This window comes from Dipodomys merriami, unplaced genomic scaffold (genome assembly GCF_024711535.1).
Source record: "Dipodomys merriami isolate MVZ:Mamm:240054 unplaced genomic scaffold, mDipMer1.0.p SCAF_26, whole genome shotgun sequence".
NCBI lineage: Eukaryota > Metazoa > Chordata > Mammalia > Rodentia > Heteromyidae > Dipodomys > Dipodomys merriami.
The window spans coordinates 5,049,808-5,193,986 of NW_027204048.1; positions in this window are offsets into that span (position 1 = coordinate 5,049,808).

Consider the following 144,179-nt stretch of genomic DNA (forward strand, 5'->3'; position numbering starts at 1 on the left):
GCTTTTGTGAAGCTGATCTACAGGCTCATACAAAGCCCAGGTTTTCAGGGCAGGGTCTTCCCTTGGTAGTTCATTGTGTCCTTGCTTTTTGAGAAACTCTACCTATCCACCCGCAAGATGAAGTGTCCACCTCCCTTTTAAGCTAACATCCCTCCCCAGTGCTTGGAGAGTCTCTTAGCACATTTATACATTTCCTAATTACAGCTTCCAGTTCTACAATCAACGCAGGCAGCTTCTTCTGCAGAGCTTACAACTCGTGACAACATGCAATAAAAGTACAAAATGAACATCTTATTCCAAGAGGATTACAGTCAAGAGGACTCGCTGACACAGATACATGCTGGAAATGATCCAGACAAGAGGAAAATTGAGTACATTTCCTAGGTAATGCCCAAACATTGCTTATTTTATGCTACTGAAAATTGTGAAAATTATATATTGAATTGTCTCTTACTTGCACAAAGAACTGTCTCTTATTTGCAGCATGGTATTGACATCTCTGAGTTGAATTCCTTAGAGCATGAAATTGAGAATGTTCATCCAACAAACCTATGCTGCCATCTGCATTTTTGCCAGATATTATCTTAGCTGGTGGGGCCACAAAACCCAAAGACACATCCTTAGAGTGTTCATGACACATGCAGGTACACCTCCGTGATTGCCATGTATTAGGGTACTTCAGTTGAGCCACTTCTGATCATCCAGGAAACTACCAAAGGGAGGAAAAAGCAACAGAACCCCACAAAGCTGAGTATTCACAGGGTCAACGATACTCCAGCTGGGTATAAAAAGGCAAGTTAGAGTTTCTGGAGCAGGGAAGGCTAGAAAAGGCATTCCACATAAACTTGTTCAACCTCTCTGTAAAGCTGTGTGGAGGTTCCTCAAAAACCTAAACAGAACTACCTTGTGGTCCAGCAATTCTACTTTTGGACATTTATCCAAAAGATCACAAACTAGGATACAATAAAGCTACCAGGACAGCCATGATCACTGCAGCACTCTTCACCAATGTATGGAATCAGTCCAGAAGCCTCTTTATGGGAGAATAGATTAAGAAAATGGGGTATTTAGACACAGTGGAATTTTAGAAAGAATGACACTGTATAGTTTTCAAAAAACAAAGGACCTCAAAAAAATCATGTTAAGTGAAGTAAAGTTGGGCTCAGAGAGACAAAGGATACCTATATTCTCTCATATTTGGAAGCTAGAATTAATTTATGAATATTTAAGTTAACAGTTTGGGGTGATATGCAAGTATACACAAATGTATTAACAGAAATATAGTAAGTTTAGGGGAGAACTCAAATGGTATTGCTCCTTAGAAAGGGTAACTCATAGTTCAACAAAATAAACACTAGGGTCAAGAGAAGAGGGGTAGAGAAATGAAGAGAATAATGGGGGTAGAATTAATCATGAAGTTCAATGAATATCCTACAAAACTAAGAGAAGTAATGGAAGGGATGGGTTAGGAGGGTTGGGTAAGAATGTTGAAAGGGGGGACCAAGACACACGGTATTTACAAACTGCTCTGTTGAATGGCAATTTCTCTGTACAACTACTTAAAGATCTTAAAACTATTTAGAAAAAGACACAGACATGGCAACCAGCAAAGGAAATGAGGAAAAAGAACAAGGCAAGCACAGAAATGGTATCAGTTCATTGACTGGAAGTTAGAGGTGGGGGAGTACGTAAGCCAGGTAGCTGGGAGGTTATTTCCCCAGGCTCAGAAGTACAGAGAAAGGCACAGCATCCTTGTGGCTGTGGAAACAGAGAAGAGGAAAGTTAATAAATGTGTTTGTGAGTCCCAAGAGTCTGGAGAATAGTGGATAGGCAAGGTGAGGGAGGAGGAGATCTATAAGGATGCTGAGGTACTGAGAGTTTTTTTGTGGTGGATGAGGCCATTGTTCACTAAGATGCACGGTGACTTCAAGAGCTGATGCTGTACATTTCTAATACTAAACATGCTGGACTTAGGATGCCTTCAGAATATATTTGGAGAACTAAGAAAGAGCAGTTCTGAAGTTCAAGAAAGAGGACACAGGCACATGGCTCTTGAAAACACAGAGTGGATATGATTGTGCAGAAATGGACAGTTTTAAACCCAGAAACATCAGTTCTGAGGTGGACAGGTAAATGAAGATCCTAAGGACATAGTGACAAGGCCAGTTCCAAATGTGGTAGGAGGAGGCACCAGGGATGCTGACGGGGGGAGATGGAGGTATTCAGAAGAGAGCTGGACACCCACAGCACTGCCTAGCTCTGTGCCTGGCCACCTTCCCCACCTCACTCTGGTAGTTTTCTTCTCCAGACTGAGCTTCACTCACATCTGCCTTCAATTACTCTGGCCTCTCATGACCTGGCATCTTTTGGTCCTGTTATTTCCTCTGAACTTACCTATAGTCTCTTGCACAATACATCTTTGACCTTCATGTGTGCAGTGAATTTTCTTTTCTTTTTCTTTTCGTTATTTTTGATGGTACTGGTGGTTGAGCTCAGGACCTCACACTAGCTAGGTAGACACTCTCTTAACCCTTAAGCCATGCCTGCAGACCTTTTTGCATAGGTTATTTTGAGGTAAGATCTTACTTTATGTCTGGGCCAACCTGAGTTTTGATCTTCCTACTGATGATGTTTTGCTGTGTTGCTGGGGCTAACAGGTGCCTGCCACTGTGCCTAGACACTCACTCATGAGATTGGTAATCTACACAACAGTGGTCTCTGGGCTTTTGGGTTTTTACAAACAGAGGATGATTGGCAGAAGGTAAGGTAATTGGCTGTCCAATTTCCAGTCTCTAAGAGAATAGCAAATAAATGCCAAAGTTGGGCAGTGACAGTCTTCATCATGTTCTGAGAAGATGTTGACTCTAAAGTGCTTATTGCTTCCTTAGTTTACATTAAGAAACACAATGTACATGTCTTTGAGATAATGACATGATCCATATACGGCACCCTCATTTGTTGGCAGACAGCCTGAGTCTGATAGGGTCTAAAGCAATACAGAGGAAATAATATGTTAAGATATTAAATGGGAACGAAATGTTCGAATGAGGCACCATTCCTAGCATATGGAGGCCTGGATGTTTCCTCCCATACCAGGCCTTCACCTCAGAGTGGCAACGGGCTAATCCAGGGGACTGGGGCAGTGGACAGGGTGTTGTGACTGCCGACCACCTTGGGTGATTTTCATGCTATCCAAGAGCAACAGTAAAATCAGCATTGTTGCCTGCCGCTGAGCTTTGAGGGGACCCACCGAGGCAGACAGGCTGCCCCACCAGCCTTTCCCACCCTCTCCTCTGTCCTGAAAGCCTCCAGCTCCAGCAGGCAGCGGTAAAGTCTGTGTTTTCAAACTCTCCATTTATGAAATGTGCATTACATAATCATACTTGTGCATACATTTGTTCCCCATTCTGACAAACCTGTCTCCAAGTCCTTAAACCTAGCGTGCAGGATCGCAAGAATAACGTTTACTCAGAGAACGGATGGAAGCAGGGGAGGCAGGCAACCTTGGAGGAGGTGGGAAGTGGTACCTGGGCTGTGGCCCAGACAAAATTTTAATGTGTAAAGAATGACTCTGTTTCCCCAAGACCCCTTTCCTTGATTCTAAAGTCAAAGTAGATTAAAAACTTCATTCTCCTTAGCCTTCCCTAAGATGTTTAAAAGACGAAAAGAAAACAAACTACCTGTCTGCAAATTTCTCAGGCAGGCAGTTCCAACCCATGGGGCCACGGTAGTGTTTGGAAGTTTCTAGAAGATAACAGGAAGAGGTTCCATTTCAGAGGAGGAGAAGTTGATGGATGATTTAGTCCACAGGCCATGAGAAACTCACGGGTTTAAATTGCTGTTTCCTTGAAATTATTCCGTTCCAGTGAACTCAGATGAAATGAAGCAAAAGTGAGCTCTGGAGAAAAACATTGGGAGAAAAACTGGTGCTGCTCAGGAGCCTGCAAGCACGCTGCCCGACCTGCCCGTGCCATGCACTCCAGGGCCCAGCCTGCCGCCACCAGTGGCCCCTCCACAGGCAGGAAGATAGAAGTGTGTCTTCTGACCTAAATCCCATAAGCTCACCTAGGTCATTTCTCCCTCAGCCTTTGAAAACAGACTCAGCCTGATGTCACAGGTGTGTGCAAGAGCAGACATGATGGTGCTCAGAATTCAAGGGTGAGGTAGTATAACAGCCAGGGTATTTTATCGCCTCCAGAGAAAGAACTCCCCTTCCATGGGGAGCAGTGATCATAACCCACATTTCTTTTCTCTTGGGAGCATGCAATGGGGTTCCTCTGCACGGCACCTCTCATTTAGATCCACGCTGAAGACAGCGTGGGAAGAGCTGAAAGATGTGTATCTTCCAAGAGATGGCAGATGACTGAATTCCCTGGGAAAGTTATAACCTTCAGGAAGGCCCACAGCAGGGTGGCCATATGGAGTCAGGCCATGATGGCTGGGTGACTTCAAAGGCCTGTAACTTTTTTTCTTCTGTTCGTTCTTTCCACCAATGTGATGGTTAATGTTCTGGGCTACTTCAGTGGGCCACAGGATGCCTGAACCTCATTTCTATCCATGTCCAGGAGGAATCTGCATCCAGAGGAGAGAGGCATCTGAGGGGGAAGCATTTCAGATCCAAACCATGAAACAGGATGAGAACCAAAGGCTGGCACCTGAGGACAAGCAGAGTACAGACCGGATATTGAGCTCTGACTTCCACAGAGGGGCGAGGCACGGGTGGAGCTAGGCTTAGGATTGCAGGTGGGAAGGTGGAAGTGCAGGTGGACTTGTTCTGGTAGGCAAATGCCAGATCAAAGGGCAACAGACACCTGGCCCTGGGCCTCAGAGAGGGTTCTCATGGAGTAAGAGCGCGCAGGCAGGCATTCTGGCTTCACTCTCCAGTACTGCGCCCAGTGACTGTCCATCCACTGATGCCACCCCTCACCCACACTCATGTTCTGACCCTTTGTTAGTCACTATTGCTCAGACACACGGTGGCATGAGGGGGGACAGTTTGGGGCCTTTGCCAGACTCACAGGGCTGGGAGTGACACGTAAGGGTTTCAAGTATCTGAAATCTCCTGGGCTGGGATCTTGGCATCTGGTCTGGGATGAGTCAGGCAGACCTCAGAGGGAGACCGTTGGCCCACATGTGCCCCGCCCCATGCTTTGTCTTTCTCACGGCACAGCGATCTCCCCAGGGTCGCAGTTGGTAGCTCTGGGATGGAAGGGGGATCTCAGCAAACAAGGGGGAAGCTTCGTCTTGTTTGAGGTAGCACAAGGCACCGAACGTCTTATTCCATGTACTCTTTGGGTCAAAGCGTTCACAGTTCTCTCTAGCTAGACTCGAGAGGAGAGAACAGAGAGGCTGGGCCTAGACGGGAGAGGGTGGACAAGGACTGAGCATGTCTGACATCACCATGGTCATCTGGTTGGGCATTCCCTTCTTGTCTTGCCTCTTTCTGCCAAGATTCTGGCCTCTCCACCTTGCCTGTATCTTGGTGTGTACCCATGGCTTTTGTGCAGACACAGTTTTGCTTATGCTATTTCCAGCTAAGTCTAGGGCCCGCCTGGCAGTAACGAAGATCCTCTCTGGGTTCCACTTCTTGGGCTCCAGGCTCAGCTCCGTGGAGGTACTCTCACTGGGCCCTTATAACAGCTCCCTGCTGGAGGGAGAATTATCCCCCCCATTTAACAAGTAAAGACACGGAAGCAGGGGAAGGTTAAGTAATCTGCCCAGGGTTCCGCAGCTCAGTGGTAGGCTACGATTTAAATGCAGTCTTAATTGGGATGCTGCGTACCTCGTTGCTGGTGTTGGCTGGCGAATGCTTCTAGCTATCTCGCAGGGCCTGTGGGAAGTACAGGGCTGTATTTCCTCTACCCAGGCCCACACAATGGTTGATCAGGAGCCATGCATTCTGGGAAGTACACAGATGGTGAACTGCAAGGAGAGGCGATGGATGTCATCCTGGGGTAAGTATTTCACTGCTGACGCAGCTCCAGAGCTTCCTTTCCTCTGAGGCAGTGACTGGCATTTCCTGGGGTGGTGGTGGCTCAGTCAGTGTGAGTCTCCACGTGGCCCCGGGAGCACTGGCCACCAACCCCCAGGGACATGTGGCAGGCTGAGACACCAAGCACTTGCTGTGTTGTGTAACTGTATAATCTAAATGTTACCACCCATGCTACGTAATACGGTCAGTGTAATCTAAATCACCCTGACGTAATTCCATCTCACTGACCTTCTGTTTTCTTAGCTGTCAATCGGTAATAATTACAACTGAAATCCAATCAGAAATCTGTATGTGTAAAATTTCTAGGCCAATGTGCAGTCTAGGCCAGGACACAATAAGGTCAGGATATTTTCACACGGAGGAAACACAGCACTGAGCAGCATAGAGATTAGGTGACTTTTGGCTTCCTGTGGACAGTGAGCCCTGCAGGGTTTTCTTGAGTGACAAACATCTGTCTGGAAGTGTTTGTCAGCTTTGCGTTCCCATAACAAGTATCTGGGATACTCAGCTTACCTAGGGGAAAGGTTTATCTCAGGTCACAGTTTCAGGAACCTAGCCTATGACTGGCTGTTTCTGTTGGCTTTTAGGCCTGGTGTGCAACAACAGCATATCCTGTTAGACCCTGTAGCAGAACAAAGCCCTTCTCTTAGGCCTGTAAGGGGTGAGAAGGGGAAAGGCCTCAGAATTTCTTCACAGGGCCCAAAGGCCTAAAACCCTCCCCTCAGGCTCCACCTTCTAAAAACCCCACTACCTCCCAACAGTGCTGCACTGGGAATCAAGCTTTGAAAAGCTGGCCCATTGGGGAACATTTAGAATCTAACTTGTTGTGGAAATCTTTAGGATCTCAACAGGGTGACCCACTTAGAGAAGAAAAGTGGAGGATTGAGAGAAGCAGAATTACTTTGGTTTACTGTGAACTTTTTTTTTTTAATCTGTTTGGGTCATGATTGACAGTGGGCCACAGTTAAGCAGTTTGCAGAATACAGCAAGGTAAACCAACCACATCACTGCTGTTTTACCCTGGTTTGGGTTCCAATAATAACTTCATGGAACACGCTTCCCAAAATAGATCTTTCATAACCAAGTAATAACCAGGTACAGAGAAATCATTATTTAAAAGCAGGGCTTCTTCTTCTCTTCAGATGAGGAATTTTGAACGCATTTCCTCCTGGGATTGAAGAAGCCTCTTATTCAAATGGACGCTCGTCTGTGATTGTCCAATTACTCTCTGCGTTCTGTCTCTGATGGCCCAGATGTTCTCAATTTCTTGTAATAAGTTCTTTCATCTGAAAAGTTGCTCTACTCAGAAATGCAAAATCCTCTGTAGCCTGCCAGCTCTCTTATTTATTTATTTTTTGATGAGCTGGTATAATTGGCCTTCAATTAGCTTATTGTTTTGCAATAGGAAGCCCAAGTTTAATTTCATTTCTGTCAATGGGTGGCGGGAGCGGATCATTCTAGCAGTTAGGCCACTCTCACTCCAAATCCACAATGGCTCTGCTCCCACCACCAGCCTCAGGCTGATGCAGTCAGACCATCCTTTTATTCTTCATTGGTTTGTTGGTTTTTAAAAAAGATGTTTTCCAAAAGCAACATTTAAATTTGACTTAATAGCAATAATTATTGAGCTCTTCACCTTTAAAAAGTGACATAGGTACTAATTGGCATTTGTAACGGTTAGTCAACGGACCAATATCTTTTGTCACTGATCTGACCATCTCAGTCAACATATATTGATGTTTTGCTAGAAACCTGCTATCTGTGCAAGGCCCTGTGAGAAACACACATGGATTATTTATCATCCGCTTGTGCAGACGATGCATGCCTGTAATATAGATATAGCAAAGTACCAATCATCATGACATTCACTCATTCACAAAATGCCAATTAACTTAACACATGTGGATTGAGCACTTTGCCATGGTATGACACTTCAGGATCCATTTTTTTCCCTATTGCTATGCTTCCTATTTTTGTGACATTCACAAAAGTCTTCTCTTCTCTTTATCTAATCCCATGTCATGCATCAAGGAGATTCACTTCACAGGGCTGAGGGAACAGGACTGACTGGTGGCCCTCTCCCACGCGCCCTGGACTCTGGCCAGGAGAGGTAGTAAGGCTCTATACTCATGCAGCATTGATTCTCAAGTCCAGTAACTCGGGTTCAAATCTGTCTATTGCTTGCTGTACAACTTTCTCCACATTACTTATCTCCTGTCTAAGCTTCCCTGTCAGTGTGGGTAGCTATGGTTAAGTAGCAGGCTCTAGAGAGTGTGTTTAGAATGGTGTCTGGCACTGGTCTCTAAGCTACATGTGCAGACATCTCTGGTCACTTGTATCTCCAGCCTGTCTCTCTGCTGCCGGTGTCTCATCCTGAGCTGCACAGGGCAGAACTGCCACTTCTTGGTGATGCCACGTGGATGTATTCATTGTCCCCCATCCTGTGCTGTACTCAGAATCTCATCAGCTGTACTCAGTGGAAAATGATTCCGCTGGGTCATGCACAGATTCAAACAGAGAAAAGGAGGGCGAACCAAAAATTACTTGTATAACAGAAGTGTCTCGTGAATCCGTGTGAACTATTCTTCCAAGAACGTTTTTTGGTAATTCTGCAGATGAAAGAAGATTGGGGAGGTTTTCTGGGCTTTTCCTCTTCCTCTCCCCTCTTTGAGATGACAGGGGCTCCTGACACACCTTTGTCAGAGACTCATTTTCCCAGGCTGTCAATTTGAGTCTCAAAAGCCCAGACTCAAAGGGACCCTCAGTTTGCAATCTAAAATAAATGCCCGAATAGCTACACGTCAGGGTACACATGGAACAGACAGGAAATGGATAGCTACATTACAGATTGCTCTGTGAATTGGAGAGGTCTTTGTCTGAGTCCAGGAGTAATAAGAACAAATATTCAGGTTTTCAGTGACAAGCCAGCCAAAGCATCAAGCAGGAAATCAGATTAAACCTGAGTGGCTCCACAATGGAAGCACCGTTTGGTAGGAAGTGTGTGCACTTCCAGACATCCCTCAAGCCTCCTACCTCGCTCTGGGAAACATGGCTGGGTCAGACCCAGTCAGATACCTCCAGCAATCCTCTGGTTCAGCACAAGGAGACTTCATTGTTTCTAACTCGATTCACAGCCAAGGGCTTGCTCCCCCATCACTTTTCGCCAAATGAGCACCCTCAAGACTCTAGAAACGCTATCATGGGGATGTGTACTCAATTAGTGATTGGGATGTTATTAATTTGAAGCTGTATGAGCAGGATGACCAGGAAACGAATCATCTGTCATCCATAATTGTGCTGTCAATCCATTTCAATCATTTTAAAGGCTTGATTTTGCCCATAACTGCTGCTGGCTGCATTTTATTCAAGAGAGAACATATCTATCTGTGTCTAAGCATCATTTCCGCCCCCCCTCAGATCTATTCTCACCTCATCAGCCCTATTTCAGCTGAAGGCATGAACATGTATCCAATCCATCATCTTTGACACTTTCCTCCCCTTCCCTCCCTTCCATGCCCAATCAGTCTGGATAATTCCATCACCTGTATAGCTTTCATCCCCACCCCTTCTGCCTTCCTGTTCCTGTTGCCATTTGCTCTCCTCAAGTACCACTATCATGGCAGGTAACACCAACAGAAAGGCATTTGGGGAGCTTTCCGAGGAGAGAAAGACAGAGCAAATGATCATAGAGTATTTAGCTTTGGGGACAGATTTAGGTGAAACAAGTGGCACTTCCCAGAGTTGTGTTCATAGTGTAGTCCTGCAAATGCCACAGATATAAAAGAAACAAACCCAACCCAGATTGAAATGTTTGTCTGAGTCGTCTCATTGACGGGGCCACCATCCGTCAGCCTCAGGTCTCATGGTTACTTATCAAAGAAGAAGCCTGACAAAATAATGGCTTCTACCTATAATCTCGGGTGAGGGTCTCTGTGGCCACTGTTCCTGGAGAGAGACATCACTAACGCAAGTCCACTCTTCCTGCGTTCATCCTGAAATCGAGTCACACAAGTCACCAGGCCTCGCTTCACACAATATTGATTGTGTGTGACTGGAATTCTTTGGGATTTCTTATCTACCTTTTATCCAAAGAAGTGTGTTCTACTCACTCTCAAGAGCTTATAACTGTAATTAAGCCATCATACCAATACTGATGACATGAATGATCTTTATCAATACACTAGTACCACTCTCTACAGCTTGTAAAATGTAGCCCAAGATGCTTACACATAAAAGGACATTTTCCAACATGAGCAGAGAGTAAGCTCAAGAATATACACAGTTTTGGCACAGTGAGTGACCTTTTGTGGGTCACCATATCTCCAGCCTTGGCTGTCTTATGCAATCCCGGTTGATCCTGAGAACCAGCAACTGGTCGTTTGTTAGCTGAATGAATCTGGCCTGTCAGGGCCCACTCAGCCCAGGTGTTTCTAGAAGACAAAAGGGCTGGGGTTCACATCTGTCCAGCTGTCTGCATCCTTAGCCCGTGACCATGATTGGCAGATGGATATAAATGTCCCACCTCCTTTATATCCTGGCTGGGATAATCCAGAAGTTCAGTAAGTCCACTCTACTGGTGGATTATTATGCATGGGTTTGACCCTCCAGTTCAGTAGGTGTGGAGATGCACTAGATCAGCTGTGTATAAACTATGCCTCTTGAGTAGTCATGAGTTTTTTCCTCCATCGCAGTCTCCTTGGAACCACATACATGAAAACTCCAAATGGTTTGCTGTATGCATTTCACATTGCCTGAAGCAATCTTGGCAGGACTGGGCTTGCTGCCCCCAAGGCAGCTGGTGATTGAGGTTGGTCCCTTCCCTCCCCACCTCACCTCCAGGCACCACCATGCCCGTGTGGGTCACACATAAACCATGTCTCTTCCATCCTCTACTCCGATTCTGTACCTGGGTTGAGTCCTATCAGGTGGTGTCTGAGAAACCATGATGTTCTGAGTCAATGAGGCTATGTGACAAGCACAGGGCAGAGTCATGCTAAGCTAAACAACCTGAACATTGACCCGGAAACCAACTTGATTCTTAACATCCATTACATTACATGACACGTTGGTTACTACCATTATCACACATTAATCAAGGATTCAGCCCTGGGAAACAACTACAACAAAGTCATTAACCAGGCACCGGTGTCTCCTGCCTGCAATCCTTGCTGCTCAGGAGGCTGAGGCTGGAGAATGGTGGTTTGAGTCCAGCTTGGGCAGAAAAGTCTGTGAGACTCTATCTCTAAAATAACCAGCAAAAACCTGGGTTGGAGGTATGGCTCAAGTGGTAGAGTGTCAGGCAAGCAAACTGAGTTCACAGCCCTACTATTGACAAAAAATAATGTAAGTAAACATTCTTAAGTCATTGACCTCATCCTACTAGAGTTTAGGCTCTGGTCACTAGAAATTATTAAAACAAAGCTTCAACCCACAGTAGGACAACAGCCATGAGCTGAGCATGTGCAGAGGAATGAAAGATCAAGAATTTTGCAATGTTCTCCAAGCACGATGAGATGCAAAAACAGGAGGGAAGAGTCAGTCCAGAGGAACAGCCACACAGACAGGCTGATCGTTAAGAGGCCACCAGCAGCAGAATGGGTGCTACTACCACATCATCTTACAAATTACAACAAAGGGACTGAGCTAGAACCACTGACTTGAGCTTGCTTTGTCCTCTCAGGGAAATGGATGCGTTCCAGCAGCTCTGGTAAAGACAGAGTGGGAACAGATCACATTACAAGCGGGTGTGTGGGAAGGTAATTCTTTCTACCCCAATGCACCCAAGAACCAGAGCTGCCTCCAATCTCTGAATCTCCATCCACAGAATGGGTATGGTGTTCATCCACCCTGTCCAATCTGCTCCCCCTTTTTCTATTTTCAAACACCAGCAAGATAATCTTTGGGGGGAAAATAGCATTGCTTTTTACATTCAATAACAACCAAATGTAAGTCTTTCTCTTAGAAGCTACAAAGAACAGATGTGTAGAAGGTTTCCAGGAGTGTGATAACATGACAGTAGCCTCATTCCTGGTCATTGGTGGGCTTCTCTAGATCTGTCAACCCCATAGGAGAAGTGGGGAAATTTAAGTAGCTGTCTGCAATTCTTAAGTCATCTGCTTATTTTTTACACCGTCTCACTCTGCAAACCTCTTGTCTCACACTATGATTTCCCTAAATCTTCAGTATGTCATAGAGAGGCAAACACCAAGATCTTAGAGATCTCAGAATAAAGATTGCCCTGCACTCCTTCCAGGCTTGGAGGGGCTTAGTCATTGCCACAGAATTTCATGGGGCTCTAGGACAATGCTTATGTAAACAGGTTTAACTGGGGCAGGCAGAGAAAGAATCACATCTCCTGTATGCACCATTCTGGATTTCCAAACAAACCTGTTAAGAAATGAAATTATAGACAATTACCTCTTAGGAACATGAATGCAAAAATCACCAATGAAACATCATGTCTCTTTTTACCTCAGACTCAGTGTTTGAAATAGCACCTACAGGCCAGCCACACCCAACTCTCTAATTCCCACCAGAACTTCCCTCCTTGGCTCTATTCTGATGTTTGTATTAGATGTCTAGTAGTTTCTCCTTACCACTGCTGCTTGTGGTCTTCCTGGTTTGGGTGACTGTGCTTGCCCAGATGATGTCTGTGGTTTTGTTTCCCTCTACCCCTATTCTACAGCCAGTCTGTCTGCCAATCCCATTTAATCCGCCTCTTCACAGTATCCAGAAATGGATTTCCTCACAGTCCTGTCTTCTTGAGACCCCTCTCAACCGCTCTTCTTGTTGCTACCCTTGGTGCTCCCTTTTATTTTCCAAATAGACTGGAAACATCCTTTGAAAACACATGGCACATCATATTCATATATCATATCCAATTTCCCAGTGGCTCCCCTTTCCCTGGAGGAGAAGTCAAAGCATTTCTTGAGTATGCTTGATTTGGGGTACCTTCACCCCTTCTCCCTCTTTTCCCATTTCTCTCTGCTCTCTAGCGTCCAGTACGTCTACAGAGGCCTACTTTCTGCCTCTGGAACATACCTTAAACACTCCTGACCTTAACATTTGCCCTTCCCTCTACTTAGAATTCTCTTCCTCTTGACTTAAGTTTAGTCTACTTCCTTTCAACCTTCAAAGGACACATTCCAAATGAGGTGAATTCTGACCACTTGAGTTAGAACCACAGCCCTCTACCTGATTTGGATCTTCCCATATCTGGTGTCCCTTCATTGTTTCCTTCCTGAAAAAATAAAAACACCAGAAGGCTGTGGATTTCCTCTTGTAGAGCCTCAGATCTATCTTATGTGAGTGTGTGTGGGTGGAGATGGCAAATGTCTGCCACTCAATATGTGTTTGTTGATTTCATTAAGGCAAGGATGCCTACAGCAAGAGAGGGTAGAAGTGATGAAATGAAGCGTGTGAGCAGAACATGACATGGTGGCCGATGGCCTCCACTTCTGATGACTTCCTTCGAGCCTTTATTTTCCTGCAGTGGTTTAGATGAGCTCCATTCCCCATAGCCAAGGGCCCTCTTTCTGTCTCTTCACTGCCTGGGAGTCTGTGACCCTAATTACCATTTATTACCCCACCTCTTGGATTCAAGCTTCTTGAAACACTACGTTGTAACAAAACTGTCCAGAACATTTCCTCTTATCAGAAAATTTCCCTGAGACCAATAATACATTCATTATTTTCTATTAGATATTCTAGAATTTGATTATATCCAGTTTATCAGATGATGTATTTGTTTCTCCTTAATTGGGAAATTTTGGCTCTCTACGATGAACTTGTGAGCAACTTGAGAGCATGTCTAATGATAATAGCTGATATTTATTGAGAGTTTTCAGGTACTCTGCACTGTTCCAAACCCTTATGTGAATTACTTCATTAATTATCATAGTCTCCCCAGTGACAGAGCTACCTATTACCTTCGCTTGCTAAAGGAGATCCCGAGAACCAGAGTTGTCCTAGCGTGGCCCAGTATTCCAGGCCCAGTATGGAGCGGATAAGCTCTGTGTCAAGCCAGCATCTCCTTGAACTCACTGGCTGGCCTTGAACTCACAATCCTCTTTCCTCAGACTCCCAGGGTCTGGGGTTACAAGTGTGCACAACAACACGTGCCCTACCAGCATGCAGAAAAATTCTACCATGGTTCAAAGATGCTAGATATAACCGCTTATGTGGCCTTCAGCTAGAAAAACCCTCCAGTGATAACTCTCATCATCAAGACAAAGCCCACCAAGGCCCATCCGCTCTCCACATGCCCAGTAACTCTCAGAGAGAATAAATGTGGCAATCAAATTGATCAGTCTCCTGAAGACCTCCCATTATTTCAGGACATGGTATTGAGTTCTCAAAACAAACTTAATTTTCATCACCAGGAATAAAAAACAGCAGCTCTACTGATCTTCTCAGGGAAAGGTAGGTTACACAAAATCAAACTGCTATATATCACTATGGCTGGAAAAAGGAATTGTGCCCTTCCTAAATGGCTCTAAAGGCTCTGCGTTCCAGAGCAGCCGGAAGAAAGATTACCCCCCAGTGTCTGCACTGACTTTTATGGCTCTGGTTGATGGTTCCCTCAGGCTCTTGTCTACACCGTACCCAGTGCCTGCCAACTCCCAGCCCTAACCCTACACTCGCTTCCCAGATCCCAATGGGGCCTGACTACTGATACGACATGATACGCTTGGCTTTTGCCAGGTAGCCAAGGCAAGACTTACAAAGTGAATGGAGTCTGTCTTTACAAGTGCATTGTGAACTTTATAGTTCAATATTAAACTTGCATCATAAAAAATGGCTCATAAATGGCTAATAAAAACCTAGTTTACAGCTTATAAAGTACATCAGTACTTTACCCAGGTTTGCTCAGGAAGATTTATGTGCAAGCTCTTTGTCTCCCCTGGCTAAAGATTATTCCTTCCCCTCTCCCCCCAAAAGAATCCACTAAAATAATGATAGGAAAGTGAGCCTTTGTGTGAACTCTGGAGACTGGACTTGAGTTCGCTAAGAAACCCAAACTTAAGAGGCTGCTGGTTATTAATATCTCAGGAAAGTTTTTTTTTGGGGGGGTCCAGTCGTGGGGCCTGAACTCTGGGCCTGGGCGCTGTCCCTCAGCTCTTCAGCTCAAGGCTAGCGCTCTACCACTTGAGCCACAGCGCCACTTCCGGCTTTTTTCTTTTTGCTTATGTGGTGCTGAGGAATCGAACCCAGGGCCTCATGCATGCAAGGCAAGCGCTCTATCACTGAGCCACCTTCCCAGCCCCTCAGGAAAGTTTTGTTTACCCAGAAAGAACTGTGAGTTTCCTCTCACGTGTGATGTTTGGAAAAAAGAAGACGTGGAGCTAGAAAGGCACAGAAAGAGAAATTGGTAAAGGTCCTGGGAGGGAAACAATAGATAAGGAAAAGGAAGAGGTTGGGTGAGTATGACCAAGGTTTATAATATGCATGTATGCAAATGTCGCCATGGAACGTATTATTTTATATAATTACCCTTCACTAATGGAAAAGTCAACAAAGAAAATGTTAGGCATTTAGACACTTACGCGTTTTAACAACATTACAGTGACATAATTCATGATTGCACAAATTCATGATTGGTGATTGGATGCATATCAGAGACTGACATACTGCTAAAGCTGTTTGGTTCCTCCATCATTTTAGGTAAAACTACAATTGTGGTATATAAAAGTCAAACTCAATGGGCGGGAAGGTGGCTCAGTGGTAGAGCGCTTGCCTTGCATGCATGAGACCCTGGGTTCGATTCCTCAGCACCACATAAGCAGAAAAAAAAAGGCAGGAAGTGGCGCTGTGGGTCAAGTGGTGGAGTGCTAGCCTTGAGCTGAAGAGCTGAGGGACAGCGCCCAGGCCCAGAGTTCAGATTCCACAACCAGCCCCCCCCCACCAAAAAAAGTCAAAATCAAGTGATCTGGCCAAAACAAAACAAAACAACCCACCCTTGGCACTCAATTAGACTATGCTGTCACAGTGGTTCAGAGAACCAGTCCACCTGTCCCCTGACAGGCAACTATCATAGAGAGCTGGACTCCCTGACCACTTCCTGCAGCACCACAGATCCACACACGGTGTGGCTTTTCCCTCTGTCTGGCACATTCTTCCCTAATCAGTCTGTAGTTATCTGAAAACCTCCGGTAACTCTCTCCAGATGCTGCTCCAACCTTGTGACTCCTAGGAGCCCATCATGCTGGAAACAACTGGGGTTTCCATTTCTGAGAAACTCTGAACGTGATTTGCTCTGGGTTGGACCGGGCACTGTAGCAGGCACTGCGTAGCTCCTGTCATGGAAAGGTTAAGCATTGAATTGAGGAAAATCCTATGCGTAGACACTCAGCCCCAGTCTGAGTGGTGCAGAGATGCTCTTCTGAAAGGGAAGGAGGTAGAAATGCAAATGAAGGCTGTCAAAATTTGCTGTGCCATGGGGCTGGGAAGGTGGCTCAGTGGTAGAACGCTTGCCTTGCATGCATGAGGCCCTGGGTTCGATTCCTCAGCACCACATAAACAAAAAGAAAAAAGCTGGAAGTGGCGCTGTGGCTCAAGTGGTAGAGTGCTAGCCTTGAGCTGAAGAGCTGAGGGACAGCGCCCAGGCCCAGAGTTCAGGCCCCATGACCGGACCCCCCCCCAAAAAAAAATTTGCTGTGCCTCAGGCTCCTCCTGGTAGCTCACATCTGTAATCCCAGCTATTTAGGGGGTTGAGATCTGAGGATCACAGTTCAAAGTCAGCCTGGGCAAGAAAGTCTGTGAGGTCCTCATCTCCAGTGAACCACCCAAAAGTTGGTCGTGCAGCAGATGCTAGCTGTGAGCAAAAAAGCTCAAGGTCTGATTCTAAGCCCCAGGACTGGTACACACACACACACACACACACACACACACACACACACACACACACACACACACACACACACACACACACACACACACACACACACACACACACACACACCTCTAACTCTTTAGCCATGCCATTCACCACTTGCTGTTTATTCCAGAGAAACTCCAAATGCACTGCATGTTAGTGAGAGAGAAGAATTACCAGCCAGGCATTTGGGAAAAACTGGTTGAGCACACTTTATTATAGCTGTTCCGTGAGATCTTGTTGCAGCCATTAAAAAAGAATGCTGTGGTTCTTTATGTACTGTCATAGACCAACTATCAAAATCTATTATTAAGCAGAAAAAAAATAGCTTGTTGGGGAAGGAGCCCAGTGGTCTGATCGAGTTCATAAAAGAGGCAAAAGCAGAAGGTATTACACAGTCTGTGCAATCATTCACCCTGTCAGTCAGTCAGTCACTTAACAAATGCATCCTGAGCCCCTGTGGCATGCTAGGTGATGTAGGAGGTCTTCAAGAATGTATAAGGAACAAGGGAAGGAGAGTCCTGCCCTCCAGAATGTCTGTGATGTTACGGACAGGCAGAGACAAAACCAACAGGCAAGGGCAATGCATACTTCGCTCCATGATGGTAACAGCCCTGGGGAGCCTTAGGAAGGCACTACCCTGGTCACCCCAGGGAAAGGGAGGACCAGGAAGTTTTCCAGCCCTTGGGGTGCTGAGCAGACTTGCTAGAGAGCAGGTGTGAAAGCAGGAAGACGGTTCTGGAAGCTCTGAACAAGAGCCAGCACCCAACACCGGTGACATGTATCAGGAGGAGGGCAGGGAACTGGGGAGGAATGCTTGACCTCTGCCTGCATTCTAAAGACAGCTCAATGGCCTTAAAAATGGAGTGGGTGCAAAGTCAGTGTGAAAAGTCAGTGTTTCCCTGCCTTCAAAGCAATCAAAGGCTTGAGCGGCCACTGACTGGCCTGGGGGCTATACCATGGGGAACCATGGCTTCCGGGAAGACGGGTACACAGTATAGGTGTGATGACACCTGTGTCCCCCGCATCTGTGTGTGTGTGTGTGTGTGTGTGTGTGTGTGTGTGTGCATACGCACTTGCATTGGTCCTGGGATTTGAACTCAGGGCCTGCCAGCTGTACTTGAGCTTTTTTGCTCAAGGCTTGTGCTCTGCTTCTTGAGGCACAGCTGTTTTGTGGTTAGTGGAAGGCAAGAGTCTCAAAGGCGTTCACATCTCAGCCTCCTGAGTTGTTAGGATGACAGGCATGAGCCACTACTGCCTGGCTTCCCCATTGTCTTCTCACCCGGACTGGTAACTATGTTCTGTCGTCTGCAGACTCTCAGGGCTGTGAGTCTCATAGATTCAGAAGCATCCTGAGCTTGCTTGAGGGCCCATCTCCATAATCTCACACTTCAAGGCCAGTTTTAGCAAAGAGTTATCAAAACCCACATCACAAGACAAACAGACTCCAAGGTGGGTGTGGTAAAGTGTCTGTAATCCCAACTTTGCAGGGGGTAGAAGTAAGGGGACTAAACTTTGAAGCCAACATCAGGAAAAGAAATTCCAGACTATTTGAAAAATAAAGCAAAAGGGGCTGTGGAGGGTGACTCAATTTAGGGAGCATCTGCCTAGCAAGCGCATGGGCTGGGGATCAAGCTTCAGTACTGGAGAGAGGCGGGAGGGAGGGACAAAGGGAAGGAAGGAGGGCGAAAGAATGAAAGAGAGAGAGATTGACTCTGACCACAATGCCCTACACAGTGGCAGACTGTCCCACAGTTTCACTGGGCCCAAGGTCAATGTTACACAGAGATAAAGACACGGGCAGCATGGAAGTTCCTGCATGTAGTCCATTGGACAAGAGCTTGCCTGTGGAGGGTATGAAAGAACGCAGTGCAAACTTAGAGTCAGTGCACTGGGAGTCGGGTCAGGCATGTTCTGTAATGAGTCCTTGTCCTGTGTGCACTGTGAGTTTGTGTTTTAGATGCCACCCCCTCATACACAGCATATCTGTGCATTATTACTGTTATTGAACAACAACTCTTACTATTTATTAGTTTGGTTGTACTGGGATTTCGAAGTCGGGGCCTCATACTTCCTATGCAGGGGCTTTGCCCCTTGAGCCAAGCCCTTGGTTCTTTTTGTTTTACTTATTTTTTGGACAGTCTTCTGCTTTTTACCCTGGCCGGCGGTGGACCTCAGTCCTCCTGATCTTCACCTCCTGAGTAGCTGGGATTATAGATACGTGTTACCATGCCTGTCTCAGTACTACTTTCAATGTCTGCCTCCTTTGGAACCATAGGAGCTGGGGAACAGCAATAAATAAATATCCCCTGTTATTTCATGTAGTATTCCTCTTGCCACTCACCTTTTGCTATACAGGTGGATTTCATCTTGATTTTTCAAGAGAAATAAACCAAGATTATTTGTCTTCTAAATAAAACCATATTTTAAACACACCAGGTAAAATAACTCCAAAAAGAAATTTCACTTGAAGTCACTTGTCTAAAGAACCATCACACACACACACACACACACACACACACACACACACACACACACACACACACACTCCAACAAACCTGTTTTGAAAGATCTCTGGGCTTTGTGGCTTTGTATGGCATATTGTACTTAAATACATGATGCTTTCAGACACACAGCTCTCTTTCCACAAGAGCTCTCCTGAAACATCATCTTATTCCTCCAAACTAAAAGGAATGTATATATATATATATATATATATATATATAAATACATATATATATGTATACATCTATATGTATACATACACACACATATATATGTATGTATACATATAGATGTATACATACACACACATATATATGTATGTATACATATAGATGTATACATACACACACATATATATGTATGTATACATATAGATGTATACATACACACACACACACACATATAGTTTGGCTACAGAGTGAAATCAATGGCACACAACTGTCTCCAGCAGAAGTGGGGTAAGCTATTTCCAGGCAGCCACCTTGTTCCATGGAGGCATGGAGCTTCTGATGTCTTGGGCCCTTCGGACAGAGTTCTGATGGAGGAACCCCACCCCACAGATGGATGATGGCTCCAGAGTTCCCAACACTCCCAGTGGCCCAAGTACTCCCAGACCCTGCCATAAGCGGCATGAACCTTCCGGAATCCACCAAGACTTCCCAAGCGCCATCACGCCAGCATGGTGGATTTGATGTCAGCCTTCTCTGGCTTCCAAGCCCTAATCTGGGAGGTTGCTTTGTTCCTGAAGTGACCTTAATCAAATTTTCTTTAGGGAAACTATAAAAATATACAAGATGAGCTGTTATTTTTAAAAAGCATGGCTGGTCTGGGAAGGTGGCTCCGTGGTAGAGCGCTTGCCTTGCATGCATGAGGCCCTGGGTTCGATTCCTCAGCACCACATAAGCAAAAAGAAAAAAGCCGGAAGTGGCGCTGTGGCTCAAGTGGTAGAGCGCTAGCCTTGAGCTGAAGAGCTGAGGGACAGCGCCCAGGCCCAGAGTTCAGGCCCCATGACCAGACCCCCCCCCCCAAAAAAAAAAAACATGGTTATCTTAGATCTGCCTCCTTCTCTGTTCTCTACTTTTGGACAAGGTCTTTCACTGAGGAAAGCAGATCTGGCAAGGCTCCGTCTCCAAGACACCCCACCTGGAGGGTATGGTACAGCATGCTTGTAATCTCAGCTACCTCTCTTTTTCCTACTATCTCTTGCTGTCCATCCTCAACACTGTCATATCTGTTCATGCCCGTTCATCTTTAGATATGGATTTCATATATGAGAGGAAACATGTGGTCTTTGCATCTAAATCTACCTTAGTTTAATGAAGACAGCCAGTTCCATGTGTTTTCCTACAAATTATATTGTTTCACTCTTCCTTGTGGCTGAATAATACTCTGTTGTATGTATACACCATCCTTTTATTGACACCTAGGCCAACTACACTGTTTTGGCTATTGTGAGTAGCACTGAGATAAAGCATGGTGTTCTATGTCTTCTGTGTGTGGCGATTTACACTCCTTTAGATCTATGCTTGAGAGGGATATGACAGAATCATATAGCAGGACTGGCTTCAGGGTTTTGGGACTCTCTCCACTGACTTCCACAGTGGTTTTTACTAATTTCCATCCCCATCCATGGTACATGGGGTGTTTCCCCCACCCTCATCTGTACTTGCAGTTGGTTCTTTTCTTGATGATGGGGTAAGATAGAATTTCTCTTTTTTGTGGATAAAGATGTTAAACTTTTTTCCATGTATTTCTTGGTCAAGAAATATATGTGTCCCTCTCCATTTGAAAGTCGTCCATCTGTTTATTGATTGCATCATTTATCCTTTTGGTGTTTAATGGTTGGCCTCTTTATGTGCTGGATATTGATCCTTTGGCCAATGAATGGCTCACAAAGGTTCTTCTCCCCTTTTGTGGGCAGTCTCTTCATTCTGCTGTTTCCTTTGCTGTGCAGCTCTGTAATCTGGGGTGGTGTCGCTGGAGAGCAGCATTCAATCTCTGTCCCTCACTTCCTCTGCTCCCTTCTGCCTTGAGTCTTCTGGAACTCTCCAGCTCAGTAACTTCCCAGCTGACTTGCTGCCAGCCCTGAGCACATTAGAAGCCTCCATGTCTCATGAGTCTTGCACACAGTTTCCTCATCCTCTTGGCTCCGCCTCCTTCCGGTCACTACAGGGAGCCACACCCTCGCCCCTCACACATGAGCCCAGGCTGTATCTTCCTGGATCCCTGCTGGACCCTGTTGCCTGGGATGGAAGCCAGGGAGCGGCTGGGGGCAGGGTGGCGCAGTGAGCTCAGTGAGCTCCCTTTTCAGTTCTGAGTTCTGGGATTCCACTGCCCAGTATATAATCAATAATGACACTTAATTTCTGAATATACCAAGAATAGGATCTGAAATGCTCTTGCCACCAAAACTGTGAAGTGCTTTCCCTGGTTCCATTGTTATGTGGTGTACGTGTGTGAACCAATATATCCTATTGTAACCCATAACCACATACAATTACTAAGTGTCAATTAAAAACTAGAAATTAAATCGGAGACCCTACTGCCCCATGTCAATTCGGTTTCAACATCAAGCTGCTAAAAAGACAACTGAGGATTGGAAAAACTAATGGTGGAAAGTGGGGGGCATGGTGGTGGGATGCTCCACTGACAAATCAACCCGGGATCATCTACCCAGAACAGAAACCCTCCCATTGCCACCAGTGCCAAATGAGTCAGCTGAGATGCGTTAAATTTACTGAGACTTGAAATCAGTCATTTCATAGAAAGCGACTTTGATAAAATTAATTTAATCTGCGGTCCTGATTTCTGAGCAACAATGCCGATCCCCTGGCTCTGATGCCGAGTTGAGGAGGGGAGGGAACTGTATGATTTCCAAGCAGGGTCCCCCAAGAGTTCCGACTTCCACGCTGTAGCTCAGCCAAGACAGCTGGCAATTTCAAAAATTGAACTTGATCTTTAACAAATATAGGCGCAAATGTGAAGAACGTAAAACCACTCTTCAGAATGAGCCTTAATGGGCTGTGCTGCCGTTCAGAAACATTTTCTAATGAGGCTTTGGACATGAAGCGATTCCAATTTGTGATGCATTTGAGGCAAAACCGAGAAGAGAAATTACATTTGCTTTTCCCCACTGGGCTGTTAAGGGCTTCACATGCTCTGCTGTGGGCCATGCTCTCCCCCATTCTGTTCCCTCCCTTACAAGAGTTGGCCTGGCGAGGCCCCAGTACAGAGGTGCCCTTCAGACCTACCCGGGCCTTACAGTGGGTGGCATGGGGGGGGCATGTGCATCAGGCCCTGTGCAGAGCAGCATCTGCAGAGAGAAGCAGAGAAGAGACAAGCTGCTCACTCCAAGGTAGCTTGAAGAAGAGAGAGAAGGAGGGAGGGAGAGAGACAGAGGCAAGAGATAGAAACCTCAAGAAAGAGGAAGCCTGTCAGGGCATGGTAGGTCAAGCCTGTAAACCTAGCTACTTGGGAGGCAGAAATGGTGGGGGGAGGGTAGGAATCACAACTTGAGGACAGCCTGGATATAAGTTTGTGAGACCTCATCCCAACCCACGGTTAGTCATGGTCACATGTCCTTGCCACCCCAATGATACGGGGAAATACAAGAAGGAGAATCACAGTCCAGGCCATCCCAGGCATAAAGCAAGACCCTGAGAAATAAAAATGAAAAAGGGCTGGGGAAAAAGGGAATGGCCCAGATAGCAGAGTACGTGACAGGCAAGTATAAAGCCCTGCGTTCAATCCCCAGTATGGAAAAAAAATAAAGGAAAAGGAGGGAAGAACAAGATATAGCCCCAACAGCCTAATTCCTCTATCTAGATCCTATCTTATAAGATCCCCAGGAGCTCCCCAAACGCCATCAAATTAGGAACCATCAATGGACCAACCATTGAAGCAAATGGTCGGAACACTTGGGATATGATCACTCCCCCCCAAGCCCACCAACTGGGAACCAAGCCTCCAAAACAAGAGCCTTCAGGGGACCCTTCAAGTCCAAGGTAGCAGGAGGGAGGGAAGGGGAGGTGGAAGGATGGACAAAGTTCAGGCGGCAGAAGAGTGAGTTCTAGCTATCCACTGTGCAGTAGGGTGACTATAATTTACAACAACCTGAGACAAGCTCAACTCTTTCAAACACAAATGGAAATGCTAGCCCACAGTGCCCATGTGGACTGAAACCTCACACTATGTGCCATAAATAAGTATACTTGCTGCATTAATTTAGAGACAATAAAATGTAAAGGATTTTGCTAGAGATATAACTCAGGGATAGAATGTATGCTCAATATACATAAAATACAAAGTTCAATCTCTAGCATAGAGCTCTTCCTCTCTCTCTCTTACACACACACACACACACACACACACACACACACACACACACACACACACACACACACACACACACACACACACACACACTACTTTAAATAAACTAAAATAAAACATGTGGCCAGGCCCTACTTAAGCTCTCATTTGATTTGTTTGGTTTATATACCTAGTTGGCACCAATATCTGAATAGTTACCGCCTTCCAAACCTTGGTGCCAATTTATCTTGGGCAGTGTACTCTCTGAGATCCTTTAATACTTTGCCAAAATATAGTCTTGACATAGAACAGAGAGATCTTAAAATTCTAGGCATATTTTAAGTCTGTTTTTCCTTATTCCCCAATTATTTGACAGCTGTAGCTAGTATCTCACCCCTGGCCCTGGGCCAGGCACTCCAGCAAACTGAGAGCAATGGATCATGCCAGCACAAAGGTCAAAAACAGGGAATGTCCAGGCTGTGGCTCCTCCCAGCTCTGTGTGGCACCTCTTGGCTGAGGCCCAGGCCACCAGACCCTGTTACACAAGCGAGGAAAGGTGTCTTCACCTGGGTGGACAGAGCTCCAAGGGCACCAAGCTTGGGAAGCCCTGGCCTTCCACAGTGGGACTGTGCACCTGTGACTGGAGTTCAGTCCCACTCATCCCTCAGCGAATGTCCTGTCTGGAGACAACTAGTTCCGTGCTGAGCAGGGCCCTGATTCAAGGGACAGTGGCCTTCTCAGCCTTCCTCAAACACGATCTTGGATATTTGCTCCTGCTAAGTCCATCAGTGGGAGGCCTCTGGCCCCCTAAGGTGTCCATAGACATGCCTGCCTGTGCTTCCCCAGATATGAATATAGTCTCATATTGGACAAGCCTACCATCTTTCCTTGAGATGAAAATGGCCAGGTGCCTGTGGTGAGGGTTAACAATTTCCCATATCCAGCCCATCAGAATGATTCAGAATTTTGCTGGTCATCAGACTGGCTCTATTACAGCTCTTGCCACCCCTTACTGGGTGGTAAAGCTCTGAACAAATTTCTTATGCTTTTCTTTTCTCTTTCTTTTCCTCCCTCCTTTCCTCTTTCTTTCTTCAGTACCAGTGTCTTGAACTCAAGGCCCTGAGTTTATAGGCACCCAACCACTTGAACCATGCCCCTCTTAGTTTTAGTTTTTTTTCCTGATAAGATCTCTGACCAGGCCAGCAATCCTCCTATTGCAACCTCCTGGGTATTCTGGATTACAAACATGTACTATCAAATCCAGCTTTCTTAAGAGCTTTGTTCCTCTGTTAACTGCTTTGTGAGATGAAGATAGCTACAGTATGAACTATGCAGAGGTGTTTGGATGGCTTGTTGAGCTGGCCCTTGGTGAAATGAAAGTAATTAGAATAATACCTGTTTCACACAAAGCTGACTCTTGTGATGTGCTAAGCATGATCAGTTAGCCATCGGTGAGTTCAACCACTAAAATCTTTTCTAATGAGCACTTGCCATTCAGGCAATGCTACTGTGTGCCCTTGGTATTTCAATGTAGTTGAAAATAGTCTTAAGCAAGGATTTGAGATGCCACAAAATAAATCCCAAGCAAAGCAGATGAGGCAGCTTTTTCTTCTTCCTTGTAGTACTGGAGCAGATCCATGCATTAACTGGGTAGTACTGGACATGCAGTATTTATGCACATATGACAGGTACACAAAAGTACCATCTTTCACCTGCTGTGGAGAGTTCTTTTAAAATGCTTTGAGTCCTATCTACCTTATTTGTAAGATGAACAGTAATTAAACAACACAGTATATCTAATATGTCTACTAGTGTTCCTTCCTCTTCTTTCAGAGTCTTTTTGATGGTGCTGAGGTTTGGACCCGAGGCTTTTTGCTTGCTTCTTGCTAACTGACCAGTGCTCTACCACTTGAGCTATCCCTTCAGCCCAGATGTTTGTTGATTATGCTGGAGATGGGGACTCATAGACTTTTGTGCCTGGTCTGGCTTTGAGCCATAATCCAGATCTCAACCTCCTGAGTACCTAGAATTATAGTTATGAGCTTCTTGCCCCTGGCTCTTTCTAGATTTTTGAGTAAAGCTCTGTTGTCTTGTGACCCTAAGGTCACATTCTTCCCCGTCTTTTATTCTTCTGTCCCTTCCATCTCTTCCCAGAGCATCAGGAGAAAAGTAGAAGAAAAACAACTCAGCTTTGGGGCTGGGAAGGTGGCTTAGTGGTAGAGTGCTTGCCTAGCATGCATGAAGCCCTGGGTTCAATTCTTCAGTACCACATAAACAGAAAAAGTCAAAAGTGGTGCTGTAGCTCCAATGGTAGAAAGCTAGCCTTAAGCAAAAGAAGCTCAGGGATAGTGCCTAAGCCCTGAGTTCAAGCCCCAGGATTGGCAAAAAAAAAAAAAAAAAAAAAAAGGAATTCGGCTTTGGTCTGCCTTCTGGTGCCAGGTCGAGCTGTCTCCATTAGAGTGGAGAGAGGCACACTGTGCCCTGAAAGGTGTCTCATGGATTAGAATTGGGGTCCTGCCCTCAATAAGATGGCTCTTCTCCCCAAGGAAGGTTGTTCTCTTCCTAAAGCTCAGCAAACCCCGGCTTGTGTAAAAAACTTTCTGTGTCCACCAGGCTGTGAGTTCTGTCTTCCGCCCTGTTGCTAATGGCCAATCCACGGCACATCTGCCTCTAATAGCCTGTACTTGCTCTTTTCCTGCTGACCACGTGGCCTCTGCCTTTTAATTATTCCTGCTGAGCTGGGCACTATAGCTAACACTAATGTTTCTGGTAATGCCAGCAATTACAGCCAAAACAATAAATAACACGCTACAAGCTGCAAGCCCAGTGAGGCTCAGGTACTGCGGTGGACAGATAGGAGGGGTTTGGGTTTTCGTTGCGCAAGTTCCTCCACACCTTGCCAAATATAAACACCTGACTGATGGCTGTCTGCCAGGGCTGGGGGCTGAGGGCTCAGCTGAGCTCTTTCCAAAGCTCTTTTCTTCTTTCCTGTGGGCCCCAGGGAACTGGCCGATGTTCCTCCATCTCCATGGTCCTTTCTGCAGAAGGGAGAAGTTCAAGGACACAGCCCACTGAGACGTGCATCATGTGCACGTGCACTTGTCCTCGGGTATGCATCCAACTGGAACAAGCCTGATTAATTTCTGTGCTGGTTTTGTTTATCTAGCTTGAAAAGCGTTTTGAAGTGAAATTATCTCATTTCACTTAGGACATGTGTAAGGTTAATACCACAGATCTCCCTTAGCAGGAAGGAAAATTATAAAAACCCAACTGGCTGCAGCTCTTTTTGAAGTCCAACTTGGAATTTTTTTTCTTGCCTTTTCTTGTCTTCCTTTTTTATTTTTTGGCAGTGGTGGGCTTTGAACTCAGGGTGAGCTGAAGGAAACAGACATTTTAAAAATCGAATACAGATAACATGAAAGGACCCAAAGCCTTATGGTGCTGTAAATATATCTGATATGTTTTTGCAAAATTGTTCTTAGAAAGATGGCACCCACAAAAGCTCTTTTTGAGAAGGTCAGGAGAAAGCTTTCCTGATAAGACTCGTGCATGCCTCCTGCTGGTTTCCTGACAGCCCTGAGAAGCCCTGGAAACTGCAGGGCAACCTCTCCTAATGGCTGCGGGAGCCCCCGCGGTGTGTGAGGCGCAGCCTGGAGCGAGGCTCCACACCTGCCTCACCAGCAGATGGCTGCCTTGTCATCGAGTCTCGCAACCCAGCCTCACAGTCTACAGATGAGCCTTACAACACAAGTGCAAGCTTCAAACACACAGGGGCAAACCCACAGCAACTTCCCCGCCCCAGGAGGGGAAGTGGCTTGGCTGTGGGCAAAGCATCTCCATGAAAAGGAGTGAACACAGAGGCCAATGGGAGCAGTCCTGACCAACCTCTGACCTATGGCCTCCAGTGTTGCTCTTTCTCTTCCCTGAGATGGGCATTTGCCCACACCCAGCCCCATGCTGGCATGCCTGGATGGAGAATGCTGGTTTTATCCCCACCAGCTTTAGGCCAGGTCCGCTGCCTAGGGTGAGGCCCTGTCCGGCTGGAATCAGGAAACACTCAAGGATAGAAGCGAGTAGGGCCACATTATGTCTTCAACTTGGCCCCATCGCCCATTGCTCACCCTTCTAAGGGGTGGAGCCCTGGATGGGCTCTAGCTCTGGGGCTGGGCTCAGCCAGTTTCACTTACTAAACTCATGAGTTGTGGCTCACGGGTACAGAGCTTGGCCTGGCATGTGACCTGGCATGTGTTCCAATTCCACTGTATGCATGCACACACATTCACATCATGGGTCAATTGCCAGCTACCTCCAAAATACCAGCTGTCCACTTCGAGGCCACTCCCTGTCCCCAGTACCAGCCACAGCCTCAGGGGAGGGCAAGGGCACGATCAGAGGCAGCTTCTCAGCTGTTTTCTGCCTCTCCATCTCTTTTCACAGCCCATCCATCAACACCTTCTCCCTGGCAGGCTCCTGGCCCCCACCTCTGCCCCAAGCCCACCCTCCAGCTTGCCTGCTTGCCTTGAACAAATGCTTTATTTCTCGCACGGATGGGTGTTTTGGTACCACGACCCCTATTATACACTGGATTGAATGCCAGACCTACTGAACACGAGGGGCAGCCATTTTTCTCTTGCAAATACAGAGCAGCGATTGTGAAAGGCTTCACCATCACTCACGATGCTGTTAGACTCTGTGGCCTCTGGGAGACCGTGTTAGAATTCTTCACAGAGTGCAAAGTTGGCAGAGGAAGTGCATGATCGGGGGTAGGTGAAGATCCTGTGTGCTTTATTCAGTAAAGAGGTATGCATTCATAAGCATTTAGGGCCAAATAGATCATACAACTATGTAAACTAATTCTTATAAAGACAATAGGGAAACAGCAGGGAATGGTAGCCCATACCTGTAATCCCAGGTACTTGAAAGGGCAGAGACAGTAGGATTGTGGTTACAGGCCAGTCTGGGTAAAAAAAGCAAAATGGTACCTTTGAAACAAGTCCGGAGTGATGGTCACGCCTGTGATTCTAGCTGCTGAGAAGGTAGAGGCAGAAAGATCTCATACTAGGATGGCTTGGGGGAAAAAATAAAACCACAAGATCTTATCTCAGCGACAAACTTAAAGTCGGGGCTAGGGGGCACAGTTCAAGTGGTAGTGAGAAGAAGGAAATTATAATAAGGTGTAGCATAGGTATGATGGAACACACCTATAATCCAAGCTACTTCGGAGGTAGAGATAGGAGCACTTCAGTGTGAGGCCAGCCTGGGGGAAAAGTGTGAGGGCGTCTCTGAAAAATAAACTCAGGTCAAAAGAACTAAGGGTATGTTTCAACTGGACTGCCGGCCTAGAAAGGGTGAGGCCCTGAGTTTCTCAGTACTTCCCAAAAGATGGCTTAAAAACTTTAAATCACAGCACTGAAGGGCAGCAGTAGGAACTGCCCTGCCCTGTACCATACTGAGTGGCAGCTGCCATGCCCTTACTGTACCTTACCATACCGTGCCAAGGATTAAGCTTTGAGGTCAGCCTGGGCAGAACAGTGCAAGACTCTACCTTACACAGCAAAAAACAAACAAACAAAAAAACCAGGCTGGAAGTGTAGCTCAATTGGTAGATCACTAGCTAAAGGCCCTGACTTCAACCTCCCAGTTTAGATAAACGATGAATTCTTTTCTCACCAAGAGAGCTTGGAAGAGGGGATCCTGTTGTACCCTTCATTTGCTCATCCATCTGCTCGTTCACAAGTGCCTATTAGGTGTCAGGCACAAACACTCCAAGTGTATTCCCTTCCTCACCCTTTGACTTTTAGTTCAAGAAGACTATAGGCAGTGGAGGGTGGCATTCAGATTTCTCTCTGATCACAGATGCTCCAGGAGCATGTTTTCTCTCATCCACGCATCAATATTGATCTGAAGACTTTTTAAATCATCTAATTGCTATTTGCACATCTGCTCAGAAGTGTCCTTTTGCCCCACACTACCTCAAAGCAGCTGGAAAGGGCCCGAGAGGTAATTTCTCCAACATATCCATCAACATTTATGCCCAGCTCTGTACCACCCACAGAAACATTCCAGCCACTTCAAACCACAGCTGGTGTCAACCCTCAAGACTGCAATTCCCCACTTAACAAGGGTGAAAAAAAAAGCCCAACAAAACCCTCCCAAGGTGGACCAGGAATTAGGTAAGGCCCAGGTATGATGGTGATTATCCATCTGGCCCTTCTGGGTGGGCTTCACCTCAGCCACAGGAGTCATTTCGCAAATGCTAATTAGCTACATTCACTGGGGCGCCCCCTGTAAAACAAGGCAGTCACTGGAAACATGAAAACAGGCCATGAATACTTTCTCAATGTAAGGAGCAAGTCAATGGCTCAGAGCCCAGCGTGATGCCATGTGTGAAGCCAAGACCACAAGGAGGAGCAGAGGTGGTGCTGAGCAACGCTGTGAGTGTCCAGGGAACAGGAAAGAGCAGTGGCAACCCAAGTGTTCCCACGTTTCCCGGAAGGGAGGGGAAACGAGAGAGCGTCCCTCACAGAGTGAGACCTGGGGCCGGGTAGAGGCCACTGTCCAACCTGATTGTGCTTACCTGGCTCAGCTGCGACAGGCCTCTGAACCAGAAAATCAAGATGGGCCACTATGTGAGTTGGCTTTGCTGAGACAAAATACCCAAGCAAATCAACTTAAAGGAAGCAAGATGTCTTTTCAGTCACTGTTTCAGATGTTTCACCCCGTGGAGGCTTGACACTTGCTCTACTTTCTAAGTGGTGATGGGGGTCAGGGGAGGAAGCTGCTTACCTCCCAGCAGCCAGGAAGCGAAAGGAGAGAGGAAGAGGCTTGAATCTCTGCATCTCCTTCCAGTGACCTGCTTCTGCCAGGTCCACCTCTCAAAGATACCACCTGCTTCCCAAAGGGCCAGCAGATGGGAGCCTGAGTTTGGGGAGATGGTTACGATCTAAACAATAACGGTTACTGAGCTGCTCTTCCTGCTTCTAGCCTGCCGACCACTCCAAGGAAGACACACACCTCTCCCTCAGTTTCCCTCAGGGGATGGACTGTGAAGACTCTAAACCACTCCCACCCCTGCAACCACCCTCACTGTTGGCTGCCGTCAGCAGGTGTTGCCTTTTGTGGGCGTAGGGTGGATGGTTGCCGTTCTTCAACGGCAGAGTTGAGTACATGCTCCCCTCCCCTTCTCCACAAATCCCACATCTGTTGTTTCTATCCATCACAGACCCAAAATATTTGGGGAAAAATTGCATATGTATTAAACACATACAGACTTTTCCCCCTGTCATAATTCCCTAAATAATACAGTATAGTAAATGTTTACATAGCATTTACGTTGAGTTTGGCATTATAAGCGATCTGCAGATGATTTCAAGAAGATAGGAGGATGTGTTAGGTTGTCTGCACATCCTTTACTGTTTTATGTGAAGAATGTGAACATCCATACATGTTGGTATCTTTGGAGTTGCTGAAACCAATCCCCTGCCAGTAGCGAGGGTGACTATCAGAGCCAAGGAGATCACATGACCCGAGAGTATAAAATAATCACTAGCTAGCCCATTGGAGAAGTTTTCCATCTTCTAGTCGCTACCAATACTTGGAAGCGTCCACAAGTCCTTCTCTTCCACGGAAGCTCATTTCCTAACAGAAAAGGGTATTTTATTCACTGGCCTCTTACAAGAGCCAAAATGTTTTGATGTGCCCTGATGAATCTTAAAATCACGTGTCTCTTGCATTGTAATAGCTCTCTTTGTCTTAATATAAAACTCTCAGCTACTTTCTTTGTCCCAAATGTACAGGAAAAGGGAAAAGCCAGGAAAAATGTGAAAAGGTTGTTGTGTTTTTTGTGCGTGATTTTATTTTTTGCACTTAAATGAGAAGCACCGATGCCTGAGTTAAATTTCAACCCCCCCCCCACGATAGCATTTGGGAGTTCCAGTGGCACATAATCCAGAAATTACATGAGGTAGATTTAGTCATAGTCCAGGAAAAAGGAGCGATTCCAGGTATTAGGAAAAGAGGGGAATTTTCTGGGCTAACACAAGAGGATGGAAGAGATAACGCATACAAGGTGGTGGGGGAAACGTGGGAGAAATGGTGTGGGGAGGGAAAGCAGGAAACGGCTCTCTCCACTCGACCTCTGCTACCCTGTGTCCTTGGCTCAAGAGACACAGGAAGAAGTAGAGTTCTAGATCCAAGGAACTGGGGCCAGTCACCAACATAGCTGAAGCTGCGGGCGGTGGGGCTATGGTGAGGACAAGTGAGTCCAAGTGACTAAACAGTGCTGGTCTGGATACGCAGTGTCTCTATGCAACTGATGTATCGAAGGCTTGTCCCCACGGGTGGCAGGTGTGACTGTCCCCCTGGCTCTGACCTCATCAGCAGATGGATCCACTGAAGGCTCATAGTCGGATGGACCAGCAGGAGGTATGGTGAGTAGGATGTGGGGCCTGGTTGGTGGAAGTAAATACTGGAGATGTGCTCTTTCTCTTGCACCCTCTCTCCTTCCTGGCTGCCATGAGTTGAGAGTTTTGTTGCTCTGCCAGGCTCTCCTGCACTGTGATCTGCTTCATTCCAGGCATGCGGCAGTGGAGCAAGTTGGTCACAGACCGGACTGCAAGCCAAACCAAACCCTTCCTCCTTTAAGTTGCCTTGCTCAGGTATTATGTCACAGTGATGGAAATCTGACCAGTTCCAAGAGCAATAGTAGGTTCCAAGGTTTGGTCTCTCTTCTTCTGTCCAATCTCCTACCGGTGCTACCTGCTGGCTGAGCTCAGGGGCAAGAGAACCTGGAAAAATGTAGTTTTATTCCACAGTACACAGTGAGAGAAAGGTAGGTCATGGATCTGGGAACTAATAGGCAACTGGCCAGCACAGAGGGGCAGGGGAGGAGGTTGGTTGGCTAGCAATGGTTCATCCAGGTGGCGAACAAAGGTGACAAGGTCTTGGTTAATTCATTATGGGGTAAGAACTAGTCCCTGGTGTCACAACCACAGCTTCCTTCTGAACAGAGTCTCTCTCTAGCTACTGAAACATTTGAGAAAGCCTAGATATTATTGTCCTGTAGAAACACTGCAAGGAAATTCAACTCAACAACAAGGGTCCTCAGAGCAAGGGCTAATGGGAAATTCTCTGTCTGCTAAGCTAACACAACCAATCGAGTCTTAATATAACGTGGGAGGCATTCCCCATCTCTTTGAGGAGGCCTGACCCAGCTTTGCTCTTGCTCCTTACCTGCGGAATCTCTCAGAAGGTTGTCATTTCTAGACCAGTGACCTTGTGGAATGGGGAAGGACAGGAAGTGGGTTTGTCTGTTCCTCTCTACATGCCTTTCTGAGCACAGCTGGTACTCTATCACACAAACTCTGCCTCCACTTCAGCTTTCTGTTGACTAATTAGGGAAGAGAACCTTATGGACTTTCTTTCCTAGGTTGGCTTCGAACTGGGATCCTCAGATCTGAGCCCCCTGAGTAGCTAGGATGACAGGCGTAACCTACACGGTGCAGCTCTATAGGACCCTTCTTCGCTTTTCTGGTCCCCACCTATAGGGGATCCACCACAGTGTGCTGGCCACACCCCATGTCCCCACCCAAGGGCTGTGCTGATCTTTCTCCTGCTTCAAGTTTTTCCCTGTGCTTAAAGCACAAACTGGCTGATGGGGTCTATCATGGGTTTACTTCCTGGTTCTACCTACTCTCCAAGTCAAGGTAAGCTGATTGCCTATCCTCTGAACATCAAGCTATTTTAAAATCCATTCTCATATAAAAATTTTATAGCATTATTATGGCCACAGGCTTTTCTTTTACTTCAAAAATTACATATTAAGAGATAGAGGCCACATGTCCCTTACCTCGACCTGCCAACAGTGCTTGTCTATGGCCAACAGCAGTCATCTGAGGGACTCAGGCAAAGAGAGCCTGGTTTCTGTCTGACTTTCCCTTAGTGCATCCTCTGTTATGGAAAACATGAAGCAGCTCCCTCTCTTCTTGGGACAAAGGCCAGCCTTCCTAATGTGGCTTTTATGGCTTCTACCGATCCTTTAGAAGCCACTTAACTTCCTGTCTACAGGCCAGAGCAAGCAAAGTCCCCTGCCCTCATTCCCCAGGCACCATCTCCACAGGAACTCTGGTTGTGCCACTCCTGAATTTATTCCTGTCTTCCCCAGGGAGTGTGAGCTTAGCCCTGCCCCAGGCCCAAGACAGGGTGCTGGAAGGAGTCTTCCGTAGGTCTTCGGGAATGGGAAGGCAGGGGGATGCTGCGGAGCAGGAGATGTGGTTAATGAAGTATCGTGGAAGTGGGATGTCACTCTGTTACCAGGGATCACCAGAGAACAAGGCTCTTGTAAAAGAGAAAAGAGAGCTGGAGGATGCAGCTGGAGATTTGAGGGGGGCAAACGGAAAGGCGGAGTGACTCCACAGTGGGTCTTGAGCCTAATGAGGCAAAAGGCCAAGGAACAAACTCCAGCCTTCCAGTACCCCTAACTTCAGCCAGCTTCAGCCATCTAGAACTATAAGAGAATTGAAGCCCCCAAATTTTTGGTAACTTGCTACAGCAGCCATAGGTAACTAATACAGACCAAAGAAGAAGAAGGAGAAGGAGAAGAAGGAGACGGAGAAGGAGAAGGAGAAGAGTTACAAGATATTTCTAGGCCTACTGCATATTTTGGTAAAGGTAAGAAGTAGCTAAAACACCCCAGAGAACAGATCACCTTAGAAAGGTCAAAGTTCATCACCCATCTCTCCAGGCAAAATGGTCTTTCACAGAACAAGCCTTCTTCATAACGTCATTCACTTTTATTGAAGCATCCAGCTGGTCACACTCCTCTGCTCCGAGCGGACAGCTGTGAACACTGGGGGTCTGAGTTTCTTGCCTCCTTCCAGGCACCTGATGCCTTCCCCTGCCATGTGTCCACCACAGAGCTCCTGGCTAAGCACTCAGAAGGCTTGAGTGGTTTGACATACCCTGCGTTCCATTTGCAAAGTATAACATCTGAACTACCGCAACTCCTTCCTCCTCCTCCTGCAGCCTCCTCCTCCTGCAGCTCCCCTCCTCTTCCTCCCTCAGCCCTTTCCTCCTCCTCCTCCTTCCCTCCTTCTCCTCCCCCTGCAGCTCCCCTCCTCTTCCTTCTGCAGCTCCTCCCACCTCCTCCTGCAGCTCCCTTCCTCCTCCTCCCGCAGCCCTCCTCCTCTCGCAGCTCCCCCCCCCCCAGCTCCCCTCCTCCTGTGTTTTGCCAGACCCCATGCAATGCCTCTGTTCACAGTCAAAACACTCACGATGCCTGGGCTTCTTTCTAAAACCTTGCCAGCCCCAAAGACTCAGCTGTCTTTTTCATGTGGGAATCCTGCTCAAGTGCATTCTAGAGTTTGTCTTTTCTCCCTCATTGAAAGCAAAACTGACCTGGCATGGGTCCTAATTTCTCTGTCTCAAAGAAACTCCCTGACCTACTGCAGGGGAAGGGGGGCTGGCTTGCCTTTTATTCAAAGAAGTGCAAACTCCTCCTGGCTTCAGCAGATGCCACACCATTTGCATGAAGCCTGTACTGAGCAGCTCCCAGGGCTTCTGCCAGCAGAGAGCCCCTCCCTTGCCGTCTCCCCCTCCCTGCCAGCCCACATTGCTGGTTCTTCAGAGCCCAGTGCAGAGCCAGCCTGTGCAGGAGGCAGGAGAGGAGCCAGCTGCCTGATGACTTTAATGTTAAGATGTGTTGAACGTGCACAGGCCATGGAACTGTGCTAAGTGAACCAAGCGGCTTTCCTAAAGCCATATGCTGGCCCACACAGCCCAGCTGTAGCTCCTGCAAACTCACACGGCTGGGGTGGGATAAGGGTGCGTTTTCCCTTCTTTCCTGTTGAACTGCGATAGCAGATGCTGATCGCTGACAGAGAAAATCTAGCAGTCAGTGCAGCATCTCCAGGGTCCTGTCAGTTACCAGAGAAGGCAGCTGAGGAGGCCCGTGGCCCACAGCGTCTCTGAGCAATGAGGTCACCACTGAGCACGCAGCGGGAGCCACGGCAGCATCTGCCTGGCAAGTGCCTCACCAGAACACATTCCTCTCTCCTGGGCACACGGCCAGGCCATATCGGCCACCCTTCTTGCTCTACGCTGTGGCTATTTGGCTCAAGAAATGATGCCCCCCCCCTTCCAGGCATTGTAGGGTGTGCCTGAAACACCAGCTACTTGTGAAATGTGGAAACTGGATCTAAGTAATGCCATCTTGCTCTCACAGCTATCTGGGCATTCAATAGATGATGGAGACTTTCCAGAAAATCTAGAGGTGAGATTCCACTTCCCCACCCCCACCCCGGCGATGGGCACCTGAATGCCTAGAAGCAGATGGGGTGGGGACTTGGGCAATAGGTTCAGGGACCTGCCAGAGCTGTACTTGTGAGACTTTGAACACTCAAGCTCCCTTGTGAACCTGTCCCTAACCAGGACCCCACGTAAGCCCGCCCACCCTGGCCGCCATCACACCAGGCCTGGTGTCTCCTGACTCTTCAAGTCACCATGGAGTCCCTCTGTAACTCTTCTTTAGAGTTGATCAGGTCTGTTGTTTGCTCTCTCTCAAAACTCAATTTCCTAACAGTATTAACTGCATTGGAGATGGCAGGGTTTTAGAGTCTGCTCACCGTCACCAGCTTCCTAACGAAGACTCCCGATTCAGCCTCTCATAACATGGCTTCTCTGTGTGTTGCCACTTGAATTCCTGTATAACACTTGGGAGGCAGAGATAGGAGGATCACACTCAGAGGCTGGTCGGTGCACAAAATAAAGCAGCAAGGACTAGGGCGTAGCCTGGGTGGTACAGTGCCCGCCTAGTGAGTGCAAGGTCCTGAGTGCAAATCCAAGTACTGCTCAAATACAGAAAAAAAATGCCATTGCCATTACAATCATAATGATTACAAAGGCAAAGAAACCATGTGGCAGCCGTGGCAAACACAACCCTCAGACTACTGCACACTGCACTGGCCAACGACGGGGCTGTTTTCTATTTACCAGATGCGGTGTGAACACTGTACGATAGCCCCAACTCCATCAACTCCACATTACCTGTGGGAAAAAGGAAGTACAGGAAAGATTTAAAAAGCACACACAACCAAATCCAAGGTCACACAACAAGAAGGAGGATTTGAAGTCAGACCTGCCTGACTGCAAGTACTGAGGTAAGAATTATTATCCTGTGACCTGAAGAGCCATGCAGTATATTTAAGATAATTATCGTTCATGTCTTCCTCTGGTTCCTCCAGCTTAAACTTCTAGTATTCCTGAAGGAACACAGGTTTTAGCTTTTCAGTGTACAGAGCAAATACACAAACATAGTACGTAAGGACATGAACTAGCCAGGCAGCGTGGAACACTTCTGTCATCCTAGGTACTTGGGAGGTTAAAGGTAAGAGAACCACGGTCCAGGTGAGACTACATAAAAGTATTAAGATCCATGCTGACAAACAAACTAAAGCAAAAAGGGCTGGGATTATGATTCAAGAGATAGACCACCCGCAGAGCAAGTGTGAGGTCCTGAGTTCAAGCCCCAGTACTAAACAGAGGACAGGAAATCGAGAAAATCTGAAGCAGTTTCCAGAAGTCTGGCTTACAGCTAAGGTGCTGGAGAGCCATAGGGTTTCTCTAGCTCTTGTCCTGCAGAGGTACAAGGCCAAGGGTGAGTGAGGGGCCTCTTCCAACGCAGCCTAGACTTGGACAGCAAGGTTGGTTAAGCAACCTCGGCTCCTATGGAGCCTCTTACTGGGAAAAGAGCACCAAGAACAGACTCTGGCTCACCAAGTTGTAGCAAGAACTCAAGAGCTCTCACATACAAAGTACTTCATTTCACATGTGTCTCCTGGTAAGCACTGAAGAACTCAGTAAGCATGGCTTCCCTTTTCCAGCACCCATTTGTTCATTCACTCACCCAATCACTATTGATCGAGAAGGGTTACACTACTCATATGTCTTTCCGTTATTTCTTTTGCTGGTACTGGGGCTGAAACTTGGGGCTTTGTGCTCTCCCTGGGATTTTTTTTCTTACTGCTGATGCTCTACCATTTGAGCCATGCTTCCAGCCCTATTTGCTGGCACTGAATGGTTTTCAGGCGTTTTTTTTTTTTGGTTTTGTTCTTTTGTTTTTTTGATCATGGGGCTTGAACTCTGGACCTGGGCGCTGTCCCTCAGCTCTTCAGTTCAAGGCAAGCGCTCTGCCACTTGAGCCACAGTGCCACTTCTGGTTTTCTGGTGGTTAATTGGAGATAAGAGTCTCATGGACTTTCTCCTGTCCTGACTGGCTTTGAACCACAGTCCTCAGATCTCAGCCTCCTGAGTAGCTAGGATTATGAGTGTGAGCCAACGGTACCCTGCTTGTTCTCAGTTTTATATCCTGCCTGCTATTTCCTTCCTTCCTTCCTTCCCCCCCCTTCCTCCCTCCTCCCTCCCTTCCTCCCTCCCCCTCCTTCTTTCCCTCCTTCCATTCCTTCCTGCCTTCCTTCCTTCTTTCCTTCTTCCTTCCCCTGTGTAAACCTCATTTCTACTTTCTGAATTTATGACTCCTATAGATGCACTGTACCAGCAGCTGTTTATTTGTCTTGATTCTGAAGGAGTAATAGATCATTTCTTAAAATTCAATAATTTGGTTTTCTATACAAAAGCAATTCAGGTTTCTATTCTTGAGGGAAGGGGAGGGGATAAACAAGCAAATAATACCATCTCAGCAAGAACGGAGAAAAGGACAAAAAACCCTAACAGAGACACAGTTGGATGCCATAGCCCCCATGGTGAGACAGAGTGCGTCTTCAAAGGGAGAAGTTATCTTCTTAACCCCCTGGACATGGGCACCATTTGAATCCCAGGAGGTTGTTACTGGCAGGGGTTGCTGAAGGTAGGAGGAAGGCAGCTGGCAAGTCTGAACAGGGTTCTGTAGCCAAGTCAGATCTCTCCCGTTTCACCAGATACTCAGAGAAGTCAGAAGAGGAAAAGATGCTGCTTAGAATTCCTGTCTTGGGGACAGCCCTCTCAGGAGCTGAGGGAGAAATCCCTGTGTTCTTGGCTCATGGCTGAGATGACCCCTTTAAAGTTTTGTCTGCATGTGGTTTGCAGAATGAAATCTCAATCCAACAAGCAGAAAGCCACGGGGGACTGTCCATCGGCTGTGCAGACAGAATGTGGGGCAGAGCGCAGCGACTTCAAGTTGACATTCTGGACCCAGAATAGCAAGGGTCACTGCTCCTGGGGCTGTCAGTTCCCAGATGGGAGATGGTGGCTGTGGTTTCAATGAGATTGACCATCCCCCCTCAACAAAAAATTCCTTGTGATGAGTTTGGTTACCACGTCGATCGCATCAGAAAGGTGAGAACTCCTACATTCATAACACATGTCATAAGATTCACGTCATGATTAGATGTAGTCCACTCAGTGCCTGAACCACTTTGTTCTTAGATGTTAGCAGTACTGACTCTATTTGGCAACTATAAATGCTTCCTGAGTGAGTATTTTAATGTATCTTTAAGGTGAGAAATGCAACTAAAGATCCTGAGATCATGGTTATTTGGATTAGTGCCGAATTGGTGCAGTAACAAATTGTTCTACTTAAAACATACAAATTATTCTCTTAGCTGGGTGCCAGTGGCGCATGCCTGTTATCCTAGCTACTCAAGAGGCTGAGATCTGAGGATTGCAGTTCAAAGCCAGCCTGGGCAGGAAAGTCAGTGAAACTCTTATCTCCAATAAACCACCAGAAAACCAAAAGTGGCATTGTGCTAGCCTTGAGCTGAATAGCTCAGGGACAGCACCCAGGCCCAGAGTTCAAGCCCCACCACCAACAAAAACAAAAACAAAATTATTTTCTTGAGGTTCTAGCCGTCTATCTAAAATGGGTTGGCAGGTTTTCCCGGAGGCCTAGAGGTCGACCTGTTTTGTACCTTTTCTAGCTTCTGAGGGTTGTCTGCCTTATTCCCCACCTTCAGAGCCGACAGGGCAGTGTCCTCAACTCCCCCTCCAATCTCCATCCTCCTGCCTCCCTCTGGTGTGAACCCCTGAGATCCCCAAGCAGGAATACACGATCATTTCCCTATCTCAGAATCCTGACCTAAATCTTGTTTGCAGAGGATCTGTTGCAGGTCACGGGCATCACCATGGCTTCTGGGAACTGGGCCCAGGCTCACGCTGGCAAGAGCCAATGTTCAGAATGTCCATATTTGAAACCTAGGAGGCATCCTAAGGATCTCTGCAGCCAGCACACCGTCATCGTTACTTCTCCCGATTGTGTATCTGATTTGTGACCTACAGCACCTCAGGGCAGGTCCTAATGATAGAAGGAGGTAAGAAAGAGGAGTCCTGATGAATTTTCTGATCCCTCCAGGCTTCAGTGAGGAGTTATGGAGAGCCTGGTGGAGGCACTAAGCTAAATAGGGCAGTATCACACCCTTCAAGGTGGTAGTGGAGGAACTGCAAGGAGTTAGGAGTGGCTTCTGTATTGTCTGTTCACTTCTTTGTGGGCTTGGATTTCCTGGGCAAGACTGCATGGGGGTGTGCTTTGTTTTTGCTATTCCTGTACTTCTGGGGTGCCCCTGCACTCCCCATGAGGTGCCATTTTGAAGCAAATGCTTGTTTTCTTATATCTACCGAAACCTTCAGGACAACAGGACTTACATAATAAATTCATATCTCTCTCTCTCTCTCTCTCTCTCTCTCTCTCTCTCTCTCTATTTCTCTCTCTCTCTCTCTCTAACATACATACATGCACACACACGCATATACACACACACACACACACACACACTCCTGGGTGGTTCTACTCTTGGTTGAGATGCCCTAGACATGTCAATGGATGGTTTTCCTGTGTGTCTCAGCAAATTCTATGATTTCTGTAGGATTCTAGTAATTTAGGCTTTCTCTGGTATTTGCCGATGCACAAAGGACCCCTCAACATTAGTTCCTTTGTGACTGATATGAACCGTTTGTTCTGTAATAGCAATCAGAGCTATCCTAGCATGAGTTTGTGGTCTTTAACAAAAGGGTTAATACATCCTTGGAAATTGCACTTGTCGGTGGAGACTGACCACATGGGCACTCTGCCAGTGTGGAGAGCCTCTTATCTGGGACAGCAAATGGAGGAGGGAAAGTGCTGCTGGGTCTTTGGTAGCCATGCTTTTCTTCTTTGTTGGTTTCCATGTGGGGTGTGTGTGTGTGTGTGTGTGTGTGTGTGTGTGTGTGTGTGTGTGTGTGTGTGTGTGTGTGTGTGTGTGTGTGTGTGTGAACATCCTGGGGCTTTTTTGCTCAAGGCTCGTGCTCTACCACTTGAGCCACAGCTCCACTTCTGGTTTATTTTGTTGGTGGTTCATTAGAGATAAGCATCTCACAGACTTTCCTGCTCAGCTAGCTTTTAACTGTGATCCTCAGATCTCAGTCTCTTGAGTAGCCAGGATTGCAGGTGTGAGCCACCGGCATCAGGCTTGTTTCTTTATTTTTATTACTGTATATCAATTGTACAATGGGGGGGTCATTGTGATATTTCCACTAGATTACTCTTTCTTATTGCCTCTCTTTCACCCACTTTGAATCTGTCTTATTATTTTTGTTGTTGTTGTTGTTGGGTGTGGGGCCTGAACTCTGGGCTTGGGTGCTGTCCCTCAGCTCTTCAGCTCAAGGCTAGTGCGCTACCACTTGAACCACAGTGCCACTTCTGGCTTTTTCTGCTTAGGTGATCCTGAGGAATTGAACCCAGGGCCTCAGGCATGCAAGGCAAGCGCTCGACCACTGAGCCACCTTCCTAGCCCCTGACTTACAACTTTAAATGGGCTTCATTATGACCTTTCCATTCACACACATTCTCCTTCACCTGCCCTCTCCTGTTCTTGCCTAACTTCCCTAGGTTTTGTCCTAAGGAAAGCCACTTCCACAGATTCTGGAAGTGGAGGTGTGCACAAGTTGTTGAGTCTCAGCCTTGAAGGAGAAAAGCTATGTGAGAGTGAGAGGCTCCCAGGGTCTGCCCCTGCCCAGGCCACAAGTCTCAAATAAAATAAATAAGCAAAACTGACAAAGACTGACTTCATGCGTGTGTGTTTTTGGTTGTTGGTGTCTTCCTTTACACTGAAGTCTAATTCTGGAAGCAGAGTGCAGAAACAGGAGGACTGCATTCTGCATCCCTAGTAAGGCTTATTGGTTTCCTTCACCTGATATTAATGAATTCCTGCTTCTACCTTTTCTCAAAAGGCTTCCTTCCCCGTATGCTATGGGGGTATCTTTCCACTCTCTGTATCTAGAAACTACCTTGAAGGTATTGTGTGCTTGAAAAGATGTCATTGAACATACTTATCTGGTCCTTTAAATACCCAAAGGCTCTAATTTTCTTGGTCTTAATATTTCATTTTTCTTTTGGACCCCCAGCACTTGCACGTGACTGGCCCCAAACCCCTTCTCAGGTTATTTCTGCAACGCCCATCGCCATGCCCAACTCCATGTCCATTGGAGCCAGCTGGCTGAATTCTGGATGAGCCAGGACTTCCCTGCTGCCACCTCTGCCCTGGCCTGCCTATGCCTTCCCCACCCTCATCCTACACTCGCTCATTGTCAGTTCCACAAGACATGACTGGGCCTGCCTTCCCCACAGTCTCTGGACCCCATCCGAGACCATCCCTCTACAAGCAGCCCTTCTTTCCATCTGCCTTGATCTTCAGCATCACTGAATACCTGAGCTCAGGGTCACTCATCTGCCCAATGGCGGCCAGACTAAGCGACAGGATTTAGACAGAGCCTGCTAGCTGGGAGGGAATTATTGAAAGACAATGAAGGAAATCGTTTTGGAGCTAGGAGCCCATGGACTCTAGGAGTCACATTCTTAGCCTGATGCCTGAAGCTGACTTAGCAGTGAGAAGGAAGTATGATGGGATGGTTCACAGCCAAAGTAACGGTTCACAGCCAAGGTAACAGTCCAGCTTCTAACCACCACTCACTGTCTGTGCACTCACTGCCTGGACTTTGAGTGTACAGTGACAATGATGGTACACTTGTGCCCTTCTGACTGAGAGAGAAGTGAGTGATTTCAAGACATTAAGCATAACAGCCAGCACCAGGAAGTCCTTTTTGAGTTGCCGCCATTGTAATTCAGACACCTGTACCTCAAGGACCTTGTCCACAGTGAATGCCATCCAGTTTGCTCACTTCCCCTAACCAAAGACGTGTAAGAAAAGCAAAAGGACTTAGTTCTAATTCTGTCTTTGCTGCAAACAGTCTAGGTATGTTTCCGAAATGTGAGTGTGTGGACTTCAGGTCTTACCTGCAACACGAAAGCATCTTCACAGGGATATTTTCAGCTACAATGTGCCGTGTCTACTCCATTTTCCTAGAGCCAGGGAAAGAAGACAAAAGAGGCAAAGCAAGCACAAAAACAAATGCTCCACCTCCCTCCTTGGGATTATGCACCTGCTGTGTTCTGCCAGGTGTACAGGGACAAGGGAGGTCACAGGAAGGGAAAGGAACAGGCCTGCAGATCCTGGCACCTTCTTTCATACACTCCCGTGTGAGCTCTGTGTGACAAGCTTCCGTCAGTGCTCAGAGAAAATGTCAGTGGGTGGCGCCTGCTCCCCCGGGGCCTGGCACCAGACTGGCAAAAGCAGTGTGCACAGTAAACACGTTCTGAGAAACAAGGCAAGGAGGCTGTGTTACCTTCAAAACCATTTGCAAAGCCCTCTGCCCTGCAGGCTAATGGTGCCAGGAGGACTCACACCCTCCACCCTCATCCTCTTCTCTACCTTCACCTAGAAGGTTCCACAATGCATTTGCATCAGCAGTGTTTATTGCTCAGAAATGGAATTCTAAGAGACATTTATTTTCTTCTTATACTTTTTTTTTTAGATCCCCAAAATGTCTAAGTATGGGTAAACCTTTGTACCAGTCGGAACAATGCATGCTGTTAGAACTTGAGGTAATCCCAGGCCCTGCAGTTCTTATAATTAAATCAATAATAAACCTCACTATCACTGTCAGACTGCTTTCTTCCTCCATCCTTTCCTGGCCTGTCTCCCAGTGGCAGCACAAAGTCAAAGTTGTGACATTTATTTCTAAACCTAACGACATGTTCTCACTTGAGAGAGAAAGGCTCTTTGGCGGAGGGTGAGAAATGGAGCTATGGGGTGTTGGAAATGTCACCACAACAGTGTGGCATTAGCTAAGGCATTTAGTCTTTCATAATCAGTCTCCTATTTTAGAAAGCCAAGGTACTAGATTAACATTCCCCTGGCTATAAAATTGCCTGTGTCCTTGTGTGATGGGCCTGACATCCGTTCCATGATCCTCAGGAGAAATGCGCTGTGTATCACAGGAACACCAGCAGCAATGTCAGGGGGGCGGGGTGGGGGCTGCTGGGGCACTATCACGTCTAGGGAAGTCAGATCGGCTTTATTATATCATCTTGGAATGGATATCAGGCACAGAGGTCCTTACCATGGAGAAGGCAGAACTGTCCTGCGTCTACGGGTCACTGCCGGCCAGTTTTCCGGAGTTGGTGATTTGCATTATTCCAGAGTTATGGGAAAAACACGAGAAGCCTACAGAGGGCTGGCCTACCCAAGCAGGGCAGAGACTCCCTGTCCTTCACGCAGTCTGTCTTTTGGTTTGTGCCCCCCAGTAGCACTACAAAGTAAAAGTTGTGGCCATTGCCGGCCTCTTGGAGAAGATGTCTAAGGTGGTCCAGCAACTTCCAGAGTGATGGGAGGCCTCTGGTGCTCCAGGCACTGGATGGGAAAGCAATGCTAGCTGCTGGGACCCATCCTTGGCTAAACAAAGGAAACGCGATGCCCTTCCCCCAGGAAAACTAACCTTGGACAGGATCTGGCCATTCCTTTTCTCATCCTGCTTGTTTGGTTTGCTTGGCTTTTCCTTCTGGCGGTACTGGGGATTGAACTCAGGTCCCCCCACTTGCTAGGCAGATGCTATAGTGCTTGAGCCATGTCCCCAGCTCTTTTGGTGTTAAGTGCTTTACAGGCAGGGTCTGACAGTTTTGCTCTGGGCCAGCCTGGGACTGTGATCCACCTATCTCTCTCTCTCTCCCACAGCTGGGATTGCATACTCACCACCAAACCTGACTTATTGGTCAGGGGTTTCGCTAACTTTTTGCACAGAGCGGCCTCAAATTAAAATCCTCCCAGCCTACATCTCCTGAGTAGCTGACATTCCAGGCATGAACTGCCACACTGGCCTCACGCTACTTCTTACCACTGAAGATAACATGAGGGTTTATCGTCCATGCAAGCTGCAGCGCAGAACAAAAGACCGCGGAAGCCCAAGAAGGAAGAGAATGTCTATACTCTGAGCGATTTTTTAAAGACCCAAAACACAAACAAGTAGCTTTTGTCCAAAGGGAGACCTAGTTCTACAGGAAGGTGGACTGGCTCCTTGCTACACCCCTGGGAAGATACCCTAAACCATAGATCATCAACCAAGGCCAGTAACCAAACTCAGAGGAGGGGTCGGACCTCCTCACCCAAGGGTTCAGGCCCTTCCTCTCTTCTGAGGCCCAGAACAGCCACCGAGCAGCTTAACCCCCCCCCCCCCCGGTCCATTCTCACCCCTTCTGAACAGTCAGCATCAGAGCAGACCAATTTCTGCGTCATTGCACCAATCCCTCAGACACGGCCAGCTCTGGCCATGCACCAGTCGGCAGAGGGAACCCAGAGGAATTAGAACAAGATGCTGTTTACACCCTGAGCATAGTTCAAGTCATGAAAACACTCAGTTGGCAGCATTCCCCCTTCCTTCCTTTGTGCACCAAAGCCAGATCAGAAGCCAGTGGCTGAGGCAGAAGGGGAGAAAATAAATATTTCCATAGAAGCTGAATACCAGGGCCCTTAGAGGCCCCAGAGGGAACCCAGTCCCTCAACCTGGGTACGTCCAGGGACACTTTTCAGTATTGTGATTAAAACAGAATGTTAGTAGGACAGGTGGCTGTCAGCAAACAGGCATCTTAAGTCACAGTGGCTTGGCGATAGTTTCCGATGGAGTGAAGGTTCAAGTTCGCATCTTTCATACCTGGGGGACGTGTTTCCAGCTTGCCAACAGAGAACAGCCAGCTGTAGAGAACTTGGCCAGCTCTGGCCACCAGCCTTAGACCTCGTCACCCTGGATGCACGCACCCGTGGCCACAGGGCAGCGTGAGAGGGCCAGAATGATGGGGCTGGCACCGCATTGCTGGAGTGTGCCACAGAAGTTCAAGACCTACCTGAACCTGCCGCTTCCTGAGAGTTCACAGGCAGCTTGCACTGCGGCGAAGGAACAACGCTGGCAGAGACACAATGGGGAGAAGGCTGACTTCACTGTCCCTTCCCGGGCTTCCAATCTCCCTGCAGCGCCCCCTACTGATAGACTCTACTATAGCAGCCACTGCCACAGAAATGTGTCATGACAGAAACCCAGCCCCCGCCTGACCAGAGAGCTCACTAAGACCCAACGAGGTCTTAATTCCAAACCCACCATTCAAGTTCCAGACTCCCAGGCCCTAGTATCTTGACACCCAGCCTACAGGGCCATACCGATGGCCGCAAGCTGTGACCACCGCTGAACATGAGCCTCCCACAGGGAATTAACCCCTGGCTCCTGGGATAGCACCCATCACCCATACTTTCAGAGCCAGTGGTGGAAGAAAGAAGCCAGAGCAAACATACAGATGGTCCACCAGGCTCTGTCACGTGGATCTGGCATCTGCCGTACTCTCCCAGGCTCTCAGGAAAAAGGAAGGGAGCATGCTATAATATCCTAGCATCTCACACACAATTCCTTGTAAGCTTGACATCGCTGGCTCCCTTCCTTGCTAAGCCCCAATGGTATGAGAATCCAGCTGTGTTTTGAGTCTATTCACTGTACACTTTTCACGTGGATGGCTCTAGAAGTATCAAAACTGGGTGGCAGTTGCTCAATAGCTATAGCCCAAGGAAGAGGGAATATCCAAGGAAGAACCGGCTGACTGTGCCAAGAGCAATCTATTCCTGTGGTGAGGTACTGAGAATAGACGTTGTTTACCAGCTTTTGGCTTCCTTTTTGGCTCCAGCTCTTGGGGACCTCAATTTCCTCCTGCCTCTCCTGCTCATGGTTTCTACTACCTCCTTGTACTCGCTACATGATTGTGGACTGTGCTTGAATGGATGGATACCTAGTCCTGACCGTGCAATTTTCTGACTTTGAACTAGCTGTCCCAATCCCACATTGATGATCAAGAGTCCTTAAAGAGGAAAGGAGTCGGGTCACATGCACAGCTCTGACCAGAGCCAATTGAAGCTGGCTTGGTAGGACCAACCTCAAAACCGGGCCAACCAAGCCCACTGTCTACTCTCTCTGGGAGACAACACTACCTGCATTTAAATATATTGCATTGCTAATGTCTAGAGGCTTCTAAAAGAGAATGTGCTGCATCTACAAGAACATACGGAAAAAAAAATAGCAAGCATGCTGGCTATGTGGGAGAATGACTCCTCTGGGAAAAGCATGGCCGTCTATGAACTGGGTAATAGGCAGTGATCCCAGAAGGATTATTGGCACCATTCCACCCACAATGTGAGAGGCTTTCTACGTGCACAGTGAGAGCAGCGGCGGAGGGGGGCAGTCCTGCAGTGGGGGGACAGTCCTGCAGTGGGGGGACGGTCCTGCAGTGGGGGTATGATCCTCCAGCGAAGGGATGAGCCTGCAGTGAGGATAAGGGGCTGGTCCTGTGGTGAGGGTGAGGGTCTATCCCGGGAGGCTGCTCTGCTTAGCCTCCTTTTATATCACTGCATTTTGTCAGCAACTTCTGCTATCTCCCGCCGCACAGACCTTGCTCCTGCTCAGAAGACAGCAGGTGAGCACAGAGTTTATGAGTTCCAGAAGCGATCAGAGTGATTTCACGACACCCTGAGAACAAGCCCCATTTTATCCAAGTGAATAATAGAGTTTCCCTTCTGTAAGCAAAACCATGATATATAGGCAAACTCTGCGTTAATTGGATAAACCAGTGGTAGAGCCCCCAAAGAACAATTAACTTCCATGTGAAATACTCCCAGCTGAAATCCTGGAAAACTTGCATGTAATTAGTACTCTCCTCCAGCTCTCTGAAGTATAAAATACAATACATCAGGGCTCGGAACACTAATATTGCCAAGAACACCGCTAACGTGGGAAGTCTAATTTGCCACTGGAAGGCAGGTGGCGGGCCAGTAGGTACATTCTTGGAGCCTGCTTGGCTAATTGTTTTCAGTGTGATTTACAAACTGTATACTCAGTGCTGGGCTGTGCTAAGTCACAGATTCATAAGCAGAACCCTCCCTGTCCCCAGGCAATAGCCCTGTAACCTCATCGTTGCCTTGGAACAACGCTTGAGCATCTGTAAGGACTGCAATTTTGCACTTCTTGGCCGGGCCTCAGCTATCCCAATGAAAAAACGAACAAATAAATGACCTTCCAGATGAGATGCTTCACCACTGAGCTACATACCCCGATAAATAGCATTTGAAAGCCACTGAAAGGTTCTGTGTCATAATCATGCTTGGGAGGCACTGGTACCTGGACCTTCTACCCAGTGAGTGTGTAGATTCTCTGGTGAGTGTGTGGATTTTCTATAACTGGAGTGGCCAGGGCTATGCAGCCTTACGTGGACACTCCCAGGGTAAAACAGCTCAGCCTGTCAGTTCTTCTCCATGGCGATCGGCTGGACTACCTATGATATCTTATCCCACTCCTATGGCTACCACAAAGTGCCCAAAGGCTGAGTAACCTGTAATATAAGCAAGTCTATTTAGGGGCTGGGAAGATGGTTCAGTGGTAGAGTGCTTGCCTTGCATGCATGAGGCCCTGGGTTCGATTCTTCAGCACCACACAAGCTGAAAAAGCTGGAAGTGGCGCTGTGGCTCAAGTGGTAGAGTGCTAGCCTTGAGCTGAAGAGCTGAGGGACAGAGGCCAGGCCCAGAGTTCAGAACCTGTGACCAGCAAAAAGAAAGAAAGAAAGAAAGAAAGAAAGAAAGAAAGAAAGAAAGAAAGAAAGAAAGAAAGAAAGAAAGAAAGAAAGAAAACGTCTATTTAGGTCATAGATTTAGAGACAGGAGAGCGTAAGGCCAGTGTCTGCTAGCCTCTCTGACTGTATCACACATGGTAGAAGTGTATGCAAGAAAGAAAGAGAGACACAGAGAGAGAAGGAGAGAAAAAGTGAAGGAGAGCGGTGGTAGCATGGCAAGAAAGAAATCCAGAGATTCAAGGATCAAGCTTGCTCTTTTATAACAACTAACCAAGATCCCATAGAACTCTAGTAATTCCTTTCAAGGGCAGAGCCCCCATGACCTAACTGCCTCCCACCAGGCCCCACCTCTTAAAGCTCCGTCACCTGTTTTTCCAGCACCAGGGACTGGATCTAAGGTCTTGCACATGTGGTTGAGGACTTTACCACTTGAGCTATGGCCCTAACCTTTGGCATTTTTGTTTTGTTTTAGAGATAGGGTCTCAATAACTTAGCCCAGGATGACCTCTAACTCAACAATTTTCCCACCTCTACCTGCTTACTAGCTGGGATTACAGGTGGCACTACCATACTTGGATCCTCTACCCCCTCTTAATATCATCATGTTGCATCCAAGCTTCCAACACATGCATTTTGGAGGAACACACTCAATGCACGTCCAAATGGTGCCAGAAAGCTTTGAAAGCTGCATCTGGAAGGTGGTGCCAAGTTGAATGGAGCTGTCCGCCCTGGCAAATTAAGGGTGACCTACTTGTGTGTATTTATCTGCTTTCAATTTCATCCAATAGTTTTGCAAAGGCTGAAAGCAGTAGTTGGGTTTGCACTTTGGCTTTATAACAGAGACACACAAGGGAGACGAACAGAAAGTCAGAAATCGTTGGCAAAATTGGGGTTCCGGTCCACAGTAGTACTACCTGGAGACGTGTGCCCAGACTCCCAAGCTGGCATCAAGTGCCAGCTTAGCATATAAAGATGTGATCTCCTCCGACTGAATGCCTGCCCTGGTTCTGAGACTTGAATTAGCTTATGACTGTGAAGAGGCTTTTGGGATATATATGTATATAATAAGGTACTCTTGCTGTCACTACACTGTCACACATTAGCAGTGTTTTCCCAGGAGTGCACGTGCCTGAGCAGGTAGCCAAATATGTCCATGTAACATTACAGAATTCCAAACATTGAGCCTTTCTTCTTGCAATAATATCAAGACTTCTTTTGTTATCAGAACAAAGACTTGTTCAAACCCAGAGCAATCAGAGAGCAGGCTGCCCGGCTTTTGAGCAGCCTTTGCAAACATTTTGTAAACACACAGTGCTGTGCCTTTCCCTCCACCTCTGAGGCAGCTACCTGGCTTGATCATCGATTAGAATTCAACAGGAACCTCTCTTTGCTTTCAAAGTCCTTTGATAGAACTGTGCAATTGAAATGGTGACTTGAGCTAGGGGGTGTAACCAATGCTGTTGTTTGGAGCTGAAAAGGGCTTGTGAAATGTTAGGTGGCCTGAGCTCTGACCACCCTGAGAGATAGCAGATTGCAAAGCTGATTGATGACCAGTCCATCTGTTAACAAGCCCCTGGAGGTTGGGGTGGAACCCTGTCTCTTACAGACGGTCTAGTTTCTGTGCTGGATGAGTCAACGCCTGTTTATTGACCAAGCCAGTGTCAGATGGGATGACTGCATCATTCACCTGCAACCATCTGATGAGTCAGGGCTCCTTGTTGGGCCGCAAGAGCCAGATGTGCATGTGTATGAACATGCAAAGTGCGCGCTCCCTCCATAGAATCAGCGGACTTAGTCAATGTGTCTCAAAGATCAGTTGTCTGAGCCCAGCTTTTGCAGGGCACTTCTGGAGGTCCTTTTGTGCATCGGAGGCAGGAGAAGATGATGGCTAGCAGGACTAGTCTGGGAACCAGGTGATCCAGGGTCCTCCCATCTGTTTCAGCTCTGGCATTGAACAGTTATCTGTGCTCGGGAATGGAAATCATCATAGCACCTACATCACAAGTGGGTTACTCTTGAAAGGGTTACATGACTCAATGCACCAAGAATGCCAAGAATTACATCCGGCATGCACCCAGCACATACTTACTGTAGAGTGTGGGCACTTGGGAAGCTGCGATTGGGAGGATCCCTGGACTTGGTCTCCACAGTGGAAAGCTGGATGTGGCAGCACATGCCTCTCATCCCCACAAAGATCCTAAAGTAGACACCTTGTGCTCAGGTATACACTTGGGAGGAGAGTAAGACCCTGTCTCAAAAATAACCAGTGACAAGCAAGATTGGAAGCGTGATTCAGTGGCATTACATTTGCCTAGCCAGCATCAGGCCCTGAGTTCAAATTGCCAGTACCATCAAAACAAATGAAAGAAAAGTGTGGGAACTTAAAATGAGCCTTTCCTTGGCAATTGGAACACAAGCCATCCAACCAAGAGAGAGCACCAAGCTGATTGACAGGGCTTGTGTCCCATCAAAAGGACCCATCATCTTGAATGGCAAATTCCACATGAGTTCTACTAACATATTCCATCCTCCTAAAGCTGGGAGAGGCGATGGGTTGGGTAGTATTTTAACAAACTGTTGGTTAAGAGTTGCTGTGTGACTTAGACACTGATGAAAGTGAACTAAGCAGCTCCAGGGTAGCAATGGGAGTGAGGGAAAGAGAAAGGGAAACAGCTTACACCAAGCAAAAGGAAAGAAACGTACATATCACCTGATTCGGAAAAAATAACTGTCATGTCAAAGTTTGTGGAGTCCACAAGCTTTATAGACCATGATAATGACAGTGCACCTTGTGAAGGTTAAAATGTGTTTGTGACCTTAACTATCACTATCCCACGATACTGTGAATTTTGTGACATTTATGTAATCACTTAATCTCAATAAAGGAAAAGGAAAGAGTTGCCGTGTGCTATGCACTCTGGCTGTCACCACGTGGGTGTGGGAGACCCGCTTGTACATGGAAAGGCCTGCGAAGTGACATTACCCACACAGCTCCTAGCTAGGAAGGCTTTGGCCTTGAACCTACCTAGGCCCAGATGGTCCCAAACCTGGCATGGACTCACTTCATAGTTATTTCTAAATTCTTATCACTTGAAAGTACTATGTTGGCTCACACCTGTAATCCTAGCTACCTGGGAGGCTGAGATGTGAGGATTGTGTTTCGGAGCCAGCCACTGCAGAAAAATCCATGGCACTCTTACCTCCAATTAACCAGCAAAACACTGGAAGTAGATGCATAGTTCAAGTGGTAGAGCGACAGCCTTGAGTGAAAAAGCCAGGTGAGAGTGTGAGCCCCTGAGTTCAAGTCCTGGTATCAACATGAAAGAAAGAAAGGAAAGAAGGAAGGAAGAAAAGAAGGAAGGAAGGAAGGAAGGAAGGAAGGAAGGAAGGAAGGAAGGAAGGAAGGAAGGAAGGGACAAAGGAAGGAAGAAAGGAAAAAGCAAGGAAGGAAGGAAGGGAGAGAGAAAAAGAGAAGGGAGGGGAGAGAGAGAGAGAGAGAGAGAGAGAGAGAGAGAGAGAGAGAGAGAGAGAGAGAGAGAGAGAGAGAGAGAGAGCAGGACATGAGAGATGAAGGCACAATATGAGAAAGTTGATCCCTTCTGACCTTCCAACTGCACCCAACTCACCAAATACAGGAAAAAATCCTATCCTATGTGAAACGAATATGAGTAACCCAGCATTCAAAGTTTCTAGTTAAATCCGAGATGGTTCTAAAGAAAAAACCAGAGCCACAAAGATGTATTCATGCTCACTGTCCACACAACTTAGCAAGCCGTATGTGGCGTTAGACCTGGCGTTAAGGATTTTTGCTCTTACAGCAATAGTCTCTGCTTTAAAAATAAATGACATTGATTTAGCCTTTTTATATAAGAATTTATCTCAACAGAACTTTTAAAGCTATAAAACACACAGTTTATGTAGCCTTAGGTTCCCTAGCACCAAATCAAACCGAATAATAAAGTAAAACGCGATAATGAAATGATCACATAGTGTAAGCTCCAGTCAAGGCGGATGTGGACGCACCTTTTATAATTACTAGGCTGGGAGCAGTCTCTGTAGATTCGGCAGAACTGAATTCGGCGAAATGAATTAAGACCGTACCAAATTATTAATACTTTTCATTTGCTGCAAAAAAGCTCCCCTCTGCACGGCTCTGGGAGCTGTAGCAAAATGTCTCCGAGAGCAGACAGGGCAAATGGGGGAAATTAATAAATAGAAGCTGGCTTATTGTTCTTTAATATCTACTTGTCTGATCCTTTGAACATTTGTGGACCTTTATTCTCTGCAGTCAGCTTTCAAGTAAGTGCCTTTGCTCTATCAATCTTCCAGCAGCTCTGTGACTGAGATGGGTATAAAGGTGCAGTTGGTGAAGAGTTCAGGCTTAGCAGGGTGTGGTAGTGCATACCTGTAATCCTAGCACTCAGAGGTCAAGGTAGGAGAATCTCCTGATTCCAGAGCTGTTTAGCAATACCATGTCTAAAGAAATGTTAAAAAATAAAATAAAAACAACCCTAGAACCTGGGGCTCTGCCCCTCCCATCGCCACACAAGTTCTTTACGTGTTCTTTATAGACCCTACGGGATTCCACTGTAACACCTGCTGGTCCACCATTGCTCAGGGCCTGAGGTCACATTCTTCTCTGGAAAAGTGCGGGTCAGTGACTGAGGATGGCAGTGTACATGCCATGAGGTCAGCGAGTATTTGCACCAGACAGGGGAGCTCTGGCGGAGATCCCTGGCAGCGATCCCTGCCAGCCCTGCTTCCTTCCAGTCTTCCTGTCTTCTTTCACAGGTAACACTTCCCAGAAGTCCTTGTGCATCCCCCCCCCCCCCCCCCCCGGGCCTCTGATCTCAGGAGCCCAGGAGCTTAGTAATGTTATGACCCGGGCAGCACGTGGCTAGGTAATGGAAGTTCCTGCCTAGCCTGGACCGATGCTAAGTGCTCAGGAAATGGCAGCTCCCACGCGTGTGTGTCCCTGTGACCCCTGCTCGCACTCCGAGCACAGCGGCAGGGCTGTTAAGCCATTAACCAATTCAAATAAGTTGGCTCTGCCAGTCAGCAATTTAAAAGGATGTCATCTCAATGGAGACTGGGAGACAGGCACAGTGTTTGACCTTGGACATCATTCATAGCTGAGCGAAATCAAATCTAGGCCACTCTCCGGAGTGTGAAGCATTAATTAAGGTCCGCGCAGCTCTCAAGAAAGCAGCTGGCTCCCGCAAGAATGGGTTTGAACCCTTCTGGCGCCCTGCAGACTGGTTCTCCCCAGCATGCTGCTCTGTGGACCCCAAAGGGGCCAAAGTCCATGCTGCTCTCTGTGGGTTTTCTGGTGACAAGATAATAACCAGTCTGTTGACTTTTCTTATTGTCTCAGCTGCCTACCTTTAATCTCTCTACACTTGTGTCTTAATACCTTAATTTTATGGCACAGTTTAGAAAGTAAGCTCAGAACAGCACTTTGTACTTTTCAGTATGTACGAATAATAGTCAGGCATGGTGGTGCCTGCCTGTAATCCCAGCTTTTTAGGAGGCTGAAGTCAGAGTATTGCAATTTGAGAACAGCCAAGGGGAAAGCAAAGAACCCTATCTAAAAAAAAAAAACCACCAAGACAAATTGTGTTGAGGACGTGGGTTAAGTGGTAGAACTCTTGTTCAGTGAACACAAGGCCCTGAGTTCAAACCCTAGCGCTGCACACATGCACAAAAACCCAAAACATGAAATCAACTCTGAGACAAAATGCATTATTCGTGTTCTCCGTGACATTGTGCACTCTGCTGCCTGGAGGTTTTCATTGTTCATTGTAGGACATTGGTGCTGTTCTGTTCTTGTCCTCTCAAGCCATTTACTCAATGTTTCTAGGGATAGGCTAGATCCCCCCAACTCTTGCCCTTCTTATATTTCTAAGATCCATAAAGAAACTGAGACCAGAGAAGCTCAGGGGCTAGTCAAAGGTCACACAGCTGTTATTCAGACTCGGATACAGGCCATGAGACATCCTGTGGGTGAATAGCAAAGGGCAGTACTATAGAAAGACATCTTTTAAATTCATCCCCTTAAATATGTACAGCTGTTATTTGTTTAAGAATGAGCTTTACACCGTTATATATTACAGACTGTGATAGACAATTTGCTCCAGGAAAGTTAGAATGAACTTGTGACTTTAAATGAGCATCATTATTCCACAATACTGTGAATTTCCGGAAATTAAGTAATCACTTAATCACAATCAAAAAAAAAAAAAGAACCTTGGGGAAGGGAGGGAGGGAGGGGATGGTAGGGGGAAAACAATGGAGGGGGTAACAATGTTCAAGAGGAAGTGTACTCATTACCTCACTCATGTAACTGTAACCCTCTGTATAGTATCTTTACAATAAAAAAATTAAAAAAAAACTCATGAGAAGAAGAAAGTGGTAAAAAAAAAAAAAAAAAAAGAATGAGCTTTAGCTGAGTGCTGTGGGTCAAGCCAGTAATCCTAGCTACCAAGGAGGCTGAGATCTGAGGATCATGGTTCAAAGCAAACCCAGGCAGAAAAGTCTATGTAAGATTCTTATCTCTACTAAACTATCAAAATAAAAAAGCCAGAGTGGAGCTCTGGCTCAAGTGGTAGAGCTCTAGCTTGAGCAAAAGAAGCTCAGGAACAGCACTTAGGCCCTGACTACAAGCCCCAGGACAGAGACAAAAAAAAAGAAGAAAGAAAAAAAGATTTAATTAAATAGCCATAGCAAAAAGGATGCTGAGAAAGAGATGAAGAGAGATACACAAATTTCTGTCTGGAGTTACTTCTCAGAAGAAAGGGAATCAGAGGTAGAGAGGAGAACAAAGTATTTTTCAACTTTTATCCGTGATAGTTGACTGGTTTCTTAAATAACAATCTGAAACAAGTAACAACCAAAAAAAAAATCTCACATCTTAAAATTCTCCAAGGAAGACAAGTTTTTGGGAGGCTGAGGGAACCACTGAGTGGGCTGAAGAGCAAAAATAGGAAGACCATGGTCTAAGCCAGCTGGTCCCAAACTGAGGTCCTTTCTCAAAAACAAACAATACGAAGAGGATTGGGGGGTGTGGCTCAGGGGCTAAGTGCACCCACCTAGCCAATGTGAGGCCCTGAGTTCAAACCCTGGTACTGCAAACAAAGCAAAGCAGCGCAAGATCAAACCAAGCAAGCCAACATTCAGGATCTTTCACCTGCTCAGTGCTCTGGTGCCAAGACCTGTGTAAGAAACCCTATGCGACAGCCAATTGTACAGGGGAGAATTTTAAACCAGGGCACTGAGGGATGGCTCAGGCAGAGGGGACAGTGGATGGCATGGAAGGTATGGAGTGTGTCACAATCATCTGAAAGAGACACGAAAGACATGGAGGGAAGTGAGCCTGGGCTGTAGTGTTCTAGTGTTCGCAGAGAGAATGAGCTAGAAGGGAGCCGAGAGCCTGCCAGGCTATGTTTTGGCTCAAAACTATCATGTAAGCCTGCAGATGAAGGCGAAGACTTGGAAGCTAAATAAAGTGATGCAAAATTTTGACTGTCTCAGCATCTGAGTTACTCAAGGGCTACACTGAGATCCAAAAAGTCAGAATTAACAACCAGAGAAAAATCAGAAGCACACTGAACATGGGGATGGAGGGTGGGAGTGGAGGAAGTCTTCTCGGCATATGTGTTAACTGCAGCAAAGCAAAACAAATTTATTTTAGATTGCAGGGAAGTGAGAGGATGAGATGTTTCTAGGGCACTGAAGGATGGTAAATGGGAATTCATACAATGTTGCTGAATTCAGACACTGAAAATGAGAGGGATTATATATTTTAACACGGGGTGTGCGTGTGTGGAAGGGGAGGGGAGTCAGCTGTCTGTGATGGTAAGGCAGCACCTGAGAGGAAGAAGTAAGGAGGACAAAAGGAGAGGAGAGGGGGAAAGAGAGAGAGAGAGGAGAGGAGGGGGAGGAAAAGAGCGTGGGAGAAAAGGAAAGGGAGAGAAGGAAAAGGGGAAAGGGAGGAGAGGAAGAGGTTGGGAGGGAGGGAAAGGAGGAAGAAAGGAAGGAAGGAGAGGAGAGGGAGAGGAAGGGGAAGAGAGAGAGGAAGAAAGAGAAGGAGAGGCAGAGGGAGAAGGGGAGGGGGAGGAATAAAGGGAGAGAGAGAGAGGAGAGGAAAGGGAGAGAAGAAGAAAGAGCAATTGAGCACAGGACAGGGAGAAAAAGAGAGACAGAGGGCCACAGATAGAAATGCGCCCATCCAGGACCTGGCCTGACTCTCTAGGACTCAACCTCCAAGGCTTCCATGCCTTCCCAAATGGACCAATGACCCCACCTCCATCAATGGTGAACCCCTGATGAAGTCAGGGCCTCCATCATCCATCATGTCTTGAGGCCCTGCCTCTGCACCTGCTTCACTGAGGACCAAGCCTTCAGCAATGAGCTTTGGGGGGAACGGTCCAGATCCAGACCCTGACACTGTGCTACTTTGTTTCCTCTTCTTGTTGTTAAATCCTCCCGCTCCTACCAAACCTACCCTACGCAAGCCCCCTGCCCCATGTGAAGTGGCTGGTACAGTTTTTGTTCGTAACCCCTGCCTGTCTTCCATATGTCTTCCATTTCTAGATTACAAACAACATTCATCTACCTTGTACAGTATAAATGCCGTATATATGGCGGATATATCACACTGCTTTGGAAATAATGAACAGGAGAAATGTCTGTATATGTACAACACAGACACAGTTTTCAGAAAGTATTTTCTACTACAGATGATCACACGACACAACTTGATCGACGATGTTCTTTGTGTCGGGGATTAGAATTCTAGATTTACCTTAAAAATGACACCTTTCCACCCTTCTACTGCTACCTGTTTCCCCCTCCCCCCACCACCTCTGCTCCTGCTGTGATCCCCACTTGGTGATCATGGTCTCTGAGTCCTACCCAAGCAAAACCATGAGACCCTACCTGAAAAATAACTAAACCAAAAAAGGAATCGAATATGGCTCAGGAAACATAAGAGAGATCAAATCCCAGCACTACCAAAAAAAAACCCCTAATAACCATATCCACTCTAACAGGTAAGATCATTGTGGTTTTATTTGCATTCACGCAAGAGTGAGGGATGGGCTCACCTCTCATGTACCCATGGTCCATCTTCTACCAGAAACCAGCTATTCAGCCAGCCATGGTTCTTAATCTGTCATTTACAAAGCGTCAGTCAGTAAAGTAACAGTTGGCTACAATTCTGACTTGCTGTCACTTTGGTTGTGGTCTTTCTTGTGGTAGGTTCGTTTTTTGGTGGTAATGTGGACTGAACTCAGAGTCTTTGCTTGCTAGGCAGGTGCTCTACCATTTGAACCATACCTCTAGCCAGTCCCTTTCTGGTTTAGTTATTTTTGAGTTTGTGCTTAGGCTAGGCTGGGTTGCAATCTTCTTACTTAGTATGCTTTTCTTTGATGGTGGGGATGAAGACATGAGCCATCACCCTGTCACTGGGTGAGACAGAGTCTTGCAAATTTCTCTTTGTTTTCCTTCCTTCCTTCCTTCCTTCCTTCCTTCCTTCCTTCCTTATTTCCTTCCTTCCTTCCTTCCTTCCTTCCTTATTTCCTTCCTTCCTTCCTTCCTTATTTCCTTCCTTCCTTCCTTATTTCCTTCTCCTTCTTTCCTTTCCTCCTTCCTTCCTTCTCCTTCTTTCCTTCCTTCCTTCCTTCCTTCCTTCCTTATTTCCTTCCTTCCTTCCTTCCTTCCTTCCTTCCTTATTTCCTTCCTTCCTTCCTTATTTCCTTCTCCTTCTTTCCTTTCATCCTTCCTTCCTTCTCCTTCTTTCCTTCCTTCCTTCCTCCCTCCCTTCTCTCTCTCTTCCTTCCTTCCTTCTCCTTCCTTTCTTTCCTCCTTCCTTCCTTCCTCCCCTCTCCCTCCCTCCCTCCTTCCCTCCCTCCTTCCCTCCTTCCCTCCTTCTCTCCTTCCCTCCCTCCCTCCCTCCTTCCCTCCCTCCCTCCTTCCTTCCTTCCTTCCTTCCTTCCTTCCTTTCTTCCTTTCTTCCTTCTTTCCTTTCTTTTTTCAGTCCTGAGTAGCCACAATCTCTGCAAGGATTACAGGTGACAGTCATTGCATGTGGCCATGCTAATGACTTGGAAGGCTAATCCTTTTGACATCTCTACACCTCTTTCTGACCCTAGTTTTGTCCAGTGTTGTGTTTCCTGCTCTTTGTGTCTCCCCTTGGGCTTTCTGGATGGAATGTGATCCTGTCACATATCCCTAGCCCTGACTTCACACCCTGAGCGTGGAGCCAAGAGATGCCACTTTTAACCCAGCCCAAGGGACAAGTGCCAATCTGATATTGGGCAGGAACCACCCAGCAGGCCTTCTTTCCCAGCCCCTCCCTGTGTGTCTTTTGAGGTCCTAATTTCTTCAGCTTCATCCTGATTTGGGCTTGAGTTCTTTTTCTACCGCTTCTTCCCTTGGGGAGATAAGTACAACCCCAGCATCTGCTGATCGCCTGTCTTTGAATACTCAGCAAATGCCCTGGGTTTCAGTCTCAGTGTTTTCCTTCCCTTGCAGTAAATTATCCTGTCTGCTCCTGGAGACCACTATGTCTCCCTTACTGAAGCTCAGATACTCTGTGTATGTGTGTGTGTGTGTGTGTGTGTGTGTGTGTGTGTGCACGCCAGATTCTGGGAATTTGTCTTTCTCCCCAGCGCTGGCTCATGTGGATCGGGTTCCTTCCTCTGCTCACTGTTGCCATCCTCCTGTAGGAACACACTGTCCACACAAAGAAATCTGTTCCATTGGCTCCCTCCCTGTCTGCCTTGCTTGGTTGCTGGTGAACCAGTCATGAGGACAAGATGGTGGCCCTGGGCAACCTTAGCTCCCAAGGGCCCTGTCACACACAACTGCCATCTGCAGTCCTGCCCCTTGGCCCATTTGTATCCACCTCAGCAATCGTGGAGTCCCTAGGCCACACCTGGAACTGGTCCTGGGACATCTGCCAGTCCTGTAAGTCCAGGACAGACCTTCCAGGCCTGGGGTTCAGTGATTTACTCTTCCCCATAAGGCACCTTCCTGTTTAAAGCTAGAGCCAGTCTGGCAATGAGCCATAAAATGCAGCAGAGAGTAAGAGAAGGTGCCACACTTCCAGGACCTGCTCTGCAGGACATTCCTGTTCATGCTTCAGGAACAAGACAGCGCACAGAGCAATACCATGCACATGAACGCACATGCATGTGTCCACACATACACACGCAGATCAAACTCAGCACATAGTAAACATACACCAAGTGACATTTCATTCTTCATTCTTTGCCATTCTGACGGTACGGAGATACTCTCTCCCCTGCCCAGGGAGAACTGGGAGAAGTTTGTGTGTGGCTGTGGGAACCCCTCTTGGCCAAGCCGGCATGTTCCCCAGCCCTGTCCCTGGAGACCAGTGCTCTCATGTTCCCCCTTGGGCTCCACAACTTGTAGCCATGCTCTGGAACAACCCTGGGTCTTTGTGGCCTCTTGGTTAGAAAGCTGCCATAATGCCCATGTGAGCAGGGGGCTGTACAAAAGAATGAGATGTCCGATGAACCTGGATAGTGAGTGTCTATGTCCCAGTTTCTGGTTGACTAGTGAACTTGGCCATATACCCTATATATGAAGGAGAACGCTTGTGAAATATTTAGCAACTGTTCTAATAACTGTATGAATGTCCAAGTCCTTGATATTTTGCTAGGGGGCTAGGGTGGGGTTTCAATAGCCCCTGTTCTCATTGCCACAAAAGAGAAGACTGCTGGTATTTATAGAACTTTCCCAAGGTGCAGAATTTAATCTTCAAACTGTGGGACGCATGAGGGAGTTATGGTTACTCAGATCGCACTGAGAGCCCACTGGAGCCATGGGGAAGCTAGCTGGCCCTTCCGAGATCACAGGTCCAAGGATGGAGCTCCCCTCCCTCCCACACCTGGCCCGAAGGTCTGCCGGCCACCGACACCCACATGAAAGCTGGTTCTCCACTGCGCTTCCTCCAGGCTGCAGTTGACACCATTTCCCCTTAGACCTTTAATAAAAACCATTTGTTTGTTTTGGTGCTGAGAGTGGCTTTTTCTTCTTCTCTGCTTGCCGCCTGCCTCTAAGCAACAAAAGGACAGCCACTCGGCTCTTCTGTCCTTCAGCTGGGCTTTGAGATTCTGCGTGTCAAGTGGAGCTGCTCTTGGACCCTGTATCCTCTGAAAGGCACATCGTCAGTTCAATCTACTGTGGAATTTGTCCTATTAATGAATTGAAGAACTCTTTGGGGATTTCGCCCAGATGCTTATTTTAATTTAAGCTCCAGGGATTTAACTTTCCAAAATACTCAATTTTGTTCATTATGAAAACTAATAACTGGCTTATTTCACTGCTAATTTGGGTACGAAGGTTAATTATCTCTAGTGCAGTGGTCTCAAGCTAATCTAAAGTCTACCTGAGCACACACTGTGGCTAATTGATTCCCTACACACTGAGAAATGAATATTTCTTTCTGCAAAAAAAAAATCTTTAAACGCTGGACTCTTTTTGTCTCCACTCTTTGTACGAGGAATGGTCAGCCAGGCACTGAGGGCTCATGCCTGTCATTCTAGCTCCTCAGGAGGCTGAGATCTGAGGCTCACAGTTTGGAGCCAACCTCAGCAGAAAAGTTTGTGAGATTCTTACCTCCAATTAACCAGTAAAAAGCTGGAAGGTAGGACTTGAGTGGCCGAGGGCCAGCCTTGAACAGAAGCCAGGTCAAGATGCCCTGAGTTCAGGCCTCAGTGCTGGCACACACCAAAAAGAGGGCTCTCTCTCTAGGAGGGAGGATGAGCTTCTCTTCTTTGGAACCCATCAGTTATCTATCAGACAATAGCTACACCATTCCACGCGTCCCTGACTTCACCCCACAATGTGTCTGGTCACGAACAGCTCTGAGCCCTGGAACCATACCCCAGCCCTTGTTGCTTCTACTTTGCTTTTCAAATAGGATGTCCTTTTTTTCCCTAGCACAGGAGCTGCACTTACATTCCCCATATCTTTATCCCACTGTTTAGCAGAAGGAGAAACTGAGGCCCAAAGAGATCCAGGCCCAGGCAATGAAGATCAGTGACGGATGGGAGCAGGATGGTTTTCCTCATTCCCAGCTCTGCTCTCTCTGTTTCTTCATGGCTCTCTGTAACAGACTCCCCAAACCATGTGATTTTTGGAAGCATTCACCATTTCAGACATGTTGCTCTATCATTGTTTCCTGGGCTCTAAGAAACCCAATTCTGTTGGAAGCTAGTGAACACTGCACTGCAGCTTGGTCTGGGAAGCGGCTGGTCCCCTTGGCTAGGTCCCTGTCCTAGGAGTAGGAGGTAAGCCACCTGCATCCCTCTCAGGAAACGGGAACTGGATTTGTCCCTGAGCTTCCTGGGTACACGTTAAGTCTCAGGAGCAATCTTTCTCCATCTACCTCTGATTTATTTAAAAATTACTTTCTAAACCAACTTGAAGCAGCTCAAAATTAATTTAAACTCCCCCAAACTGAATTTGTCAATGTCCACCATGGTAATTTGTTATGTTGCATTATAACCCACTCCCGAGCTGGGGCATTGTCAGAGCTACAGTGATGTACTGTGAGCCCGGGGACCATATATCATAGGAACAGTTTCCGCCCGCATGATAGATGGAGCTGGCCTGGGAAGAATTTAAAAAGAGACCTAAATTTGTACAATTTTTTTTTATTCTCTTTAAGTGACGGAAGGCGTTGGCCCCCAGAGATGATGGAAAGCCTAAACGGTTGCTTTTTGTCTCTTTTGCTCCACATTAAGCAGAGGTCCTGGGAAGCAATTAAGCCCGCACAGTGGCAGAAGTGCGGGGGGGATCTGCACTCTCCGCGGCCTCGCTGCTCTGGCCTGACACGACCCTGGCAGGCAGGAGAGGGAAAACAAATCTGTGTTTTTGTGTGAAGCTGTCACCCATCAAGTCCCATCATGTTACACCCTCTCTCTGTCAGCCTTCAGAGTGACAGGCAGGGTCTGCTTCAGAGAGAAGAGAGAGAGCTCACCCACAGCCCACTGCACCGTGGCCTGGGCTGGCACCTGCTGGGCAGCCTGCCAGCTTCAGCGCAGCTATATTCCACACGGAGCCTCTTCAGCTGTGGAGAACAGCCCGGACACTCTCCTTTATTTGTAAATGAGCTGGTCCATAGATAGACAGACGGACAGACAGACAAAGAGACAGACTGACAGACCGACAGATGGACCGACCGACGGACGGACAGATGGACGGACGGATGGACAGACAGACAGACCGACAGACAGACAGACAGACCGACAGACAGACAGACAGACTGACAGACGGACCACAGATGGACGGACAGATGGACGGACGGATGGACAGACAGACAGACAGACAGACAGACAGACAGACAGACAGACAGACAGACAGATAGATAGATAGATAGATAGATAGATAGATAGATAGATAGATAGATAGATAGATAGATATGGCCTCTGTGGTTTTTGTCTTCATGCACAGGTCTGGGAGACATGTAGTCACCCTTCACTCTAGACTGCTCTGGCTGGCTGAGCTCTGTAACCAGCGATCACCACTTTGCAGAATACAACACACAGGCCCACTGAGTCACATGAGACTTAGAACTGGGCACCTGGGCTTGTTCACAATATGCACCTCCAAGTCTCCATGGAAACCACGGAAGATGGTCGTATGTCTCAATGAGCTGTAAATCCATTTGCAGGTGGTGTGCTATCAATATGTGGTTAAAATGTGATTAGTGTTTTCCCTTTAAAAAATATGAGTTAACTGGCTCCCACTGCTGGATTTGTTCTCCCTTTGTCCCTCCGTTTCTGTGCCCTCCTCACCTCCCCAAAGGCAGATAAGCAACAAACAAGACAAAAACAAAAATGAGTGAAGAGTTATCCGGTGGGGAGGTCCTGGGGTTGAAGCCAGGGGCTCATGCTTGCTTCTTCTTGAGGCATGCTCCCAGCCCCTTTGGTTCTTAGTTTACTTTTCAGATAAGAGTCCCGTGCTTTTTCCCAGCACCTGCCTTCAACCATGATCATCCCCCCTCTACCTCCTGTGTGTCTGTGATTATAGGAATGTACCTACATGCCCAGCTGATATAGCTCTTTTGTGATATTATCTTCACTCTTTTTAGTCTAAGTTCTTTCTTAAAGGATAAGAGAAACCATAATGACTGCAGTGAATTATCATAGGTTCTCTATGTGGGATTAAGATTCATACTAAAATGTAAATCGCTTGTATAAGATCTGTATAGCATCTAAAGTAGAAACAGAGATAATCTAATAATCTGGTAAAGATGGCACTATGGCTGAGATCACAGAGGCATACCGCTTTCTTGTCTTAGTTTGTCATGAACATTACCCTGATGTGCCCTGCTCTCTGAGTGGGCAGGGACTCATTCTTGCTCCAGAGTGGGCTCTGGAGGGGGTTTCTCCTATATTACAGTGCATATATGTGCCTCTCCCCTCCCCCTGACATACATGCAGTGAGTGTGACTCAGGGCAATGCCAACAGCCATTCACAGAGATGTGCCCAGTCTGCACGCTGCTTGTACCAGGCTTCCCTCTGGTTGTGGACAGAAAGGAGGATGTGGGTGGATGTGGCAGCTTTGGGGTTTGGGTGTTTTCTCAAGGTCAGAAAGGTGCGGCTTTCACACAGCCAAAGGCATGTCTCAGGATGGAGAGAACACAGCAAGGGTAAGACACAGCAGTGGACTTCCCAAGCTGGCTCCCAGGTACAGCTTCTGCTTTGACTGGGCTCAAGCCTCTGCCCTCTGCTGTCGGGGTGGCTCCTGGCTGCAGACAGACTCCTCAGCATCAGCAGTGACCCTGGGCGTGATCACAGGGCGTGGTGCAGCATGAGAAGGCACGTCTCTGCACAAGCATCTGTGCACACTCATGTGATCGTGGGTTAGTCACTCCGAGTCTCAAACATGCAGCCCATGCAAGGGCTGGAGAAGTGCCAGCTGGCACAATTACAGATGCGACTGGCCCAGATTTGCTGAGGCCAAGGTTTGACTTCTCCTTGTAGCTTGGAATCACAGACAGAGACCATTCCAGGGGTGGAAGGCACTTCATTTGAATTGTCTGCAAAGCAGGGACTCTCCATGGGCCCATGAATTCACTAATGGCATGCAGGGTCAAGGCAGGGGGTCCATTCCCTCTTCATGTCTCTGTCTTTTGATTGGAACCTTTCTCTCCTGAAGTCACTTTATAGTCACCCTTTCTTCCAAGAAAGACAAGACTTTCATCCATATGTGTTTACGAGAAGGTGGAGCCAACCACCCCAAAGGAAGAGAGCAGCCAGAAGCTCTGGACAGGCCACTGGCCAGGGCTGCCATGGCTTCTAAACTTCTCTGCAAACTCCTAACACAAAGACTGAGATATGCCAGGTGCCGGTGGTTCATGCCTGTAATCCTAGCTACTTATGAAGCTGAGATCTGAGGATCATGGTTTAAAGCCAGCCGGGGCAGGAAAGTCCATGAGACTCTTATCTCCAATAAATGACCAGAAAACCGGAAGTGGCGCTGTAGCTCAAGTGGTAGAGCACTAGCTTTGAGCTGAAGACCTGAGGGACAGCGCCGAGGCCCAGAGTTCAAGCCCCACAACCGGTGGGTGTGGGGGGGAGAAGACTGAGATAGTAGTGGCTAGGCCATACGGGGACTGGGGATCTGTAATCCTTAAGCATATCTCTCGTCCCTTGCCTATAGTTCTTTGTCTATTTAAACCCATAGTTCACCTCTGCACTTGAAAATGGATGGAAATTGGCTGAAGTGCTGTACTAGGGTTTAAACTCAAGAGTCTTACTCTAGCTTGGCAGGCACTCTACCATCTGAGTGATAACCCCAGGCACTACTTGGGCCATGCCACCAGGCCCTTTTCCACTGCTTATGTTTTTAGGCAAGCTATTTCGTTGTGCCCTGGCTGGTCTGGGCTGCGATCCTCCTATTTGTGCTTCTCTGAGGCACTGGAGGTGGCAGGTGCTCACCTGTGCCCAGCCATTGTGCTTCTCTTGTTGAAACAGAGTCTCAACAACTTCTTTTCACCTGGGCTGGCCTTATTATGAGCTCCTGATTGCCACCTCCTAAATAGCTAGGATGATTGGATCGAGTCTCTGTGCCCCAGTTCCCTTCGCAATTTTTAAACTCACCCTCACCTACATACACTGCTGGTCAAGTGTTGCAGAAGCAAGCCAGTCACAAATGTATCTTCCTGCTGAGTCGTCACACAGCCTGGAGCCTGGGCCAAGCGCGGCACCCGCTCTTCCTCTGAAACGATGGGTCTGGAGGGGATCTGACAGGAAGGAGGACCGGGAAACCATTTGGATCTGTTTCTTTTCATTTTCATGCAGGTGTTTCTCCGTAGGGATTCGGACCTTGCCAGTAACCATTATCAGAGGTCAGTGTGTGAGACCCACAAGCTCCTAGCTCTGTCTAATGTCTAAAAAGCTTTTGTTATCTTCAAGTCCTCACATGCTAGAACTAAGGTTGTAGGTCAATGAAAGGGCGCCTTGTCCAGAGTCTGCAAACCCTACTGTTTGATTCCTTGCACGGAAAACAAACAAACTTGGGAAGGTGAGCTAAGAAAATCACTAGTTCAAGGTTAACCTGACATAATAACAAAACATGTCAATAAAAAGGGGGATTCTTTTAAGGCTTTCCTTTGCTTTTAAATCTTGAGCTTTGAAATTCATAAGTGGGTTGTGTTACAGTGCTCAAGTCTGGCTAAATTTTCCACGCTAAAATGTGAAATCACCCTAAGTGCCTCACATTTCTCACAATCCCAGCTAGGTCTCTCCACTTGACAGGTTCCCCCTTTCCCCCCGCCCCCCATGTCATGCAGGAGGCAGTGTGTGTGTGTGTGTGTGTGTGTGTGTGTGTGTGTGTGTGTGTGTGTGTGTGTGTGTGTGTGTGTGTGTGTGTGTCACGGTTGCTCTTGATGTCAATCTCAGAGTTGGGATCTGGAACAGTTCTAACTTCCTCTCAGTAACAGGCGATAGATCTATTATTCATGAGCTTACCAAAATCTTTTCTCAAAGTTCTTTACGCTTTCAACCTCTAAGGTTGTCATATTTCTCCTTGGAGGATTCAGTGTGAAGGCAGCTAGGACCTGTGTGCATGTACAAATTCCACTGTGGGTCTCCTCTCAAGCTCCAAATCACAAAGACCCCTTTGTTCCAATTGGCTCCTAATGGGAGGTGATCTCTCTGCCAAGAGCAACTTCCAAGCCCACCTCTTCCACCCTCCAGAGCCAGCCCTGCATCTGCTCTCCTCCCACCTGCCCCCAGCTACTCCAGGAATACAGCTGCTACTGAAGACATTGAGATGCAAAACTGGGAGAATGGCTCTTCCTGATTTTGTCCCACTGAAGTCACCATTGAAGTGGTGTGCTCCTCCAAGTTAATTGCTTGGAGAGAGCTCTCCGGCACAAATGCTTCATTCATCCGACATAAGCCCTCACACACCATTGCCTCCACTTCCTCCATGTTGCTGTTATGTGAGCACTTTTTATTCCTTTGAATGTTTTATGTCAATTACCACACGAGTGTTTTTGTACATGAGAGGACAGGAAACCAGGCTAAAAACTCCATTTATTTTGGTGGTATCCAATGTGACGAGCCTGCACTGAACACAGCATAGCATGTTGTGTCTGATGCAAATACCGCACGTGTCTTTGAAGAGAGTGAAATTCTAATAATAAGGACAATCTGTGACAGCTCTTCACATTTTATAAAATACACTCTCTGTGGTGATCTTAGCCTGGGAAAAATGAAAGACAATAGAATGAGGGTTGTTTTACAGATAAGAGAGGGAACTGTAAGAGCATTCACCACCAGCCATGGTCCAGGCACAGCTAACAGCACAAAAGTTATACCAGATCTGATCCCACATGTTCAAAACACCTGCCTTTGCGAGCGTGCACACACACACACACACACACTCCAAGTGAAATCTAAATAAGGTCCATACACTGTCCCAACACCCATTTCCTAATTGTGATCTTCTGAGGTGTTCTCTGGGTGAGCAGGGCAAAGGGCACATGTGGCCTCTGTACACTAGGTTTTACATTTTTCTGTGAATCTTAGTAATTCAAGAGCATTTTTAAAGCAACTCGATTATAGTTGAATGTGGATTTTTACTCTCATTATTTTTCATCAGATGTCTATGTTTGTTTTTAGGAAATAAAACACTTACTGGCCAATTACACACACACTTTGAGGCTCTGATCCACTATGTGAAGGAAACGACACCGTACACTTGTCTTATTTTATGTTAATTTTTACTGATGACTTCTAAAATTACTGCCAAGAGGGATCCCCATTATGAAATAAAGCAGAAAACGATTTCAAAAGATGGAGCCAAGAAATGACAGCTTATAAAATTTAACAGGCTAAACTTAAAGGCGACACACATAGATATTAGTGATGAAAGCCACACTTGACTGGTAGCCCGAGACAGCTGTCCGCAGGACGATTACAGAACAAGATGTCTCCAGCATCCCTGGCCTGGCTCCATCCACACTGGCCCACAAGAGCCACAGTAGTTTTCTCTTCAATCTGGGGCACGAAAGGGACATCAGTAAATAAAAGTTGAAACCCAAGAAAATGACCTGTCTCACTAAGAGGAGAAACAGACTAAGAGGAAACAGACATGTGAACAGGACCTGGGAGCTGTCTGCTCATATTTTAAGGGCTCCCATGTGGAAGCAAGATTAAATCAATTTAAAGAAATTAAAATCAGGGATGGAGGGTAGATGATAGACCATGGGGTTCTAGAGAAGGAAACCTGAGAATCTCAATTGAGATAAACCTGCTTCAAGTAAGTCCCCAGATGGCTGTGCCTAGGGCTTCAGTCCTCACCCATTGTGCTAATCCTTCAAGAAAAGGTGAACTACTTCAAGTCCCTGTCATTCATTTTGGGGGGGGAGTGGCGGAGGAGGTTGAACAGAGAGGGTGAAGGAGGGTTACTGTGTTCAAATCACCTTATCTGAGTGAGAATGGAGCAGTGAGGCTTGCTGGGATTGGTTTGGGAAGGGAGAGAGGACACATGTGTATGAGTATGTCAAAACCAAGTCTCCTTGTACAACTTACTGCTGATAATAAAAATGTGGAAAGTAGAAAGACAAAGTGAGCTTTGCCAGGGGCTCCTATTTGGGTGAGTCAGTTTGCTGTGACTGTGACAAAGTATCAGAGACCAATAACCCAAAGGAGGAAGAACTGACTGGTTCAGGATTTCTGAAGCTTCTGTCCTAGGCTAACTGGCTCCATTGCTTTGGGCTGCGTGTGGCAGCCAATCATGATGCTGGGAAGATGTGGCAGAGGCTGCTCATTTACCTAGTGGTGGCCAGCAAGCAGAAGGACTGAGGAAGAGGCCAGTGATGGACCCACACTTCCCCTTACTCACCTTCCACAGTCTCTACCGCAGTGCACTGAATTACGAGTCTATCGTGGATGAACCCTTGATGGATTGAGAACTGTCACTCATGAGCATCACACTGGGGACCAGGCCTTCAACCATGAACCCTCAGAAGGTGTCCAGGCATTTCCATCCAAACCATAACACTACTAAAAAGTCTCCTAGAAAACAGAGTGCCTCAAACCACTACCTCCTAACTCCTAATTTGCACAGGTTTATTTAACCAGTGTCATCTCTGAAAGCTAAAAGCATGTTCTACAGGTGGGACATACATCCAGATAGCTCAGATGGACCCACAAGGTAGGAAGGGTTGGGTGGGGGTTGAGAGGAAGGGACATGTTCAACAAGAAGGTCTCATTGAAGGATGCCCACTACGTCCAATGTGCAGAATCAAGGGGCTTCTCTCATGCTCTTGATTTCCAGGATAAGCTTCTTTCCTGTTCACACCCACCCACCACCCCCCACCCCCCCACACCTACCCCCCCCACACTCACCCACCCCACCCCCACCCCCCACCCCCACCCCCACACACTTACAAATGCTTGCAAAGCACATGAAACCTGAGTCTTTTTTCCTTTGAGAACACTGTCTTTTGTGTGTGTGTGTGAAAATGCCATATAGAGGGGTTACAATCACATGGGCAAGATAATGAGTACATTTCTTATCCAGCATTGTTGCCTCCTCCTTTGTTTCCCCTTACCATCCTTTCCCATCTCCCCCCACCACCACTCCCCCGCTCCCCGCCAAAGTTGTAAAGTTCTTTTTCGACATAATGACTTGTACACCTGTATCCCTAGTTCAACGATTTGTTTTTTCCTTTCCCCTCCACAAATTATACCAACATCAAATACAGTGAAAGCAGGGGTTATACTGTGGAGGAGGGACACACAAAGCAACAAAGAAATCATCTTACAAATACGTTAGAAACAATAGCAAGAAAGAAAAACCATTTGAATACTTATGTTGGGGTTCATTTCGCCTAACATCAACGTATCTGACCATTTCTGCTTGACTCAGACATATACTCATTATTGCAAATAAGGGAAACCATGGGACCTATGTTTCTTTGGGCTTGGCTTACTTCACTTAATATAATTTTTTCCAACTCTTTCCATTTCCTAAGAAATGGGGCAATGGCATTCTTTCTGATGGAGGCATAGAATTCCATTGTATATATAGCACATTTTCTTGATCCATTCATCTACTGAGGGGCATATGGGTTGGTTCCATATCTTACCTATGGTAACTAATGCTGCAATAAACATAGTTGTGCTGGTAGCTTTAGTATGGTCTTGTTTGTGATCATTTGGGTAAATGCCCAAAAGTGGGATTGCTGGGTCATAGGAGAGCTCTATGTGGAATCTTTTGAGGAACCTCCATACTACTTTCCAAAGTGGTTGAACAAGTTTACACTCCCACCAACAATGCAGTAAGGTTCCCTTCTGTCCACATCCCCTCCAGCATCTGTTGTTATTAGAGTTCTTGATTATAGCCATTCTAACTGGGGTGAGGTGGTATCGAAATCTGAGTAAGTCTTGTGCATTGTTCTACTGTTGATTTCCTGGTTGTGTTGCTGTTATGGTCATAGGAGATGTTTACCACTGGGAAAAGCTGGGGAAGGTGTCTATATAGAACATCTCTATGCTATTTCTTGTTAGGTCCTCCAAATCTAGCATTATTTTTTAATAACTAGAAAATAATAATGTCTATTTTAACTCAATCTGGCGTTTTTATTTCTTAATTTTTCAGCAGAACATTTAAATTTTAATTCAATCACCCATCACATGTACAACACTCAAACTGTCTGGCACCAAGAGAGGCTGTTACAGAGTAGCTTTGCTTGCTGCGTCCACCCATTCTCCACCCTTTCCTTCTAAGACAATCAGCCCTAAATGAGACAGGTGGTCACTCCTTAGATAGCAGGGCCATCCCAGAGGGACAGTAAACGAGAAGAAAAGAAAGAAAAAAAAGCAAAGACAGAAAAAGGGAAAACACAAAGGAGGAAGGAGAAAGAATGAGTAGCAGGAGAAGAGAAGCCAGCATTTGTCATTCAAAAAGATAAACATTTTACAGCCCAGCTTGACTGTGTCAGGAACACTTGTGTCTTAATAGTATGCCTGCAAGCTTTCAAAACAAGTGTTTACCTGTCACAATAAACAGTTATGAGTGAGGAACACAAAACAGAGAGAACCAGCAGCTGGCAGGCTGCCAGCAGAGCCTCATGCTGCGTCGCACAGAGCTCCTCGCCCAGGCTGTGGTGGTGGCGTGGAGTCGGCGCTCTCTGCCTATGGGAGGCCGCTGAGCCCGTGGGTGAGGGAGAAGACCCTTAAGGAACCAAGTGGCTGAGTGAAACTGGGTCACCAGAGGACCAGGGGAAAGGCCGCCCAGGGCAGCTCACAGGATCCAACAGGCCCCTGGCCATGGGAACTCCCTGAGACTTCTGGAAAGACCCTTTATGACGAGTGGAAACACTTCTCACCCTTTCCCTCCTGAAATATTTCCAGCAGACTTGTGGATAACAGAAGTGAAGTTGTGAGGGATGAACCTCTATTCATCCTCTAAACTCAGGCGTGGGAGGAGTGGGTGGGGCTCAATGGTGGGCACCTGCATCTGCCAAGCAGACCCCAGGCAGGCCTTCAGTCTATCCCGTACCCCGAAGAGCAGCAGAGCCCAGTGATTGAGGGAATATCTCCCAGCACACGGGAGCCTTCACATCCACTGCGGAGGTGAGCAGGACCAATGTTCTTCTACTCGTTATGAAGACACGGGGTAGTTATTTACATGTGAACCTCAAGCAAATGGTAACAGACTCCAACACCAAAACATATGACTCAGACACTAATGATCTGTTGTTGCTGTTTTGAGACCATCTAGCTATGTAGCCCAGGCTGGAGTACAATTCATGACCTCCTGACTCTGCCTCCCAAGCGCTGGGATATAGGTTTGCAGCATCAAGCCTGGCCCTCCAAACATACAAGAGTCCTCCAAACATACAAGAGTTGCTCAAGTGTATAGCTGAAAATGCAAATCTTGATGTCTTTCCCCTTTTGGATTCAGGAAGCCTCAGCTGGAGCCCAAGGATCAAGAAACTGAAAGAAAGCCAGGTGACTCCGAAACATGCAACTGTGAAAGCATGATCTGAGCAGCCTTGTCCCTAGAAAAACCAGGAGGAAGACATGCAGCATGCAGCTGTAGGGAACCCATACAACACCACCCCTGAGCACTAGAAAGTACTTGAAATGGAGCCAGTGATGGAAGAGTGGCCCAGGCTGAAAGGTTATTTGGATGCCTTGGGTTGCATAAATAAATACAGTATTAAAGTGCACTCCACCCTTCCTTTTTTTTTTTTTACTATGCTAAATGTGGTTATTAGATAATGAACAATGACTCAGGTATGGTAGTGCAGGACAGTATACCCCTATAATCTCAGAGAGGCAATTGTGAAGTTGAATCCAGCCTGGGCTATAGAATGAGACCCTTAAAACATTATTTTAAAAAGTTAAACAACTAATAAATGACTCATGAAGTCTCTACTGAAATTCTACCAAATAACACAGGGCTGGGAATCGTTCAAGAGATCCATGATAGGCAACTATCAGGCCAGGGTGACAAGGTGAGACCAGCTGGTCTAGGAACACTCACCCCAACCCTGTTCAAGCCCAGTCTGGAGGATGAGCAAGTACATGCATGCAGCAAAGCCGGGGGTCAGCTGCTACAGAAAGGGCAGTGGCTGAGTCACAGCACATACATACCAGTCATGAAAGCAATGCAGGTTGAAATGCAGAGAGCGGAGATGGATGGAGCAAGGGCAGGAAGTCAGGGCCTCACAATGAGGCTCCAAAGCCAGGCAAAGAAGGTTGCTGATGACCCCGGGCCAACGGGATGGTCAGGATGGTCACAAGGGAAAAGGCAAGCTCAACATGAATGGAGAACCATCCTCTGACTGAAATTCATGCCTGCAGCCCCGTTGGTTGGTGACACAGCAACCTCAGTGAGAATCATTAGGCTGGCTGGGAACTCAGAGGGTAAGCCATAAAGCCAGGAAAGTCAAGAAATGCTTCAGAAGGGAACTGTGCACAAAGCTGGGGGGAGGGACCTAAGTGAGAGGCTGGAGGGGGACCCTGGGACAGGCGAGCTTAACATGCCTCTGGCCCTGAGTTCAACCCCCCAGTGCCAGAAAATCAATCAGTACAATTGGCCGAGCATGCTGTCTTATAGCCAAAGAGAGAAATATGTGGAAGATGAAAGGGAGAAATAGGTAGTCCATGCAAGCCGTAACCAAGAGAAGACACAGGTGGCTATGTTAACATCGGACAAAGTAGACTCTAAATAAAGCTCGCAAGAAGTGAAGAAGGTCAATATAAGAGGATGCATCTAAGAACAGACCATAAGTATGTATTTGTTTTATAAGTTCAAACAAGTTATACAGGGGGAGGTCCTGGTGGTTATACACTACGGTGATGGCCAACAAGCAGGCTTAAACATGGTCCAGGGGACCCAGCATGGTGGCTCACACCCGTAATCCCATCCAACACCTACGTGGACCTGTGAGGACATCCCTTCCTCACATCTGGATATCTGTTATCCTCAGATAACAGGTTTAGTATCAGCCTAGGCAAAACTAGCAAAACCTGGTCTCAAGCCTGGAATGGTGGTCTGTGCTTGTAATTCCAGCCACCCAGGAGGCAGAGACAAGAGGATTGTGGTCCACGGCCAGCCTCGGGAATAACGCGAGATCCTGTGGACAACAAACCAAACCTAAAGGGAGTGGCCCAAGTCCCTGGGTTCTATCCTCAGTCCACACACACACACACACACACACACACACACACACACACACACACACACACATGTGCACACACGCGCGCACACACACATGCACACACTGTGAAGCTGGTGGATGTTGTGAATGTTTTCTCACAATTAAAATAAGTGTGGAAAAATGGCCAGGACGTAGTAACTCTGGGAGGAAGAAAAGCCATCTTTGGCAGTGGAGAGAAAGAGAGAGGGTGGGCATGAGGCAACGTGAGCGTGGAAGCCCAGGGGGCAGAGCACTTGTTTACCATCGGGAAGATGGTGAATCTCGTCAGGTAAATAAGTTCTACACATTTTAAGTGGGATACGTAAGCCACAAGTTGAGAGATGCAGGGACGGTTGAATGTCTGTGGGGAGCCAGCTGTACATAGGGAATAAACCAGACCCCCAGCACACAAAGACCCAGAGCCAGAGCAGCACTGTGGGACACAGAAGCATTTGCACCTAAACCGGTTTTCTTCATCTCCCCCCTGACGCACCTGACTAGTCTCCAGCCCCCTTCCCTCACTTCCCTTTCCCTGCTGGGCCAGTTGACTCCTGGGAGCTCGCAGGCCTGGGATAGGAGCCTACATCCCAGACCTTTCACTGCACTGTTGCCAGGGAGACAGTGGCTGCGCCTGTGTTCTTGCCAAAGCAAACCCAAGAGCAGTTAGGAAAAGACATTATGTTCCTCTGTTTCTAGGACGTATTATACATTTTCTCTTATTGGCTGCAGTTACATGGGGGGAAAGTACAATGGTACTGAGCTGCTCACATCTTTTCAAGTCTTTAAATAGCATGTAAGTTCCTAAGGATGGGGATGCACAGTCACAAGTCTTCCCTGCTACATCCCTTTCCTGCCTCCAGACACGGAGAAAGACATAGTCTCTTGAAAATACTTTCATGAAGTATTGGCTCAGAAAAGTCTATACCTCATTAAAATGCTGAGTGATGGCAAAGGAATGGAGGACTATTTTGCTAAAAGATACTGGCTACACCAAGCATAGGATTGAGGTAGCTACCCACGAATAGTCCCTGTACGAATAGTCTCCTACTTTGTTCCATCATTCAAACACCATCCACATGACGGACACCTGCACTTCTGTTTGCATGCCCTCGTCCTTCAAGGATGTGTCTCTACCTGAGACACATTAGGTAGAGAGAGAGGGAGAGAGGAAGATGGGGGATGCCTTATGTTGAAATGCATGGTGTCTGCATATGAAGATGGCCAGAAACTCACAGAAAGCTGTTGAACAAGGGGAGAGAGGGAAGAGGGAGGAGAGCGCAATAAAGCAGGGTTATTACAGTAAAATAAAATGCATGCATGAACAAAATAACTTTGTGAAACCCCTTTGTGCAATTAACAGACACTGAAAAATGACAGAAAAGTAAAATAAGCTCTGTTGGAGGGCAATCAGAAACCAATGGAAGGGGAGGGGCAATGGAGAGGGTGAGTGAGAGTAAATACGGTCAAAGCACATTGTGTGTGTGTGTGTGTGTGTGTGTGTATGTGTGTGTGTATGTGTGTGTGTGTTGTGTGTGTGAAAACAGAACAATGGAATCTACTGGAATTGTTTTCAGAAGGTAGTAAGACATAAGAGGTAAGGTTGATGAAGGTGCAAATGTATGGAAATGTCACAATGAAACTTTCTGGTGCAACAATAAATGCTAATAAAAGAAGAAGAAAAGGGATCCTGCCAGGACACATAAAGGTAGACAGGAGAGTCATGGTTTGAGGCCAGCCTGGGAAAAAAAATTCTAGTGAGATGCTTTCTCCAAAACAGCCCTAGCATGGTAGTGCAGTACTGTAATGCTAGGTAACCCTAGCATGGTGATACAGTACTGTAACCCCAGGTAACTCTGGCATGGTAGTGCAGGACTATAACTCTAGGGAACCCTTGCATGGTGGTGGAGGACTGTAATACCAAAAGGGATACAGAAGACAGGAGGGATTATGGTACAAGATTGTGGTACTTAATTGTATGGGATTGATGAAGTCTACCCTTTACAAGAGTGACATGGAATATATATTGAGACTGGTATCTGAAGATTCAATAATTAGTCCACTACTAAGCTGTAATTCATTAATCAACTGACTGCTAACAATGTTATTTTGTGTGTGTGGGGTTGATGACTGAGGGTTTGAACTCAAGACTTTGCACTTGCCAGGCTGGTGCTCTTCCATCTGAGACATACTACCAGGCCAAGTGTTATTATTGCTCAGTTGTTAAGGTGACAGTTGAGTGTGATACTAATTAATGACTGAGAGTTAATTTTGTGGGACACTGTGGTGGGCACTCAGGGCCTCCTGCACATTCCCGTGCTAAATGCTTTTCACCAGTTGTGTCCTCAGGCTCTGTTCAGATAGTCCATGTCTTCCTCCACATCTCTTAACACCCGTGGTGCTGTAAACAAGCTTCATAAAAAATTCCCCCTCCCTGCTGACCCAAGCCTGAGATCCAGTCTGCTCTGGGTGGTAAGAGATTCAGAGGACCCAAGCCTGGCTCAGCAGCCACACACTGCACCTTGTCATCACCATTGCCAGTCCTGATCGGACCTCAGGCTGCACCTGCCCGGGTGACAGCCTACGGTGTGCTCTGCCAGGCATTCCTGTCTTCAGCCTGCCCACCTGCAGCGCTCAGCCTTCGAGACTGTGGCCTCCTACACCACAGCTTCAGAGGGTGCCATCCACGGTTACCGGGCCCCAGGCACTGGGACCCAACATCAAGGCAGCTGGGCAGTGTGGTAGAGGAGTTTCTTCACTTCATGGTGGACAGGAAGACAGGCACAAGATAACCCGAAAGACCAGCCCCTCAGCAACCTGCATCCTCCATTAGTCCCCCAGTACCTAGCGTGACTAAAAACTCCCCAAACAGCGCCACCTCTGGGTATCAAGTGACTCACATGTGAGCCTGTGGGAACCTCTCATTAAAACCATGCCACTGCCGCCGTCTGGATTCCTTGGAGTCTTCCTGGCCAAGTATGTCTACACCAGGGCCTTTTGGTTCTCCCTGGAATCTAAATTTAGTTCCTCAACTTCCACCTTTGTTTTCCAATCTGTGTGTCCTGCCTTCTGTGGGCCTCTTCTGGCCTCTGGAGCCTGCCCTCAGTATCCATACAACTTTTGAAGACTGGGAATCTCTGAAGAATCCAAACATAAGAAATTCCTATAGAACATTCTAGAACGTTTATACACTACTTCCCAATAGAGGCATCTTGCTGCATGGTGCGTCTCACGACAGAACAGAGAACAAAGGCTAAATGGACCAACAGGAGTGGACCATCCTAGACCATCTTATGTCAAGGTCAAGGTCAAGGTCAAAGCCCTAGACCATTTGCATTAGCCAGCCCAACACAGAGACTGCTCTGCTCCCAGGTCAAAAATGCATTTCAAGCCACTTGGAGGCTCTGTTTTCAGGAAAGAGATTTAGTCTATAGGTCCTCCAGGGCACTGAGGAGTCTGTGAGCCCCAACTCCAGTACCTCTACCCTGACAACAATGGAAGTTTTGAGTCCACCCATGTAATTGTCAGGGGGTGAAGGTAAGGTTGGGGCAGAGCTGAGGGGGAGAGAATCCATATCGCAGATGAATCCACAACAAACAGAGGAGCAGGAGGTAGAAAGACGGGAGAAAAGAGGGAAGACACCACCGGGGTGACAGGAAATGATTTAGTACTAAAGAGCTGAATCTGAGGTCACTCTTGCTAGGATGTTTGCATGCAGCTCTGCTGTTCACACTCGGGTCCGACTGACGTCACTGAGCGGGAGGTCCTGCTGTGCTGCAGGACTTGGGTGGTGCCAGGCCCTGGTCTTCTGTGGTGATGGAGCCAGGCAGGCAACCCCCAGAGGTCTGCAGGTGTAAGGCCTTTGAGGTGGAGGAAGGGAATGGTATTGTGAACCCAGGAACAAGCCTTGAGTATTTCTGTCTTTCAGAATTCCCAGCACAGCATTTTTGCCTAAACAGATGTTTAATATTTGCTGCTTCTGGAATTTTCTGGAAGTAGATGTGAGTTTTCCAGATCAGCAGTTGTGGCAGCCCTAACGAACGTTTATGGAATACTTCTCAGGAGCCTGGCGCTTTGCCCAGTAGAATTTGCTGGGATCTTCCACTCATCTCCAATCCTAAACTATGCAGAAAACAAGGGGTGAGCTTTCATGTAAAAGCAGAAAATCAGCTCTGTGGAACGTGTTCACTTGATGCCGATTGCTTTCTTAGGAAGAAAGAAGAAAAGAGGGAAATGAAGGAGAATTCAAGTAAACATACTGACCACAGACCACAAGCTATAATCCTTTCCTAGACCACAGTCTGTGTGTGTGTGTGTGTGTGTGTGTGTGCGCGCGCGCGCGCGCGCGCATGCACGCACGTGTGTTCTCCAAAGCACATCTCCCATTTCTGGGTCATTTCTGTAACCTTGCCTTCAGAATTTGTTTCATTCATTTAAAAAGAAGGTTTTGCTTTCTAAAAACTGATAGAAATCATGAGGTTGCAACTACATACACAGGAGAAAGACCCCAGCTCTATGGGATTTCTCTATGGGATCTTTGATTTGGGGGTTAATCTCCATACAGCAGTTTCATTCTATTTTCCAAATGTGATTTGATTTACATGCAGCTTCTCCCAGGCAAAGTGAAGGAGAACTCTAATGGGATTGTCTGATGTCTCTGCTGAATCCTGAGTTGTCAGAATTTATAAACGTTTGTGTTTTGGAGTTCAAATCTCCATGCATGACATAGGACTAATTCCATGGCATGGGACTAATATATTAAATTACGGATGGGGAGGGAGGGGAAACTGAATGACTCAGCTGACCTTGTGCAAAACACATTGCCACTGTGTACATCCGATTCCTCACCAGGTACCCGATGAGGTAGGCTAGACTCAGTAGACATTTTTTGTTCTATAGTTTGAATCTGGGCTATTTTCTCAAATGTTACCCCTGCAGTGGCATGTTTGGGGAGGTGGAGAAGTCAGGCCACTAGTTATTGGGGATATGCCCCTTAAAGGGGATGTGGAGACCCAGTAGCCCTCCTTCCCCTCTCCCTCAATCCAGCCACAGGATCAGCCTGCTCCTGCCCACATTCCCCACCATGATGTCCAGCCTTTGCACAGGCCCCAAGCACAGTGGCCAATGGAATGTGGACTGAAACCTCCCAAACCGTGAGCCAAGACATACCTCTTCTCTTTATAAGTTCATCATCTCAGCCACTTGTGACAGTAATAGTAAGCTGACTGATACACTCAGATCAATTCAGAAGAACTGACCACACACTGACAGAGATCTCCAGTCCCACCTAATCAAATATCACCTGTGGGGCTCCCAGAGCCCAGGAGGAGGAGAGCCTTTGTATCACTCCCTGGGTGAGAGGGTCTGTGGAGGAAGAAGGAAAAGGTCAGAGAGAAAGAGCAACTGCCTGGGTGCTAGCAGAGTGTATCAGAAAAATAACAGACAATTCCTGAATCAACACCAACCAGGCAGAAGGCCATGAAAGGGACAGGTGGTTCAGCAGTCTACAGGAAATATCATCATCATCTTTTACTATCACTACTACTACTACTACTTCCTATTATTACTTTGCTGTACTGGGGTTAAAAATGTGGGCCTTGCACTTGCTAACAGCATACTCTAACCTGAGCCGCCTCGCTAGCCCTCCACCTTTTTTTCCCCCACTTATTTAGTTATTTTTCAGATATGGTCTCATTTTTGCCCAGGAAGGGTTTTGGAATGGCCTAAACACCAGTCCCAGAAATCCAAGCTCAGGAGGTCTAGCAGTTCAACCCTTGATCCTCCTACCCTGCCTCTGGCATAGCTGGAATTAGAGGCTTGAACCGCCATGCCTGGCTTGTCTGTAGTCTAGAGATCATAACGTCTTTTCTGTGCTGGCCTTAAACTGCTGTGGTCTTCCCTGTCTCCACCTCCTGTATGGCTGGGCTTATAAGTTGGAATCACCACACTAAGCCTACAGAAAACCTTGAAAATAGTGCCAGCTCTGCCCAGGATTGAGTAATGCATCGTCTCAGGTGAGCTCTTCAGAGTCACCAGGTGTCACACTGAGCCTCCTGATGGATTAATGTTAAGGAAAAATTCCCCTCATTGGTTATAGTCAGCCTGTGCAGAGAAGCTGGGTCATTCTTCATTCCAATAGCAGCTCTAGTCAGCTTTCTCTTACATGGTGCAAGAAGCTAGATTCATTCATTTAATGGACACCTAGAACAGTCTGAATTGGAGCCCTTGTTAGCAAGGCCAAGCAGACAAAAAAAATCCTGGGAAAACTGAAAAAATAAAAAATAAAGTATAGCATGTTAAGGCCAAACTGGGGAAAAAGCACTTTGGAATCTCTGGTTTTTCTGAAGTCACAATTTACAATCTACATTTCAAGGTCAATTGAACCACTTGATGGCCAATTTGGGGACAAGGAAAGAGCTACATGAGGAATTACACACGGGCACACGGGTTCTGACACCAGCTGGACCTTTGCAGCCACACTCTGCTGCATCCCTAATGATCTCGGGTCACTCCAAAAAGCTCCGGTCAGAGGACCCCATGAGCAGAGGGACTGTTGATTTAACACCAGCCTGGAGACATCATTCTGCTCACTCTGTGGGCGGAATTTCAATGTGGAGATAGGGCACTAATGAGCTGTGAGGGAGAAAAATGGGTTGTAAAATCTTTGTGGAATCCTGACCCTTCTCTGACAGTCAGGGACTCTCCTTTCAATTCTACACAATTCATCTTATTTTAGTGGCCGCACTGTCTGGAGTCTAATGGATCTCAACAGGGGAGGGGAGGCCTGATGCAGGGTGGACATCTGCATTAGAGATTGCTTCAGGAGAGGACCTGCCACTGGGGAGGAGGTGGCATTTCCCGGAAGACTAGGGAAAGTGCTTGAGGATTTCGGGAAACGAGAATTGGTTGGTGTGTGTTCAAACGTGAATGAATAATGACTGACAGTAACCAAGAGTTTGGCCAGACACCTGCCTGGATATTCAGATCCTAATTGATATGGTTAAGCCCAAGAACATGGAGTCAGATGTCATTGAGTCTGCTTTTTGTTACATTGGAGATGATAAAATCCCGTGTTGCAGCTCCCAAATGTCTGGAGGCTGAAGCATCTGTGCCTGTACCTGTTCTTTGGTCAAGGCCATCTGTCAGATGCATGGATCCCTAAACCCCATTCCCAAAGATCGGAGTCCAGTAGGCCACCAGTCCAGCCCTGTACTGCTCAGAGGGTAAAAGCGGATAGTGGAACAAACACTGATCTTTTGTATTAAGCCTCACTGAATTCTGCTGAAGGCTGAGGCACAGGTGTAGCTGATACAATTGGGTCAGGATATACCATGATTCACATACAGATCTGTGATAGCCAGTCCAGTGTCTGGGCCTAGAGCAATTCTCTTTGATTTGTTGTCCTTCCTCTAACATCTGATCATGGAGCGGAAGTGGCTGCTTCCTAGAGCATCATACAGGCTGCCACCGAGCCCAGAGTTGAGCGTATGTTCTCACACGATGCCCTGCCGCTCAACCCCGCGCTTCATCAAGGTGCGCTCTCAGCCATACATTTGCACACGCCCCTAATACATTGTGACACCCTATTACCACAGTGGCTTTATGAGCTTCAAGGGAAATTACATTTTAAATTATAGCATACAAGTATAATGGAAAATCTAATTGTAGCAATGACAGTTTATTTATCAATCATTTATCATGTTGATTTATAAGGTGCCCAACTTGATTTAAAAGGAGCTAATGTTTAAAATTCTCAGGACACCCATGTAACCACACACTGAAAGCAGCCAAGTGAACTGCTCCTGCTCTTCTGCGCCCCTTGACTGCAGCCTCGACACCCAAGTTGCAGCTGGCTGCTCCTGGGGACCCTCAAAGCAGCAGCCCGGACCTTCTGACTGCAAATAGCAGGAAGGTGTTTGGTATTTTTTGCACCCCATATCCACAGAGCTTTGGAATTCAGAGCTGGAACCGACCTCCGCCAGTGAGATTTCCACATGTGCGCCTAGGTTCTGAGCGATAGAGCCTACCGGTGTGGATGTTGTCCCTCGATCGTGGAAGTTCCCCAGGTGGTAGGCACCCAGACCCCTCTGCCCCACCAGCTCTGCATGTGCTGTGCATGTGGCTGCAGTGAGGAGCTGGGCCCTTGTCCTAGCTGCTGCCTGTTCTGGGCTGAGCTTCCACTTTCAGCTGGAAACACCCACCTGACCCCCTTCCTGCTTTTCTCCTTCCTCATTGGCCACTCCAGCTCTGGCTGCTCTTGCTGGCCTCCTGCCATGACATGGAAGTCTAGCGAAGAGATCAGAAGTTTTGCAGGGTGGAACGTCCCAGACCAGACACAGCCCTGAATCAAAACCAGAGTCACCGCTGGGGCCAGGCCTACAGGGGACCACTGGGATCCCAGCAGGTCCCAGAACGCAGCTCCTCACTCATCTCAGCAAATCTCTCTCCCAGTGAGTACCGTGCCGCACATGGAAGGCAGGGGCTTTCCCAGGCCCTCATTGTTTAAGTTCTTTTACCTGAAAAGGTACATTCTTGGGGGCTGGATGGGTGGCTCATTCCTGAAATCCCAGCTGCTTGGGATAAGGGGATCAAGAAGATCATGATTCAAGGCCAGCCTAGAAAAAACTTATCAATCAACATGGTGCTACACATCTGTAATCTCAGCTACATGGAAGACTGAATGGGGGGGGGCGGGGATCACAGCCAGACACCAGCCCTGGGCAAAAACATGAGACTCTACTCAAAAATAAAGAAAAAGGGGCCAAGGGCATGGCCTGCCAGGTAGAACACCCACTTAGCAAGCAGGAGGTCCTGAATTAAAACTCCAGTACCACCAAAAATACAGGTGCATTCTTTCCACTTTCCCTGCTGTCTTCCAGCTCAACACATTCCACCTCATTTGCTACATCCAACTACTATCTTTGGAAAAGGCCTTAGGTACTTAGTCCTAAGCTGTCCCATGCAAAAATAAGAACACTCTCCCTTTACTCTTTGGGGCTCTGCTATTTGCCTACTACAGAGGAAATGGATCTGCCTCAAATGTTAGAACACTTGGCTGTCAATAGAGCCTAGTTTCCAGAGAATTAAATCATGTTAACACTGTCTGTAAGGGCCCGATCTTCCTGTACCAACCTCGGAAGCCAGACGATGGAGCATCTGCTCAGTAAGCGTGGTGTGTGTCATGTGGGACTTGCGGTAAATCATCCCCACTGCACTATGTGAGGTTTTCTGTGGCTTTTCCCTCTCAGCTCGAGAGCATGCGATGCTGAAAACCCAATGCTGTGCAAATGGGGCCAAGGCGATTCTGTGGGTGGTTTCTAGCCTCCAGAAGCTTTTCCATGAGATTTGTTCTTAGCACAGTGTATAACACAGAACAAGGACTCAAAGAAAACATCAACAGATAATTATCTCCACTGCTGTTATTATTCTATATTGAAATCTCTTTAAGTTGGCCCAACTGGATTGATACTTTATAATTTTGAGAAGGACCATTTGAATTTTTGTTCTAAGACATCATAGTTACATGTTTAATCATTTTTTAGCAGTACTGGGGTTTGGAGTCAGGGCTTCAGGCTTGCTAGGCAGGTGCTATACCACATGAGTCATACTCCCCAACCCTTTTTGCTTTCATTATTTTTAGAATAGGGACTATAATCCTCCTATTTGTACTTCCTGATCAGCTGGGATGACAGAGGCCTGCCACCATGCCCAGCCTTTTCTGTTTGATGGAGACTTGCTAACCTTTTGCCTGCGTGACTGCAATCCTCCCAATCTCAGCCTTCTGAGTGACTAGGGTTCCAGCCCTGACGCACCAAACCCAGTCACTCAACCATCACAACAATGTGCACTTTAAACTGTACTACAACTGTAACGTTGAGCTGTTGGAAGTCAGCTCAACACCAAAGCAGTGCATCATGGGAGGAGCAGAGGGTGGCAGGCAGGGTGTGAGGAGCACAGATGATTTTTGCCCAGCTCCCTTGCCAGTCTGGAGCAGCTCAGTGGTGTCTGGCAGCTCCCTTCAGCGCCACAGTAGGCAGGCAGGGATCACCACATGTCTGCTGCCACAGACCTCTGAGCAGAGGGCTGTTCCAGTCCCCACTCACAGCCTCCAGAAGCCATTTCCTCTGGGGATCCAGGACCAGACACAAACCAGAGCTTGGCCCTGGGGCCCTGGGAGCTGCTTCTGGGCTCAAGAGATGTTCTTTGTATAGAAGGATGGATATCTTCAAGACCCCTGTCATGAGCCCAAAGCAGAAGCTTAATTCTCTACCAGCCAATAAGCTAGCCCCATAAATATACAACGGTGATATATTATTATTGCCACAACTATGGTTACTATTTGGAGGTACTAGGGTGGAGCTCAAGGCCTAGTGCCTGCCAGGCAGGTACTCTCCCATTTAGGCCATACTCCCAGCCCTTTCAGCTCCAGCGTTTTTTGCCTTGGCTGGCCTTGGACTGTGATTCTTCTACTGACATTTCTGCGCAGAAGGGATGACAGGCATCAGGATTCCTGGCTTATGCCTGAGATAAAATCTTGCTAAGGCAAATACTATCCTCCTGACCTCTGTTCCCTGAATAGCTGTGATTACAGGTGTGAGCCACCATGGCCATTGTAGGATATTGTTTCCACTGTCTTAACAAGCAGTTCTTCAACCTGACTAAAAAGCACTCCAATGTATCTGATATAGAAAAGTATGTCTGTCCAGTTGATCAGGAAATGAGAAATGTAAGTCAAAACCAAATTGAGGTGCTAGTTTGCACCCACTTACATGATTACGATAATTTTTTAAGCAGAAAATAAGTTAGGAAGGTAAGAACATGAAGAGGTCGGTACCTTTGTGCTCTGCTGGTAGAGTGCAAAGTGGTTCTTTTCTCTGGGGCTCACTGTTTGAAAACTCAAAATCCTAAATGTAGAATTACCACAACAGTTCCATTCCTAGGTATAAACCTAACACAAAAAATGAAAACAGATCCTCAATGTTTCCACTTGTTACATTTAATTGTGCCATTCAGTTGTTCACTTTATTATGATTACTTTTGGAGGTTCTGGGGTTTGAAGTCAGGTCCTCACATTTTGCTAGGCAAGTGCTCTACCACTTGAGCCATGTCTTGAGCTCTTTTGTGCTTTATTTTTCAGATAGGTGTCATGAGACATAATTGGAGCAGAGAGAGAGGTGTATAAAATTGAACAGCCCTGGCCAAAGTCGTGGCTCAGTGTTCGAAGACGAGGTCTGCTGCATTGTCCCAGACTGATCCCATGTAACCAAGGGCAGGAGAGGGGTTGGTAATACAATATGATTCTCCATCCATCCAAGTGAGGGAAGAGTGTTCTAAGCTGATGCGGGACAGAGGCAGCAAGGCTGGGTTGTACCTTGTCTTTCGTTACTCTGCACCTCCCCCTAGATATTTTCAGCATGAACGAGGCCAGGGCCTTTAGCAAAAGCCATTATAAGTGCTCTACCTCTTGACCCAGGCCCCTAGCCCTGGCCTCTGCTGGATCCCACAGCCCACCCTGGTGTGTGCCTTAGCTATGTCCTGTATCTTTGGGTCCCCTGCCACTGCTGGGATCACAGGTGCACACCACAGTGCCCAGATCTCTCTGTGGAGATAGTCTCAGTGATTTTCTGTCTGGGCTAGTATGGAACCTTGAGCTTCCTGATCTTACCTCCCACCTAGCTTGAGATGATTGGCATTTGCCAGCATACCATGCTGAGTTGAAAAGGAGTCTCATGAACTTTTCTGCCCAGGCAAACCTTGATTTGCTATCTTCCGGATCTTAGCCTCCTAAATGGCTTGGATTCCAGGCATGAGCCACCAGTGCACTGCTCAAGAGAGAGCTCTCTTTAAGGGAGACCACAGACCAGGGCCAGATAATTCAGCTGCAGCCAAAGAGGCAGGTGTCATTAGAAGTAATTGACCAAGGAGAGCAGCCACCACCCCCAGTGTAGCACAGGCCACTTCTGATATCAATAAGGTCAATTATCAGAGGATGTCCAATTCCTTGGTGCTGCTATTAACCTAGATTGCTCTGATTAACCTTTCTGATGAAGAATCTTTCAAAAATAATTATATTAAAGCACAATTCTCTGCAAGTTTAAAATATGTGAGCGTTCCATTCCAGTACTCCTGTGTCAGGAGGTAATGAAGAGCTGATTGCCCACCTCTTGCAAGGAGGTTTTTAATCAAGACTCGATTTCCTGGCTCTACTGGCAGCCCGGGACTGGTCCTGGGAGAACCAAGAAGCTCATGGGCTCAAGGCAGGACTAGTCTGGGAAAAGTGCTTGATAGGAGGGAGCCAAACTTCTCTGAAGAGGAAGCAGTTAGTTACCCAAGCAGCATGTGTCCTGGAGTCCTGAGACTCTGCTCAATGCCCGAAGCCACATCCCACTCCAGCCCCAGGATGCTCTTCACAAAGCACACACTTTGGCCTCGCCATGTGCTATCAGAAGACAAGAGCAAGCTGCAAAAGTGCTGAGAGCCCACAGCAGAGATCTGCTCTTTGGAAATCATCAGTGACAGTGGGGTGTGGTGGATGGGATGAAGGTTCTAGAAGCCGAAGAGGAGGAGTTGGAGGACCACAAGAGGAGGAGGTAGAGGACCACAAGAGTAGATGATGGAGGACCATGAAAGGAGAAGGTAGAGGCTCACAAGAGTTGATACGGGAACAGGAAGGAAACATGGTGGAGAATATATCTAGTCCCTTTGCTAGTACCAGTCACTGCCTAAGCTCCAAGTAGTGACAGAGACAGAGCCTCCTGAGAGTCATGTGGTCCCAGGACTTCTGCCAGCAGCATGTTCTCTCCTGGGGCCCGAGCCTTGGCTGAGCTCAGCCACAGCCACAGAGGTAGGGGACTTGGGTGTTAGGCAGCTTTTTCAGTCCAAGAAGCAACTTCAGGAGCTGTTATGGGCATTTTTGGGTAGCTCAGATGTTGGCATTGCTTTTCTCCCATGACGCCCATTCTGAGCAAGAGCCTGACTTGTCCCCCTGAGACATTAAAGCTTTCAGAAAGATGGCCAGGCCACAGTGAGCCCCCAGGTTTATCTTCTTCTCTCCTCTGCCTTCCTCTTTCTTCCTCCTCCTCCTCTTCTCCCTTCTCCTCTTTTCTTTTAAAATGCCTCCTGAAAATTAGGAAACACAAGGCTCTGAAACGCCTCACGTAAGCCATGAAGCAGGTTTTTATGATTCTTTTGGCAAATGCAATTCTGTAATTCATTAATATTAATTAAATATGGAATATATGTCTTTAGTCGACTGGCTGATGTAATTATTCTCCCTTGTTTGTATGACAATTCATTTTGATCTTTATACAAGCCATAAAAAGTATTATTTTCCAAAATGCAAGTTCAGAAAGGAGGAGTTCCATCCATTCTGCTAATCAGGTCAAATCCCGATCTCCATCTTGTGTTTCTTTCATTCGCATCATTTCTAATCACTAGGACCATGGTCCAGGAATTTCCATTTCAAATTCCATCTACCAATTTTATCGAGACCAGTTCTATATTAGCTGAATTCTAAGTCCAAACTAATGACTTAAACATGGAGGAAGAGGTATTTTACAGCAAGGGGCTTGTATGCTGTGGCCCTCATGTTCTTCACCATCAGCCTGGGCTGGCCTCACAGTAGGACTGTAGATTTAGGAGTCTTCCCTGAGAGCAGACAGAAAACATCCCTGACTCAACGAGATGCCAGCCTGCCAAACAAAGGTACTAAGGACTTAGTACCCCTCAAGTGTGTCTGCTACCAATGGCTGGCCTCTAGTCAACAAGGAATGCTTTAGAATGTTCACAGATAAACAGAAGGCTGGCCAAACCCAGCCAGGGCTCTCACAGCAAGCACACATCAGCTTCATGTCTGTGCTAGGACTTGAGAGATCCAAGGCCAAGGCCAAGGGCTCCCTGGTCCTCTGAGTGGCCTAGAGTTCATGAGTTTCGTGCAATTGTTACTGTTTTCATTGTAGCATCGAATGCCACAACTACATTCGAATTCTGAGTTTTCATTGTAGCATCGAATGCCACAACTACATTCGAATTCTGAGTCCCTTCCCAGCCATTAAATTAGTACAAGTGAGGCATATTTTAATCTCTGATTCACTTAATTACCTATGCAGTGCTCAGGATCCAAGACCACGGTGACTGTTTCCATGGGAATGAGATTCACGGTGGCACTCATCTTCATGCTGCCTTCCTCGGCTCTCCTGGGTATTCTCCTCTCATGGAATGTTCTTCATACCATCCCCACACACAGGCCCTGGGGATGGGATGGGCGCCATCTCCCTATAATACTCATATTCGCTTTTCCTTCTCGGGTCAGACATTGAAACAAAGAATCCTTGAAAATATGCTCTGCTAGCTTGAGTTTCCTACCCAGGAAAGGCACCCCTGTCCCGCCTTTGTACCCTCTTCCAGTGTAGATTTTTACGAAATGCTCAAAGTACTAGACGTCAATGTGATCGAGTGTCAGAAACCACTGGGCTCCAGCTAGCCCGTGAACGAATGAAGCGATTCTAGTTAACTCAATGAGCAACGAAAGTCTGGAGGTGCAGAGTGACAGGCGGGTCCAGGGAAGGAGGAAGTAGGGAGTCAGTGGTTGCTTAAGTCTACACAGGCAAGTCAAGAGAGGGTCAAGGAGATGCAGTCCCTACCCAGGGTGACTCAGGCACCCGGGGCCTCCCCTCCAGGCCTTGGCTGAGTGCCAGAGGTGAGGTGAACCTCGCATTTCCTCTCCAAGCGATGTGGCGTCTGTGGCAGGCGGGCGATCTGAGGAGGTGTGACATCACTTCTCAGTCTTCATTCACTCGTTACAGCCAGCCAGCTGGCAACCATTGAAGAGGGTCACTGTGTGACCCTAGGTATGACTGCTCTTCTGAGCCCAGCACCAGCGGCTTACACCTGCAACCTGGCTATTCAGGAGGCTGAGATCGAGAGGTTCACAGCTCAAAGACAGCCTTGGGCAGAAAAGTCCTTGAGACTCTGTCTTCAAAATAACCAAAGTAAAAAGCTGGGCTCAAGGCATGGCTCAAGGGGTCAAGCACTGGCCAAGCAAGCAAACCAAAGCTACTCTGAGATCCTAAGTTTAAGCTCTAGTGATGTGAATAAATGATGTTCTTCGGAAGCCCTGTATGCACAGGAGACCCTTGCTGACACACAGCGGCAGTCCTGAGGAGGTACTGACAAATGTGTTTCCCTTTTGCCTCGGAGTCCTGGGCCACCTGTGTTGTGTATCCATGTAACCCTGAGAGAGGCCGCCAGCCTTGCCGCTTGTGAATTCTTCCTCCCTAGAAAATGAAAGGATTTGACAGGATCCTTTTTGAATTTCCTTCCAAGTGGAGCGTGCTGTGGTTCTGCAACTCTGAGACACCCCAGGGATATGGTAGTGGGCTCTTTTTGCCAGAGGGCTGCGACGCAGCAAGCTCTCCCTCTCTCCCAGCATAATTCCCCACTGTTCCGAGTGCCATGAACAAGCCAATGGGACACATGCTCTCCCTGAGCCCTGTCTGGGTCCACAGGCCCTCCCAGCCCACCAGCGGTGCACTGGGAGACGGTGAGGGTGCCAGCAACATCCCCACTGACCCAGCAATGCCTGGACTCCATCTGTGTGTTTGCTCACCTGATCCTCACCCCAGGGCCAGCACCATGCATTATAGCTACTTCCACTCCCACAGCAGCCTCAAAGGCCTCCCTCGCTTTGACCCCTTGTCTTTGGGACTGCTGTGCTTAGGAAATCACATATTTAAGCCAATGTTACTGAGTTTCAGAGGCACAGTGGTGAACGAGACATCATCCCTTGCGAAGCGTCAGTCGTGCCAGAAGCATTAAGTGATCATGTAAAATAAGATAATATTCTTTCACGAAAAAGAAGGACTGTTAGCAGAAAGGGCAGCCGGGTAGCGAGGCAGAGGTGAGGAACAGCGTTGGTCCAGGTGGGACATGACTCCAGTGTTGAGGCTTGGTTTTGAGACAACTCGCTTCTGGAGAGCTCAGAGTTCCCATGACACCTACCTTAAGCCTTTCTCAAAGCAGCTCCCCAATGACCTACGGACCCCCAGGACCAGGCGCCAGGCCCCACTTGGCCCCAAGGCCACCCCACTCACTGTATTCTAATGAAACAAAACACTGTCTATAAGCAAGCAAGAGGAGCAGAACTGTCAGCAGGTTGAACCCCAACACTCATGGCTCATGCTTCTGGAAACCCAGGCCTTCCCCTGCTTTAAAGATCACCAAGCACCACCCACCTGGACCCTGTTTTCTCTCCGGGGGAGGGAGGTTACTGAGCTCCCCATGAGGCCCTGTGCTGGCTGCAGCAAGCAATTATGTGCCGTGCCCTGCAGGCTGCCCGCCGAGCTGGGCAGTGGCCTTGCCAATGCTGTGCAGGGTGAGCTGACCTTCACTGACTTCCCCTCATCTCTCCAGGGCCCCAAGGTCAGAGACTTTTAACCAGAGGCTGAGGTTGAAGCTACTCCCTGCTGGCTCCACTGAGCTACTTCCCCGCTGAGCTACTCAGGAGGCTGCGGGCCTCCCGAGTTACCAAACTGCCAGGTGAACACAAGGTGAACAGCAAGGTGTGCAAATATTTGGCTTTACCCATGATCAAATAAATCATTTCTCCATTCCCTGAGCTCTAGGAAGACCCAGCAAAGCCACGGGACCTGCTCAGGAGCAAAGATTCATGCATACCAAGCATACCCTGCCTTAAAGGAGATAAATGCAGAGCTACACACAGATAGATCGCAACTAGAGCTTCAAAAACCTTTCCAGTGATGTATTTACCAGGCTTGGTCACAGGCAGTATGATGCATGGAAATAAAACATCCTTCTGTGATGAGTTAAGGTAAGGTTGAGCTCTCCACCTCTTTCCCACGCTTGTGCCCACACCAACTGTGTCAGGAGCCAGATGGCTTTTCTGTTTCTGGGAAGTCCAAATCCTGAACTAGCAGCAATGCTGTGGCACAATCTTGTCCCTTTCCCAAAGAAAAGCCAGAGCCAGCCGTCCTGGGTCACCTTGGGCAGCCAGGAGACAGCCTCTTTGCATCCCGTGCTTGATCTCAGAAGCTAGAACCTATGAGACACTCAACTGAAGCCAGGAAAGAATGCTAACAGAGTCAAAGGTTTTGTCAGATTGTTTGGGTGGGTTTCAGATTTACGACTTTCTTTTTGCTCTCCTTTGTACTTTTTGCAGTCCTAGGGGTTTTGAACTCAGGGCCTTCTGCTTGTGACACAGGCCCTCTACCCACTTGAGCCATATGCCCCAGCCCTTCTTGCTTTTGTTATGTTTTGTATAAGATCTTGGCTTCTACCCACACTGGCTTCACCTGTGGTCCACCTATCTACGCTTCCTGCAGGTCTCATCGAGATCAGCATCAATGCCATCTCTGCAGAGAACGTGTCTGGCCCAGCCCATCAATCTCTTTCCTATAACATATTCCACTTTCTTTTCTTCTATGGCTCTACTGTCATTTCCAGTTAATTCAATTAGCTTATCTTTTTGTGGTTTTGTTTCTTTTCTGTTTGTTCTCCCATGCACTCCTTAAAAATGAAGTAGAAGCAAAAGGCTGGGTTGGCACTACAGCAGGCACTCTATAGCTGAGCACTCTTCTAGCCAATCCCCAGGCCTAGGCTACAGCACAGTGGTGGGGAGATAGACTTGAATTTGCCTTCTCGGTCTTTCACTTAGGGCTCTATTCTGGGCAGGTTCCTAGCTTTCTCTGTTTGTTTCCCCACCCTGTAAGACAGATGTTGTTTCGTAGAGATGCTCTGAAGATTATGTTCAAATGTAACACAGAATAAATATCTACCCATCAGCAGCTATTTTGTTAACTCAAGGACACCCTGCATATCACAGGCATTTAATCCAGTTTGACTGAATAAATCACTGAACAGTTCCTAATCCAGCATGTCTTTCTTAGAATAAACATTTAAAACTAGAAAGATAAGAACTAGAGCCCAGTGGTGACTTTGCTTGTAATCCCAGCTACTCGCAAAGCTGAGATCAGTTCAAAGCCAGCCCAGACAGAAAGTTAATGACACCTTTCCTCAACCCATAGCTGGGAATGGGGGTGCAAACCTATCCAGCTGCATAGGAAACACAAATAGGAGGATCATGATTTGGGCTTGCCCAAGTAAAACGTGAAACCCTATCTGAAAAAATAATTAAAGCAAAAAGGGATAGAGGTGTGGCTCAGTACTTGCTTGGCAAGCACAAAGTCCTGAGTTCAAACACCAGTACTTCCATTAAAAAGTGCCGAATTCATACTTGTCAGGTGAACACTCACATGTGTGTTCATTTATACCCGTTCACTGAATTGTCCAGCAGTCAGTGGAGAAACCATAGGGGATTTAAGGAGGAAGTGGACATGGTAGTGAGTGCATCTTTGAAAGTACTTTCTGTGCATGGTAGAGCAGGCCTGTGATCCTAGCTATTCAAAAGGTAGAGAAGGAAGGGTTGTGGAAGGGTCGTGGACATGCCTAGGGCAAAAACATGGAACCCTACCTGTAAACTCGATGCAAAGGATGAGGGTATGGCTCAGGTGGCTGAGAGCTGAGACGTCCTGGCTTCAGTCTCTGGCTGGTATGAGGATGATGGACTGGAGCTAGGTGACAGAAGAGCTTGCGGCACCACGATCACAGGTCATCTTCAAGATCACAGAGACCAGCTGAGAGCCAGAGCTTCAGAAGCAGGCAGCCTGTATCCCAGCTCAGTATCTAAAAGGAAGATAGTGTGGGTCACAAACCACAGTTCAAATAGAAATGTCTTCCTTGGAATAAACACGGGCAGTATTCTCCTCTCCTTTTCGGGTCAAATGGAAACTCCTTGAGCTAAACTGATGCTAAAAAAAAAAAAAAACATAAACAATGGCAACAACAACAAAACACATCCAGGCAGCATTTCCTAGAAGCTCACTCCATGTTGTGTTCTGACTTGGGTGTTTTGGGTGCATTAGCTGACACACCCCTCAGAACGAACCTGTAATAGGTGTCCATACATAGAGATGCCTCAGGCAGCCAGTGAGTAACGATGTCTTCCCCAGACGGCTCGCGTTTATACTGGCCTCTAGTCACTGCTGCTTGACCTTGCTGTACCCTGTGAAAACATTTGAGGACGAGGAAAAGAGAAATTGCATCTGGAAGTGAAAAGCACTGGCAGGCAGAGGGCACCCATGGGATGGCTAAAACGGAAGCCGTTTGGGATAGCTGATCTAGCTAACCTTTACCATCACACACTTTATTTGGTTCGTTTTTGCGTTTCCCTCAAGACTACAGAATTCTATCCTTCTGTTTGGCTGATTCTGTCCACCCAGGGCAGGGAAGAGTCCCTGGAGAGCAGGGGGCTTTCTAGAATGATGCACCTTTCTCCCTAGCCAGATAATGTTTAGTCCCACCTGCACCCCCTAACTCATCACTTCTGTGCTGTTACTATCCTGAGATCCTTCTTCTTTTTCTTCTTTTTTGTCAGTCATGGGGCCTGAACTCTGGGCCTGGGTGCTGCCCCTCAGTTCTTCAGCTCAAGGCTAGCGCCCTACCACTTGAGCCACAGCACCACTTCCAGCTTTTTCTGCTTATGTGGTGCTGAGGGATCGAACCCAGGGCCTCATGCATGCGAGGCAAGCACTCTACCACTGAGCCACCTTCCCAGCCCCTCATCATTTTTTTTATATTGGAATTTGTACTCAGAATCTTCTTAGTAGGCAGGCACTCTACTTCTTGAGCCATACCTTCCCTCTCACTTTTTTCAGAGGGAGCGTTTCATATTTCTGCCAGAAGTTAGCCTCAGATCTTGATCCTCTTATCTCTGCCTTCTGATTAGTTGGGATTACAGATTCAGTTTGTTCCTTGAGAGGTGAGCTTGCTGACCTTTTGCCTGCGCTGGGCTTGAACCAATAATCCTCCTGATTCTCTCCCTACTGAGCAGCTAGGATTATGGATGTGAGTCATTGTACCTGTGCAATTTAAAAATGTGAATGCAAGGCTCCCTGTTTCCACTTTGCTCTGGGTCCTCTATGTTTTATAGCCAGCAGATATAAATTTAGATCTAGAAAATCCCAGGTCTGTACAGAGAGCAGTTTGTTCTTTTACATGAAGTCATCAGAAGACGAGCTAAAGTCCCTTTTGAATGCATTCATGCAATGCTGGTCACTCTTCAAGGAGAAGGTTATACCAGGCCACCTCCCAGGACTGCATGCATGCCCCAGACTAAGGGCAGACTGAAAGCTGCGTTCAGATGAGAGCACACTGCCTTTGGCATGGGTCCTTTATAGACAGGGTTTTACCTAGAGGGACAGACAACTATCACTTGGCTTAGATTTTTTTTTCCCCAAGAAAAATGTGCTTAGACCTGACTGAAAATATATCGAATCAAAATCTCCGAGGGCGTGTCAGGAATATGAATCTTTGACTGTCCTCCTCTAACACTTCAATGGTACCCTTGGCTAGGAGCCAAGCTAGAGGCCGGCCCTGGCTTCTGACCCTCTAGACATGACTGGAAAAGGACACCGAACTCTGGTAAGTATCAAAGCCACCTGGGATAGAATGCTAACTCATAAATGGTTCCTCCAGCTGTGAAGTTTCAGGTATGATTATTCTGCTCTACCTCTAGCATCTCAAATATCCCAAAGGCCAAACCACTCAACCAAACAGAATGATCTGGAAACTTAAGAGGGCGACAGACCAGGAACAGAGCGTAGTTGACCAATACCTCCCTCAGCAATTCGTGGTCCAAATCCAGACATCCTCTGATCTCATCACTCTGTATACCTTGCTCTTTCTCCAAGTTCCCTGTTCCTGAAAAATCTCCCCTGTGGCAGACTAACAGAATCCGAATGTACAGATTAAAAGAATGCTCAGTAAGTGAGGTGTGGTGGCTCACACCTGTAATCCTAATTAGTTGGGAGGTAGAGATTGGGTGATCAAGGTTCTAGGCCAGCTCAAGCATGCAAAGTGCTTGGGACCCCATCTCGCTCAGTGGCTGGGTACAGTGGAAAGCACCTGTTACCCCCAGTGCCACAGGCAAGCACAAGTAGGAGGAACACAGCCTTACCCAGCCTGGGCATAAAGCCAAACACTATCTTTAAAATAACCAATGCAAAAAGGGGCTGGAAGTGTGGTTCAGTGGTATAGTGCCTGCCTAGCAAGCAAGAGGCCCTGAGTTCAATCCCAGTACTGTGAATTAAAAAGAAAGTAACTTGGGAGAGTCTCCTGAGTGATCCTCAAACTACAGAGAACCGAAGAGCATGCGAAGGTCGAGGTTCACCAGTCTCCATATCCCAAACCTGCATCACCCCGGCAAACTCCCCAGTCCTCTGACTGCGGTGGGTGGTGGGGGTGGGGAGTGGGCTGCAGCCACACTGGAAGTTCTGGCTTCCTCCAGACAAATGCAAACAGGGCCACCTGCTGTGTGTGTGTGTGTGTTCTTCTTCTAAAAAATGTGACTTCAGACAGTCCTGTTCCAAATTCTATGAGTCATCTCTAAATTTGGAAGTCAGCTCCCAATTCTCACTGCCTGTTCTGAGCTGTAAATAGCGTTTTTCAGTATTCATGAAGAAATCCTGGCCAAAAACCTTTGACTCGGTGGCTGGCACTCCCTGAGAGGTGAACAGGAAAACACTCCCACACTTGGCACCCCAGCTCCATCCGCATGTGGCCAAACAAGGCACTGGTTCAGGGGACTCTGCCAAAGTCAAAAGATGCCCCTAGTTTCACAAGGAGAATGCTGCTGCTCAGCTCAGGCCACCAGTCCCCACTTCCTGCATTTCTGGTAACCTTTTTATTGGTGATTATAGAATCTCAATGTTTCATTCCTTTCATGGCTAAAGGTATTGACTTTCCCCTCTCCCTCCCCCCCATTTACAAGCATGTGAACTTTGTTTGAAAGGATTCACTTTACTTGGTCTTTTATTGTTTTCAGGGCTTTGTATTTGCTAGGCAAGTGCTCTACCACTTTAACCACCTTCCTAGTCAATTTCTTTTAGTAATTTTTTTCTCCCATTTTCCTTGGGCTGGCCTTGGATCTTGGTCCTCTTATCTCTACTTCGTGCTCGGACCATTGGTTCATGCCACCATGTCTAGTTTTTACACTGGGATGGGGTCTTCTTTTTGACCAGGTCAGTCTCAAACTATGATCCTCTCATTGTGTGCTTCAAGATTAATTGGGTCTCGTATGGTTATTTAACTAAAGTTTGTCTGGCACTCGTCTATATACTTTCAAAGACTCACAAGATTCCTTGTGTTATTCTTTCAGACTCTGTTTCATTAATTTCAGGTCTGACCTTTGCTATTTCTTGCCTCCTGCTTTTGGGTATAGTTTGTTTGTATATTCCTAAGATCTTGAGCTAGATGATAGGTTATTTGATGTGTCTATGTGTTTTGGAAGGATTCTTAGTGGTACTGTGGTTTCAACGTAGGGCAACATGTTTGCTGGACAGGCACTCTACCACTCAGATGTTTAGTGTAAACAGTGTTAGCTACTTCCTTCTTAGAACTACTTTTGATGTCTACTTATAATCTCCAAGTGACAAATTATTCTAAAATTTAGCATCTTAACACAATTGTTTTTCAAAGTTCTATGGATCAGGACTTTAGAGACATTCTCTCCTGTGATTAATGCCAGGTGAGGCTGCAGTTCACAGGAAGGCTGGGTTGAGCTGGACATTCAAGATGGCGCCTCACACAGGAGGTGTTTGATGCTGACTGCTACTGGGGAGCACAGTGGGGGGCTGTGGACGTGTAGCCACACCAGCAACAGGCTCTTAGGTTAGCCTGACCTCTTAGGTGACAAACTCCTTTCCCTAGAATGCTTATCTTGGGAGAACAAGGTGGAAATGTCATGGTCTTCTCATTTGTTCTCACTGCATTCTCTTAGCTAAAGCAGCCTTCTGTCTGAGTGCCCATGCCAATAGAAGGGGACTTGGAACTCATTTTTCAATAGGAAAATTGAGTCTTCTTTGGATATTTCTGCAGACTCCAGTGGGAGAGCTAGAGCATTAGTGGATCACAAAGCAGAGGCATTAGGGAATGGGCTTTTTAAGCTAGGCCTCCACGTGTGCTCTCAGGGCCTGCCTGCCCTAGCACCCCATCCCCTCTCCACACCTCATACGTCTCTGCGCAGCTCATTTACAGACCACCACTCAGTTCAGGGGATGGCCCTCACTCTCAGAGTACCATAGCCTGTTGATGAAACAGAGAAAGGGGAGGAAGTCCAGAGTGCAAAGGGCAAGTACCAGATTCTCATGCATCCATAGGATCAAGTGGTAAGTTTTATTCTTTTTTGTTCTTGTTGTTGTTGTTGGTCATGGGGCTTGACCTCGGGGCCTGGGCACTGTCCTTGAGCTCTTCAGCTCAAAGCAAACACTCTACCACTTGAGCCACAGCGCCACTTCCAGTTTTCTGGTGGTTTATTGGAGATAAGAGTCTCATGGACTTTCCTCCCCAGGGCTGGCTTTGAACTATGATCCTTAGATCTCAGCCTCTTGAGTAGCTAGGATTACAGGTGTGAGCCACCGGCGATCAGCTTTTGGTGCACATGCTGAATACATGTTCAGGAAACTTAACCTGAATGTTGAGTTATTTTTATGCTATCCCTCAAACTGACAGTGGTTAGCACCATCTTTTAAACCTACTTTCTTCCTGCCTCTCAAATGGCAGCTGAGCTCTCCACCTACCCACACATTCCCAGGAAGAATCATCTGGATTCTAGCTTGATACTTGGGGAGGGTCTCTAAAGAAATACACAAGGAGGACTTCAATATGGTAGGATGTTGGGATCTAACAAGCTTGCCTTTTGTTCTTTGGCCCTTGCCACAGGCAAGTCCAGAAACACAGAGGATCTTTGAGATTCCCTGCTCCCTGGTCTTTCACTGACAGATGAGGAAACAGGCCCAGAGGAAGGAAACAACTTCCTTGATGATACCACACAGCTGTAAAATAGGGGAAGCCAAGACCAGGACACGGGGGGGGGGTCACCAACATGGGCCTGTGCCCTCAGAGTACATTTGCTCCCATCTGTCCATGGTCTTCCCAGCCTCCTCCCTTTTGAGCTCATGCCCCACTTCATAACCCTGCTGGTGGTCTATGACCAATTCACTGATAACACTGTTCCTGTGCAGAGTCACACAATCTGCCAACATAAGTGTAAAGGTCAATTTCCCTGGCAAGGGGGAAAGGCTGAGTACTGGCCGAGCAGCACTGTCCTCTGTGGAGGTTTTCTGCCAGGCTATTATCAGACACAGAGACCCTGCAATGAAGCTTCATGCATGAAGCTGCAAACCCTTGGTGCATGCCCAAGCCCCTATACACATTCGTGGTGGTGTGGGCAGATATGACTGTGAGAGTTGATGCTCAGGAGATACTTGTGCTCTGACCACTTTCCAGGTAAGCCAAAAAAGTGAAGGAGCATTTACTGGACCCCTGTTGAATTAACAAGCCACCCAGAGGAAGCTCGCCACAGGCGCATTATGATCACATTTGCAGAGCTTGAAGAGAGGCTGGGGGGAGGAAACACCAGCAGCTGTTTCTCGAGAAATTAATTTCTCTCCCTGCAGTGATCAGTCCTGGCTAAGCAAGAGAATCAAATCATCTAAGTTACTTCTGCTGGGAAGGTCGGCTGCTTGGAATCCTGATGAAGAATAGCATAATGGTTCCATTTAATTTAAAACCAACCTCCATCTGCTTCCCGTAGCATTCATAATGACGGTGCTGGTGCTTACATGGTATCCAAGGATGTCAAGGATCTCTGAAAACATTCATGATCCACCTTTGGGGACCCAAAAGAGAAGCAAAGTTTGGCCCCTAATTCTCCATAGAGACTTGGAAAGAAAAAAAATTGAGCCCAATAGCCCCAATTCCTAGCTGACCATCCCACATGAATCAGTGCTTCCTCTCAAGTTGAGTAGGACACAGCATCAACTGTGGGTAGACAAGTATGTCACACCAACCATCACCAGGGTATCAAGAGCACACAGGAGAAGAACTCACTTGCGTTCTCTTAGCTAAAGCAACCTTCTGAGTGCCCGTGCCACTGAAAGGGGACTTGGAACCCATTTTTCAATAGGAGAACTTTGGATGTCTGTGCAGACTTGGGTGGGAGGCAGGGCATTAGTGGATCACAAAGTAGAAGCATTAGGGAATGGGCTTTTAAAACTCAACTTTCAACTTCAGTGGAATGTTTGGGTTACTACTGTCTCAGCTCTCCTCCGCTATCCACCAAAGGTAGATCAATAAAGACCACGGACTTTCTGAGGAAACTACTTTTATTTGCTTCCAACAGCCTGGTCTGCGGAGGTAGCCTTCTATTAGACAGTCCTTGGTGCCGGTCTAGCAGGTTGAGGTGGAGATAGAATAAAACACAGATACATATTGAGTTATTTCTCTACATGCCACAGCTTTCCGTGCATGTTCACACCCATGACCTCATTTGCATATGCATCTCCTACCATCTTACATGCTTTCTACTGCTGGTTCTAACTGAACTTTCTATTCACTCTCATTCCAGGCAAGGCCCAGCTGCCTTGACTATGTGGAGTTGAACTTGAGGGTCAATGTGGATTGGGTAGGATGGCTGGCCACTCGCTGCAGCTACGACATGGCCCAAGGCCAGTCACTCACTGTCAGGGTCCTTCAGTGGATATTTCTCCTCCATTCTGAACAAAGAGAAGAATTAATAATAGTAATATTCACAACTTGCCCAACACCTTGTCCCCTCACTGGCAATTTGTCTATGCTTCTCAGATAGCATCTACAACTGTTATCTCAAAAGTAAGAACTGAGGCTTATACCTATCCAGGTTCAGAGTCTGGCAAAGGGTAAGGTAGAGCTATGTCTTCCCCAATCCATACCTGTCCTGGTGCTACTAGAACACAACGCTGCCAGCAGCTCTCAATGCATTCAGGCCCACTCCTGTGTGAATGTTCCTCTACCAAATGCTCTTCTTTGCCCAATGGGGTGCCTTTATGGAAATCTGCCCATTAGTATTAAACATCTGGACTGGTAATAAAACTACATTAGTAGCTATGGTAATCCAGAACAAGGGAGAAGACAATCCATCTCTTTTCTGAACACAGACTACATACCTAACTAAAAAGCATATTGTTCTGTTGGATACATTCAGAGGAAAGGGACTGAATCATGCTCAAACCAAAGAAGTATGGTGAGTGGATGAAATGGTGGGTGAGGGGTGGGGCTAGATGGATGGATGAATACACTATGATTATAACATAAAATTAAGCAGGCTGCGATGTCTGTATATAAATAATGGGAGGCCAGGAAAGAAAACATCCTATATTTGCAGGATCTGTATTTGCCAAATAATAGAACTAAGTCAGAAATTACAGACAAGTTAGTTCAGATCCCTGTAAGCAACATAGCAGTACAGACCAACTGCTCTTAGTGGGTAGGCTTGGCCTCAGTTCCCAGCACTGCTTTGAAGACGAAATGAAGTAGGTATGCAGATCCTCAGCCAGCGTTCCCTGTTCAGCACTGGACAGAAATCAGTTCTTTTTGTTCTTCTCATTGCCACTGCAGGCCTGTGTTATTCAAATGGAAGTCTGGGCCTCCAGCCCTTTAAATAAGGGCACAGTCCCAAAAACAAGGAGGTGCTGGCTGTGCAAGTTGCCCCAATGCAACTTGTAGTTTACAGCTTTCTGCAAATCCTTCTACCTAAGCCAGGCCCTAGGGAATGCAGTTTTGCCCTGGTGAGGGAGATTCACCGTAGGCAGGGCTCAACTGCTGGCACACTGAGGATCCAGCTGGCTTTCTTTCATGATTCCATTTTCTAGGATGCTTGTACAGAAGGCAGCAGCAGAGTTCTGTGCCCATTGAACTCCACTTTCCTCACGCCACCTCTGTGTCTCAGCAGGAAGGACACTGTGATGGTTCTGTGGGGTAATAAGAACTGTGTGGTGGCATGCACTGCCCCTGAGTGTGGGAATACTTGCACTCAGGCTGCAACCTCGTAACAGGACTAGCCAAACACCATTGATAGACAAGAGGACACCCAAGAGAGAGCTGAGGCATGGTTGCTGAATGGTGGTAGGACTGAGAAAAAAGGAAATTCTGGCTGGATGCAGTAGCCCATACCTCAGTTCTTCCTATCTGGAAGGCAAGAAACTGGCTGAATCAAAGTTCAAGGCCAGCCAAGGTAAAAAAATCCAATGAGACCCCATTTCAACCAACAAGTTTAGCATGACAATTCACCTTTAAGGGAAGTTGAGTCTCTGCTGCAGGAGCAGGAGGCACAGATGAAGAAAGATACAATGGCTGTGCAGTACAACAGGACACAGGAAGTACTGGAGAGCAAGTGTGGAAGATACATGTAAGGTCACAGAGAAGAGAGGCCCAGGGCCTGGGCACCCAGGGTCTTGGAGTTCTATTGAGGAAACTACAACTTATGACCCACAAACCAATCGGAGATGCCCTGGAACATGGTTCGTTTTGTTTTAGCAGCAGCATTTGCACAAGGCATACATTGGGGCTAAGGTACTCTGTCTTCTCTAAAACACACATAAGAAGCACTGAAGCTATAAATCATCTGTTATCCGTCCTTGGCACCAGCCATTTACCTAAACTCTATGCCACTAAATGGAAGTGGAAACACAGCATCTAAGCTCCCAAGATGGAGGCAGGAAACTGAGGCGGGACCCATGGAACACTGGGGGATGGAAGGCAAGGAAAGCAAACACGAGAGCCTCCAACTGTGGTCCACATCTAGCTATGTAACAGATGGGAAGCCAGTGATGGGAGTATGATGAGGGTTGGAGCACATGCCTACTCTCACAAGAGCTACACATAGATGGCACTTGCCAAGCCTTGATTTACAAACTTTTCCAAAGCACAGCCCAAACATATTAGGAAAAGCATGCGCAAGACACCATGTGGGTCATTCCATCTGTATGACAAAGTATCTGCACATCCAGTTAAGGCCATCACAGGCAATCCTGGCTGTATGCCTTCTGCATAACTAGCGTTGACACTCTGGACCTTTTTCCTATTCCCTCTAAGCAATGCTGGAATCTGAAATCTTGCTCTCCTTCACCCATCTCTCCTCTACTGCCCTGGCTATGAATTCTCATTTCAGTGTTATCTGACTCCATTTTCTGTTTCTGTAATGAAACACCTAAGACTGGGTACTTTGTAAAGAAAACCAGTTCATTTGGCTCAGTTCTGGAGGCTCAAGAGCACAGCTATGGCCCAGACTTGGATCTGGTGAGGGCCACATGGCAGCTGGTTACAGAGGTAACACTACAGGACAGATATCATGGTGTGAAGTGGGGTATGGAAAGGGCCAGTAAAAATCTCCTACTGAGACTTAGGATTGGCAAGAAACATGGTGGAGTAGCCACAGGGAACAACCCTAGCTCTCTGACCAAACAGAAATTTAGGATCCTAGCATGTACTCCATCTCTAAACTATAATTATACAGAAATATGCAGGGAGAGAGAGATGTGGGGAGGGAGAGAGAGATTTTATACAGCCTGCACAAGAAGATAGAAATCTGTGGAGAGGCACCCAGAGAGGCCATGGCTGTGCTGAACGGGCATAGCCAAAGTGTATCTTCAGCAGGGGATTGAAAGGGCCTACATGGAAGAAAACAGTAACAGCATTGCACATCTGGGTCAGCCTCATCCAGAGGCAGAGAAAGTTTGCCACAGCTCCGGACAGTCCCAACCATCGCCAGGAACCATGACTAACCCACCTGGGACACCTCCCCTGGGAGAACAGCACTGAGTGAACTGTGGCTCGCCCAGAACCCCCTCCCCAGCCCAAGAAGGCTGCTATTTTGTCTCTAAAGTCCAATGTTCTATCCATTGCACCACAGTGCCACCTAAGGCTGCCATTTTGGAAAGGGGCAAAAAAAGCATGAGGCCTCCAGACACCTGCCCAGGAGCATTTGCTCAAGAAGTGGTGCCATATCGGAAAGGGGCAAAGAAACCCGAGGCTTTCTACAACCCTTCCTGAGGCTGTCCATGAAAGACGAGCAGGATATAGCCCCCATCCCATGGAGGTAAACAACACAGTCAGAAGTCTTAAAAATCCCAGCCCTGCACAAATCAAGAACTCTAACAACAACAGATGCTGGAGGGGATGTGGACAGAAAGGAACCTTACTTCATTGTTGGTGGGAGTGTAAACTTGTTCAACCACTTTGGAAAGCAGTATGGAGGTTCCTCAAAAGACTTCACATAGAGCTCCCCTATGACCCAGCAATCCCACTTTTGGGCATTTACCCAAATGTTTACAAACAAGACCACACTAAAGCTACCAGCACAACTATGTTTATTGCAGCATTATTTACCATAGCTAAGATATGGAACCAACCCAGATGCCCCTCAGTAGATGAATGGATCAAGAAAATGTGCTATATATACACAATGGAATTCTATGCCTCCATCAGAAAGAATGACATTTCCCCATTTGTTAGGAAATGGAAAGGTTTGGAAAAAATTATATTAAGTGAAGTAAGCCAGGCCCAAAGAAGCATAGGTCCCATGGTTTCCCTTATTTGTAATATCTAGTATATGTATGAGTCAAGCGGAAAAGGTCAGATAATGTGATGTCAGGAAAATGAACCCTTAGATGTGTATTTTAATGTTTTTTTCTTTCATGCATGTGTTTCTAACGCATTTATAAGATTATCTCTTTGTTGCTTTGTATATCCCTCCCCCACAGTATAACCCCTGCTTTCACTATATTTGATGTCAGTATAACTTGTGGAGGAGATGGGGAAAAACCAGTTGTTTAAGGATACAGGTGGACCTGTGGCAACAATGAGAAGTACAAGTTGTCATGTGCAAAATGAGCTTTACAACGTCGGTGGGGGGGGAGGGAAAGGGGGGGAAGGAGAAGGATTGGGATTGGGGGAGGGGGGAGGCTGGGAAAGGATGTGAAGGGTAAACAAAGGAGGAGGCTGCAATGCTTGGTAAGAAATGTACGCATTATCCTGCCCATGTAATTGTAACTCCTCTGTACAGTATGTTCACAAATAAAATTAAATTAAATTAAAAAAAAATCCCAGCCCTGCCCACAGCCAGTCTAGCGCTCCAATTATAAAACCTAAAGTTTATAAAGTTTCACTGCCAAAAATATAAGATGTCATACTTGCTTATTTCCCAGATCAAGTGAGAGTGGAAAGACAGGTACTAGCCACACCCCATACTAGGAAAGTCTGTAGAATCCACTTGTGCTCCAGCCTCATCTGTACTCTTAATCCTGTCTGAATCCAGGCTGCAGCTGCCAGAGACACCCCAGAACTGTGAACTAAGGAACCCTCTGGTGTTGCCAGGATAATGGCTAGGAGGAGAGGTGCAGATCACAGCAGGCAACAAAAACAGAGAAGCCAGTTCTCTAATGTATCTCGAACCTCTCAAGATACAGCATCCCCCAAACAAACTGATTAGAGAATTCATTTTTTGCCTTTGATTTACAGTTTACACGATTGCTCATTTTGTCTCTTTGTTGTGTATTTATTTCTGTGTTTTTGTGGGGGGGGTTGGTTTTGATTTTATATTTTGTTTTGTTTTGACTCATAACTATTTTCTCATTGGGTACAAAACATAATATTCTTTTCTTCACTGTAATACCCTTCTCCATCCAAAAGTAAAGGCATATTTAGGTAGAGGAATATCTATAACTGATAAGCATTTTAGAGTAGGCAGTATTAATGTTATATCTCCTTTCAACCCAATTTTCTTCAGCAGTGTAGACCACATGCTCTCTCTTCCTCATCTGTCTCTTCTTTTACAATTATTATCTGCCTGCCTTTTCTTCCTTTCTCTTCTAAATCCTCTATAATGTTAGATCTCTCTTATATAGAGATCTCTCTGCAAACCTACTCCTCTCCATCCTTCCCTTACTTAACAACCTCAATTTTTCCAGAAAGACAAATTTTAGCATCACAGCGCCTCACTACAACTGAACTCTAATACTAGACTTAAAGGTCTTGAAAAATCTGACAGAGGATTAAACTATCCACTGGCTAATCAATCAAGAACTCTGAGCCCAACCTATTAGCAAGATCATAGTTCCCTAAAAGTTAAAACCCAAAGGGTCTCCAAATGAGCAGAACTACAGAAATACAAGAAAAATGGCAAGTCAAGGAAGTTTACTACCTAAAAAAAACCACTAGATAATAGAGCAGACAATCATCATAGAAGGCAGTTCTCAAAATGCATTAAAACACTGCTGATAAATATGATTAATGAAAAGACAGAGCCTATGAAAGGCAATTTGTGAATGCAACAAAACTAACCAAAGATTAATGGATGAGTTAATGGAGAATTTAAACAGAAAGCTAAATGAATTCCAAGAGAAGGCAAGGGAGTCCAATGAAAAAATAGATACCCAGTTAAAAGATCTGAGAGAAGGCACAGATAAATCAAGGATGCAAAGAAAAGACCTAAAACAAAGCTTCAATAGATATAGAAGCCCTTAACTATGAGCAATCAGAAGGCAGAGAAATTTAAAAACACAAAGTGAAAAGTCTTAACAGCAGATGATGTAGGAGACAGTCTCAGAGATCAAATATAGAAGACAGAGAAAAAGAGATAATTATTCAGAACAAATTCAAGAAACAAGGACAGAACTTGCAAGAACTTCAGCACTCAATTAGAAGACCTAGTTTAAGGCTAATAGGTATCAAGAAAGGAGAACAGCAGGCAACTAAAGGGATAGGAAACATATTTAACAGAATTCTAGCAGAGAACTTCCCAAACATCCAAAAAGATAGACCCATTCAGATCTAAGAAGCCTTTAGAACATCAAACAGATCAGACAAGAAGAACATCCCACCAACATACTATATTCCACATGGGATTAGTAGAGACCAAGGAAAGGATGCTTAAAGCTGTCAGAGAGAAAGGATTGATTACTTACAAAGGAAAACCAGTCAGAATAACTACTATAAGATTTAACAAAATTAGATAGGTGCTGGTGGCTAATGCCTATAATCCTAGCTACTCAGGAGGCTGAAATATAAGGATCATGGTTCAAAGCCAGCCAGGCAGGAAAGTCCATGAAACATATCTCAAATTAACTACCAGAAAACTGGAAGTGGAGCTGTGGCTCCAGTGGTAGAGGACTTGCCTTGAGCTGAAGAGCTCAGGGACAGTGCCCAGGCCCAGAGCTCAAGCCCCATGATGAGAGAGAGAGAGAGAGAGAGAGAGAGAGAGAGAGAGAGAGAGAGAGAGAGAGAGAGAGAGAGAGAGAGAGAGAGAGAGAGAGAGAGAGAGAGAGAGAGAGAGAGAGAGACTTAGGGAAATGGAAAAAACTTCCATGCTCCTAGTTTGGAAGAATAACATCATGAAAATGGCAATACTGCCCAAAGCAATGTATACATTCAATGTAATACCCATCAAAATCCCAACATCATTCTTCAATGAAGTAGAGAAAGCAATCCAAAAATTCATCTGGAGTAACAAAAGCAATCCTGAATAATAAAAGCAATCCTTAGCAGGAAGAACAGCGTTAGAGGGATAAAAAACTTCAAATTCTATTAAAAGCCCTAGTGATGAAAACAGTTCAGTACTAGAATAAGAATATACCTGAGGACCAATGGAACAGAATAGAAGACCCAGAAATCAACCTAAGACTTATAGCCATCTAATCTTTGATAACATAGGCTGGAAGAAAGACCGCACCCTTCAACAAATGGTGCTGGTAAAATTATCAATTCACATGCAAAAAATCTGAAACTACATCCTTATGTATCACCTTGTACCAGAATCAATTCAAAATGGATCCAGGACCTCATTGTAAGGCCAGAAACCATGAAAATAATACAGGAAGGGCAGGGAAAATACTAGGGTTCCTAGGCATGGGCCAAAACTTTCTAAGTAAATACCCAGAATCACAATAAACTGAAGAAGACTGGATAAATGAGATTGTATCAAACTTAAAAGTTTTTGCATGGCAAAGGGCATAGCTGACAAGCTATAGAAAGCCCACAGAATAGGAAAACTTCTTATCAGCTACACATCAGAAAAAAGCCTTATAACCAAGATATACTAAGAACTCAAAAAAAATAAACCCTCAAAGAAACAACAATTCAGTTAATAAATGGGCTAATGACTTATAAAGAGCCTTCTCAGAAGAAGTAAAAATGGCCAATACACACATGAAGAAATGTTCCACATCTGTGGCTATAAAGGAAATGGAAATCAAAACAACACTGAGATTCTACTTCACCCAAGTTAGAATGGCTAGTAATTAAAAATAAAACTAACAATAACAAATGTTGGCATGGATGTGGTCATTGGTGGGAATGTAAGCTTGTTCAACCACTCTGGAAAGCAGTATGGAGATTTCTCAAAACACTAAATGTAGAGCTTCCCTATAACCAGAAATTTCACCCCCAGACATTTATCTGGTAAAGAACAAACAAGGCCACACTAAAGCTACCAGCACAACCAGGTTCACTGCAGCATTGTTTACCATAGCCAAGATATTGAATCAACCCAGATGCCCCTTAGTGGACGAATGGATCAAGAAAATGTGGTATATGGACACAATAGAATTCTTCTCATCCATCATAAAGAATGATATTGCTCCAGTTGTAAGGAAGTAGAAACATCAGTTGCCTGTTTTCCCTGATTTGTGGTAGCTAGAATGTGACTATAAATCTATAAGTAAACACACTAAGTGGTAATCAAGGGGTTACAGATGAATTAAATGGAGAGCAAAAATAGTATAATTCTTTAAAAGAAAAAAAACAAATGAAGTCAAAGCCTAACAAAATAAGTACCAGGAAATGGGTACTTGCGGGGGGAGGGGGGAGGGCCTAAGGGAGAGGGGTAGAAGAATGCAGGAGGGAAGGGGGAAGAATGTAGGCAAAGTTCATTGTGTATACCACACAATCAAGAAATATAAGGGAGGGGTGGGCTAAAGGGGGAGGCGTTGAAGTGATGACACAGATCAAGATGCGCTGTGTACCTAAACTGCTTTGCTAAATGCAGAAAATTCAATATATAACCTAAAATTAGTTTGGAGGAGTGAGTGAGAATGTTGAAAGTGGTGACATTGATCAAGATGCACTGTGTTCATGAACTGCTTTGGTGAATGGCATCTCCTTTGTACAGCTACTTAAAGAAAACAAAAATATTCAAAAATAATAATACTAAGAAAAGAAATGAACGAAGGTAGCAATCAAACATATTGTCCTTAGTTTGATGATGGATACAAGAAAGCTAATAAGATTGTTTAATCTACTTTTATATTTGTTTTAAAATTTACTAAATAGTCAATTTAAAAAATATCTCCCTCACCAGGTGCTGGTGACTCACGCCTGTAATCCTAGCTACTCAGGAGGCTGAGATCTGATTATCACAGTTCAAAGCCAGCCCGGGCAGGAAAGTCCATGAGACTCTTATCTCCAATTAACCACCAGAAAACCGGAAGTGGCGCTGTGGCTCAAGCAGTAGAGTGCTCGCCTTGAGCTGAAGAGCTGAAGGACAGCACCCAGGCCCAGAGTTCAAGCCCCACAACTGACCAAAAAAAGAAAGAAAGAAAGAAAGAAAGAAAGAAAAAAGAAAGAAAGAAAGAAAGAAAGAAAGAAAAATCTACTGAGCTCTGCCTGTGGAAGGTCTTGGGTTCCCTAAACTGAGGACTGGGCTCTAGCACATGCATCTTGGGTGGAGGGTACGGGTGTTTTATTTCATTGTATTCAAACCACAGCAATGCCACTGCCATTCTAATCCTACATCTATTTCAGGGGACATCAATTGCCAGGTCCTGTTCTGGGTCAGGGGGGCAATCCAGGGCCTCACCTGCTCTCTGTCTGAGCACCACTCCTGCACCCCAGGTGGTACCAGCCCCCTGGCCTGGGCCCCGAGTGTCCTGCCTGCCCTTCCTGCCTCACTGTCCCCGCACAACCTGCACCCTTTTCAGGGACATCCAGATAGGATGCATTCTACCTGGTGCTCCCAGCTCAGCCCCCTAGCCCCACGGAGGAAGGAAATGCAGGAGGTGGCAGCATGATTCAGTGGGTCTAATTACAGTATGCGGGGCAAGGGCTTCTGGCTGGTAGCTGGCCCATTGCTCCGCGGTGAGATGCCAAAAGCCAGGCACTGCTTTGCTGTGCCCAGGCCGTGTGAACCAGGCAGCGGCCTCACAGATACCACAGTGTGTGTGTCAGGGTCTGGGAGGAGCCACAGAGACATCCAGATGCTGAACAGCATGCACCACACCCATCAGTCGGAGAAGCTCCTGGTCCCGGCCCTGGAGCAGGGCCCAGCTGAAGACAGCCCTCAGCATAGACAAACTGACCGGCGTGGACACACATTTACACTGCTCTGAGGGGCTTGCCTGGCCTTTACAAAGAAACCTAATACCTTTGCCCAACCTATGATCAAATCACTGGCCTAAAGGGAGAGCAACTGGGTTTATTGGAGCCCCTTTGATTCACTGCATGCCCTTGGGAGAGGTAAGCTAAGGAGAGAAGCAGGCGAGGATGCAGATAGAGCTAAACAGACACCAGCTCGTCAGACACCACTGACAATGGGTTTATCAGGTTAGAGCAGACCCCTCCCAATACCTCCCCCCGGCCTGGATAGAGTGGGGACAGTTTGTAGCCATTATGGCTTCATTTCCTCTAAACCATTTGTCCCTTTCCAGGCTTATTAACCTCTTAGTTCAAATGTTAACCATTTCAAACACACTCATTCATTTATTTTTATTGTTATTTATTTATCCTGCAGTATTAGAGGTGAAATTCTGGGCCTCACGCCTGCTGGGCAAAGCTTCTCATCCCTGACAAGCATCTCCAGTTTAAGCATCGCATTTTTAAACATAAACTAAAGCTTTGATTTCTTGCCCGGGATACTGCAGTGCTTCTCCATCAACCAATGTGTACCATCATTTGGAAATTTTTATTTAATTTTTCAGGGCCACATGTGGTGGTATAGGCCCATAATTCTAGCTACTCAGGAGGCAGAGTTAGAAATAAAGGGGGAAAAAAGGGAAAACTTTATCTCAAAAACAAGATGGGCATAGTGATGTACAATTGTAATCCCATCCACTCAAAACGTGGAGGTGGAGAGGGTCAGGAACAAAACCAGCCCAGGCAACAGTACAAGACCCTATCTGAAAAATGAACTAAAGCATGAGACCCCGAGTTCAATCCCCAGCACTGTGAAAAGAAAAATAAGCACTACCTGTAGAAGTATTCAGTGAGCAGGGGCTACACACTGCACCCTGTCCTTGACAATGACCTTGCAGCACATCTGCCCTCCAGCCACAGCCTTAGCTTCATTGTTGCTGCTTTTCTCCTGCTTCCATGTTTCCCTTTGTGAAAAACCGGTACTTCAGGAACACATTCTGTCAGATCCTTCACCCTGCCCTAATGTGTCCTCAGAGTTTTGCTCAGCTCAAGCCAATTCTCCTGAAACAATGATGCAGACAGCTGAAACTGAGCAGGTGAGTTCCTGAAGTGCAAAGCGTGTTGGTCATTCTCTGTAAAGCCACAATGCATTGGATTGATTAAAAGCAAGTTCAAGACAGAGCTGGGTGCTGGGGACTCCGCCTGCAGTCCTAGCTACTCAGGAGGATGAATGAAATCTATTGGCTCAAGATTCTAAGCCAGCATGGATAGAAAATTTCACACATTCTATTTTCAATCAACCAGCAAAATGCCAGGCCAAAGGTGTGGCTTGGGTGGTAGAGCACCAGTCAAAGCAAGCACAAGTCTGGAGTTCAAGCCCCAGCACCAGGGGAAGAAAAGATCCAACACAATATACAGTAATATTACGCGAGCGACAGATACAAAGTCTTTTCTATTAAAACATTCATTGATTAAACGCCATTGTTTGGCTTTAATCATCAGTCTCCACCTTGTAGATCAAATATGAAAATCTTTGCATGCAAGCTAATGTTCCAGGCACTTCAGATATGGTGAGGAATAAAACAATTAAAACCTGTCTTGCTGTTCTTTACGAGGTATGTTGAGTTTGATCCATCCATCCTGCCACACAGCTTTGCATTTAAGCTCAGCGCAACGTGTCTCCACCTGGGGTTCACCTGAAGAGCGGGAACCACGTCCTAGGGGAGACACTTCATTAGGCTTAGGCAGACATTCAGCATGCTACTCGATCCACATTTTGATAGATTTGTTAATAGATAAGAGCATCCCTCGGGGCTTTGCTGGCATATCATATTTCTGCAGGTATAGGCTGTATAATGAGTTCTTTGGGTCAGTGACAAGCCACATGTGTTGCTATGTTCGTTGGGTTGAGCAGAGCTGGAGAATTCCTCGTGCACAGAACCATGGGGCTGGCTGTCGTGTGGTGGTGTGGACCACTGCCTGCGTGCTTCGGGGACCACGCTCCCTGTGGTAGAAAGGGGTGCCCCATCAGCAGAAGAATTGCTAGTTTGAGGCCAGCCCGGTTTAGACAGTGAGAACTTGTAGATGGCTGATAGAATGACTGAGGGTTATTCACTCAGCAGCTCTGAGTGGTCAGCCCGGCCTCAATCCTTGTGGAAAACCTGTGTCCAGGACACCCACTGTCCACAGCCCACCCAGCAGCACTTCCATGTTCCTGCAAGTGTTCTGAATGAAACGGGGTCACGGATGGCCACGGAGTCTGGCCTCTGCAGTTCCACTCCTGTTGCTACAACTGCAGCCGCACGGGGAGCGGTGCATGGTAGTTCCAGGGGACAGACCACCCCATTATAACAAAGGCCACTCTATTACCTTTCAGAAGTTGTGGAAGTCCCAAGAGTCCCTTGTGCTAAGAGCTTCCTGAGACCTGGTTCTGGATGGGCCCTTGGGACTGATTCCACAGGAAGACTTCTACAGAATAAGAGGGAACTTCCGGCCGACCATGCATCCCCTGCCCCCCATCCTATTCTGAACAGCTGGTCAGACCGGATGTTTGGCAGAACATGGGCCAAGAGTGGGTGGACTCCTGGGAGTGACACACCCCCCATGGATCAGCAGCACCTGTGGCAGCACGGAGCAGCCGCGCCTCCCTAGGATGTTGGAGTCAAAGCGGAGCCTCCTTACAGCTTAACCCACAACTTGGCCTCTCTGTGGCTTGAAAGCCAAAGCATTTCTAAGGGATGAAGGCAGTCCACTTCAAAGCATGATCCTGCAAAGCAGCCAACTACCATGTTGCCCCTGCTGCCCTGGGCTCCAGTCTCTTGCCTGGATGCTGCTGCCCGGGCCCAGAGCAGCCAGGTGTGGTCCTGATTCTGGGCCCAGTGAATGAGCATGGAGGACGTGTGTGTGGGTTCTGAGCCCAGCATTTCCTTGCAGAGATTCTCCCCAGCACTCCACCTCTGCAGAGACAGGGAGGCGCCAAGCCCCAGCCTCAGGATGGGTTCCTGAGCCAGCAGGACTCATTCATGGTCTCTGAGTCCGAAGCCAACGTCTGTCGTAGGAAACCTCGTTACAGCCCAGCTCTACCGAGCAGCACACAAAATGGTCATCTCCACGTCCCTGGTCCATCCAGTGCCCCTCACATCAAGCAGTAGCACATGAAGGGACAATTCACCCACCAGCCTTCCTCCCCTTCGGCATCAGCAACAGAGCCCCGAGAATGTCCAGCCCCCCAAGTCCCCAGACCCACACAAGGGTGATCGCATTGCTTTTGATAGATTCCACTTAGCCAGACTCCCTTGCCCGCTTTCAGTGGAAAAAACACAAGCAATCTCTGCATGCTTGTGGTGTGTATCAGTTTACTACAGACGCTGTAACAAAGCACCACCGCGGCGTGGCTCACAGCACTGCAGCAGCTCAGACTCTGAGGTCCACAGAAGAAGGTCTGTCCCAGACCCGTTCTTGGCTTACCAGATAACTTTCCTCTCTGTGCACCTGCAAAGCAGCTTCTTGTTATACACCTAGCTCTGTGTCCAAATTTTCCCCTTTGTGTGCAAGGACACCAGTCAGCTTAGATGTGGGTCTCTCTTCGTAAAAACCCAATCTCATGCCAGGGAAGGTCAGATTTGGGGAATGAAGTGGACACTATACAGTTTCATTTTGCTTTTCCTTGGATCCACTGTTCACTTTCTTTTGGCTTGGAATGGTGGTAGGAGGATGTGAGGTGAGGAGCTAGGGCAGCCATCTTCCCACCATGAGGAGGAAGGACAAAAATGACAATGCCAGGAGAACATTTCACAAGATTTTGAACTGCCTGCTCCCATGATCCAAGAAGCCAGTAAGTGAAGGGTGTGTCACCTGCAGCCTCAGAAACAGAGCAAGTTCCCAGAACAGCCCACAATAGCTCTCCCTCCATCTCTGTAGGTGACCATCATGGTATCTTTAGTCAAGAGAGCTTCAACATTTGTGATACTCCTGGCCATTTATGACAAAAATAGACAATATGATGAAATCATATGCAGCATTATTTGAAAATCAAATAAGATGTTTGCTCTCTGCTTATTTATTAAGTGGCTCAGTATTACACATCTCCTATTTGTCAGCATTGTACTAAATCTAGAAAAGTGGGTAAAGCACCTGTCCCAGTGACTCATTCCTATAATCCTAGCTACACAGGAGGCTTAGAATTCGAGGATCCTGGTTCAAGGCCAGCCCAGACAAAAAATTCTTGAGAACCACACCTTCCCCCTCCTTCGCCACTTCCCCCCATCCCGCAACAACACACTGGAGCTCACTTGTCATACAAAGTTACCTGGGAGGCTGGAAACAAGAGAACTCTGGTTCAAGGCCAGCCTGGCTAGAAAAGTCCTGGACACAGTAGCACCTGCCTGCTTGTTATCCCAGTGATGACAGAAATCATATCAGTAGCAGGATGGAGGCTCGGGTGCACATCCTAAAATTAACCAGTGCAAAATGGCCAGAGGCATGGCTTAGGGGTGTGAAGCTAGTCTTGCAAGTTTGGGGCTCTGGGTTCAAATCCCAGTACTGCCAAAGAAGAGAATCACCATGACTTCTGGTACCTACAGAGGCAGAGCTGACTGGCAGAGCCACAGCAGAATCTACCACAGAAGAGACACAAGCGAGCCGGGCTGTGGTGTTCCTAGCTGGGAGGGGACCCGCATCCCCACCATGCCTGCTGGAGGAAGCTTAAAGGATGTTCCACCTGTTAAACAAGGCTAAAGCCTTTCATTGATCATTGTCTTCACAGAGCAAACAGAAAGCATGATCCGAGATTGATATGAATACTGTGTGCTCAGCACAGCCGACTGAAATCAACACCAGAGGAGAGGATTTTAAAAGTTGCAGATACACCATGTGGACTATCAAGTTCCATCATATTCACACTTCCGAACCCGAGCTCTGTCGGGAACATCTGCATGTGTGAGGTGCAAAGACACCTGCTTCAGAAGCTCTTTTTTTCTCCCTTCTTTTTGCAAGTGAGTAGAGGACATGTTGATAAAATAGCAGAACTTTTAAGAGAGAATCTTTGAAAGAGACATTCAGCTTCACAGCATGTTCTTTGCCTGGCTACCCAATTGCATCTAGAACGTTCACATATGTTGTTTAGAAACCACCAGTAGCCCAATCCCATCTCAGGCCTAAAAGTCTCTTCTCCCTTTCCGTGAGGAGGGGCAGCAGAACCGAGGATTGAACTCAGGGCCTCGTGCCTAGGAGGTAGGTGCTAGCTGCAAGATGCTGACAGCCACACAATATTCTCAGAATTAAAGTCTGAGCGCTTTTTTCCTGGAACAGCTTCTTGCCATGTGAGTAACCTGGGCAAGTTACTTAACTTCCCTAGCTCTCACTTTCCACTTGTAAAACAGAGTTAGGAGTTCCCTTGATCAAATGACAAAGATGGCATGGATCAGACTAAATATAGTTCCTTGTTCTCAGTAATCCTGAATAAATATGCTGACTTCATCCCCAGTCCCCAGCCTCCTCTCTCCTCTCAGAAATTAAATTGACATCTGAGAGAGGCAAAACCCAAGCTTCGGTTTTTGTTTAACAAAAGTTTTATTGAGTTGGGCACTAGTGTCTCACACGTATAATCCTAGCTGTTTGGGAGGTGGTGATCAGAAGGACACACAGGCCAAAGCCAACTCTGGCATGTATCCAAGACCTTATCTCAACTCACAGCTGGGTGCAATCATATGTGTCTGTCATCCCGGCAGCGACAGGAAGCCTAAAATAGGCAAATCGCAGTACAGGGCTGTACAAGGCTAGGACGTGGGATCCTATCTTAAAAGTAACCAGCAAAGGAACGAGAGGCGTGACTCAAAAGGTAGAGTACCAGCTTTCTCTCACAAACCCACAGCAGTAACACAAAGCCCTGAGTTCAAGCTCCAGAATTGTCACACTCACACAAAAATAAAATAACCAGCAAGAAACAGTGCTGGAGGCATGTGTGCTCCATGTTTTCTACAAGAGCTTAATTGTTAGCCTTCATCATACAATCCACATTCTGCTGAGAAGTTTTCTGGTGTGGTATTAAGGAGTGGCAAAGTGTCATTTGACTTCTCCATAGTTGAACAGTTGGCCTGCTCCTAAACAAGGCTTTCCTTCAGCCTTGTCACTGTATAGCCCCTTTTCATTTATCTGATGGCCATTCTCTGTCATTATGACCAAATGCTTCAGATTGCAGTTTATACACAAAGAGATTGATTCAGCTCACAGTTTGGAAGCCCAGGAGCAAGGTCCCAGAGATATTTGTTTGGCTGCTGCTGGAGAGAGGGGGAGACAGCTAAGCTGACTTGTCTTCTAACAACCCATTCTTTCTAGAATCAATCCATTCCCCAAAGAACTAGTCCAGTCTCCAAACATGGACATTAATCTCTTTGTGATGGGTCGTACCATGAAGGTCCTGGGGCTTGAATTTGGGACCTGGGCACGGTCCCTTAGTGTTATTTTTACCCAAGGCTGGTACTCTACCACTTGAGCCACAGCTCCATTTCTTGCTGATTAGTTGGAGCTGGAGTCTCACAGACTTTTCTATCTGGGCTGGCTTTGAAACTTGATTCTCTGGAACTCAGGATCCTGCAGAGTTCGGGTTATGTATATGAGCCCCCCAACACCTAATCAGACATGGTTCTTTTATTCTGAAGCAGAAAAATGAAACAACCTAAATATCCTAAGCAGAGGACTAACCCAACAAATAGATTTAGCTAAACAAATATTCTTAACCACTTACTTAAAATGGTAATGGGGATATTTAATGATACAACAAGCTACCCACAAGATACTGCTGAGCACCACAGGCCAGTGTGACTGTTTTTATAAAAGACTGTGCATGCACAGAAAGGGTTCCGAATGGGGATCGAAATACTAATGCAGCTACCTTTAGATCATAGGATTATAGCTGACGAATGTTTTCTTCCCTGCCTTGTCTACGTATGTGATTAATACTTATAAAGTCAGTGTTAAAGGTTTTCTCTTACAGGAGCTGCCCTGTGCTGGTTCACCAGAGAAGAAATGCTGGGATGTGCACATCTCCGAGGGTGAATGACCCCTCTAGTTATTTTAGATGAGGATGGGGCTGATCAGGGCTGGCAGATGGATGATGCTGTGTGCGCCTTGCTAGCTGGCCACCGTGCACTGTAATGGACTGGAAGTGCAAGAGGTGGGGAAGGAAACCCATCTGCCACAGCCCGCCATGCTTACCCCAGCCGGGAGGGACTAGCAGGGCTCTCTGCTCCTGGATAAGAGGAAAGTTTACCCTCCTGCTCCCCCCTCCCCCACCCCCGCGGCCATGACTCGGGTGCTAATGACAAGCAGAGGCTACCAGCAACAGCCCTTCGGACAAGCAGTGCAGGAAGCAATGCTCAGCCTGTGGATGGCCCGCTCTGTTCCCCATCACGATTGCTTAATGGTGCATGGCTTTCTCTGCAGACACAGGTGCTATTACAGCAGCCACAGGACGCCATAGCACAGGACGCCATAGCATCCCGTCAGGGAGGCTTGACCTTCACCTACTTCAGGCAGTCCCCTCTTCTCTAGTCAGCCCCCACCATTCCCTTCCCTGAGACTCACATAGATGGGACTCACCTCTGACTCAGCTTCTGCCAGGGGTGTGATCTTGAGGAAGTCAACTGCCTTCTCTGCACTTGGTCTTTGCCATCTATACAATATCAATAATAAGAACACATGCTTAGATTTCACATAAATATCCATTTATTTGCTCGATCACTCCTCTAGGTCCATGAGGTGGCTCACCTAAAGTTTGGACAGCTTGTGTTCTTATTTCTCTAGATGTTTCTGCTGGGACTGATTGCCCATGGTGAGCATCATGTGGGAGCAAGGAGGAGGAAGCAGAACCACACAGTGCGGTGTTCTTCAACCAGCACCTGTGGGTTGGCACACATCCACACAGGGATGGATGAAGTGTGGATGGGTGCACACATCAGGGAGTCTTACTCAGCCATGAAGAAGGAAGAAGCCGTGTCATCCAGTGGGGAGTGGATAGAACTATACACATTCTCTTCAGTGAAGTAAGCCAGTTCAAGGCTTACTGGAGGGCCAGTTCAAGGCTTGTGTGTTATCTCACATTTGTAGGAGGTGCAGAATTGAGGCAAAGCCAGACCAAACAGCCAAGGTCATGAACATAAAGGGGCCTTCTGGGGTCATGGGTAAGGAAATGGCAGAGGCAGTAAGAGAGGGGTAATATGATCCACGTACATTCAAATAAATGCCAGGAAATGCCATCATAGAACTCCTTATGGTGTCAGGGGTACGATTTAATGCTTACCAATAAAAAGCTTTTTAAAAACCCCAATCAGGACTAGAAAGAAGAAAGAAACTGGGTAGCCATTCAGCAAATGGAGTGGCCTGCTCTCTTGACCTCACACAACACTAAAACTTTTCTTCATAAAAATGATGCTCATTTCTACTGTGGTTATGACCATTAAACAAACGATACTGAGCTAATCTCTGGCAGGGTCTCTTTATCAAATGATTGCTCAATAAATGTCTGTTTGAGCATCTGTTAATAAACTCAGCTGTGGTTACCTATGGAAGATCATGGAAGCGTCCAGACATTGATGTTCTATTGAGGCAAATTACCACCATCCCTGGGACGGCCTCTTGATGTCACCCCCACTCCGCCCACCCACCCCCCACCCTGACTCCTGATCACATACAGCTAGACCAGAGACACAACTGACCAACTGAAGTCTCATCAAGGAGACTTGCTTTGACTGGATTGAGAGACACCTAGGAAGTTAGTAAAGCACACTTCTGGGTGTGTCTCTGATCAGTTTCCAGAGATAATTAGATCAGGAGGGCTCTGGAGTAATGAGTCACTTAATCCCTTGATAGAGTCAAAGTTTGAAGGATGTCTAGGGGTGATGGAGGTGTGGAAGGTGAGGTCTGACTGATGAAATTGCATCCCATGTCTAAGGGGTGGGGGAAGTCCCTGGGGTTTGTCCTTGGGGGCTGAATCTTTTCCTAGCCACTTCTTGGAATCTTTTCCTAGCCGCTTCCTCTCTGACATGATGTAAGCTATTCTGCTCTGTTCTCCCTGCCATGGTGGTCTGAAACTTCTGAAAGTGAGCAAACTAACGCTTCCTTCTTTTTAAGTTGTTTATGTCAGGCATCTGTCACACCAGTAAGAAAGTCTGTAACAGGTACTTAGCAGGGAAAGTGCTTCCCACCTCTGTCTTCAGTTTATATTTGTCTTTGCTTGGTCGGAACTGTCACCCAGCCTCCTTGAATTTTGGAAGGACAGGACTGATGGATAGACATCTGTGAATGAGAGAAAAGCTGTCCTCTAGAGAAACCTCTGGCCTAGAACTTCAGTTCCAGGCTCACCCATGAACCCCGATCTACAGCGAGTACACTGAGACCCGGAAATCTGACCTAACTTGAGTGATTTTGTACTGCTGAAAGTACAGATCTGGGTTTTTTGAGGTTTGAAACACTCAGGCTCTGCCACAACTAAAATGTTCCCCTAGAGAAGCCTCCAAAAGAGGCAAAAATCTGTTTATGACGAAAGAAAACATGTACATTACACACAGGTGTACACATATGCATACATATACATGCGAAACCTGCACTCCAACATTCTAGAAGTCACCGGCAGCTTCGGATACATGGTCTGAGCTTTGTGCCCACAGGGGACTGACCTCAGCGCCCTGCCCCCTCTCTTCCCTCCCCTCCCCCATGATGCACCTATGTGGTGGTGCTGACATCCTTTGCATAAGGGGCATGGGGTCCACATGCAACTCATCCATCCTCCCCGTTCCTTCAATTGCCTCTACATTACCTTCCATCCCTAACACAAGGTCTGCACAGCTTCATTCCTGGGGATGTAGCAGAGTGCTCTGTGTGTGGCAGGTCTGCATTTTCTTCTTCAGTAATTCTAAGATCTCTCTCTCTCTCTCTAACTTTTTTAAAAATCTGCAGTTGATTGGATGCTCAGACCTCACAGATGGTGAAAGCCAGCATGTGTGTGTGTGTGTGTGTGTGTGTGTGTGTGTGTGTGTGTGTGTACATGGGTATGTGTGTATATATGTATATGCATGTGTGGTTTCTAATATGCTTGAATTCTGCTGGACTTGGGGGTTGCATGATGCCATCATCTTTGGCTCGCATCCCTAAGCTCACTCAAAAACAGATTAAAAACGTAATGAAGCATCATCTAGTATACATTGAAAAGGGTTTACTACCACCAGAAAGCATGCAATATTTATTCGAGTGTCTGCATTTCCATTTCTGAATAGATGAGAATTAATTTTCACCCTCCACAGATTGTGAGCCACAGCCCTTAGTTAAGAGTTCTGGAACGGTGGCTTTGGTGAGACAAGGTACAGCGACAGAGACAAGCCGCGGAGGAGTCAGCTAACTTGAGATGGATTCACACAAATTGCCAGCTCGGACTCTTTACAAACTCCTTTTTCTAATAATAACAGGGAAGAGTAAACACAGACTTGAAATTTAGGGCAAGAAAATTAGCTTCTACATGAACCAGCTTTACTTTCTTTTTTTAAAAAACTAAATGTCAAAAAGGGAAAGGAAAAAACAACACAAAATAATGTAGAACTTCCCCTGACAAGAAATGCATAGATAGTAGCGGGTCCTATATCTGTGTGGGTTTCTAGATCTTTCTCCCTTCTACACCTTACCATGCTCACAGAGGGCCACCATCCCAGTGTTAATACGCAGCAGCCACTGTCACCAGCCACACAAGGATGACTCAAGGTGACAATATAAGAAAGTGAAGGAAGTGGCGCTGTGGCTCAAGCGGCAGAGTGCTCGCCTTGAGCTGAAGAGCGCAGGGACAGCACCCAAGCCCAGAGTTCAAGCCCTACGACCGACCGGAAAAAAAAAATGAAGCACGGTTGGAGCCAGAAAGCCAGCCAGTCATCAAGTCATCCGCCTCCAATCCACAGATATACCTTCCTTTCCCTGGAGTCCTTCCTATTTAGAAACCCAAGAGGATTGGAGGAAAGCTGCTTGTGCTGGCTGTACTATGTGTTGTTGTTGATGTAAGACTGCAGCTCTGTGGTGCCATGTTGGTCTTAATCTCTGCAGCATCTGTATCAGGGCAGGGGGCTTGATGATCCTTCCATTACAGGGTATGGGACCAACAGATGATTATAACTAGTTGCAGATGTATCTCTAAGTCTGACAGAAAAAGCGTTCAACAAATTCTAGATAAGATCTACTGAAGTGATCATTTGTAAAGTATATGACATTAAAACCCATTTCAGCTAACATGTGTATAGCTAACATATCACGTGATACCAAGCGCCTGACCGCCCAGCCAGACTCTGCAAAAGAGTGCTGCGGCTTTCTCAGGGAGGAAAGCAATGCTGGCTGCTGCCTCCTCAGTGGCGGCGCTGCCAGCAACTCCGTCTCCCCCACTGGCTTCCCGCAGGCCCATTTCTGGGCCAGGAGGCTGAGGCATCACCCATGATGGGTCACTCTGAGGCGGTGGGTGAGCAAAGTGGGCCCACGTCTGTGATGGAAATCAAGTGAAGAGCTCTGTTCTGTGAGCTCACAGATCTGCAAGGGGCAGGCTTGGGAGCTCTACAAGGAACTTTAAGTTTTCTTTCATTTAAGATTTGCTTGCATTCAAAGCAAGCGCCATAGAAAGCTTAAGGCCTCTCTTCCCAGGCTTTCAGCTTCTCCCCTCTCTCTCTCTCTCTCTCTCTCTCTCTCTCTCTCTCTCTCTCTCTCTCTCTTACACACACACACACACACACACACATACACACACGAACACACATGCCTATGCAAAACCTAGACAAAGAGAGAATATAAAACTACTTCTGTGAGAATGTGGCATGAAACTAAAGTAAAAATAGAAGCCAGCAGGCAGGACAGTGCAATGCTAAGGGGCTCTCCTCTCCCCCCTCTGAGACAGCCAGCCACTGGGTCTTCTAGTGAGCAGCCCCCAAGCCCCAGGGCCTGGAAAAGAGCCCCAAGTCAGTTCCAGGCTTCTATGCCTTCTCTCACACTCTTACTCCCTGGCCTGGCCACCTTCCTCTCCCAGTAGCAGTCAATCACTGGGCTGGTTCTACTGACCTCTAACGCCCTGTCCAGTTACAGTCTTATCTATTGTCTGTAGCTATAACTGGCTACCCACACACTGGGTAGTTTATGTATTTATTTAGAAAGGAGGTTGACTCTGCTCCTGGTCTTAGGACCTGGGAAACCAGATGCATAGGATGAACATCTACTTTACATCTCTGTCTATCTCACAGGGCGGGAGCATCATGCAGTGCCAGGCAAGTTCGAGTCTCTCTTCACTTTCTTAGAGAAAGTCCTTAATACCGTTACGGGGAAGGGGCTTGCTTTCATGGCTCATCTGACCCTGATCACCTGCTAAAACCTCGCCTCCAGATACTGTGGGACTGAGTTTCCAAGAGATTAATCTTAGTTGTCAACTTGATTGGACTGAGAGATACCTTGGAGACTGGTCAAGCATCCCTCTGGGGATGTCTGTAAAGGTATTTGCAGAAGATGGTTCATTCATGAAAGCATTGACTTCATCAGTGGTTTCAGCCATTGGCAGAATGCATGGTAGAAGGTGGTCTTGGCTGAACAAAGTGGGTTGCCGAGGCTTCTGAAGGACTCACTCCTTTGTCCTGGCCCTTTCCTTTTTACTCCACATTTGTGGCTACCACAAGGTGAGTAGCTTCACTCCACCATGTTCTTTCCACCATGATGCCCTTTCTCATCATGCCCTACAATCATAGAACCATATGACCACACTTCTGGACTATGTCCACACTACAGAGGTTATCTTCAGACTCTCGTCTGACATGGAGTACCACTCTGTGGGAGCCTCTCAAGGGAGAGGGGCGGCACCTCCACATTCCTACTCCCTACATGTGCCATGACTACCTGAGCCCGCTGTGTATTCAGCCACAGTACCTCCTTGGGGCAACCTATCACATTTCTACATCTGTTATTTGGTTATGGGACATCTCAGCATATCTGTGACCAAGCTAGGCATATCATATCTTGAAAAAAGCCTTACACATTTTAATAATGTAGGATATAGTTCCCAACCAAACGCCCAGTTCTGTGTCCGTATAGCTCCTCTCTGGTTGGAACTACACAAGAGCTGAGAGATGCCAATTCTAAGCCTATGTTCTATTCCTGTGGCCCACTGGCCATCCCCCTGAATGTCCAACACACTTGACCCTTCCCTCGTGAGCTATTCCCGACTCATAGCCTCTGCAACCCTTCTTCATCACCTTCCCCTTCACTGTTCCGACGCTTTCCATGAATGAGAAGTCACTGCCCTGCTCCACATGCCCAATCTCTGGGGCAGAAGCCCCATGCCGATCTGCTGGACTAACGGAGTAATACACTCTTACCTACTGTGTTGTCCGACTCCTCCGTGTGTTCTGTAGAGGCCCAGCATGCAGAGCTTGGAGAACTTCCCTTTGTTTATGGGGAGCTGATTCAACTTTCCTCTTTGCAACGTCCTATCATAGACCTATCTTGACGTTCAAGAGAGGAATTCCCATCTGCACAGCACTTACTCTCCGTCTCTCTTACACCTGCCCTGGGAGGGTATTCCAGGAGGGAGGTCAAAGCCATCCTTTTTCAGTAGATGTTTGCTAGACAGAGCTTGGTCTCCAGTCCCCTCCAGTCTTCAGAGAAACTGTCTTTGTGGCATGTCCCGCTGAGCCTGCCAGACCTGGGCCCCACAAGCCGGCTCCCCTCAAACTACTCATCTGTGAAATCCTGAACCTCATGCAGGGCTTTGCTTTCTCCCACAACTAGCAGCAACTGTCTATGTTCTATTTTAAAAAACAATGCAGAAAGAGAAGCTATTGGTGAAGAAGCTATTCTTGTTCGTTCAACTTGAGACAGCCGTACCCATGATCTGTGCGTTGACACACTCTGGATATGGAAAATCTCCACACACAGGAAGAAAACCGACACTTTGATGGATGTCTTCTTATTTTTCTGTCACTCACTTAATAACATATCTTATTCCCAACCATAATGGCAAGCAGTTTTAAATTACATCTTGTAGGAAAGAAAATAAGTTAGAAATGGTCCTTCTTTGCATAATCTTTTCACTGCAATCACTTAAGAGGAGCGATGCTCTCTGATACACCTATAATCCTAGATATGCAGAAGGCAGAGATGGGAGGATTATAGTTCAAGGCCAGCCCTCATGAAAATGTTAGTGAGACCCCAAACTCAAAAAGCAGCTAGCTCAGATTAAAACCCACTGTGGGGGTGGGGGTGGGGGAAAGGAGCCCACTCTGATTGAAAACATTGTATATGCATGTGTGAAACACCATGGTGAAATCCTATGGACAATTACTACATGGTTAAAAAGTGAATGACAGGAATGTAAAACAAGTGCTGTACAGAGTGTGGGTACTAGTGTTAGACTCGCTGCCATCATGACCAGATCCTAGACAATGGGAGGGAGAAAAGGTCTGTGGGGCTTGGGACTTCAGAGGTCTCAGTCCATCTTGGAACAGGGCAGAGCAATGCAGCTTGCCTTGCGGCTGGCAGGAAGCACAGAACAGGAACACCTGTACACAGGGCTTCTGCCTTCTCCTTTGGAGCCATCTGGCACTCAGCCTGTGGATGCCACCACCGACATTCTGGTAGGTCTCCCCCACCTGCACCTAGTCCTCTCTGCAAACACTCACAGACACACACTCCTGGGAGCATCTCTGTCCAGCCAAGTCAATAACCCAGGTGACAATCAAGAGTAACCATCACAGGTGTACTCCAAACCCTGCTTCTTCCCAAGTTGAGCCTTTCCTTTCATCATTGAAAAAAATGTGCCAGGTTTCCAAACCAGTAGACAAAGACAAAAATAGAAAGATTGTACATATATATATATAAAACTGTTACCTGCACACAAGTTAGGTTAACAAGGAATTATATGCATGCTTTAACCCAAATTAAAAGGTTACTGAAAGGTATAGTAGGTAACCTTGGGACCACTTTGAAGCTGAGCCTTCATGCAAATTAGATCCTTCCCTCCCTCTTGCCTGGAGTCATATTAAACATCTTCCATCTCCTTGGAGCCTGCAATAATACCCTTTCTGCAAGCTGGCAGTAAGGAGCTCAGCACAGGCAGCCTTTCAAACACTGATCCCGTACAAAACACACAGACACAGACTCGGACTAAATGCCACTACTAAATGTGGTTTTGACTTAGTAGCTCTGATTTTATCTTTTGTACTGTGCAAAGAAAAAAGGCAGGAATGTTTTATCAGCAGCTACACGGGTAAGCATATTGTACACTTCAATTAGACTCCCTTTATCTAGGGCTGGCTCCTGCCTCAAGTGAAACTCTGCTGTGTGTTTCTGGCGTTCCCCAGGCAGGCGCACGCGGCCCATGTTGAGGGCTCCAATCTGCTTTATTAAACAGAAAATTAATACAATGCTATTGTGTCAGCTGGCAGCTTCCTGAACGCTAAGGCTCTTGCAGGTTTTTGTATCAAGACCATATTCCGACTTCCGGGAACTAGGAACCTGGGATTTTAATGGACATGCTTCCCACAGGGAAAGCTGCCAAGGTTCTATGGTCGGCCCCTGCCTGCCACCACTTAGTGCCACCAGACGAGTAACTGCATGAAGCTAGCTGAGACTGGAGGGGAAAAAAAAAAACATGGAACATTCAGCAGGACATAGTTAAGCTTGAGACGAAGCCACCCCTGAGCTAATGCACAAGAGCCATGATTCATGGCACTACCTGAGAGGATCATGGCGGCTTTGTAGCTGCACAGCCATCAAATCCATGGCCACTTAGGATGACTGGCTGGATGCGTCCCATACCCATCTGGGTAGAACAGGGCAATCAGCTGAGAGCTAAGACTTACCAAGTACAAACTGCCCCTCCCAACATACCACTTATCCAAGTGTCACCAGAGGTAGAGGCTGGGTACCACAAAACTCAACCACAGAATGATCAGTGCATTCAAAGGGCTGCTAAGCTCCATTCCAGAAGTGTTTAGAAGGGGAAAGGCTCAAAACACAGAGGGGTTGCGTGCTGGCGAGCCCCCAGGTTAGCATGCTTACCAGCTGAGCATCTGCCCTGGACAGGAGCTAGCAGCTAGCATTGTGCCAGGCCTTGTGCAGAGAATCCAAGTCAAAAAATCTCATTCGGAAAATGAACTTTAAACAAGGATTTCAATGAAGACTATCATCTTTCCCATCTCTATTATAACGTTCATCATGCTTAATTCCTTAATTCAATCTACAAGCATTTATTGAAGACCTACTACATGCCAGGTGATACCTCAAAGAACCCAGTCATGAGAAAAGCCCAAAGAAAGTCTCACCTCATGAAGTTGATGTTCTAGGGGACAGGCAGGCAGGAAACAAGCTAAGTAAAGTGCAGTAAACTATGTTAGAAGGCCATACACACAACACAAAATACAACAGAAGTAGGGGATGGGAATGCTGTGGGTAGAGACCCCACTGAAAAGGCCATATTTGGGCAGAGCTTCAATGGTCCAGGATGAACCATACTGCCTACTGCCTAGCATAGCATCCACACAGGTCTGAGAATGCCTCCATTCCAGCCATTAAGGTAAACACGGAAGGCTGGGTGTGGTGGTGCATTCCTATGATTCCAGCCACTTGGGAGGTAGAGATAGGAGAATCATGATCTGAGGTCAGCCCTGGGAAAATCGTGAGACCTTACCTGAAAAATAAACTAAAGCCAAAAAGACTGCATGTGAAACATGCGGAAGAGGATCTTTCTTGCATGAGTGAGGCCATGAGTTCAATACCCTGTTTTTTTAAAAAAAAAATGAGTGCACAGAGTCCACAGTGTTTGAGCTGAAATAGAGGTGCTGAATCTATCTAGTGCCATCTTGGCCACGTGGTGGATAAGGTATTGGGTTTAACTGGTACCATCCTGTCTTCATGATGGAGGCAGGGAAGTCCCACCTCCCAGATGATGGGCATGCCGAATTCCTAGAGGAAGGGGTGGGGTTTTGGAACATAGGTTACTGGACCTGCCAGTCTTGGGTCATGAACTTTCAAGGTCCCTGTAACCCTGCCCCCTAACCTGACCCTGTTTAGTCCTGGACCAGCTCAGGCACACGGATGCTATGCCATTTTTTTTGTCCTGTCTCCTGGCTCTCCTCCACTTCAGCTCTCCATTGGAGCTGATCTGGTTTGTTGGTATTGTTTTTCTGTTCTTTCTTTCCTTACCTGTTCTCATGGCTCAATTTCTGACAGTGTTAGGTGTATTTGCAGGGCTACAGGTCTTTTGTGACAAGAGTCTACCTGCATTCACTAGCCTTCTAATAAAGACTCCCAATTTGACCTCTCAAAATACGCTTTCTCTGTTTTTCACCATATACCAAGAACCATGAAAGGGGAACCAAGAAACTTCAGCAAAGATGGTGAGAAAGCAAGGTGAGGAAGAGAAACTGAAATCTTGAATCTATGGACATGTGTTGGAGTTCTTGTTCTTCTGAACTCTGAGCAAAGCCTTCACCTTCTTGAGTCCTGCTCTGCTCTCCAGTCACAGAGCAATCACTGCAGCCACAGCCTCAGCATGTTCTGGGAAGATTATCAACCTCTGAGTGTGTAAAGTTCTTAGAAACCATGCTGCCCGCAGCCAGCTGTGTGAAAGTCCTTCCCGTGGCACCTACCACCATGGTTACTCAGTGCCAGGGGCTCTGTCTTCTCTACTTCTAAACCTCCAGCCCCAAGTCAGGGCCCGGAATGAGGCTTTAGAGTCACATGTTCCTGGCTATTCCACTGAACAATACCATTACTCCAAAGGTGAGAATTGTCCAGTCATCCCCGGCCTGGAAAAGGCAGCCAGGAATTTAGAGAAAACATGAGAAGCATAAAGGCACCTGTTAACCAAGCCTGTGAGGCCTTCCAAGGGTCTCAGAAAGAGGCACAAGGTGCCCACTGTGATGGGCGCTGCCCTCTGTAAAAGAAGACACGCTGGACCCTGCCCCCTGCAGACTGCTGCCCGCCCCCCACCCCCAGCCCCAGCCTGCTACTCATTCTCCATGTGAAGTCTGCACAGAGCGACTTCCTGCAGCCCCATGCCAGCCCCAGACAGAGCTGCAGCCACAGGCTAGAGGTCAGTTCCCATCTCCTCCATGGGATTTCTCTATTCCAAGTGGCAAAACCAGACATACTTTTTCTGTTACCCTGAAAGCCTGTGACGACGGTTTTCATGTCTCTCTGTCCTCAAACAACCTAGGGACAACTGATTTATGTGTCAGAACAAGCAGGGGAAGAGCTAAGGGAGATTCACCTCAGTAGCAGGCTTCTTCCCACCCCAGAAGGACGAGATGGCTCTGCTCCACATCCCAGGTGCCGGGTTAGGGTAGGGAGCATCTGGGGAGCCGTGTGGAATCCTCATACTCTCCACCAGCAAGTTTCAGTGATGTGCAAAAGGAAGCCCGTGTCTCTTGCATGCAATGCATATGAAGCTGATAGACCTGTCATTTTTTGTTTTTGGGGTCCAGTCATGGGGCCTGAACTCTGGGCCTGGGCACTGTCCCTCAGCTCTTCAGCTCAAGGCTAGCGCTCTACCACTTGAGCCACAGCGCCACTTCCGGCTTTTTTCTTTTTGCTTATGTGGTGCTGAGGAATCGAACCCAGGGCCTCAGGCATGCAAGGCAAGCGCTCTACCACGGAGCCACCTTCCCAGCCCCGACCTGTCATTTCTTCTCCAGGCACTCACACGTCCACTGTTGCATATTTATTCTACATTCAGTTTACTTCCTTCTCTTCTACCCTTCTCCCATGCTCAGCAATCCTCCCTCCCAATTTCCATCAACATCCCATGCACTTGCCCTCCATCCCCCTCCGTGAGCCCACCCGTTGCTCAGTAGAGCTGAGCTTCCCGGCACCCATGATTGTAAGGGACCAAGGAGACACACAGACAGGGAGCTGCGGGGGAGGCTCTAAGGCCACATGAGGAGGGTGGAAGGAAGCCCACACCTTTGCAGTCACCCCAAGGGTCTTATACTTCTCACTTCTCCTGCCCAAAGGTGCTCCAAGTCATTAGGGTATTTGGGGATGGTCATACCGCACCAAGAAGAAATGTGAGGCTCAGGCAGGAGCAGAGAATTCCACCCTGCCTCCCTCTCTTCATTTTAGTCTGACTTCACACTATCTTTTGTGACTCTGCAGAATCATGTTTCAAAGGAATACACTCCTGGCTAAATCAGCTTGGTCTTGGGCTCCTGAACCTGCCCTGGCCTTTGATCAGATTCCATGGGAATGTCCTCTTCATTTCATTCTGGTTTTGTCACAGCTCTTCACTCTAACCCCAGACCTTCCTCTAGCACCACTGCAGGTCCCTGCTCTAGGAAGTTGGCTTTTCCCCTTAATCCCACATACATGCACACGAATGGTCTGCTCAGGCAGGCACTGTGTTTGGCTGATTGTACCAACATTTGGTTCCTGGATCATGCACTAGTCAAGCTGGAGTTCCTTGGTAATCACAAGCAATCTGTCCTCCAAAGAAAAGGCAATAACAGGAATACAGAATCACTTGGCACAGGTGTTTGGGTGTCTCCAACTTAGCTCCAAGAAGAAAGTCTCTGACCAACAGAACTCTTGTTCCTGTTCTTTCATCAGTCAAGTTCTTGCTCACAGACATCTCTCTTCTAGACTAACTGGATGTACATGCCATCTCTTTATTACCAAAATCTAGGTAGGCAAACTAGGAGGTGTCTATTAGGCTGAGGCTGGGCCCTCACATGTTTGTTCTGAGCATGCTCTGGCCAAAGGAACTAGACAAAAAGACAGCTGGTCATGTCTGGCAGTCTCCAAGTATCCAGCAGTATGTTCACCTCTTAGAATAGATTACATCTGTGGCTGACTAATTCCACCCACTGTGTGTTGATTCAGACTGGCTGCACTTGCCATGGATCCCCCTAACACATCCATTGTCCTTCCTGAAAGTGGGGCAGTAATCAGAGAGGACAGTGATGGTGATGATGGCGATAGCAACGATGATGAAGGTGATGATGATTGATGGTAACAGTGATAATAATGGTGGTGATAGTGATAGTGGTTCTGATAATGGTGATGATAGCTGGCCTATTTCACAGCAATGTCATGATGATGACTAAAGTTTTATATATATTATGTTATATATGTTTGTGTGTATACAATTATACATGTGTTTATATACATACACACACTTATATATGCACATATAACACATGATATATAGTATATACATACACATTCACAAGTACCTATGTGTTTAATAGGTAAACTATAAGGTGACAGGCCAAATAGTACTTTTATCTAAGGAGTTTCAGTTCCCACTGCTTCTTCAGTGGGCATGTTATTTAACAGTACTGGGGGCCCTATTTTTCCACCTGACAAAGCCAAGGACAATGCTGCTTCTCCTATTGGTCTGCCAATAGGAGAATACTGGGGAACCCAGGCAACTATCCAGAGAGGCAGCTGCAGACATAAAGACATGTGAGCTGCAGGAGAGCCGAACGCAGCCCCGAAGTGTCTAATGTAGAGAAGCATGGCAAATCCTTCTGTAAAGCAAGAGAAGCCCTGTTCAATAGACTCCAGAAATCCAGGACACGCTCAGGTCTCGATTTTAAACCTGCCCAGGTGGATCTGCAGCAAGCTCATTCTGAGGCTAATTCTGATGTCAACAGCTATTTGTTGAGAATAAGTGACTGAGCAGGCAGAAGGAAGAGATGGTGTATTCTTACAGCACCAAGGCCATGAGATGGGTTCACTTCCCCTTTGCAATTAGCTCCATGCACAATCACTAGGCAGCACTGTCTTTACCAGTGCTATTAAGTATATCTGAATTACTGAGAAATCACTCACTGCAGCATTGTATTAAGCAGTGTGACATGTGCTATGAAGTGTTTGTGTTCGCTGAGCATCTCTGAGGGCGCGAAACACAAGCAGATGGAGTCTACTGTGCTTGTAGTCTAGGCTTCACACAGCACAGGACTCCATGTCCAGGTTTGCAGGCCCTGGCTTTCTGTCCACTTTGCACACTCAGAGCTCTGTGGGCCAAAGGAAAGCCCTGGTAGCAGACTCTCCATGGCAGAGTGGCTCTCTCTTCTCCCCAGCCTCAGTTTCTGAGCTGTCTCCACTTTGTGGGAAGTTATTACCATGGGCTAACGCTTCCTGCTTCCTGCTGCTGGGGTCAGCATCCTGTCTGTCATCCCAGCCACACAGGACCCATCGCTGGCTGCTTCAGGGGGGCTAGCACTGGGCTGCTCCTGCACAACTCAGGGCGCTCTTGCTGGTCCCCTTGGCAGCAATGGCTCTTCTTGCTCAGTCCTCCAAATCCCACCGCCCCTTCCCTTCCCCCCATCCCCCCGCCCCGTGCTTTCTGGCTTAACCTTAACACCATAAAAACTAATGGACTAGAGATCATGTTCAGCTCTCGAAGAAGCTCTCTACAAAGCTGTAGTGGAGAAAAGCCCAGCTCACTGGTGAAAATAATGACTAGCTTGGCTGATGACCAATTCAGATAATTGGCCGTAGACCTTGCTGCCTCTCATGGCATTCCCCGTCTCTCAGCAGGGAACCAGTTGATCAGTCCGTCAATACGTTTATTTTGTCAGCTGTCACGGGGTGGCGTGCACACGTCTCAGCTGGGTGAATTGAACTGAGAAATGGAAACCTGCCAATATGAGAATCATTTTGTTCCCATCCCAAGCCTGTCTTGTCACAGGTAGTTGCAAAGAATTTCTCCTGGCTTGGCAGATCTAAGCCATGACCTTGATAATTTAGCTCCTGGGTCCCTTCAATTATTACCAACAATCCCATACAGCTTCAAAACCATCTCAGCCCAGTAACTTCTACCCGTAAGATTTCTGTTCTGTGTTGTCCAATACCCTTCCCCTATCACAGGCAAATGCCATACACACACACACACACACACACACACACACACACACACACACACACACACAAACACACACACACAAACACACACACACACACACCCTCCCCCTAAACACAGGCAACAATACATACATACAAACACATGTAACATCAATTCTGACTGTTTATTTCTTATCACCAAGGAACATGCATATTGCACACACTCATCTATTCTTGTCTTTCGTTTTTGTGTCAGTAGTGGGCCTTGATTTCAGGGTTGCACGTGGACCCTGAGCTTTGTCACTCCAGCCAGTGGCACTGAGAAGGCAGTACATTACGGTGGAAGGATGCAGTAGTGCAAAACTATGCACCTCATGACCAGGACACAAAAATAAGTACATACACATATACATACATGCATGAAAGGCAGGCAAGCATGCAGGAAGGGAAGGAGGGAGGAAAGTACAGAGGAGAGAGAAGGAGAAAGGCAAGAGGGAGGGAGGGAGGGAGGGACGCAGGCAGACCTCAGCATCTCACAGTATCCTTGTAGAGCATGTCTCCCATAAGCTGAAACTTCTACTAGTGGCTGCTTCTTAAAGTTTCTACCACCTCCTAATAGCAGCAAGCTACCTTTGGGAGAACATTCTAGATCCAAACTATAGAACAAGGCCTTCTGGGCACAAAGAAGTATACAATTCACTTTCCTATCTGATACTTGTAGTCTAGGGGTGGTGTACAATTTGATAACACTCCATCCATTTGAGGTAGAGGAATGGGTGGAGTCTACAGAAACACATGAGGCCAGCAGAAGGACAGGGGCCTGGGCCAGGAGGAAGCAGCACTTTTTCCTGAAAAGGTAATACTGGAGCCCAGCTCTGAAGCAAATCAGGTCAAGGCCAAGTGGGGGAAAAACCGAGGGAAGCATGGGTGGGAGGCATCAGAAGGCAGGGAAGACCAATCTATACTTCTAGACTTGTTGGAGCCCAGACAGCAGGGAAGACAGAGTGCAAGGAAAATGGTGATGTAGAAGTGGGCCAGGCCCAGAAGGACTTTGTGGGCTGTGGACCAGGGCCAGGCCTGCCTCCAGGAAAGAAAGGAGAACCACTGGAGGACCGTAACCACCACACGAGTCATCTGAGAATGACTGTAACAGAGTGTTCATGCAGGTGGCAAATGTATGCAGGGGAAGGGACAAGAATCAACGCTCAGTGACCAATCAGGAGCCCACTGGAACAATAGAAGCTAAAAATAATGATGTGCCCAAATTAAGCAGAACATTGGTTTACCAAAACAGCACAGCGATATTCTCCTTCCGGCCAGTTCTCATTTGGTTCTCCCGGTGGGAGCCAAAAATCCAACAGCAAATTGCAGACATCTCTGCATGGATCCAAAGAAAGAGAGGCCAAGGGTACAGATGGCCAGGCCTCCCTGGATCCTGGAAAGAACATCAACAAATTAGCATGGAGTACGTGTTTCCATTTCTCTGGGATCTTGATGCTTCCCACAAGTCTACCCTTGGGCAAAGCTGGCAGAGGAGAATGGCATGACTGAACAGAACAGGAAGGAATCAATAGAGGTGTGTTTCAACCAAGTATATTTACAGATGAAGGCCATGGTTTCATAGTTTAACATCAGAACAAGGACATTTCCACCCATTTCCCACGTCTGCCATCCTTTTATTATCTTCTTTAGAGAAATGTTTAAGAAATATAGAACTATCTCTATCTCTTCATTCTGCTCAAAGAACTGAGTGGTTACCCCCCATCAGAAGTAGAATCTGGGACAAGCGTGAAACAGTCCACTATTTTCCCAGCACTGAATATTATAATTGCATTCTCTCCTGCCTTCCTCTCTTCATTTGTCTACCTCTTCCTCTTCCTCTCAGCCCTTATATCTCAGGGACCAGCTTCCTGGTATTCATTTTGTTAGACTGTCACTTAGTTGTTCTAAGGAGTCATACCATTTGAATTCTCCCCTGTACATACCATACTGCGGTTAATACATTTGTGTACACATGCATATAATCCTGTCTGTCTACTTGTATATTTATAAAGGAGATTGACCACACAATGAGAGAAAACAGGCGTCCTCTATCTTTCTGGGCCTGACTTAAACATCAGAGCAAGGGGATTTCTACCCAATTCCTATCTCAGCTATCTTTTTTATTACGTTCTTTAAAGAACAAGAAAGTATTGAACCATCCCTCCCTCTTCACTCTGTTCAAAGAACTGAGTGATTACCCTCCATCAGAAGTGGAATCTGGGACAGGCGTGAGACAATCCATAGCCTAGAATTTTAAGAGACCCTGGTCTTTTACTGACAGTGGAACTGGATGGTTGAGGGGATATATTTTTGGAAATGCTGTACATGCAGAATAAAAGCTAAGCAGATCTTGAGTGACTCACATTTGTTAGTCTATAAAAGCCATCACCAGGCTGTCAGGGTGCACATGGAGCTCTTCCCGCGTGCTCCCATTTTCTTGGTGAGCAATACACCGATCATGGTCAGTGCTCATGCTTCTGTCCATTGTGGGCTCACTAGCACTCTATATTGCATCTTCCCGAAGAAGGAAAGACAATGTACCACTGTCTGTCTGTGTGAGTTTAGATGTGAAATGTGCCCAGGGCCCTACCCTCACCAGTGGCTCCATCCACAGAAGACAGCTGAACAGACTGGATCTCCAGAGGTGATGGAATGGGAGGGTGTGGAGGAAGCAAGCTGTAGGGACATGCCCTTGAGGATGATGCCTTGTCCCACCCTTCTTTTCTCTGTCCCTCTGCTCCCTGGCTGTCGTAAGGTGAGCAGCTCTGCCCACCATGTCCTCTCCACCACAGGCCCGCAGCAATGGATCCAAGTGCACCTGGACTGAAACCTCTGGAACCATGAGCCACATCCATCTTTCATTTTTTAAGTTGATTTCTCTAGGTATTTTGTTGGGTGGAGGATATCAGACAGATGTTGGCTGCAGTGTCATACTTTCAGAAATCTCAGAACACTCGTCAGTAGCTAGCTTTGATCCCCCAAGTGATCAAACTGGACTCATTAGCACTCTGGGGTCAGGAACCTCTGAGATACCCTAGGGAAGAAAGACAGAGAACAGAGGCTGAGTTAGGAGGATCACTGTCCCAGATTAGTCAGTTCAAAGTTAGCACCAGACTCTACCTGAGAAACAAGCTAAAGGAAAATGAACTGAAGGCCTGTCTCAAGTGGGAAAGCACTAGCCTAACAAACATGGGACCCTGAGTTCAATTCTCAGTTTTAATTGAAATAGAATACAAAGATAAATGGATAGCTCTTCAAAGAGCTTAGGCACCGCAGGCTCAGCTCCTCCCGTAGCCGAGTTTGCATGTGCCTCTGTTTCCAGTCACGTCTGGAAATTGTACTCGCTGAATCTGAGTACATCTCTCTGCTTTACAAGTACCAAGGAGCTGCTTCCAGCCACTAACTTTTGAGTTAACTACTGACACACGGTTGGTTAAAAAAAAGAAGAGAGAAAAGCGATGCAAAAAGCATCACAGGCAGCTCTTCTTTCAAGTGTCATTTCACAGTGTTGAGCCCAGAATCTTGAGTGCTCTGAGCACCGAGCAAGTAGAACTCCACCGGCACAGCAGCCCGCTGCTCTGGAGGGCTGTGCTTGCCCTATCTTGAGGAATGTCAGAGGTAGAAGGTGGGGGGGGCGGGAAATGGGCAGTGAGGAGTGTGGGGAAAGGCAGTAATTGCTGTGTGTGTAAGAGCAGGGGGCTGGAGAGCCTGGAGGATGCAGCAATGCAAGCTGCACATATGTAGAGAAGGCTTTACTGCCTGGGGCCTAAGGTGGGTCCCAGAAGTTCCCTGAGCATTTGGGGAAGACTTCACAGTGAGGAACCCAAGGGCTGCCAAGGTCAGGCGCTCCTCCAAGTCTCAGAGACACAACGATGAGGAAAAAGGTGAGCTTCTCCCAGTGCGCACCTAGGACTGGCATAGTACCTTTGCTTGGAAACTTGTTCAAAGCCAACTTCTTGGACACCCCTTGCCTCCCAGTAATGAAAACATAAGCATTCGGGTCCCGGTGGCAGGGCCAGGGGTTGGGAATGATGACGATTGAAGATGTACTGCACTGTGATTCAGAGCCAGGATCACCCAGCATCCTGTGAAAAATGAGAAATGATCTGGGCACTGGTGACCTGTGACTATGCTGGTTAAGTACTTGGGAGGTGAAGATCAGGAAGATCAAAGTTCAAGGACAGCCCTTGACCAGCCTAGGCAAAAAGTGAGGCTGTACCTCAAAACAACCCGAGCAAAAAGGGCAGGACTGATAAGAGTGCCCGCCTAGCAAACGTGACGCCCTGAGTTCAAACCATAGCACTGCCCCCCGCCCAAAGAAAAAGACGAGGAAAAGAGAAATGAACCTGTACCAAATTCCAGCAGAGCTCCGGCTGACAAAATTTCTCTAGAATTGCTCGAGAAATATGCTCATGTTTTTCTAGAATGTGAGAAATGCTCTGTTCTAGCAAGATACCTGCTATCTCTCAACCAAAACCATCCCTCATGACTTTTTGTGTTGCTGTGAGGAATAGCTTAAAGGAAGGAATCCTTTGGCTCACATTTGCAGGTTTCAGTCCAAGGCTCCATGACTTCCGGGCCTAATCTGTGGTAAGGCAGAGCACTATGGCGAGAGCATATGGTGGAGTGAGGTTGTGCATCCCATGGTGGCCAGGAAGCAGAGGACAGAGGAGACCAGGAAGGGACATGGCCTCTAAGGCTGACCCTAAGTGGTGTATGCTCTTTAGCTCAACCCCATCTCCTAAGGTTTCCAGACTCTTACAAAGTACCACCACCAGCTGGAGACCAAGTGTTCAGCAGGAGAGGCTGTGGGGAGTACTTCATCTTCAGCCATCTGACCTCCATACCACATTCTCACCCCATGGACACCTCCCCCTGGAGCGCTGTTCAAATCCTTTTCCTTCCCACAGGAATGGCCTCTTTCCTTACCACCTCCCTAACCGATTCAGTTCAGCCCCCGAGGTTACCCAGCTCCTTAACACCTGTAACTGTCTTCTGCAGCTGTATGTTCAAGTGCCACCACGAACATCAAGTTTAAGTGCATGAACTCTGTAATTGTCAGTCTTCTATTATTACAACAAAATGCCAGAAACAGTTAACTTCATAGACAAGAGTATGATTTAGGTCACAGTCTGGAGGTTTAAAGTGCAAATGTCTCAGGGCAGACCCGGCCAGGGTTGCCTCTTGAGTTCATCACCTTGAACGTGGTTGGCAAACAAGTGTCAGAGCAAATGCTCTGCTCAGGGACGCAGAGAAAAGGATGGCCAGGATCCTAGGCTCCCTTCTGAGAAAACATTCTCTGATTTCACTTTGGTCTTTGAAAGATCCAAGAGGGTGATATTCCTCATGGAGCTGTCAGCAAGAGATTAAAAAATACAGAGTGTACAAAATACATGAAGTCACTCACGCTGACACCACACAGAGATGCACAAGCTTTCCAGGTGGTGTGAGCTTTTGGCAGTGTGTCGCACACCAGGGCTTAGAAGTCTTCTGTCATAAGAATCCTAGAGATCTTACACACAAGTAGGGGGATATGTTGTGGGGTAGAGAGGGCAGACTTCACAGGCAAAACTGATTTTGAATTTCTAGTTATATAATGGGCACACTCTGACTTTTGTTATTGGGCGGGGTGGGGGTGGGGAGATGGGAAGGGATAGGAAGGGGAAACAAAGGAGGAGGCAACAATGCTTGATAAGAAATGTACTCATTACCTTGCCCATGTCATTGTAACTCCTCTGTATGGTATTTTCACAATAAAAAAAAGATATATTGGGTTGTATACAAGTCATTTTTATAAAAAATAAAGTCAGAAAGAGGGAGGGAGAAAATAGCCAACTCTATGTGCTCCATTGTAAGGACCATCTGGATAGGAGATTCCAGGGGATTCCAGTTAGCCTACTGGCCTCTAGGGACGGATGGCATGTGCACATGGCTGAGACTGTGGCTGTGGCTGTGGGTGTGGGGTGGGGGGGTGGTAGAGCATCTGCCTTATCTATGCAAGGCCCTGATTCCATCTCCCTGACACAGCTACTGGGAACTAGGAACTAGATGGCAAATAAGTAGGTGCCATTCACTTATGGAGAGAGGTCTTTACCTGGGGCTTGTGACTATAAAGTTGGCTGGAGAAGAAAACCTTTTGTTTTCCTTTCCTAAAACGGAAGTTCATCCTATCCTTTAATTATAAAGATAGCCAGTGTTTGAAGTACTTGAGACGTCATCCCTAAAAGACATCACTACTGTGTTCACATCCCATCATACACGTGCAGATACCATGAGGTATCCGTTGTGATCATCGTGGTTCCAAATTAGGCTCCAAATGAAGCCACGGTGAGAACTTCTCCCAGCGTGTTAATGAAGAGGCAGACCTATGACCACACCACAAATTTGTTTTTGTCAGTGTGGTAAGTAGGTCAAACATCACTGGCTTCTTCTTTAATGAGAGTGCTTTCATTTTCTTCTTGAGTATGATGTCTGAGAAGGACTCTAAGGGTCCAGCAGATGGCTGAGGAGTCCACAGCATGGAAGTAGCACGGAATGGCCCTGCTACTCAAGGGTCTGACGCACAGAGCTAGCATTGCAAGATGTGTCGTGGCCCTTCAGGAACAGGGGTGGTCTCATGTCCTGGTGACAAGGAAGAGTGTGTCTTAGTTCATTTTCTGTTTTATAACTGGATGCAAAGGAAGAATAAAGGTTTAGTTAGCTCATGGTTCAGGAGAAATGAAGTTGAAGCTCAGGTGGCTGTATCTGCTTCTAGCCATAGGAGACTCTTCCCAGTCAGCACAAGACAACGCACAGTTACAGGCAAGCATGCCAGACAGTGCTTGCTTCTGTAATGAAGCCTCCACATCACTGGCAAAGTCAGAGTCCCCTCTTAACAGCCTCTCTGTACCGCACCAGGGGATTCAGTTCTGGCATAATGTTTGAGAGGCCTTCCACCCCACAGCAGAAGGGAGCATCTACTTCGTGAGTGGTGCTGATAGCAAATTTGTAAGGTGAGAATGCTTTCTCCATTTTGGAGATGAGAAAATCGTGGCTTGGAGGATATAATCACACCACTGGAGAATGAAGCGAAGGAGGTTCAATTCAAACCAGGTCAGCTTGACCATGGCAACAGCAGTGAGACAGGGAAAGGCTGAGGTGTCCACCCGAGAAGCCACCTGGGGCACTGTGAATGTGACCACACCACCCTCTCCTACCATTTGGCTGCACTACCTTTCGTTCCCCACCTTTGTCGGGTGGGGACCCTCCAGGGCATAAAGACTGGCATTCCAGAGAGCACGCCTGCCCACCAGTGTGGCTTCTCCTTTAACATCGTCCTCCTCTCTCACCTTTCACAGGAGCCAAGGTGTCACCAAGGCCCTGTGGTCTCCTCAGTATCCGTTACCGAGATTTCCCGCCATGACTTTCTTGGACACCACTTTCCTTCTTGGTGCTTGCTTCCTCAAGAGCCCAAGTTAACACAGTGCCCTAGTCTGAGAAACGCCACACCACTGGCCCTCTGAGATGAGCAACCCACAGAGAGGGCTTGTGCTGGGATTCAAACTCGGGACCTCACGCTTGCTAGGAAGATGCTCTACTACTAGAGCCACAGCCCAGGATCTTTTGCTCTGGTTATTTTGTAGACAAGGCCTTGCTTTAGTGACCATGGTCACCTGGACTGTGCTCCTGCATTCATACTTCCCACCACAGCTGGGATGCCAAGTGTGTGCCCCATCATACCTAGCATGAATAGCATGATGAATTTTCAGCCCAGGGTGTCCTGTACCCATCATCTTCCCAATCTTAGCCTCCCAACAAGCTGGAATTATAGGTGTGCACCACTGAGCTCAGCTGAAATTATTGAGCCAGTTTCACTGTAGTAAAAAATAAAAAGCAACTCACCCTCTGAGGACTGCCATGTGGGAAGTAAACAAACAAGGCTGTGGTAGTATAAAGCTCCAGGGAGGTTCTGTTACAAGTCAGGGTCACGGGTGGACTGGATGAGTGTCCAGTGCTGAGGGGGGAAAGTGGGTGCGGGGCTCTGTGTGAGGGGAATCATCACGATACCTGCTGTGATCCTCACAGCTTTCTGCCTATTTTTTTCCCCATGAATAGGAACTTTTCCAAAAGTAGCAACAAGAACAAGGCACCCAGCTCTGGACTTAACGAGGGGGGCTTTGTATAGGGACAGGATGCAATGTGTTAGTTAATGGTAGTACCTCTAGAGACCCCCTGATCTGAACATGCCCTTAACACTAAGGCTGTTTATCCCAGGGTCCTGAGGTTTAAACAGATGTTCTAGACTGACTCTCTATGGATGCCTGGTACAGCCACCCTTCAGCTAAATAAATAAATGACTCGCTCACATCTTGACATTTTGGATCTGTCAGAAAGAGAAGAAATAGAGAGTCTACAATCCTCGTATTGCCTCTGGCGGGATTCAGTGCTTGACTTTGAAAGCATGATGTGTAGCTAGCAGAGAGAAAGAATCTGCCAGGGTGGAGTAATGTGGATATATGTTTGACAAGTCAATTCTGGAAGGAAGAGCAGAGAGGCTCTCCAGGAGGTCAGGCAGCTCAATTACCTGAGGCAGCCAGGATGGAGTCAGTCCCTGCGGGCCCCAGGGCCTCCCTGCACATGCTCACACAGCCAACTTCTCACACCATCTGGTCAGCCAGGACCCCCGGCAGAGAGCCTCAGAAATGAGCGGCATCCTCACCTCCCTGTGCAGGGCTGGCCTCTGCCTTCCCTCTAGCAGCTTCAGAAACATCTCACTAAAAGCCACAGAGCTCTGTGATGAATATAATAGCTCTCTTTGGATCTGCTCTCTGCTGCCCCTTCCTCAGCTCTCAGCCCCGAGGCTCCCTCCCTGAAGGGCTCCTGGGTACCCTGTCATGTCACCAGACCAGCAGCAACACAGAAGGATGCTGTACCTTCTACCTCTCAGCAAAAGATGGTGGCAAACCAGGATTGGCCCATCTCTGCTTCAGTTTCCTTATCAACTAAAAAAAAAAAATCCTTGCTCATGACAGTCCTTGCGTGACAGGGTCAGAATTAAGTTACCAAAGCATACAGACCTCTGACTTTTTAAATGAGTAACTACTGACTGGGATGAGCTTGGGTTCCAGGGTGGTTGCAGATGCTGCCCGGCGTGTGATAAGATGCTCCCTGAAGTGGTAAGTCAGCCTCATCGTGTTTCATCAGGGAAGTGCGAGAAGCAGGAGTATTACAAGTCCTCCACAGGACTGGTGTGCCGCTCACGTCCCCACAGTCTGGCACACAAGTACAACTTGGTAAACATGGGAATGGAATCCTTGTCATCCTGCTGCTTTGAGTACAAATGATAGATGGCGGCGCTAGCCATAGGTTCTGCATTCATAGATTCCAACACACACCCACAATTCCAACACCCACCCATGGATTCCAACACAGATCTATGATTCCAACCATTTTACAAATTCCAACCCTCACCCACAATTCTAACCCACATGCAAAGCACTCCAACCATATCCACAATTCCAACCCACACTCCTGAATTCTAACCCATATCCATGATTCCATGATTCCAACCACATCTACAGATTCTAACCTACACCCACAATTCCAACCCACATCCAAGGATTTCAGCTAACATCTACAGATTCCAACACTCATCCATGGTTCCAACCACATCCATGATTTCTACCCAAATCCATGATTTCAGCCACATCCACAAGTCAAGTCCAACCCACATCCATGGATTCCAACCACATCCTCAGATCCCAACTCACATCCACGACTCCAACTACAACCATGACTCCAACCCACACCCACAGATTCCACATCCACAGATGTCAGCCCACAACCCATGATTCCAACCCACATCCATGATTAAAACCCACATCCCCAGATTTCAGTTCTATCCACATCCCCAATCCATATCCACATATTCTAACCCACACTCACAAATTTGAACCCACATTCACAGATCCAACTCACATCTATGGATTCACCCACCCATGGATCAAGACAGGACCACACATTCAAAAACAGAACCACATCTGTATGGAAAAGTACAGTCTTTTTTCTTGTCATTTCCCATACACAAAACATTTCCTCACCCATCGACAGAGCATTTTCACTACAGTGTATGGGCACGACAAGTCATGTACAAGTCAGGTGGTTTAAAGTACATGTGTGTTACATGTGAATGGTGGGCCATTTTCTATAAAAGATTGGACATCCAGAGTTCTGTATCCACAGGTGTTTTGGAAACCCATCTCTGTGAGGAGGGAAGGATGGCTACACAGCCCATTCCCTGATCCACTCAGGTGGATGCATAAACACCCACCTCCTTTGAAATTTGGGCTTTATTTTCTACTTCAACATCCTCAGGTCTATTCTGACTGAACATAAACTGGTACTGGAAAGAACATTAAGTTTCCAAAACAAAAGCTTCAAATATGTGGGATAAGCTGAACGTGAGGGGCATACGGAGAGTTAATCTCACTGGAGGCTAAAAGGACAGTGACCTCTTGTAAAGGAATAAAACAGGTGTTAAACACTTAACTACCATGCCTCGGCCTTGACCTAATAGATTGTAGAGCTAGAGAAAGAAGTGGGAAGACAAAATTTGTGTTTTGATGGCTACAGTTGATACAAGACGAGAGCGGCTCAGAAGGAAGTGGGCAATCTGTGAGCAGCAAGGCCTAGAAATGCAGAGAATTCAGGGTAGAGTGAGCTTTTGAGAATAGGCTGAGGGCACAGCAGCTAAATGAGCCTTTGCAGCAAGAACCAAACCAAGCGTCTGACCTCACAGCCACTGATAACTCTTTTGAACGCTGCAGCTACACTTGGCCTCAGACAGGGAGCGAGCAGAGGGTGTGCAGCCCTGGTTTCAGGGTTATGGGCTCATTGTGGCCCTGGGACTCATTCCAAGCCCCCAGAGTCTGCTTGTTCTTGTGACCTCTATCTGTGGCTTAACTGCCCCTCCTTTCCAGTTCTGCTTCCCAGTTCCTGCTCTTGGCTTCCAGTTCTTTCTCTGTTAAAATTCCAGCCTTTTAGCTCCTGCCTTGCTCCTCCTTCTACAGATCAAAGTCCTCCCGACTCAACGTCCACATACAACCACTGGGGGCTTCTGATACTGCAAACCTGAACCACGGCCACAGCCAGGCGGTCCTGAGTCTGCTCCCTTTGTGGGATCTCTGTTAGCTGTGTTGGCCATGGGCCATTGCCCATTGGATGAGGCAGAGCACCACAGCAGAAAAGCCTGGAGGAGCAAAGCTTCTCACCTCAGTGTAGCAGGGAACAGAGTGAGGTGGGAGGGAGGGAGGCACCTGGCCCAACATGTACCCCTCAATACCACATCCTCCATGGCTAGCCTTCTCCAACTAGCCCCACCTGCCACATCTCCACCATCCCCTCACAGTCCTGCACACTCTGAGCCTACCCACGATTACATCAGAGCCCTCCTGAGGTATTCATCTCTGGAAACCCATCATCCTCAGATCCCGGCTTCATGGCCTACCCAGTCCAGTGGCAATGGAGACAGGGCGTGACTGACAGCATTGACTTCCAAAGACACTGACAGGGCTTCCACCCACATGGCCTCCCTCCCTGTCTGTCTTTCTTTCTTCCCGCCTGTCTCCATAAAAGTTAGTTTGCAAATGTCTCATTTCAGAATGCTTTCAGTCTTCAGAAAAGACCACTGTTAGTTTCCTTTGAATCTCAATGTGAAAGGCACACATGGGTGTTCCTAGCTACATGAAAAATTACACCCTGATGTGACACCTCTGACATTAACGCTTGCCTGGCTCACCTACCTGCACAACTGACAATTGTCTAATTTTTCTTCACAATCGATAGAAGCCTGAAAAAAAAGGTCTTCACATCTGCTGGGCTTTCAGGCAACTCATTATAGGAGTGGAGCATGGGGCCGCTGTGAAGCCCCTCCCCCGTGCTTTCCCGGGCTCAGAGCTCACAGGGGGCTCTACATCATCTGTCCACCGCAGGACTGACACGGGCCAGTCTCATGGACGTCAAAGGAAAGCATATTCAGGGATTTCCTTTGGTACATTTGTAAGGACAACAAAGCTCATTCTTAAGAGGTGATAAAGCAATGTGTGAAGAGTAATACCACCACAAAGCATTCATCTGTGGAGAAAGAGACAGACAAAGACAAGGAGAGTGGGAAGAATCGAGAAATGAAAGCAAGGGAGAAGAAAAGGGAGAGAAAGAGAAAAGGAAAGAAAGACAGAAAAACAGACAGACAGACAGACAGAAAGAAAGAAAGAAACAAACAAACAAACAAACAAACAAACAAAGAACAAAGAAGGAAGGAAGGAAGGAAGGAAGGAAGGAAGAAGAAAGAACTAAAGAAAGAAAGAAAGGAGAGATGAATGAACCAAATTAAGACAGGCAGACTGTGTCCACAGCAATCTCCTCTTGGAGCTGTATAAATGTCACACAATGGAGCATTTCTGCAGAAATCTTTCAGACTATACAAAGGACAGGAGATAAAGAACTTATCTAGCTGACAATCACATGATAAGGCGGGGTCAGGAAGCAAATGCTTATAAACCAATTATGGGTCCATTCAAAATAAGGTAGCCCTTGGAACTGATAAACCTCCTCTTAGCTCTTGCCCATAAATATTAGCTGTTATATACATGACAGAGCTTATGGGTTGGAGATTACACTACAATGCTGGGATGCAATATCAATAAAGTCTTGTGACTGTAAGTCAATGTTCATCATAGACAAGCGTTCTGGGGACCCAACTAATGCCCCAGCCATTCATCTGGCTAAGAGCAGGCTGAGATCTGAACTTCAGGGTCCTACACAACACGTTCCTTGAACAACAGCACAAATGTTTCTAATTCATAACCGTGAACTAACTAGAAATACTTCCTTTTACTTCCATCATTGGCTCTTTCCCACTCCTACCAGCTTCTAGGCCCCTAGGAAGAACCAGTGATGGATCCATTAGAATATACTTGTGGAGACTGTTGGGATTCATTAGTTACTGCGTGTACGGGGTATGCTATTAATTCCAACTTGTATCGGTAGGGTTTGGCAACTTCTTTGCATTTTCTTACTCATACAAACATTTGTCCTTCAGTTTTACTTCATTTCTGACATTCTAGATGGAGAATCCATACACACGCTCGTGGGAATGGAGCTGTTCCATGGAATGTGGGGTAT